The sequence below is a fragment of the Jaculus jaculus genome, chromosome 3 (genome assembly GCF_020740685.1).
Source record: "Jaculus jaculus isolate mJacJac1 chromosome 3, mJacJac1.mat.Y.cur, whole genome shotgun sequence".
Lineage (NCBI taxonomy): Eukaryota > Metazoa > Chordata > Mammalia > Rodentia > Dipodidae > Jaculus > Jaculus jaculus.
In genome coordinates this window covers 167,373,718-167,516,426 of record NC_059104.1, presented here as the reverse complement: position 1 = coordinate 167,516,426, position 142,709 = coordinate 167,373,718, and the positions used below count along the sequence as shown (strand labels likewise).

The following is a 142,709-nucleotide window of genomic DNA, read 5'->3' as shown; positions in this document are numbered from 1 at the left end:
AGGTATGGATGTGGTAGCTGGTGCTGAAGTGAGGGAAGCTGACTAGTACCCAAGTAATAATGCCAGACATAGTGGTTCCCAACTGCAATGCCACTTCTGTGGAGGAAGAGACAGGAGCAGCCCTGGAGTGCACTGGCTACCTAGTCTTAGCTTAATGGCTGAGCTCTATGCTAGTGAGAAACCCTTTCTGTGTTTTTTAATTTTATTTATTTTTATTCATTTATTAGAGACAAACAGAATGGGCACCCCACAGCCTCTAGCCACTGCAAATGAACTCCAGATGCATGCATCACCTGTGCATCTGGGGAATTGAACCTGGGTCCTTTGGCTTTGCAGGATAATGCCTTAACTGCTGAGCCATCCCTCCAGCCCAAGAAACCCTTTCTTTAAAAGAAGGTGAACAAGTCGAGTATGGTGGCTCACGCCTTTAATCCCAGAACTTGGCTGGCAGAAGTAGGAGGATCATCATGAGTTAAAGCCACCACCCTGAGACTCCATAGTGAATTCCAGGTCAGCCTGGATTAGAGTGAAACTCTACCTAAAAAAAAAAAAAAAAAAAAAAAAAGTGGACAGGGGCTGGAGAGATGGTTTAGCTTGCCTGCAAAGCCTAACACTTCCCCAGCACCCATGTAAAGCCAGATGCACAAAAGTGGCACATGCATCTGGAGTTAATTTGTAGTAGCTAGAGGCCCTGGCATACCCATTCTCCCCCTCCCCCATCTCTCCTCTCCTCTCCTCTCCTCTCCTCTCCTCTCCTCTCCTCTCCTCTCCTCTCCTCTCTTCTTCTCTCTTCTCTTCTCCTCTCCTCTCCTCTCCTCTCCTCTCCTCTCCTCTCCTCTCCTCTCCTCTCCTCTTCTCTCTCTTTCTCTCTCTGCTTGAAAATAAATAAAATACCCCCCAAACATTACAGGCCATAGCCAAGGCCCTTGGTTTCCCACCAGGAATACTTGGGCTGCAAGACCACTGAGAAATCCTGCTGGAACTGAGCTGAAAACCTCCTCCATGTAGAACAGCTGACAGAAAGCTGGAAGAAGCCACACTGCATGCAGTTCAATGGGAGAGAGAGAAATCACCAGTGAAGACACCCAGCAGTGGACACTGCAAGCCTTATATTTGGCCAATGAGCCAACAGCTGCAATAGTGGCATGTCTGTTATGGGGAAAACCAACTGCCCTCTAATTTGACTGGAGGCCCACTCCATGGGAGAGAATACATCCCTGATGCTGAAAATCTACAACAGGGGTGGTCATGAGCCCTAGGGGTGTAACGTCTGCTGCTGTCTGGCTAAATGTATATACTGTGCTCACCAAAATGCCCAATAAGCACTTCTCTTAATGTTCATACCCATATATTAATGCTACTCTCACTTTTTGTTAGAGAATTTTCTCTTTTCAGATGGCAGTGACCTTGGGATGACTCAGAAGGCACCACAGTGCTGAGAAGTGACAGAGGAGTGCTCAGCACTGCACTATCTCTATCACTCCTTCCAAAGCTCAGGGTGCATTGCAGAAGAGGTGGCAGAAAGAATGTAAGAGCCAAAGGAAGGGTAGGTCTCCTTACAATATGCTCCTCCAGACACAAAATGGCCTGGATATCCAGGACCTCACAGCACCTGACACTACCTACACAAGACCATCATAATAGGAGGAAAAGATGATGATATCAAAATAAAAGAGAGACTGATTGAGAGGGGGAGGGGATGGGATGGAGAATGGAGTTTCAAAGGGGAAAGTGGGGGGAGGGAGGGAATTACCATGGGATGTTGCTTACAATCAAGAAGTTGTTAATTATATAAAAAAAGGGTGATCAAAATAATAAAGAAAGAAAGAAAAGCAGTGAAAAATAAAATACATAAAAATTTAAAAAGAAAATAAATAAAATAACTTTATTTTTTTTTTTTTAAAGCCGGGCATGGTGGCACATGCTTTTAATCCCAGCACTTGGGAGACGGAAGTAGGAGGATTGCCTGAGACTACATAGTGCATTCCAGGTCAGCCTGGGCTAGAGTGGACAACACTCCTGAGGATGACAAGGACACCCAAGGTTGTCCTCTGGCCTCCACATGCACACTTAACTATGTTTGTGTGCCCCCCCACATGTACCCACACACATGCAAAATGCAAACCCATATATATGTGTACAGGCACACAAACTGGGCTGCATGTTGAGGGCCACAGTGGGGGCCCTGGGAGGCTTTTTGGTTTGTCTGTTTTCTCCCGAGGTAGGGTCTCACTCTAGCTCGGGCTGACCTGGAATTCACTACATAGTCTCAGGGTGGCCTCGAACTCACAGCGATCCTCCCACCTCTGCCTCCCGAGTGCGGGAATTAAAGGTGTGCGCCACCACGCCCCACTGCTGGGAGGCTTTTAAGTAGTCATGTTAGAATGATCCCCTGGCAACCACATAGATGAAGAAAGACCCAGGGTTGGGAGGCTCCTAGGAAGACAGGCAGACATGGTCAAGGAAGAGGTGGCTGGGTCAAGCAAGGGTGACAGTGTCACCCGTCCACTGCAGATGTACATGGAGCAACCCAGCTCTGGGTGGGGGCTGGAGCCGATGTCAGGTGCTGGGAGCTGATGACAATGAAGGCAGATGGTTACTGGCTTATCTGTAGGGCTTACCTCCAACGTGGTAACCATTGTCCAACAACCAGTGGCACAGAGAGCCTGCCAGTTCAGCTGTGGTTCCTGAAAGATGCCCAGCAAGTCAAATGGCAGGATCTGGGCAGGACTGGGGTAGGATGGGGAGTGAGAGGCATCTCTCATGAGAGACCCTGACCTAGGCACGTTGGCCCAGTGAACACAGATTCCTCATTCATCAGACCCTGGCACCTTTCCCTGCTCTATACAGCCCTGAGCCACCAATATGCCTACTGAAGGCTCCTGCCACTGCCCCAAGCCAGCTTCTGTGGCCCATCCTCCCTTGGCCTTCAGTGAGAAAGATAGAGCAGGATTACACTCAGGTACCAGGGGCTGGGCACACCCGTCATCAGTCAGTCTGGCCGCTGAGCCCAGGAGTATCCACAGGCACCTTCTTCAAGTACCCAGAGCTCCTTCTAGAAGCTCATGAAAAGTGTGATAGCCAAGGGCAGGAGATGGAAGAGATGATGACACTGAATCTTCTTCTTCTTTCTTAGTTTTGGTTTTTCAACGTAAAGGTTCACTGCAGCTTAGGCTGACCTGGAATTCACTGTGGAATCTCAGGGTGGCCTTGAATTCACGGTGATCCTCCTACCTCTGTCTCCCAAGTGCTGGGATTGAAGGCATGCGCCACCACACCCAGCTGACACTGAGTCTTCTTGAATGGTCTCTAGGGCTGCCCTTACATGCAGGATTCCTGGAGCAAACCATGTTTGGGTGCAAAGGTAGCACTGGCCTCATGGATGGGTGATTAAACTCAAGCTAAGTGGAGCTTTGCTTTCTAGAAGGTCGGCCCTTTTGCTGCTCCTAGAGCATGCCTCAGTTGCCCTAGCTTTGCAGCCTTTGCACTTGGAACTGTCTGGTGGGGGTGCTGACCTCCCTCCACAAGGCCTGCACTGAGTTGACTTTTGTCTGTAGGAAGAATGACTCCCAGGCGGGTGTGGTGACGCATGCCTTTAATCCTAGCACTTGGGAGGCAGAGGTAGGGGGACTGCCATGAGTTCGAGGCCACCCTGAGACTACTTAGTGAGTTCCAGGTCAACCTGAGCTAGAGTGAGAAAACAAAACAAAACAAACAAAAAAAAAGAATGACTCCCCAAAGATGTCCTTGGAACCTGGAAATGCTGCATCCTCCTGCAAAGTAAAGAGGTTTTGCAGGCACAAGTAAGTTATGGATCTTCAGATGGGGGACCGGGAGCCAACCTAATCAGAAGGATCCTTGTAAGAAGGAGTCAGGGCTCGCAGTCAGAGAAAGGGACCGGCCGAGGAAAACAGCAATTGGAGACGGGGAGGCTGGTCATGGCTGTGCTGAGTCAAGGAACCACAGGGGCCTGGAAGCTTCAAAGGGCAGTGTGTGGTTGATCCTCATGGATTTAGAATCACCTAGGAAACACTCATCCGGATTTGTCTGTGAGGGTGTCTTCATAAAGGGCTGGGGGGGCAGGGGATTGGAAGGCGCACCCTGAATGTGGGCAGCGCCATCCCAAGGGCTGGGGTCTTTCCTGGACTGAATAAAACAGGAGAAAGTGAGCAGAATGCCCGTATTCATCTTTTTGTGTGTCATGGCTTTGTGCACATGCAATGCGACAGCCACCTCCCATTCCCACCGTGATGACTTTTTTGTTGTTTTTTTTTTGAGGTAGGGTTTCACTGTAGCCCAGGCTAATGACTTCAGGGTGGCCTTGAACTCATGGCAATCCTCCTACCTCTGCCTCCCAAGTGCTGGGATTAAAGTGCGCCACCCGGCTCTCCGCTGAGATGACTTCTGTGCCATGGCCGACCGTTCCCTCTCAAACCATGAGCCGAGATAAACCTTTCCTTCCTCAAGTGGCTTTTGCCAGGTATTTTTGTTATAGCAACAAGAAAAGTAACCAATAGAGACAGATTCACCCCCCTGGAGTTCCAGAAATAAGTACTGATCAACCTATCTTTTGCGCTGCAGAACCACAGGCGAGTAACTTTGTGTTGCTTTCTGCGGCTCAATCTGTGCTAAGCAGCCAGGGGAAAGGGAGAGAGATCTTGCTATTCAGATCTCCAGCTGCCGGTGTGATGTGATCTTAGGATTCTCTTCTACTTATCTCTGTTTCTTTCTTTCTTTTCTATTTATTTATTTTTAGGTAGGGTCTCTCTGTAGCCCAGGTTGATCTGGAATTCGCTATGTATGTAGTCTCAGGCTGGCCTTGAACTCATGGCAATCCTCCTACATCTGTCTCCTGCGTGCACCTCTGTTCCTTCATAACCTCATCATTCATTATATGAAATGATCAGGCTTGTTTCTTGGTTCTTTGCTCGTCTTCCTGGGCCAGCAGGAAGGCCCTGGAGGCAAAGGTCTGTTTGGTTTGCTATTGTATTCCAGCTCCTAGAACAGCTCCTGGAACGTGGTGTGGTGCGTCCTCAAGATATACTTGCTGCATGGAAGAAGGAAGGAATAAAGGCTGAAGGCAGTTGTGGGGTGGGGGGTGGAGACACTCTCCCTGTGTTCACTGAGAGCAGAAATGGGAGGTGCTTTGGTTGGCTTTGGATGCCCCTCTTTCTAGACTCTGTGGGAGGTGGGGTGTCTCTGAGCCGCTAGAAAGGAGGAGCAAAGAACTGGAGGGACGGAAGCCAGCCTGCACGAGCTGGCACCGCACCCAACAGAGTTTGTACGTGTGCTGTCCAGTTTCTAGAACACCTCAAACCAGTGTCTTTTTCTTGCCCCCCCCCCCACCTCCGGTTGTCCCTCAGAGCAATCAGGAGACAGGGTTTTCAAAGGAACCATTGCTCTCCCTTCCCAGATGACCTTGAGGTTTTGGACAGTGGCTTGAGAGGTGGAGGCCATCCAGGTAATTTCCTGGCAAAAGTGGGACCTGAAGTACTTGAAGGCTCTACCCGTTCCCTAAAGCCTTCCCAATGTCTCATCCAAGTTTCCAAACTCTGATAGAGCCCTTTAGAACCCCATCTGTATCTCGGGGCACCCTCAATCCTAGCCACTGTATGTCTAGCTCTTCCTTCTTCACTGTCCCAACACCTCAATGTTCTTTCCTGGGGCCTGGACATGGTTAGCAATCCTTGCAACCAGTGATGCCTGTTTGAGCTTCCTGATACCCTCTCTGGTGTGGCTCAGGAGCCCAAGCCAAGACCTGGCTTTGAATCCAGACCTGTCATCTTCAGGCTGCTAGAGTCTCCATTGCCTCAGCTGCAAGTCCAGTTTAAAGGGCCTCCCTCACAGCATTGAAGTGAATAGGAAATGCCAGAACTGCTGGCACATGATGAAGGGCATCAGAAAATTATCCTTCCCAAGCCATTCTGCATGCAGTTCAATGGGAGAAAAAGAAATCAGTAGTGAAGATACTCAACAGTGGACACTGCAAGCCTTATATTTGGCCAGCCAGGCCAAATGAGCCAATGGGTGCAATAGTGGCATGTCTGTCATGGTGGAAACCAGCTGCCCTCTAATTGTACTGGAGGCCTGCTCTATGGGAGACAATACATCCCTGATACTGAAAACTTAAAACAGGGGTAGTTATGAGCCCTACCTAGGGGTGTAACGTCTGCTGCTGTCTGGCTAAATGTATATACTATGCTTATCAAACTGCCCAGTAAGCTGGGCGTGGTGGTGCACACCTTTAATCCCAGCACTTGAGAGGCAGAGGTAGGAGGATTGCCAAGAGTTCAAGGCCACCCTGTGACTACAGAGTGAATTCCAGGTCAGCCTGAGCTAGAGTGAGACCCTACCTCAAAAAAAAAAAAAAAGAAAAGAAAAGAAAAGAAAAAGAAAAAAAGAAAAAAAACCTGCCCAGTAAGCACTTCTCTTAATGCTCAAACCCTTATGTTAATGCTACTCTCACTTTTGGTAGAGAATCTTCTCTTTTCAGATGGCAGTGACCTTGGGATGACTTAGAAGGCATCATGGTGCTGGAAAGAAGTGACCAGAGTGCTCAGTACTGCAATATCTCTATCACACCTTCCAAGGCTCAGGGTCTATTGCAGAAGACCTTGAAAAAGAAAAGAAAGAATGTAAGAGCCAGCCAATCATGGTGGCGCATGCCTTTAATCCCAGCACTTGGGAGGCAGAGGTAGGAGGATCGCCATGAGTTTAAGACCACCCTGAGACGATAGAGTTAATTCCAGGTCAGCCTGGACCAGAGTGAGACCGTACCTCGAAAAACCAAAAAAAAAAAAGAAAGAAAGAAAGAATGTAAGAGCCAAAGGAAGGGTAGGATTCCTTATAACGTGCTCCTCCAGAAAACAAAATGGCCTGGATATCCACGACCTCACAGTGCCTGACACTACCTACACAAGACCATCATAAGAGGAGGAAAGGATCATGACATCAAAATAAAAGAGAGACTGATTGAGATGGGGAGGGGAAATAATGGTGAATGGAATTTCAAAGGGGAAAGTGGGGGGAGGGAGGGTATTACCATGGGATACTTTTTTAGAATCATGGAAGTTGTTAATAAAATTTTGAAAAAGAAAAGAAAATTATCCTTCCCTTTCTTTCTATGCTTGCTTCGGTGTTCAGTGTGGCCCACTGTGACCTCTTGGGCATAGGGGGAAGGATCCCCCTTTTCTCTCCAGCCCTGGTCTCAGTACTCACTCACCACTCTGCCTCAGCTAAAGAGATGAGGGGTCAGGGGCTTGCCAAAAGCAAAACACACACACACACACACACACACACATACACACACACACACACAAGCGCAAGCAGACTAGGCTCTATTGTTCAGTCTCCCCCATTCTCCTGCCTCCGGAGCCAGTAAGGAGCAACTGGAGGGAAACTCCTTCTCTGCCTCCTCCCTTGGGGATGCTCCACGGCTCAGAGCTCGGGTGCTTGCATGAAAGGCGTGTTTCCCTTCTGAGTCAGAGCAGGCTGAGAACAGACGGCCTTTGGGCCTGGCTGGGCTGCAGTCCCAGGCGCTCCAGCTTGCCGGGAGAGTCAGCTCCCCCTCCCTCCTGGAACCGCTGGGCAGCGGCCAGCACAGCTGCAACCCCTCCACAGGGCTTGCAACGATAGGCCCACGTTGCATCAGCTGGACCTGTCTCTGCTCAGCTCCAGCCCCGACAGCCAATGGGGCCAGGCCGAGTGTACAGACCCCAGTGCCGGCCCACCCCACCCACCAAGGATCACCCCGAGGAAACCTGGTCCTCCCTCGCTGTTCTGCATCCAGGATGGGTCCTCCCTCAGCCCACCAGGGGCCCCTGGCTCCCCCTGCATTGGTTTCCCCTGCTGGGGGCTGCCAAAGCCTCCCTTGCTGTAAGGCTTTTTCCTCCTCCGTCCCCGGCTCTTCTGCTCCGATCCATTATCTTCTGTCCGTAGCATCCATTCCTGTCCTGTATCTTGACTCCCGACAGGCTTCCAATCCCTAGTACCCGATTCAGGGCTACAGCCTCCTAGGCGTCTCCAGTCTGCTGACAAGCAAGCTCGCCAGCTCCCAGAGTCTCCAGCTCAGGAATGGGACCACATGCTTGCCCAAGCCACACATCCGTGAATCCTCCTTCCCTCCTTCTCTGCCCAATCCACTGCCATGCCCTCCTGAGCCTGAGAGGCTTGTTGGAGTCCAAGTCCCAGCCTTTCGCTCTGGGTCGTTGGGACCATCCCATGTGTGGTCTCTTTCTCTCATTTTTTTTTTTCTCCAAGGTAGGGGTCTCACTCTGGCCCAGGCTGACCTGGAATTCACTATGTAATCTCAGGGTGGCCTCAAACTCATGGCGATCCTCCTACCTCTGCCTCCCCAGTGCTGGGATTAAAGGTGTGCGCCACCACGCCTGGCTTTCTTTCTCTCTCACTCTTAACACAGCAGCCTGGGCTGGTGGGAAATGCCAGGACGCCCCAGTCTTTCCCCTTCCCCGGGGACTACAGTGAGGTAACCCCAGAGATGTCCACACACCAGCTGCTTTCCCAGGCCTCCCGGGGCTGAGGTGTGGTCTTCCATTGGATGTTTCTTTTCTATTCACTCTGTTGATGTTTTTAGTTGATTATAAAAGCAATACATGCTGTTGAAAAAACCTGAAGCAGAGAAAGAAATAGAAGTGATCTTTAGAGATAAACGTTATGGAATCGTTTAAAACTATTTCTTTATAGCCTCTATGAATATTATATAATTGTACATTCATTAATTGCTTATAATAAACATTCATTAAAAAGGCAAACAAAGGCTGGAGAGATGGCTTAGCGGTTAAGCGCTTGCCTGTGAAGCCTAAGGACCCCGGTTCGAGGCTCGGTTCCCCAGGTCCCACGTTAGCCAGATGCACAAGGGGGCACACACGTCTGGAGTTTGTTTGCAGAGGCTGGAAGCCCTGGCACTCCCATTCTCTCTCTCTCCCTCTATCTGTCTTTCTGTCTGTGTCTGTCGCTCTCAAATAAATAAATAAATAAATAAATAAATAAATAAATAAATAAAAATAAATAAATAAAAAGGCAAACAAACCCACGATTCTAAATAGCAGAAATGGCTTAAAAATTACATGGAGGGCTGGAGAGATGGCTTAGGGGTTGAACGCTTGCCTGTGAAGCCTAAAGACCTTGGTTCGAGGCTCGATTCCCCAGGACTCACGTTAGCCAGATGCACAAGGGGGAGCGCATGAGTATGGAGTTCGTTTGCAGTGGCTGGAGGCTCTGGCACTCCCATTCTCTCTCTCTCTGCCTCTTTCTCTCTCTGTCACTCTCAAATAAATAAATAAAAAGTAACAATTTTTTTTAATTACATGGTAATTGTATAATAAAAGTTGACTTTGGGGGCTGGAGGGATGGTTTAGCAGTTAAGGCATTTGCTTGCAATGCCAAAGGATTCCCCAGTACCCACATTAGCCAGATGGCAAGGGGGCTGTGATGGTTAAGCTTGTGTCAACTTGATCTGTTTAGTGATCCATAGACATTTCTCATAAGTGGATCTCTGAGGTTGCTTCCAGGAAGGAATCCTTCCCCCAGGGTGAGCCCTTTTCCCAGAGTGGGCAGCCCCTCTTGGAGAGGAGATTTTATCAAAAGAAGCTCTGGGAAGAAAGGTATTCTCCTTTCCTCTCACCTGGCTGCTGCTTGCTCTTTGTTGGTTTGCTGCTTTCCAGTGTGGATTGAAGAGCAGCGTCTCTCTAGGAAGCCTCCAGGCCTCAGTGCCAGATTGGGACATGGCTTGAGCAGCTACCAGGTTCCTTGTCTCTCAGGCCTATAATCTGCTGTTGTTGGGCTGTCGTAAACTAATCCAATAAGTTCCCTTTTAATACAATCCATTCTATTGGTTCTGTTCCTCTAGGGAGCCCTGACTAATACAGGGGTCTAATATAGCATCTAATACTAATACAGCGTCGGGAGTCCATTTGCAGTGGCTGGAGGCCCCAGCGTGCCCATTCTCTCTCTCTCTCTTTCTCTGTCAAATAAATAAATAAAAATCAAAATAATTTTTTTTTTTAAAGTTGACTTTGAAGTCTGGGGAGGTGGCTTAGCAGTTAAAGGTGCTTGCTTGCAAAGCTTGCTGGTGCAGATTTGATTTCTCCATGCCCACGTAAAGCCAGATGCACAAAGTGACACATGTATCTCGGGTTCATTTGACAAGAGGCCCTGTTGTGCCTATTTTCTTTCTCGCTCTTGCTCTCCTTGCAAATAAACAAATAAAAAAATATTATTTTTAAAGAGTTGACTTTTGGGCTGAGGAGATGGCTGAGTGGGTGAAGTGCTTGCAAGTAAGCATGAGGACCAGAGTTCAAAATCCCACTGTCTTTGTAAAATGCCAGGCACAGCCCAGTGCTGAGGAGGTGGAGACAGGTGGATCCTGGGTTTACTGGGCAGCTGGTCTAGCCAAACTGGTGAGCTCCAAGCTCACAGAGAAACCCTATCTCATCAAAATGAAAGAGGGCTGGAGAGATGGCTCAGCAGTTAAGGCACTTGCTTGCAAAGCCCACCAGGCTGGTTTCGATTTCCCAGCACCCATGTAAAGCCAGATGCACAAAGTGGCTCACGCATCTAAGATTCATTTGCAGCTGGCTAGAGGTCCTGGTACACCCATTCTTTCTAAACTCCCTCTCTCTGTGCTTGCAAATAAATAAAAAGATTAAAAGAAATAAAGAGGGCTGGAGAGATGGCTTAGCGGTTAAGTGCTTGTCTGTGAAGCCTAAGGACCCTGGTTCGAGGCTCGGTTCCCCAGGTCCCACGTTAGCCAGATGCACAAGGGGGCGCACGCGTCTGGAGTTCGTTTGCAGAGGCTGGAAGCCCTGGCGCGCCCATTCTCTCTCTCTTCCTCTAGCTGACTTTCTCTCTGTGTCTGTCACTCTCAAATAAATAAATTAATTAAAAAATTTTTTAAAAAAGAAATAAAGAGGAGAAGTGATAGAAGAAGATACCTCATGTCGACCTCTGGCCTCTACACACATGTGCACACGTGTGTGGTCACATCCATACACACATGAGCACACACGTGTGGTCACATCCATACACTTATGCATGCAACACACAGACACACACACACACAAAAGAGTTAATATCTGGTGAAATGCGAACACCCTTCCAGACACCCAAAGCCCTGCATGTAGGCTTTTCATGAAGATGCTGCATCATGAACTGTTTCTTTTTCATCCAACAGTCCATCAGAGTTATCTTTCTCTGCCTGGGGATCACAACTGCTTCCCTGTGCCTGTTGTCTGCCAATATCCCATCCTTCTGGTCAGTGAGTTCTCTACAAAAAAAAAAAAAAAAAAGAAAGAAAGAAAGAAAAGAAAAGAAAAAAGAAAGAAAGGAAAGAAAAGAAAAAAGAAAGAAAGAAAAAGGCTTTGCTGGACATTCCAGTATCCCAGGAAGACTGCTTACATCTTTTTAAAAAATATATATTTTATTTATTTGTTTGAGAGAGAGAGAGAGAATGGGCACACCAGGGCCTCTAGCCACTGCAAATGAACTCCAGATACATGTGCCCCCTTGTGCATCTGGCTTATGTGGGTCCTGGAAAATCGAACCAGTATTCTTTGGCTTTGCAGGCAAATGCCTTAACTGCTAAGCCATCTCTCCAGCCCGACTGCTTACATCTTAAACAATCATTTCCATAAGATACATTCCTAAAAATGAAGTCTTTTCACAAAGTCCTCAAATTACTTCTAAATTCTCATTTGTGTGGACAGGTGAAGCAGTCACTCTGCCCGCTCCACTGTAGGATGGGATCCCTGTCAAAACACGCAGAACCTCCCCGCCGACGCTTCGTGGTGCCTCCGCCCCCATCTGTGGATACGGAATCCTGTCACAAGGAACAACTCAGGAACAGTGTCTAAGATTATTTTTTAATTAAAAAAATAGTTTATTTTTATTTACTTATTTATTTGACAGAGAGAAAGAGGGAGAGAGAGAATGAGGGCACCAGGGCCTCCAGCCACTGCAAACGAACTCCATACGCATGCGCTCCCCCTTGTGCATCTGGCTAACGTGGGTCCTGGGGAATCAAGCCTCGAACCAGGGTCCTTAGGCTTCACAGGCAAGTGCTTAACCGCTAAGCCATCTCTCCAGCATCCCCTCCACCCCGTAACATTTTTTTAAAGCTTGTGACTTCAGTGTTTCCTACATCCCTAGCAAGACTGATTCCTTCCTTTTTCTTGTTTTCTTTTCCCATTTCCCTTCCCTTCCTTCAACTGAACCAAGAGCCTACTGCATACTAGGTAATTGTTCTCCCACTGAGCTTAGGTACCCTTCTGCAAATGCTTGTAGGGAGTATGGCCGGTTCTTTTCCTGCCAGGAGTGTGTATGAAACCTCCTTTCTGGGCTGGAGAGATGGCTTAGCGGTTAAGCGCTTGCCTGTGAAGCCTAAGGACCCCGGTTCGAGGCTCGGTTCCCCAGGTCCCACGTTAGCCAGATGCACAAGGGGGCGCACTCGTCTGGAGTTCGTTTGCAGAGGCTGGAAGCCCTGGCGCGCCCATTCTCTCTCTCTCCCTCTATCTGTCTTTCTCTCTGTGTCTGTCGCTCTCAAATAAATAAATAAATAAATAAATAAAAAAGAAACCTTCTTTCTCTTTGATTAGGATTTTCTGATCCACCCACACCCTGCTTTGATCCCCACAGCGCAGATAAGGTTAGTGACTCTTCCAGGTCTCTTGATGACGGGCAGGCAGGATAGATTCTCATTTGGATTTCCTGACTCCAGGCCTGGGTTCTACTCTCGTGGCCAGCCTGGTCATCCTGCCATCCTCTCCTTGGCCTCTCAGTCAGATCTCCACTCCAGCTGTATCCCTTTGCTAGTTGTGTGTGTGCGTGCGCGTGCGTGTGTGTGTGTTCGCATGCACAAGGAAGGGGAGAGTGGGACGTTTGGGATGGCACTCAGAGGACAGAGCAGGAAAGGTCAGCAGCAGTCCCTCTGGGCCTTGGAGGTGACCCACTGGTGAAGGGTGAGTGGGGCGTGGACTGGAGATCCTGGAGTCGCAGGAGTGAACGTGGTACCTTCTTGGGCAGGCCTTTGTAACCAAGGGAGATTAGCCCCTGCGCATCCAGGTGAGAAGCAGAGCTTGGGAGGGGTTCCAGGCCTGCTGATCCCCAAGTTAGGACTTTTGCATTGCGTAAAACTTGGGTGCTGCCCAGGGCCAAGTCGTGTCTGACCACCGCCCCACCCTAGGCTGGAGCCATTTCTCTGCATTGTCAGGAGAAAGGGAGAGGGGAAGCCGAGAAGAGGCATGGGTACGGCAGGCACACACGTGTGTGCCACATGGAGTGTATTTGGGTTGCCAGTTACACAAACCTGTGTGTACAGAGACGGCTCGAAGGAGCTGTCCCTGAACGCTGGCTGGATGTACCACTCGGACGCACATGCGTTCATAGGACATGTCAGTGAGCTTGGGTCCCTGGGTGCTGATGTGGGTGAAAGCGCTGGGATTCCTGCATGACCAAAGGTGGGCGGGGGTAGAGAGAGGAGCATGCGCAGCCCGCCCACCCGGGCTGTCCGGCCCCCTCCTCTCCCGGGCTCCAACAACGTGGCAGCCTGCAGTCCTGGCCCCTTGGGACTCCTCCGGGAGAATCAGAGATTGCAGAATCCGTTTTCCTGACTCATGCTTGGGCTGAGAGCACACTTGGCTCCTGGACAGCTGTCACAGAGTGGCCGCCTGTGGGTTCTACCTCCCCAGGGACTTTCCTTGGGGGTGGGGGGAACGACCTAGACTGACTGCCAGGGCCTTCCTGGCCTCATTTTATCCCATGTCCAGAGGAAGAGGGGATTAAACTTCCTTCTCATTAATGTAGGGACAGGGTGAGGGCGCCCGATGTGAGATAGATGCATGGTAAAATGTCACTACTCTCCCCATAGATGTGGCCCAAACAGACCTGGCTCCTACCCAGCTCTTGTGTGCCCTTGAGCGCACTGTTTGACTCTCCCGGGGCTCCTGTCCCTTCGTGTTTAAAATGGGAACATTCTTACTGGAAGGTTCCAACAGGATTGAAAGAAGTGGATAATGTGGGCACCTAATGACAGACCAGCTTGTGTCCCACGCTTCCACGGAATGCGGAACGAGCGAACGTGGCCACAGAAGCCAGAGGAAACCGTCCCTGCAGTGGCAGGCACGACGGGGCTCCAAGATCTCAAGGGTCAGGCCGAGGGTGGGATTCAGGACTCAGGGCCCGAGCTCCAGCCCAGCTGTACCGCAGGTTTGCTGGGCGACCTTGGGTAAATTCCTGCCCCTCTCTGGGCCTCAGTGTTCCTCTCAGGAGAGTCGAGACAGATGGGACTTGGAGATGTTCTCGTTGTTTCCTGCTGCCCCCACCTCCTGGACCTCGAGGGTTTCCAGCTGGGCTCCCGTGCCATGCGGGGACAGAGCTTTGGCACTGGAGAAATGAGCCGAGAAACACTTCAAGAGTTTCTGGGCATGTTGAGCCTCCATCTACCCCCACCTTAGCAGCTTTTTTTTTTTCTTCTTCCAGACAGCATAGTTTGGAATGTGGGGGAAGGGCCCAGCAGGGCCAGGGCTGGGCTTAGTTAGAGCTAAGAATAATGTGGCAAAAGCTCTTGACTTTTTTTTTTTTTTCTGAGGCTGGAAATTTAAAGGAGCCGTGGCCTTTCTTTCCCAACGACATTGAGCCAGCCACTTTCTGTCTCTTTCTTGCTGGCCATGGCTTGCTCGCAATGCCTTGTTGACGCCTTGCTTTGGGCTTCGAGATGGGGACAGATGTAGCGGGAGAAGGGTGAAACTTCATGCTTCCAAAGCCTCCAGCGACATTCCCTTAACGCAAGCTGATGACTCAGATATTGCACAGAGGAAGCTTCTGGAATGCTCCGAGCTGCAGAAGGGGGTCTGGGAAGGCTGCTGGAGGGTCTCCAGTCCCAGCCCCCAGTTTCTCTGCAACGGGACGACATTAGGTCTTTCTACCCTTCACCTCCTAGAATTCTAGGTTTTTCTAACAGGACAAGCCTCAGTTTATCCCTCTGCCGAATGGGACGGTCATAGCTCTCTCCACTGGGGAGGCCTGGGTGCTGAAAGATGAAGGAGCAGAGGAAGGGACGTCTGTATGGGATTTTGATATCTGACGTGCTGGAAACCCAGACAACCCTCTACAGCACATCACCAGCCTTGGTGAGCCTCCATTGCTGCTCCCAGTCCACCTACCATGTTACAAGGGACCCCTGAGGGCCAAGATGATGTTGCAGATGGAGCATGGGTTGTGGCCTGGGATCCAGGCACTATCCTTACATAGCAAGGATTTATCCTTAAAGGCAATACACAGTTCGAAGAAGCAAAGAGAAGCAGAGAGCTCAGTCACCTCAAAGAGATGGCTGTCACCCCAAATCTAGGTTTTGTTAATGATCAGACCCGTCTAACAGAGTAATGGTGAGCTGCCTCCAGAGACACAGAGGTATGGGTTCTTGGAGGGTCCTCTGTGTTTGCCTTTTAATACTTTTGTTATTATATTATTTATATTATATTTATATTATATTATTATTATATTATTTATTTATTTATTTTGTTTGACAGAGAAAGAGGGAAAGAGAATGGGTGCTCCAGGGCCTCTAGCCATTGCAAATGAACTCCAGAGGCATGTGTTCCCTTGTGCATCTGGCTAACTTGGGTCCTGGGGAATCGAACCCGGGTCTTTTTGGCTTTGCAGGCAAATGCCTTATCCGCTAAGCCATGCCTCCAGACCATGTTTGCCTTTTAGATAGATTGCAGAGAACACTGAGCCGGCAAGCTAGGAAACCCATGACCCCTGAGAGGTCTTGCAGCCCCGAGTCTTTAGCTCAGGTTAACCTTGACCTAACCATCCTCTGGCCTCAGCACCCCCCTCCCACCCCCCACAAGTGCTGAGACTGTGCCATGCCATGCCACGGTCGGTTCCGCCCCGTGAAATCTTGATACTTTCCTTCCAGGGTCCTCCGACTCTGAGATTCCAACAGGCTAAGATTCCTTTGCTGGATTCAAAAGACTCCACGGGGAATGTGTGTAAGATTAGATTAGATTAGATTCTGTGATGACTGGTTAAATTTCACACAATCTCTATTTGACCCTGATTCAGAGGCTGATGTTTTGGGGATCTAAGATTTCCTAAAGTCTTTGTTATCAGAAGGCTGGGCGGTCTAACCCATGGAGACCACCAGGCTGAGTGTGAGCAAACCCTCCCCAGGGCACCCTGAAACTGAGTGAGGCCAGGGGCCCAGAGGACTCGTCTTTGGGAAGCTGGATTCATTTGCTCCTCAGGCTCCAGACAGGAACCTGGAAGAAGAGGGTACTGAGCACAATCTGTTGACTGAACAAACAAATGTGAGTGGCTAGTGTGTCTCTTCTGGGCTGGGATGTGACTCAGTGGTACAGTGTTTGCTTAGCATGCTTGAGGCCCTGGGTTCAATTCCCAGTACCCTTTTTTTTTTCCCCCGTTTCCTGAGGTAGGGTCTCACTCTAGCCCAGGCTGACTTGAAATTCACTATGTAGTCTCAGGGTGGACTCGAACACATGGCCATCCTCCTACCTCTGCCTCCCAAGTGCTGGGATCAAAGGTGTGTACCACCAAGTCTGGCTTTTTATTTTATTATTTGTTTGAATGGGAGGACAGGTAGATCAAGAGATAATGGGGGGCTGGAGAGATGGCTTAGCGGTTAAGCGCTTGCCTGTGAAGCCTAAGGACCCCGGTTCGAGGCTCGGTTCCCCAGGTCCCACGTTAGCCAGATGCACAAGGGGGCGCACGCGTCTGGAGTTCGTTTGCAGAGGCTGGAAGCCCTGGCGCGCCCATTCTCTCTCTCTCCCTCTATCTGTATTTCTCTCTGTGTCTGTCGCTCTCAAATAAAAAAAAAAAAAAGAGATAATGGGCACACCAGGGCCTTCAGCCACTGCAAACGAACTCCAGAGGCATGCACCACCTTGTGCATTTCGCTTACATGGTCCTGAAGAATAGAACCTGGGTTCTTTGACTTTGTAGGCAAGTGTCCCTCCCTCTCCTTAATACCCAGGCCATCTGTTACCTACGGTGCCGCTATCAGAGAAGATGCAGGAAGTGTAACGTGTTTCACTGCGCTCTCTGCTGACGCGCACACACTCCTCAGGATGGGCATCTTTGAGGCCAGGGACTTTGCCCAGTGCACAGCTGTCTCCTGGGCACTTAGAATGGTAATGAACACTCCAGATTAACTCAGAGCTCCAGGGGCTGTTAGTGTGGGTGGGGTGGGAGAATTGACAATGAGACCTGGAGCCTGTGGGAGGGGACAGAGATAGGGATGACCAATTTGAGATAGAGAGAGGGACAGACATGACTTAACGTCACATCACGTTTTAAAGTTAAGGCCACAGGCCCAGAAGAGGAAGGGGACTTAAGAGTCAGTGACACAGTGCAGTGCTTAGCAGGCAGCCACGATGTCCTTCTCGGGCAGTGATCCTTGCCTTGTGAAACCACCTGATGTGCCTCCAGGATGAGGGTGAGGTACTGGTTCCAGTCCAGTGTGTCTCTACCTCAGGGTGGTCACTGATGCCAGGTCAACTGTGGCATCAGAGGTGTTTTTTTTTTTTTTTTTTAATTTGTTGTTTAGTTTTTCCAAGTAGGATCTTACTTTAGCTCAGGCTGTCCTGGAATTCACTATGTAGTCGCAGGCTGATCCCTAACTCACAGCGATCCTCCTACCTCTGCCTCCAAGTGCTGAGTGCTGGAATTAAAGACATGAGCCACCACGCTCAGCTTTGTGGTTGAGGTTTTTTTACTCCTAGTTTCTGACTTCCCGAGGTACGGGGTGTGTGGGGGGGTTCTCGACTGAGGAGGGGGATCTTAGGCAAGTTTGAAAACACTGAGGGTAGGGAAGGCAGATGGATTTGCTGGGAAGAAGGAAAAGGGGTGCCCGGAAAAAAAAGAGAGTGGAGAGCTTTGGAAGGAGGGCGCTAGTCCCCCAGGGAGGTAGACCTTGGGGTGCCTCCTGCAGCTCAGTTGTCTGAACCTCACTCCCTCACCTCCCTGTCTGCCAGGGTCCAGAGTCTTCACAGATTCCAAGGATGCCCTGACTACACTCAGAAGGTCTGGCTGGTCCCTGCAGCGTGGGTGGAGGGGAACCCCCAAAGCCAGAGGGAAGGGGGACAGTAGGACCCAGAGGCCAGGAGCGTGCACTCAGGGAGAGGGGCGGGAGCCAGGGAGGTTTGGGGGAGGTCTTTGGCTTTTTTTTTCCCTCCTGTTGAAGCCCCGGCGCCCTCCGGAAGCTTTTCCAACTTTCCAGAAGTTTCTCAGGACCGGCAGGAGGGGGTGGGGAGAGCCATATATAGATCCCAGGCGCCGGGCCGCGGGCGGAGCGCAGTCGATCCGAGAGCGAGAGGTGCTACGGTCCCGGCCAGACCCAGGTGAGGGGCGGGGACGGCCGGGCTTTGGGGGTGCCCCATGGGTGCTTGGGAAAGCGAGGGTGAGCCCTCAGCCTGGGGCTCCAGCCCTGCACTCTGGGGGACTGGGGAAAATGTGGGGGGGTCCCAGGAGCTCAGGGAAGAGCTTCAAAGGCGGGGGTAGGGACAGACAATGGGGCTGGGGACCAGGGGCGCCTCTTTGCAGAATGGAGGGAGGAGGGCCATTCTTGCCCATGGGACAGAGCAGCTCGGCGTTGTAAGCCGAAGCCCAGGGGCCAGTCATGGACCAGCATCCCAGATTCCCCACGGGCTCCAGGGGGGGATCTCGGAGCTTAGCACAGGGGGTGGGCCCAGTCTTGGCATCTCCTGGCTCCTGGGGACAACCCCCCACCCCAGTACCCATGCTTTGGGAGCAGACACTGACCAGGCAGCCTGTGTAGAGGGTGCCAGCTGAAGGCAGGACTCGGGCAGCCCGTCTCTCTACTCAAAAGCAGAGTCTGCAGGGTTTGCAAGGCCAGTGTTGGGAATTCTGCCCACCACCCTGCTCTTTCTGGGCTTTCTCCGCAGCCCAGGAGCCCTGCCCCCGCCACCCTGGTTTAGGGACATTCCTGAGCCTCTTTGTAGAGGAGGAACCTACGTACTTCCAGCCTGGTGGAAAGGAAGGCCTGGCTCACCTCTTTCCCAGTTTCCTGCAGGCTCCTCTGGGCTGCAGGGCCCGGATGGAGGCCTGGGATAAACTGGGGGCTTTAACTGCCTGGAAGTCGGGCCAGGGCCACACCCTTCTATTCCCAGATGGTTTCTCAACCCATCCCCCCCTCCCAGTCTGATCCTTTGTCTCCGGTTCCCCCGCCCCCGGGTTCCCTGCAGAGTTTTTTAATTTAATTTTGTTTTTAAAAGCTTTTTGACTAAGTAACCGGACCCGACAGTGGCCTGCAGGAGGGCTTTGAACTGGACAAATCCCTTAGTAGGAAGCCTCACTTCTGCTTGATCTGGGGTAGCCCCAGCCCAGGCCCTAATTTCTCCCGTTGTGGCTGAGGCGCTCCATCCTTCCCCTTGGGGGCTGAGCCTGGTAAGCTCCTGCTCCCCACCTCCCTGGTAGGGGGGGGGGGTCCCATTCTCTTCACTCTTCTGTTTTCTTTCAGAATGAAAAAGGCAGGCAGTGATCTCCCTGTGAGGCAGTTTCAAGGTACACTTTTAGACTCAAGCGTCTGAGATGCCCTGGTGGCTCTCGGAATCTACTCCCCTTCTCTCCCAGAGCCAGTGGTGGGCACTGCCCTGGGCTATGTGATGTCTCGGTTTGCTTGGTGGGACTGTAGGTCTAAACTGTGTTGTGTGGCCCGAGGGCTGGCATTTCTCTGTGGCAAGATGGGCTGGGCTGTGGGAGGCTGGCTTGCTTGCCGGGACTTGCCTTCCTCCGTTCCTGCTGCTGGCTGTAACTGGGCGGCCCCTGCCTCTCACCTCCCAAGAGTCTGAAGTACACATTTGAAACTTAAGGCCTGGGAGGTTCCTGGAGGCACCAGGCAAATCCACGGAACTCCATGGTTCCAACTCCAGCCTCCTGCTTCCCTGCCTGGTAGCCCCCCCTCCCCCTTTCTGGTCTATGGAGATCACTAAGCTAAGCTTCTGGCTGCCACGTCACCAGGAGCGGTGTGGCTGCCTAAGAAATCCTAAACTAGTCATTTGGAGCTTTCTTGGGAAGCCCCTCCCAGCTCTTTCTGGATCTGGTTGGCTAGGGATGGGGGCTGTCAAAATGGTGGCTGCCACGTGTCAGGATTTGGCTCCTCCATTTCTTTTTAAGGGAGAGGATGCTGGTAACCTGGGTTGGATGAGAAGCCCCTCTGAGTACAGTGGCCACGTGTCTGTTGCTCTGGCATAATCAGTAATGCTCCATTTACTCTCCTAAATACTTTTTTTTTTTTTTTTTAATTTTGAGGTAGGGTCTCACAATAGCCCAGGATGACTTGGAACTCACTATGTAGTCCAAGGCTGGCCTCAAACTCACAACGATCCTACCTCTGCCTCCTGAGTGCTAGGATTAAAGGTGTGCCCTACCACGCCTGGCTCTCCTAAGTATTGAGTTTTTAACCTTGCATTCATGGTCCCTCTGCCTTTAAAGCCGTCAGTCTGTTGAGGGCAGGAAGCTTGAGCCTCAAGGCCCCACAATCCTCATTCATCATTGTGAGGTGCAGATCTTTCTTGTACCACCCCAGGCATCCTTGGGGGACTCAGTGGTTCCTCTTCCTCTGTACTGTATCTCCAAGGTCCCTGGAAAGGCAGCAGCCTGGGAGATGGGGGACCTGACAGACTCCTGAGAGCCTTCCAGCAGGGTCCCCAGTTTTCTCTTCCTGAAGGAGGACCACATGAAAGGGAATATGTCAGAACCAGGGGATTTCCAGCTCCACCATCGTTCTTTTCTGACTTTTCTTTTGGCCTGTCCTCTCCCTGCCTGAACTGCTGCATGAAGGGTTTGGGGGATGACCTCAAGAGGGTGTGTATAAATAAATATCCCATTAATAGAGACCTTCAAGATTGGTGGTCCCAGTGAGGAAACTGGGGCTTGTCCTGGGGGGCCCTGCACTGCTGGGGTTTGGGGAGAGGGCTGTCCCATGGGAGGATTGAATGGAATCAGATGTGGCCTCAGCTTCCTGCAAGGATGAGGGGTCATTGCTCCATTGAGCTATGACTCACCCCCTTCCTCAGGATCCTGCCTTTGGTCTCTCAGGAAGCCCCCTCCGCTCTGAGTTTCCAAAGAGTTGGTCCCGAGAGCTTTCATCTTGGCATTTCCCATCTCCATGGTCCTTTGGCCAGGTGGACAGATGGACGGGTCATAGTCCCTGCTAAGAAAGAGCCCTTGGCCATGGACATCTAGACCCATGTAGCTTGGGAAAGAGAGACTGAGGCTGGATGGATGCACTGCACACTACAAACATACTCGCTCACTCAGGGTCACCCAAGGGGCAGCAGAGTGGAGCATCTGGGGCTCCCCTATTTAATGAGTGAACCAAACAGTGACTCATTAACATCCCAGAGCAGAATGAAAGGCACAGGGCCGGGCAGGCCCACAGCTCTGTCTAGCATGTCGGCCTTTATCTGGGCTTCCTGCAGACCCTGTCTAGCTGCAGCCTTCTCCCAGTGGGCAAGGGCTGGGAGGCTTGTATGAGATCAGAGCTGGGCTCTCTATATAAGCCAGTGATGGCCCAGGTCTGGTCAGGTGGCCCTGTTTCTCCCTCACTCAGGAATAGCTATTCCGTTTGTGTTGAACAGGCTACATGGGCAGCCATTCATTATTTGCTAGGTTTCCTGTTTCTGGTGGCCATAGCCTGCTTGGGGGTAGAAATGGATTTATAATACACGTCTAAGTAAGCGTTGAATGTCCCATGCTGGAAAGTCAGTAGGGCGGCCTGGTGATGTGCTTAAGGAGTGGACTTTAGGAAGGGAGGTCAAAGGAGGTCTCAGAGCCCTGAGCCAGGTCTGTGCGGTAGAGCCCTGAGTTCCTTTGTACCCATGCCCAGGGGCTTGGAGGAAGGCTGGGGAGGAAGAAGGCGTAGCCGCCAGAATGAATGGCCCCTCTCTCTCTGCTGCCCTCACAGGTCCCCCGTACACACAGCCCACCTCGAAGCCATGCGGTCCCTTCTCCTGGGCGCCCTGTGCCTCGCGGCTGTGGCCCTGGCTGCCGAGGTGAAGAAACCCGCGGCGGCTGGTGCTGCTGCGGCGGCGGCGCCTGGCACGGGAGAGAAGCTGAGCGCCAAGGCAGCCACCCTGGCCGAGCGCAGCGCGGGCCTGGCCTTCAGCCTGTACCAGGTCATGGCCAAGGACCAAGCCGTGGAGAACATCCTCCTGTCCCCCTTGGTGGTGGCCTCCTCGCTGGGGCTCGTGTCCCTGGGTGGCAAAGCCACCACGGCCTCGCAGGCGAAGGCGGTGCTGAGCGCCGAGCAGCTGCGGGACGACGAGGTGCACGCCGGCCTGGGCGAGCTGCTGCGCTCGCTCAGCAACTCCACGGCGCGCAACGTGACCTGGAAGCTGGGCAGCCGCCTGTACGGGCCCAGCTCGGTGAGCTTCGCCGACGACTTCGTGCGCAGCAGCAAGCAGCACTACAACTGCGATCACTCCAAGATCAACTTCCGCGACAAGCGCAGCGCCCTGCAGTCCATCAACGAGTGGGCCTCGCACACCACCGACGGCAAGCTGCCCGAGGTCACCAAGGACGTGGAGCGCACCGATGGCGCCCTGCTGGTCAACGCCATGTTCTTCAAACGTGCGTCTGGGTGTGGGGCAAGGGCAGGATTGTTCTGAACAAACCCTCTTTACACTCTAGAAACTTTTTTTTTTTTAATAATTCTTTTTTAAATTTTTTGCTTATTTTTATTTTATTGACTTGAGAGCAACAGACAGACACAGAGAGAAAGAGGGAATGGGCACATCAGGGCCTCCAGCCACTGCAAACGAACTCCAGACGCATGTGCCCCTTGTGCATCGGGCTAATGTGGGTCCTGGGGAATCGAGCCTCGAACCGGGGTCCTTAGGCTTCACAGGCAAGCATTTAACTGCTAAGCTGTCTCTCCAGCCCTAGAAACTTTTTTTTTTTTTTTTTTTTTTTTTTTTTTTAGGTAGGGTGTCGCTCTACAGCCCCAGGCTGACCTGGAATTCACGATGTAATCTCAGGGTGGCCTTGAATTCACAGTGATCCTCCTGCCTCTGCCTCCCCAGTGCTGGGATTAAAGGCGTGTGACACCATGCCTAACCTTTTATTTATTTATTTATTTATTTTATGTTTTCTTTACTTCATTTTATTTTTTAATCTGAGATAGAGAGGAGAGAGAAAGAGAATAGACACTCCAGGGCCTCCAGCCACTGCAGACGAACTCCAGATGTATAAGCCTCCTTGTGCATCTGGCTTATGTGCATCTGGCCACCATGCCCGGCTCTTACACTCCAGAAACTAAATCCAGCCAGGTAGCCAATGTGTCTACAGGAATGGCACAGGCGTCTAAGCCTGCAGAGGGACTCCAGATATGTTCCTATCTACTGTCCGGAAGCCCAGCCCATGTCTGTAACATTTAGGGTGGGTCTTTCTATCTGTTAATGAATCTAGAAGCCCCCACACACACCTGCATTTCCCAAAGGCTTTTCTCCTACGTGGTTCTAGATCCTATCAAGTCAAGCTGGCAGTCATTATGAACGACCACAGGACATGTGATCTGGATCCTTCAAGGGTACGAGGTTGGGGGAGGTTGTAGGTTGTGATTATGTCTGGGGGATGTGGATTATTGACCCTGTGTTCTATCTCCGCCACAGCACACTGGGATGAGAAATTCCACCACAAGATGGTGGACAACCGTGGCTTCATGGTGACCCGTTCCTATACCGTGGGTGTCGCAATGATGCATCGGACAGGTAGGTCCCTTGTGTGTGGCAGGGTTGAGCTCAAGGTGTGTGTGAGTGGGGGTGGTCTCAGGATATCCAGGGTCTGGCCTGCCCCCACCCCCGCCGCGGGGACATCCAGCATGCCCGGTGTCCTCTGCCTAGGCCTCTATAACTACTATGACGACGAGAAGGAGAAACTTCAGGTGTTGGAGATGCCCTTGGCCCACAAGCTCTCCAGCCTCATCATCCTCATGCCCCACCACGTGGAGCCCCTGGAGCGCCTGGAGAAGCTGCTCACCAAAGAGCAGCTGAAGGTCTGGATGGGGAAGATGCAGAAGAAGGCTGTTGCCATCTCCCTGCCCAAGGGAGTGGTGGAGGTGACCCACGACCTGCAGGTGAGGGACAGAGCGGGAGAAGGGGCTCGGGCAGGCCTCACCCAGCGGCGTAGCAGGTCCATCCTGCATGGGTGTCAGGTCATGCCAGGCTCTGCTGGGAGGGTGTCGGGGAGAAGTGTTCCTGCGTTGAGATTTTTTTTTTTTTTTTTTTTTTTTTTGGTTTTCTGAGCTAGGGTCTCACTCTAGCCCAGGCTGACCTGGAATTCACTCTGTAGCTTCTGGGTAGCCTTGAACTCACTGTGATCCTCCTACCTCTGCCTCCCAAGTGCTGGGATTAAAGGCATGCACCACCATGCCTGACCTTTTATTCTTTTTTTTTTATGTTTTCTTTATTATTATTATTTTTTTAAAAAAATTTTTGTTGTTGTTGTTCATTTTTATTTATTTATTTGAGAGCGACAGACATAGGGAGAAAGACAGATAGAGGGAGAGAGAGAGAATGGGCGCGCCAGGGCTTCCAGCCACTGCAAACGAACTCCAGACGTGTGCGCCCCCTTGTGCATCTGGCTAACGTGGGACCTGGGGAACCGAGCCTCGAACCGGGGTCCTTAGGCTTCACAGGTAAGCGCTTAACCGCTAAGCCATCTCTCCAGCCCTATTATTATTTTTTTATCTGAGAGAGAGAGAGAGAGAGAGAGAGAGGAGAGAGAAAGAGAATGGACATGCCAGTGCCACCAGCCACTGCAGACGAACTCCAGATGCTTATGCCTCCTTGTGCATCTGGCTTATGTGGGTCCTGGGGAATTCAACCTGAGTCCTTTGGCTTTGCAGGAAAATGCCTTAGCCATTAAGCCATCCCTCCAGCCCAATTTTTTTTTTCAAAAATATTTATTTATTTATCTGGGGGAGAGAGACCATGCCCAACCTTTAAAATTCATTTAATCCTTGAAACAACTTCGCTAGACAATAAACTGACAGATGAGGAAATTGAGGCTCAGAAAGGTTAAGTAACCTGTCTAACATCACTTGGCAGGGCCAGAAACTTGGCCCATGCTGAGGATGAGTTCCCTCTTGTTTTTTAAATTTTTCTTCTTTTATTTATTTATTTATTTGAGAGCGACAGAGAGAGAGAGAGAAAGAGAGAGAGAATGGGCATGCCAGGGCCTCCAGCCACTGCAAACAAACTCCAGATGCGTGTGCCCCCTTGTGCATCTGGCTAACATGGGTCCTGGGGAATTGAGCCTCGAACCAGGGTCTTTAGGCTTCACAGGCAAGCACTTAACCACTAAGCCATCTCTCCAGCCCGAGTTCCCCCTTGTGACCACTTTACTTTTATTTTTATTTATATTATTATTATTTTGGTTTTTTGAGGTAGGGTCTCACTCTTGCCCAGGCTGACCTGGAATTCACTATGTAGTTTCAGGGTGGCCTGGAACTCACAGCAACCCTCCTACCTCTGCCTCGTGAGTGCTGGGATTAAAGGCGTGAGCCACCACGCCCAGCACATGCCTTTTATTTTTATTATTTTGGGGGGGGGCGACCACTCAAGGTGGGGAGGAAAAGAGATTGGAGCAGGATCTGCAGCTCTGCACCCCTGACATATAAGGGGTGGAGACACAATTAGATCTCCAGGTGACAATATTGCATGGCTGGCTGTCTGTCAGGAGGGAGACAGTTTCACCTACTCAAAAGAGAAAAACTTGGCTGGGAATAGTGGTGCACATCTGTAATGACTGAGAAGCTGAGGCAGGAGGATTGTGAGTTGAATGCAAGCCTGGGCTATATAGTGAAATCCTTTCTTGAGAAAAAGAGGGCAATAATAGAAAAAAAAAAAAAAAAGGAAAAAGAAGCTTGCGATTCATTCTTGCCTTAGATGCCAGAAGGAATTCCTCATAGGCTGCTTGCCCCCCACTCCCCAAGTCATCCAGCTATGTGCGGAGTGTGCTGGAGACGAGTGGGTTTAGGCTATAAGCCAGATATGGCTGGCAGAGCTTGGGCTGGTCTGTACCGTGGAAACCAGGAGTTTCCAGAGGAGCCCTCGGTGTCCATCTCCTGCCTGGACCCGGCCCTGGGTCTTCCCCACCCACTTTTTCAATAGTCACTGGCCACCTCTTTTCTCTTCGTATTTCTTCCGTGTCTTCCTGAAACCCTCTATGGAGAGAGTAACCTACCAGTCCACACAGGTAGATGGAGTTGGGAAATTGCTGGTGGGTTACTTATGTCCAGTCGTCAGGACTGGGATAGGGCCTACCTAGACAGCTGTCCCAGAATTCCCTGTGCCCAGTGTTTGCTCAGCCCCACCACGGAGGTGGATGCCATCCCGCTGGGGCTTGGTCCCCGGGATCTGCAGGTCACTCAGCCAAGCAGCCTGACATCTCTTCTGCGCTGAGAGTTGGGGCCCTGCCAAGAGCTCTGAGCTAGGTGGAACAGAGAGAGGGAAGTCCCAGGTCCTGAGGCCTGAGGGGGGGACACTGCTCATCTTGTGGCTAGGGAAGGCTTCCTGGAAGAGGGACAGAGGCCACCTATTAGGAGAGCAATTGTTCAAGAAAGTTACATGGGGCAGGGTGGTGCAAGTCAGGAGAGAGATTGGAGCACAGCTAGCGGGCTGCATGTTAAGGAACTGTGTTTGACATCCAAGAGCTGTGCAGGACCACAGAGGGTGTATGCCCTTGTGTTCACTAGGGACCTTAGGAAACATCTGTTAGAAAAGCAGGGTTAGGGCCTGGGAGATAGCCCAGTGGGTAAAGTTCTCATTGCGCAAACATGAGGGTCCCGAGTCCGGATCTGCAGCACCCACCTAAAATGCAGGGTGTGGCGGTCCATACCTCTGACCCCACCACTGGGTGGGTGGGTAGAGGGGGATGGAAACAGGAGGATCCTTGGGAATACCTAGCTAACATGTCTAGCTGAATCAGATATAGTTTGGGATTCAGTAAGAGACTCTGTCTCATAGGAAGAATGAGGTGATGGATTAAGGAAACATACCTGATATCAACCTCAGTTGTACACACTTACTATGAGCACACACATGCACACACAGAACACGAGTTAAATCAGGCACTTAAATAGGCTGGCACATGCCTATAAGTTTAAGGTCGTCCTTGGCTATGTAATGAATTTGAGAAGACTCTGTCTCAAAAAAAAAAAGAACGAAAGAAAGGAAGGAAGAAAGAAAAAGACTCTTGAACCCTTGAGTGTCCATTATCAGCCCTCTCCCAGCTGGCAGTGATTGGCCTGTGTCCACTCACTCCTGGGCATCCTGTTAGATGAAGCAGGTCCCAGATAGCATGTCACCTGGAACAGGCTTTCAGCCCAAATGTGGTAGACAGCTGTCCTATGGCCAGTCTTTCTGGGGTTTGAATGTGTTAAGAATAACCCGGGGGTGGGCTGGAGAGACGGCTCAGCAAAGCCTAAGGACCCAGGTTCAATTCCCCAGGAGCCATGTAAGCTAAATGCACAAGGTGGTGCATGTGTCTGGAGTTCGTTTGCAGAGGCTAGAGGCCCTGGTGCACCCATTCTCTCTATCTCAAATAAAGTTTTCTTTAAAATGAATCAGGTGGGGGATTTGTTGCTAAAGACACCCCCCCCCCCCCCGCCTCCGCACAGTCCAGAGAGGAGGAGGTCTGGGCTGAAGTCAGGAAAGGAATTTTCTGATAAGCTCCTCTGTGCTGCGGGCCAGTGAACGCTGGGAGAACCATAAGTGTCGCTTAGGGTTCCATTTGGTCTGGTGTGTGTCCTGGTTCCTTATCTGTGAAGCAGGTCAAGGCCCTGGTGGGTTTACAGTAGAAATGAACGACTCAGTGGTTTGAAGCAACCTGGCATGGCAAAGGTGGCCAAGGAGCCCTCAGGGTGGTGTGAGTGGAGGTTGAGGGCGTAGCGGCCTGTATGCATGGCCTGACCTGGCACCTGGTTCCACAGAAACACCTGGCTGGCCTGGGCCTGACGGAGGCCATCGACAAGAACAAGGCAGACTTGTCACGCATGTCCGGCAAGAAGGATCTGTACCTGGCCAGCGTGTTCCATGCCACCGCCTTTGAGTGGGACACGGACGGAAACCCCTTTGACCAGGACATCTACGGGCGCGAGGAGCTGCGCAGCCCCAAGCTCTTCTACGCTGACCACCCCTTCATCTTCCTGGTGCGAGACACCCAGAGCGGCTCCTTGCTGTTTATTGGGCGCCTGGTCCGGCCCAAGGGCGACAAGATGCGGGATGAATTGTAGGGTTCCAGGGTGGGCACGGGATGGCAGGAAAGTAGCCGAAAGCTTCTGAGACATATGGGTGCTATTGGGAAGGGGGGGTACCAGCCTTGGATATTCCACGGGGTGGGGGGTGGTGGCAAACCTGACTGGGGTTCCAATGTGCCTGAGTGGACCGTCCCATCCAGACTCAACTCCACTAGGGCATGGGCCCCAGATACCCCTGATGATGCCCAGCCTAGGGATGCCACAAGCAGTGGGTCATGGGCCACTGTCATCCTGCCCTGCCCTCGGAGTCCTAGATCCAATCTGCCTCAGCCATTCAGTGTTCATATTTATGCCGGAGTCCTTTCTTTCTGTGAGACAATCAGACTGAGTTGGGTTAGCCCAGCATCCTTCTGTCACATGCCCCCCCTCCCTCCAGCCCTTCCTGGCTCTCTCGCTCTCTCCCAACTTCCCTCAACCGCAAAACTCGGTGCTGCACCCTCAGACCAGGTACCTCCAGAATGGCCCTACCCAGAGAGGGGGATTGGGAGATAGTGCATAGAAGGGGTTCCCAGGCACATCCTGCTCCCAAAATGCTTTATTTGGGCATCATGAAGATGAATTTCTATTTTTTTTTATTATTTTCAAAAATGGGGAGGAAAGGGGAGCATGAGCCATTTTTGCTGTCAAAATAGGACTTATTTGTACAAAAAAATTTTTTCAATAAAACTTTTCCAATGAAACTTTGTTGGAGCATGGAAACATGAAAATCGGAGGTTCCTAGTCATTCTTCCCAAGGGACCACGTTTATGATTTGAACAGCCTGTATCAGGCCCTGGAATGCAGATGGATAAACTGTAGACAGTGGCCTGTGGTTACTGTGTGCTCAGTGGGAATAGTGTTCAGACGGCAGCCTGCAGAGAGCAGGGTTTTAGGGTCTGATTGATTGACAGGGCTGTAGAGTCCAGACACCTTGGTCCTGCCTTGCAGGGGTGGGGCCAAGGGGAAGACCCCCTCAACCCTCTGGCCTTGGGTGGAAAGTTCCGGAGCCAGAGCAGATAACATGGGTGGCTAGATCACCTAGCTTGTGTGGACTGAGAAAGGAGCAGGTAGGGGGTCCCTGCTTGTGACGGGAGAGAAGGACCCGTGGTCCCTGTTACACTGTCCTCGTGGTGCCTGAGGAAGGAGGGTGTGCAGGACAGGACCCCAGAAGCCGGGGAGGCAGAGGAAACTGAATCTGAGCCCCATCTTCGCTGCTCCCTGGCTCATCTCGGACAGCTTGCTAACATTTTCCCTCTGCCAGCAAGTCTTCCTGGGGGTTCTTGGGCCTCAGAAAACCCCCTAAAACTAGCCAGGGAAGTCCACCAGGTATGGAAGGAGCTGTAGGAGGCTCACCCTTTTTTTCTTTTTCTTTTTGCTAACAAAATGAGATTTCAGAAAACTTGAGAGTCCCAAACCTGTCCTTTGAACTCAAATCAATTCGATCTGGACCCTCAAAAGGGGCTTTCTCTAGAGGAGACATTGGGTCATACTGGGCGGAGGCTGGTGCTATAGTCACAACCCTTTGCTTTCTTATCCCGGGCATACAGAGAAAGCTACCAGTTTAGGCTTAGACATCAGGACCAGTCAAATCCCCGATTTATGGCCTTACAGCCTATCCAGTGCCTTCTCCTAGTTTGTAGCTATCGACCATGGATAAAGACCCTTACCTCTAGTTAAAGAGCTCTCCTTAAAAGTTCATAAAAGGGGGCTGGAGAGAACCTTAACTGCTAAGTCAAAGGACACAGGTTCGATTCCCCAGGACTCATGTAAGCCAGATGCAAGGTGGTGCATGCATCTGGAGTTTGTTTGCAGTGGCTGGAGGCTCTGGTGCTGGTGCATCCATTCTATCTGCCTCTTTGTCTTTCTCAAATAAATGAATAAAAACATATTTTAAAGTTCATAAAAGTAGCTGGGCCTTTAATCCGCCTTTAATCCCAGCACTGGGGAGGCAGAGGTAGGAGGATGGCTGTGAGTTTGATACCACGCTGAGACTCCAGCGTGAACTCCAGGCCCGCCTGGCCTAGAGCAAGACCCTACCTTGAAAAAAACAAAAACAGTTTCTACTTTTATAAAAGTAAGAAGTTTGCTTTGTTAGGCTGGTTTCAGCTTCTGCAGGTGGTCAGTGTTAAAGGATTTTTTTTTGTCATATTTATTTATTTATTTGAGAGTGACAGACAGCAAGAGAAAGAGGCAGATAGAGAGAGGGAGAGAGAATGGGCACGCCAGGGCCTCCAGCCACTGCAAACGAACTCCAGACACATGCGCCCCCTTGTGCATCTGGTGAATGTGGGTCCTGGGGAGTCGAGCCTTGAACCAGGGTCCTTAGGCTTCACAGGCAGGCACTTAACCGCTAAGCCATCCCTCCAGCCTAAAGGATATTTTGCCTGAAACCCTTACCGGCCCCTCTAACTGAGCCAGGTCAAGAGATGTTCACTTCCATTTAACAGAGACTTGGGGGCAGCTACAAGCACGCATGCTCAGGACTTCCAGCCAGCGAGGCCTACCTCACTAGCTGCTCAGCCTGGCAAGGGGTGCCTGCAGATCTTTGCAGGACTGCTTGTTGTCACCTAAGGTTGTCACCTGCTCAGCGAGGCCTTCCCTGACCACCCAACAACCAGCCTCACCCCTGCCCCAGGTTATTCTTTCTCATTCTTCTTACTTCTTAGCCCCAGGACACTGTCCACATGTACCGTATCCCTTCCCTGTGTACTTGGCAGTGAAGGTGGAAGCTCTGTCAGGACGAGAACCAGTGTCTGCCCGTTGCTGTGGTCCTGCATTCAGATTCAGCATCACACATGTACCAGGGCCTGAACATACTCACTGAGTATGTGAAAGGGCTTTTCTTGTGTGGAACCTGAGCTTTGGCGAGTCTAGAGGGAAAGGCCATGGCACCTGAGGGAGGGAGGAAGCTTGTTACATTAAAGGGTAGTTACCAGAGCTAGAGAGATGGCTTAGTGATTAAGGCACTTGTGTGCAAAGCCTAACAGCCTAGGTTCAATTCCCCAGTACCTACATAAGCCAGATGCATAAAGTGACGCATGTGTCTGGGGTTCGTTTGCAATGGCTGGAGGCCGTGGCACACCAATTCTCTCTATATCTGTCTCTTTCTCAAATAATTTTAAAAAAATTTTTGTTTATTTTTATTTATTTATATGAGAGTGACAGAGAGAGAAAGGCAGAGAGGGAGAGAGAGAATGGGCACACCAGGGTCTCCAGCCACTGCAAACAAACTCCAGACGCGTGCGCCCCCTTGTGCATCTGGCTAACGTCGGTCCTGGGGAATCGAGCCTTGAACCAGGGTCCTTAAGCTTCACAGGCAAGCGCTTAACCACTAAGCCATTTCTCCAGCCCATAGTTTTGTCTTTTCTTTTTTTTAATTTTTAAATTTTTATTAACATTTTCCATGATTATAAAAAAAATATCCCATGGTAATTCCCTCCCTCCCCACCCCCACACTTTCCCCTTTGAAATTCCATTCATAATTTTTTCTTAAAGGATGAGTACCAGTCCTTGGTCAGTGTGATGAACTTAGTCATACCCATTAGTACTATTTTTGTGTTTGGCTCCTACTAGGTACCAAGTTCCTGACAACTCTCTCTGTGCCCATCCCCCTCACAGCATGTTAGGTGGGATTAGCCTGTTCCACTGAGGTCACTGGCGCTGGAAGATGCCAGAGGCTGAGCGGATCTTGATACCATCTGTCAGGTAGCTGCTGCTGCCTTCATGTCACAGAGGAAGGGCCACAGGACTGGCCAGATTCTAATCATAAACATGCGCAAACCTGGAAAAAAAGATGGACTGTTCAACAAACGGTGCTGGCAAAACTGGACCCACATCTCTCACCATGCACAAAGATCAATTCAGAATGGATCAAAGACCTTTACATAAAGCCAGAAGGGCTGAAAATACCAGAGGAAAGTAAAGGCAGTGCATTAGGTGTAGGTAAGAACCTGCTGAACGGGACAACTCCAACAGCACAGGAAACAGTCCCAAGAACCAACAAATGGGACTACATGAAATTAAAATTTCTTCATTGCAGGGCTGGAGAGATGGCTTAGCAGTTAAGCACTTGCCTGTGAAGCCTAAGGACCCCGGTTCGAGGCTCAATTCCCCTGGACCCACATTAGCCAGATGCACAAGGGGGCACACGCGTCTGGAGTTCGTTTGCAGTGGCTGGACACCCTGGCATGCCCATTCTCTCTCTCTCTGTGTCTGTCGCTCTCAAATAAATAAATAAAAATAAACAAAAAAAAATCTTCATAGCAGAGCAAACAGGAATGGGAGAAAATCTTGGCCAGCTATTCATCTGACAGGGAGTTGATATCCAGAGTATACAAAAAAAAAACAAAAAATAAAAAACAAAAAAACTGACAAGGACTGGAGAGATGGCTTAGCAGTTAAGGTGCATGCCTGCGAAGCCTAAGGAGTCAGGTTCGATTCTCTGGGTCCCAAGTAAGCCAGATGCACAGGCGGCACATGTGTCTGGAGTTCGTATGCAGTGGTTGGAGGCCCTGGCCTGTCCATTCTCTCAGCAGGAAGATTGCTGTAAGTTCAAGTTCAGCCTGAGACTACATAGTGAATTCTAGGTCTCCTGGGCTATAGCTAGACCCTTCCTCAATAAAATAAATAGGGGCTGGAGAAATAAATGGCTTAGCAGTTAAGGTGTTTGCCTGCAAAGTCTAAGGACCCAGGTTCAATTCCCCAGTACCCACATAAGCCAGATGCACATAATGGCACAAGCATCTGAAGTTTGTTTGCAGTGGTTGGAGGCCCTGGCACACCCATCTCCTCTTTCTGCCTGTCTCATCCTCTCTCTCTCTCAAATAAGTAAATAAAATAAATATTTAAAAAATATTGTTGGGGGCTGGAGAGATGGCTTAGCGGTTAAGCGCTTGCCTGTGAAGCCTAAGGACCCCGGTTCAAGGCTTGGTTCCCCAGGTCCCACATTAGCTAGATGCACAAGGGGGCGCACGCTTCTGGAGTTCGTTTGCAGAGGCTGGAAGCCCTGGCGCGCCCATTCTCTCTCTCTCCCTCTATCTGTCTTTCTCCCTGTGTCTGTTGCTCTCAAATAAATAAAAAAAATGAACAAAAAATATTAAAAAAAAATATTGTTGGGCTGGAGAGATGGCGTAGCAGTTAAGGTGCTTGCCTGCTACACCCAAGGACCCAGGTTCGATTCCCCAGGACCCACGTAAGCCAGATGCATAAGGTGGTGCATGCATCTGGAGTTGGTTTGCAGTGTCTGGAAGCCCTGGTGTGCCCATTCTCTCTCTCATTCTTCCTCTTTCAAATAAATAAATAAAAGTTAAATTAAATTTAAAAATACTGTTGGAAAAAAATACAAAAAAGAAGAAACACATGGCCAAAACATATTTCAAAAAATGTTCAACATACATAGCCATCAGGGAAACGCAAACTAAAACCACTTTGAGATTCCTTCTCATCCCAATCACAGTGAGTATCATTGAGAAAACTAATGACAAAAAATAGTGGGGAAAGGGGAATCTTTGTTCACTCTAAACTGGTGCAGTCACTACGGAAATCAGTGTGGAGATTTCTCAAAAAGTTAAAAATTCCCGGGCATGGTGGCACACGCCTTTAATCCCAGCACTTGGGAGGAAGAGGTAAAAGGATCATTGTCAGTTTCAGGCCACCCTGAGACTGCACTGTGAATTCCAGGTCAGCCTGGGCTAGAGTGAGACACTATCTTGAAAACACTAAAAAACAAAACAAAAACTGAAAAAAAAAAAGCTAAAAATTGAACTACCATATGACTCAGCCACACCACTCCTGGACATGTACCCTAAGGATGCCATCCTACCACAGAGACGCTGGCACACCCACGCTCGCTGATGTTCTGTTCAGAACAGCCAGGAAATGCAACCAGCCTAAACGGCCATCAGCTGAGGCCTGGATGATGAAAATGTGGTGCACACCCACAATGGCGTTTTCTTCAGCTGGAAAGAAAAATGAAGTTATGAAATTTCAGGAGAATGGATGGAATTGGAAGACATTATACCAAGCTAGGTAAGCCAAGCCCAGAAAGACACACACACACACACACACACACACACACACACACACACACAAATTCATGTTATCTCTCCTATGTTGGTCCTAACTGCTAACGTATGTACCTAAAAAAGGGAATGTGAGGGCTAGAGAGATGGCTTAGTGGTTAAGTACTTGCCTGTGAAGCCTAAGGACCCCGGTTCAAGGCTCTCTTCCCCAAGACCCACGTTAGCCAGATGCACGAGGGGGCGCACATGTCTGGAGTTCGTTTGCAGTGGCTGGATGCCCTGGCGCGCCCATTCTCTATCTGTCTATCTGCCTCTTTCTCTCTCTGTCTGTCACTCTCAAGTAAATAAATAAATAAATTTTTAAAAAATTAAAAAAAAAACACACAAAAAGAAGCCAGGCATGGTAGCGCACGCCTTTAATCCCCAGCACTCGGGAGGCAGAGGTAGGAGGATCGCTGTGAGTTCGAGGCCACCCTGAGACTACATAGTGAGTTCCAGGTCAGCCTTGGCGAGAGCGAGACCCTATTTCAGAAAAACAAAACAAATGAAAGATGCAAAAAGAAGCTGGCATGGTAAGAGAGAGTCTTGAAAGAGGGGAGCCAGAGCTGATAGAGGAGAGGGACAGCTGGAGCAGAGCTGCAGCGGTTGGGACGGGCAGAGCAAGTTGGGCACACAGGGCCGGGCTGGAGGCCTGACCGGGGAGGTCTCACGGGGAGGCACAGAGCGGGTCGGTGAATGTTCATACTTATGGAGAGCGCTGGTCTCTGCTACTCAGCTCCTCCAGTCTCCCAGCCTTCCTTCTCACCTCTCCTCTCCCTCTGCGGCCTCGGTGGGGATTTTGAGCCTCCTTCTGTACATCTGAGGACGTCGCTGCGTCAGACATCTCAGGAAGTAGCAGACCTTGCAGACGCATGGAGGAGACATCAGTGCGCCCCAGCATGGGTAATGAATCCCGCGTCAAGGCAGGCACCTGGCACTCAAGTGAAGCTCCTGTGTGTTCTGTGAGCAGCACTGTGCCAAGGAAGAAGTCCCTGCGAAGTGCACGGCAGCTTGCTGGGCTCTCTGGCCCCCTGCTGGTGGTATGAGGGCAGCACAGCCCTTATCGGGCTTCTGTGCATTTCGGAGGAAACGCGGAGCACATTGGGGTGTGCTGCTCCGAGTAACCCGCGGGCTGCAGGCTTTGAGCGGGGCTTGGAGCAAATGATGGCTTCCAGGTGGTCCAGGCTGAAGGGTAACCAGCTCTGCTATAGGACTCCCAAAGGTGACTGTATGCGGCAGGTGGGGTGATGTGTGAACCTATGCAAGTCCCGAGAGAATTGTGGAGCACTGAGGACTAAGGAACAAAGCTGGACATTGTTGGCAAGCAATTTCTACCCCCTCTTCTTCTTTTTTTTTTTTTTTGGAGGTAGGGTCTGGCCGAAGCCTAGGCTCACCTGGAATTCACTGTGAGTTCGAGGCCACCCTGAGACTGCAGAGTGAATTCCAGGTCAGCCTGGGATAGAGAGAGACCCTACCTCAAAACACACACACAGACGCCCGTGCCCGCACACACACACACACACACACACACACACACACACACACACAAAGGGACTGACATCCGAGGGTGTCCTGTGATTTCCACATGCACACCACACCATGGTGCCCGTACTTTCACACACATTCACACAAAGACTTTTTAAAAATTACTGCTATAGATGCACAAGGGGGCGCACGCGTCTGGAGTTCGTTTGCAGAGGCTGAAAGCCCTGGTGCGGCCATTCTTTCTCTCTCCCTCTATCTGTCTTTCTCTCTGTGTCTGTCGCTCTCAAATAAATAAATAAAAATTTAAAAAAAAATTACTGCTATAATGACATGAGTTAATGAGTGATCGTTACATTGAAAAACACAGGTGCTGGTGAGAATAAGGAGACACTGGAACCCTCATGGCTAATGGGAATGTAAGATGCCTGAACCCTCCCCCATCCCTACCCTAGAGCCAAGACCCAGCCCATGGAGGATGTTAAATCAGATGGCCTGAACTGCAGGAGGATTAAAGACTAGGTACTTGGGGATAGGGGTGGGGTGGGGGATGACAGTGACCTAGCTGGGGTGATTGAGAATTGTAGGCCAGGCAGAATTACAGGGCCTCTGAGGGATAGGCTTGGGTGTGGATGGCCCCAGGGAAAAATGGGCAGGCTCTAGGTGCTCTCTGGCCAAGCCTAGGATAGACGAAGGGGGTCTGCTAGGAAACCCAGGCTTGGGCTGGGGCAGCTATAATGATAAGCCCTGGGTATCTGTCTTCTCAGAGTGGCCGGATGTCAATTGTGACCAGACACACAGACAGGGCGAGGCTTTGGGAAAATGACTAGCCTCGTATTTCCTGCCAACCCTGGCCAAGAGGGGAGGAGTGCCAGCTATACTTAATGTGATTGGTCAAAAGAAAGCCTGTCTGCCTTCCTCTCCTTTCCTTCCATGATTTCCTCCTTCCTTCCTTCCTTTCTTTCTCCTTTGCTAAAGCCCAGGGCCTTAAGCATGTGTTCTACCACTGAACTATATTTCCTGCTCTCCTTTTATTTTTTCAACTTTTTAAAGTTTTTTTTTTTTAAGAAAAAAAGTTATTTATTTATTTGAGAGAGAGAAAGAAAGAGGCAGAGATATAAAGAGAGAATGGGCACTCCAGGGCCTCCAGCCACTGCAAATGAACTCCAGACGCATGCGCCACCTTGTGCATCTGGCTCATGTGGGTCCTGGGAAATTGAACCTGGGTTCTTAGGCTTTGCAGGCAAGTGCCTTAACTGCTAAGCCATCTCTCCAGCCCAACCCTGCTTTATTTATTTTTTTTTCGAGGTAGGGTCTTACTCTAGCCCAAGCTGACCTGGAATTCACTATGCAGTCTCAGGGTGGCCTCGAACTCATAGCAATCCTCCTAACTCTGCCTCCTGAGTGCTGGGATTAAAGGTGTGCGCCACCACGCCCGGCTGCCAGCCCTACTTTTAATTTTGTGTCATGGTCATCCAAATTTACCAAGACTGGCCTTGAACTCACACTGTAGCCAGGCTAGCATCTTGCACCTGCCTCCTAAGTAGCTGCCAGTGAAGGCCTGTACCACCAGGCCAGGTGTATGGTCACATTTCTTTATTTATTTAATTTATTTATTACACACACACACACACACACACACACATACACAGAGGCAGATAGAGAATGGGCACACCAGGGCCTCCAGCTGCTGCAAATGAACTCCAGACACGTGCGCCACATTGTGCATCTAGTTTATGTGGGTCCCGGGGAATTGAACCTAGGTCCTTTGGCTTTGCAGGCAAGTGCCCTAACTGCTAAGCCATCTCTCCAGCCCTGATCGCATTTCTTACTCCTCTAGGGCCATTCTATGAATAGATTACAAATGGACATGCATGTGAAGTAAAAGGGCCAGGCTTCAGAGGTCTAGTGGGCTTACTTGCTATTTCTTTATCAGGAGATGTGAGCAGGTCTCAGTGGTGGATTGGAAGTGGAGGGTGGGAGATTGGTGCTAAAAAAAAAAAAAAAAAGGAATTCCAGCCGGGGTGGTGGTTTAGGCCTTTAATTCCAGCACTCGAGAGGCAGAGGTAGGAGGATCGCTGTGAGTTCAAGGCCAGCCTGAGACTACATCGTGAATTCCAGGTCAGCCTGAGCTAGAGTGAGACCCTACCTGTGGCAGGGGGAAGAGTTCCAGGTTTCTTGCTGAGAACAAGGACAGCCCACCCCTTTCTGTCTTTCTGTCCAGGGGTGTCCAACCTTTTATGACATTGCAGTATGAAATGTCATTTTACAAATGTATTGGGCAGCATTTATAGCTATACTGGGAAACCATGTAGCCTACAGGTGGCCAACTGGACATGTCTGTCTGCTGGGGAATCCATACGTTCTGTGTCAAAACTCCCCAAAATATTGTTCCAGTAGTATCCTCCCCTTCTGTACCTCCTCTTTGTACACATGGACTGTCCCCTTGTCCTCCCAGTGATCACAGGATGCTCAGGCGGTGCTTGGCACCAGTTCACGCCAGGGAGGATATTGTGGGAGACTACCACGTCGTTTCCCGGGATTGGCCACCGGGGGGCTCCAGCGAGGCCGCCGCAAAGCTGCAAGTAGCGCCGTCCTTCACCTGACTTCGCCTTCGCTCCCTGGCGCCCTGGGCGATCCCTTCGCGGTCTCCTTCCCGCATCCCGAGGATGCGCAAACAGTGGAGCCGGGAGCCCAGGCCCGGCAGGGAGGGAGGGAGGGAACTGGGCGAGCCCGCGGATGCGCGCTTGGGTGTCGGTGGCTCAGCGAGCCCATAGCAGCCGCGTAACTGTGGGGTTCCGGGTGGGGAGACGAGCTCTGACTGCACCGTGTGGACCGAGCACCCCGCCCTCCGCCGCGCCTGGGCATCTTCGAGGTGGGATTGGCTCATCCCATTCGGATCACCCATCGGATCAGATTTGCCCCAGGGTTGGGAGCCTCTCCCACCCCACCCCAATTTCCTTACCCTCTGGCGTCCTGGGCGCATGCCTGGGGCCAGGGAGTGTCGCTGGAACTCGGTGCCAAGCGCTTGCTTGGCTCTTCAGGGAAGGGCTGGGAACCATGGGTGCCACAGAGGAGCTGTGACTTGCTGAGGGCACAGGCTGGACCACGAAGGAAGTGTGCATCTCAGGGCCAAGAAGTGAGGTCCATTTGCTGCCGCTCCTTGCCCAACCCAGGATGGGAGGCCCTGAGCCCTCCCCTAAAGGGGCCTTTGGGCAATGGAGCTTGGGGTGTGTGTGTGTGTGTGGGTGGGTGTGTGTGTGGGTGTGTGTGTGTACTGCAACTCAGACACTCTGAGCCTTGCCCTCTTGTGCTATAACCCCCACCACCCCCTTTTTTTGTTTTAGTTTTCGAGGTAGGGTCTTGCTGTAGCCCAGGCTAAGCTAGAATTCACTATGTAGTCTCGGATTGGCCTCGAACTCACACCAAACCTCCTATCTGTGGGATTAAAGGTGTGCACCATCATGCCCAGCTTTTTTTTTTTTTTTTTTTTTTTTTTTAATACATGAGGATATTATCTTGAAGTGACTGCTCCCTGGCTTCCAGAAGAAATTACCAAAACTAACTGCCAGCCCTCAGGGGTCATCTGTGCTGTCTCCTGGCTCGTGACACTGTCTCCTTGACCAGTCACCGGCTCCACCTTGTAGGCCCCGGTCAGTCCTTTTTCACCTTCTTTTGAGCACTTCTCTTTGAAGTCCCCAGAGCTTTGCACTGGGCCACTTCTTCCACCCTGACACTCCCTCTGAGGGAGGGCCACTTCCCGGTGTGGCCCTCCGGTGACAGTCCCCTCCACACGCACGCGCGCGCGCGCACAGAGCAGCTAACTCTCATGCTATGGAAGCCAGCTTGTCCGGTAGCCAATGGCTTTGTGGCAGCCTGTCCCTGGCTCCTTCAGTGGCCCACGTTTGCCATCTGCCTCCCCTGCGGGTCACGGGTGGGTGGTGTGGGTCAGAGGAAGAAGTGAAAGGGGAGACACACGCACACTCAGCGTGGCCTTTTCTTCCTACCCCTGGTCAGCAGTTCTCAGGTTGCAGCGTGGCCTGGGCGCACGGCAGGCGCTCCGTTGCTGTGCGGGTGGACTGACTGCAGAGCCGTCCTTGGGCTAGCGGGCAGGAGGGGAGGCTTGCTCAGGAAATGGGGCTGTCGGAGCCATCACACCCCGTCATGCTCTCTGCACGAGCTGAGGCATTCCTTCGAGGAATGATGAAAGTGACTCTACTAGGGTTAGGAGTGACTGGGGCGAGCCAGTCTTGGTGGGGGCAACTGAGGAGCCCTCACCAGCTCAGTTCCCTCAGGATTCTGGGCTTTACTTACTTATTTATTTATTTACTTATTTTTACTTATTTATTTGGGAGTGACAGACAGACAGAAAGAGGCAGACAGATAGAGAATGGGCGCACCAGGGCCTCCAGCCACTGCAAAGGAACTCTAGATGCCTGTGCCTCCTTGTGCCTCTGGCTTACTTGGGTTCTGGGGAATGGAGCCTTGAACGGGGGTCCTTAGGCTTCACAGGCAACCTCTAAGCCATCTCTGCAGCCCAGCTTTTTTATTTTTTAACTTAAAAAATATTTACTAAAGAGAAGACAGAGAGAAAGAGGCTGACGGAGAGTGAGTACTCTGATGTCATGCTGACAACACCCAAGAACTTTTTTTTTTTTTTTTTGAGGTAGGGACTTGCTTTAGCTCAAGCTGACCTGGAACTCACTATGTAGTCTCAGGCTAAACTGGGTATTCTGACTGCTATACACACAGGCGACTGCAGAGCCTGACCCACCCACTTTCGATTGTATATGGCATGCATGTGTACATGTGTACACACACACACACACACACACACACACACACACACACACACACAGAGCCAGAGAGCTGCTGCTGAGACCAAGTGACCAGTTTTATTTGATTCCAGCAAGACGATAACAACACGGTTTCATGCAGATTAAATATGTGTCTCCGCTGCCCCCACGTGGGAGCCCCTTCAGTGGCACATCAAGGGGATCCCTCGATATATTCTGCATGGGGCACCGTTGGAATCGTGACTGAGGGTAAAGGTGAGGCTGTGGGTGGCTGAGGACCTTGGTCCTTTGCTGGTGGTGTCACCAGAGGATCTTGACCCTTTAGGGGTCCTGGAATTATAGGAACTTGACTTTTCACAGGCTCAAGGACCACAGGACCTTGACTCTTTGGGGGCTCTGGGACCACGGGACCCTGATCCTTGGCTAGTACTGGGATAGTGGGAGTGGGGTCTTGGTTCTTCACAAGCTCAGGGAGTCCTGGGCCTTGGCTCTTTACAGACGTCATGACCACAGAATCATGTCCCTTCAGGTGCTCAGGGACCATTACGTCTGGATCCTTGATTGGCACTGGGTCTGCCAAGCCTTGCTTCTTTCCAGGCTCAGTGATCAAGGGACCTTCTTTCGTCAAAGGAACGGTGACGGTGGCACTTTGATCCTTCAGGTGCCCAGCAGCCACAGGACCTTGATCCTTTACAGATGCTGGGGCCACAGAGACTTGATCCTTAGCTCTTGGTGGAACCATGGGGATTTGATCCTTTGCAGACTCTGGGACCAAAGAACCTTGGTCCTTGGCTGGTGCTGAGATCACAGAATCATTCTTTAAAGGCTCAGGGGTCACGTGATCTTGACCCTTGACTGGTAGTGGGACCACGGGACCTACGACCTTCACAGGCCCTGGGACCAAAGGACCCTGATCCTTTAGGGAGCCTGGAAGCACAGGGCCTTGATCCTTTGGGAGCTCTTGGACCACAGGACCTTGGCCTTTGAGAAGCCCAGGATCTTGATCCTTGTGTGGCTTTGTGGCTACAGGACCTTGAGTCTTATGAGCATCACCGGCAGGCTGGTCCGGGCGCCTGCAAAGGAGAGAGAGGTGGTCACTGCGGGCCGAGTTCTGGCCAAGGAGAGAGCAGAGCACAGATTGCCTGATGAGACTTGGCCGCCAGGGCCCTGGGCAGGGCAACTCTTGTCGAGAGCCAAGAGGGAATGGGGCGGAATCAGTCATTCAATGTGTTTGCCAATTGATTATAACCTGCACGTGGCACAGGGGGCGGTCCCCAGGAGATGGCAGTTCTACTGTGGGACTGGTGTTGTCTGGTGGGCATGCTGCCCAGCCCATTCTCCACCCGGTCCCACCTTCTTCCTTCAGGTTTGCCAGGCCTGTCCTAGGAGCCCTGTCTTATCTCAGATGACCACACAGGCCCAACTGTTCTGTCTTTTTTTCTAGAGCCTTCCAAAGTTCTTTTCCCTCCCTGTCCCTACTGTTAAGGGCTGGCAGGAACAAGGCGTCCACAGCATATCAAGGAAGGGCCACTGGGAATGTCTTCCATGCCCCTTCCCTTTGCAAGAGGAAGAACTTTTTTTTTTTTTTTAAATCATTGATATTGTTTAGAACAGTCTGCACATGGTGGTAATAAAAAGCAGATCATCCAGCTGGGTGTGGTGGCGCACGCCTTTAATCCTAGCATTCAGGAGGCAGAGGTAGGAGGACCCGCTGTGAGTTCGAGGCCATCCTGAGACTACATAGTGAATTCCAGGTCGGCCTGAGCTACAATGAGACCCTACCTCGAGAAACCAGAAAAAAAGAAAAAAAAAGTAGATCATCTATTGACAATATGGACTTTAAATTCTCAAGGCAAGCACTTAACTAACTGAGCTACCTCCCCAAACCTGTGTACCCCATTATTGCATGCATAGCTCCCACTTTCCCCGACCTCTGGTAGATGACTGTCTCTTCCTCCATCCCCACTTCCTCTGTCCCTGTCAAGCCCTCCAGAGGCTCCTGTGCTTACTTCCCAGCCAAGCACCCAAGCCCCTCACCAGAGTCCTCCATGGGCTGTTCCAAGTGGCTAACCGTAGCCACTTGCAGCCATCCCTTGGCTCGCCCTCACTGCAAACAGCATGCGCAGGTGCCATCACCCAAGGGCCAACATTGCCACACGCAGACTCGCAGCTCTGGAGCTACGGCAACACAGCCTTCCTCACAGGCCAGACTGGAAGCGCCACCAGCCTGCTCAACTAGCATCACAGACCCTGGCACATTTCACCTTCCAAATCGCTTATTTCCATGGCTCATTTCAGCCACACACAGGTGCGGAAGGACACAGCCAAGGGTTTTATTCCGCCTGGTCGTTAGGGGAGGAAGCCGAGCTCTGAGACGCTAAGAGAGGGATCTGCAGGGACCAGACGCTGGCCTCAGAGCTGGGCCACAGCAGGAGGTCGGTACAAGGCAGTTCTTCGCAACACTTCTTCACACTTCATGGCAACAGAGCCTGTAAGCTAAGGGCTGGAGAGGTGGCTCAGCGGTGAAGGCACGTACCCGCGGAGCCTAACAACCAGGGTTTGATTCCCCAGTATCCACGTAAAGCCAGATGCACATGGTGGTGCATGCGTCTGGAGTTCATTTGCAGCAGATGGAGGCCCTGGCATGCCCATTCTCTCTCTCTCGCTCCCCTCTTACAAATAAATAAATAAAAGGTCTGTAAGCTTAGAACCACTGCTCAGGCTTTTAGAAGAGCTCTGCCACTGAGACCTCTCTCGACTCCATCCCCCGCACCCCCCCCCCCTTATTGTGTCTCTCCCTTTCTTTCTTTCTTTTTTTTGAGTCAGGGTCTCATGCAGCTCAGGCTAAACTCAAACAAACTAGGCAGCAGAAGATGGTCTTTAACTCCTCTGCCTGCCTCTCCCTCCTGTGGTATTCCTCCAGTCATCCTAGGGTTATGTGCGCACCACCAGGCCCCGTCTTAGTGCTGAGCGAGGAACCCAGATGATACTTACTTGGAAATTTGACGATTAGAAGGGGGAAAACAAAGTGCCTTGCACCGTGGTGGGTGCGATTATTATTTACTTTACCCAGAAGTAAATGTACACAGATTCAGACTACTGTTATTCTGCTGTAGCATCCCGATCTAGAAGCTTTTAAATTAATTAGTTACTTAATCGACTTACTATTATTACTAGCTACCACTACTGGTTTACGTGGTTCTGGAGATCAAACCTGGGCTCAGGCATGTTAGATAAGCACTCTACCAACTGAACTACACTCCTGGGCCCCTTTGAAGTATATTTATGGTGTGAGTTATCTGGGCTGATGTCTCTTGGCAGAGACGAGAGGGGCACAAGCCACTTGTCTGTCCTGTCCCCACTGTAGTCCTGAGCACCCAAGTGGAAGGAGGGAGCCACGGAGGTCCCCCCCCCCCGCCCCACACCGCACTCAGCACCATGAGAGCGCAGCTGCTCTGGCCAGCTGCCTCTAGTAGCATTTTTGTTGTTGTTGTTTTTGTTTCTTGAGGTAGGGTCTCACTCTAGCCCAGGCTAACCTGGAATGCACTATGAAGTCTCAGGGAGGCCTCGAACTCACAGTGTTCTTCCTACTTCAACTGCCCAAGTGCTGGGATTAAAGACGTGCACCACCATGCTTGGAGCTCTAGTATCATCTTACCGGGTCAGGAGAGAACCAGACAAAAAGATGTGGTGAGGGCCATGCAGAATCCAAACATGGCCCTATAATGCCTCTGGTCTTGGTAAAAGCTGAATTCAGATCAGAATTAAACAGGAAATCAACTAAATTCATCCTCTGAGGCCCCGGGGATGGCATGGATGGTGCCCTCCTGCTAGGATGATTAAACTCAGAACTGGGGGAAGGTGATCAGTCAGTTATCTGTGCTTGATCTCTGAGCCTTGGGTTACAGCACCTACCCCACTGACAGGACATTGGCGCCCCCTGCTGGTAGGAAGTTCTTAAACAAGGGCAGCCCGCCTGGCTGGCTGCAGTATTGGCTCCAAGCCACCAGGCATGTTTACTGAATTCTCAGCCAGCTGTGAACTGACCCCACATTTTTCACAAATGACCCTTTTTTGTTGGCTGGTAAACTTTTTCCTCAGTAGATAAAAGTCTTTAATCATGAGAAGCTTTATAATTAAGATTAGAAATGAGTTAAGCCCCCACCCCCATTTTTTTAAATCAGCTTTAGGGAAATCCTGTATAAATTTAGTTCAAAACTATGTGTAATGTTTAAGATAGTTTAGAGTATTAGGTCGTTTAAATGATTAGTTTTGTGGCTTCAGTATAAGATGTATAATGGAATAATTAAGTTATTCTTATAAATTATTTCACTTCTTCTTATGTACTTTTTGAAAATATAAGAGCCAGGTATGGTGGCACATGCCTTTAATCCCAGCACTTGAGAGGCAGAGGTAGGAGGATCGCCGTGAGTTCGAGGCCACCCTGAGTGAGTTCCAGGTCAGCCTGGACTAGAGTGAGACCCTCCCTCAAAAACAAAACAAAACAAAAGAATATAAAAATAACATCAAGCCGAGCGTTGTGGCGCACATCTTTAATCCCAGCACTTGGGAGGCAGAGGTAGGAGGATCGCCATGAGTTCGAGGCCACCCTGAGACTACATAGTGAATCCGAGGTCAGCCTGGACTCGAGTGAGACCATACCTTGAAAAACCAAAATAATAATAATTAAAGTCCTTCCGGGGGTTGGGGAATGCAGCTCAGTTGGTAGAGTCCTAGGTTCCATCTTGTGAAGTACTAACTTCACTTGCACAGTGCTGGAGCATGGAGGTGGGAAGCTCAGAATTTCAAGGTCATCCTCAGCTATGCATCAAACTCACGGCTAGCCTGGGCTACATGAGAGACGCTATCTCAAAACAACGATGACGACAAACCCTTCTGGGCTACATCACTAAGATGAACTCCTGGGCATGTACCATCTATATTTTATCAGAAGTAAAATCTAGGGGCAAAGGCACTTTACAAGCAACAATTCACCTTGTCAGACAAGTGAGTGACAAATAATGTGGGAGCTCTCAGATAAGCACTCAAATGGACGGGAGAACGCTAGCTTTTCTTCATGCTGGAAAAAACGAATGAAGCTCTGACTTTGTATACTCTCAAAATTCCGGTGAGTGTCATACATATAAGCCACTCTACGTTAAACACTGGCAAATGGCCACGGGCCCTGGTGTCCGACTGGGTGAAGTAAAGAGAAATACACCCCAGTGTGTCTGCTGGGCTCTATTGGAGGAAAGCTTGCTGGCTTTGCCCTGGCCTGGCTGTCCCTCGGGTAGCTCTAGGTCAGCTGTTTGTCTGTTAAATTAGATTTGTAATGTAAAGGCAAGTGCCTTAACCACCAAGTCATCTCTCCAGCCCGAAACTTGTCATTAAAAAAATATATATGAGGCAGCTTTACAAATTTTAGAAACAATGGTGGTACCCATTAGTTAGTATATTTTTATGCTTAATTTAAATAACATCATTTAATTTGAATTATTTAGAGGAGATGAATTAAGATATTAAAAAAGTTTCCTTAAAATGTTACGTTTTGCTGGGCATGGTGATACATACCTTTAATCCCAACTCTTGGGAGGTAGAGGTAGGAGGATTGCCATGAGTCCAAGGCCACCTTGAGACCTACATAGTGAATTCTAGGTCAGCCTGGGCTAGACTGAGATCCAACCTCCAAAAAAAATATATAAATAAATAAAAGTAACATTTTACTGCATTTTTTATTTGGTTATTTTTATGAGTTAGGCATTGATTTTGAAAACCAAAACAGCCTTGATAGGATTTCCCATGAACAGAACTGTCCTTATGGGGACTGTGAAACCCTCACTGTCACTGGGCAGTCGCCGCCTGGCTGGGCAGTCTCTGCCAGTCTCCCCCACTGCCTCTGGTCCCCGGGGACAGCTGGTGCTTCCCTCCACAGCATTGAGGGAGACAAGGGGCCCCTCCCATGGAAGCTGGGGATGAGATAAGCTAGCGGAAGTGGGCTGATTTCATCCACTGGACACAGCCAGCCTGTGCCACTGAGTCTGGTGCCCTGGGCCAGTTGTGGGACTTTCTTGAGGCAGCTGTGACACAGCCCTTCTACCTCCCCCGAGGGCCCCACGTGCACACCTCCAGAAGCGAGAAAGATCATCTTCGCATCTTTGCTGCTTACTGTCTGACAGGTCTTGGGCACTTACTGAATCACATGGGCCTCAGTTTCCTCACCTGTAAAATGGGGATACCAGTATGAGTGTCACAGACTGTTGGTTCCCTCCCAATCAGGGAGCTGAGCTGTGCTTGGAGGGTGCTTGGCTGTGTGGTACAACCGCACTTATTCCTGCAGGAGTCATAGCAACGGTTTATCTCTTCTGACTCCATGCAGCCCTGGAGGAAGGTGGGCCTTTCTGTGATTGCTTTCCTGTCTTTTTAAAATTTATTGTTTATTTTTATTTATTCCTTTGAGAGTGACAGAGAGAGAGAGAGAGAGAGAGAGAGAGAGGCAGAGAGAGAAAGGGTGCATCAGGGCCTCCAGCCACTGTAAACAAACTCCAGATGCATATGCCACCCTGTGCATCTGGCTTACGTGGGTCCTGGGGAATGGAGCCTCGAACCGGGGTCCTTAGGCTTCGCAGGCAAGCGCTTAACCACTAAGCCATCTCTCCAGTCCCTCTTTCCTGTCTTACCCGCCTGCTGGTTACAGACCCGGGATGCTGCCTGTGTCTGCCGTTTCTGTTTCCTGGGTCAAGCACCCTGTCCGCCCTTGAAGGCTCGGCTGGATCCTGTCTCCTCACCACGTCTTCCTGCCTGCGTCTCTCAAAATCAGTTTTGTTCACATCTCACATGCGCACTACTTTACACGCTCCTTGTTAGTAGAAATCTTCCTTTCAGCCCTGAGTTCCCTGAGGGCAGAGGACCATGTGCCTTGCCTGCAGCTCCAAGGCCTGGCATAGTATCAGGAATAAAGAGGGCCAAATGAAAGATTTACAGATTATTATTATTATTTTAGAGAGAGATGGAGAGAGAATTGGCATGCCAGGGCCTCAGCCACTGAAACTGAATTCCAGATGCTGGCACCACCTAGTGGACATGTGCGACCTTGCGCTTGCCTCACCTTTGTGTGTTGGGCTTCTGTGGGATCTGGAGAATTGAACTTGGGTCCTTAGGTTTTGTAGGTAAGCACTTTAACTGCTAAGCCATCTTTGCAGTCCAAGGTGTATAGATTATTGTTGAGGAGACCTGGTTCATTCTGTCTTCTGTAGCCCCAGAGACTCAACATTAGACTTAGTACCCTCTTCCCTGGGAAAACCCTCACTTGATCCATCAGGTCTCATCCACTTCAGCTCCTAGCATTTCCTTCCTCAATATTCCACTTCTCTCCCAGCATTGAGAATAAAGAGCGGCACCACCTCACCTCACCCAGCAACCTCCTGGCTCCCCATTCCTGCTCACATGACTCAGCCTTCGTCCTGGCCCTTCAGCCTGTCCTGCTCCTTCCTCTTTTCCAGTTTTTGCACCTGCTCGGTCTCCATCTAGAACATTCCCCCATTCTCCTCTCACCTGGATGATGCCTGTTCACCGTGCAGCCGTCTCTCAGCTCGCTGTAATGCTGCCCTGATCCCAGAGGTGGCCACGCCCTCTGCTATCTCTCAGGTCCAGGGCTCTTTATGGGCTCTCCCCAGTTACATGCTTTATTTAGTTTTGCTTCTTCTTCTTTTTTTTTTTTATTCCAGTTTTCCAAGGGAGAGGCTTGCTCTAGCCCAGCCTGACCTGGAATTCACTATGTAGTCTCAGGGTGGCCTCAAACTCATGGCACTCCTCCTACCTCTGCCTCCTGAGTGCTGGGATTAAAGGTATGCACCACCACATCTGACCCTTCATGCATTGCTTTGGGCTAGTGTTTCCTTGCTGCATGGAAGGATTCATGGAGAGGACCAGGTCTATTTTGCACATCATTGTATCCTCTGTACCTGGAAGATTATCTAACCCAGAAACAGGCTCTAAATACAAGACTAGATATTTATCCAACAAATAAACACACTAGACTCTTCTGTACTTGTTTCTCCTATCTGCAAAACTTAAGGGCTTCACTGTTTGCCTCTTCCTGTCTGTATGGAGATGGTTAGGGCTTCCATCTTAGACTCATTCTTCCAGAGTCTGGAAGAAACAGCTGGGCATGGTGGTACATGCCTGTAATGCCAGAACTAGGGATGCTGACTCACAAGTGTTGCTGAGTTTGAGGTCAGCCTGAGCTGCTCAGTGAGTCCAAGTCCAGGCGGGTTTTCATAGCAAAACTCTGACTCAAAAAAAAAAAACAAAAAAACACCATCCACAGCTGGAGAGATGGCTTACCAGTTACAGCACTTGCCTGAGAAGCCTAAGGACCCAAGTTCAATTCCCCAGGACCCACATAAGCTAGATACACAAGGTGGCACATGCATCTAGAGTTTGTTTGCAGTGGTTAGAGGCCCTGATGCACCTATTCTCTCTCTGTGTGGCCCTCGCTCTCTTGAATAAATAATTTTTAAAAATCCAAAACAAATAAATAACACACTTACACAAACCCAGAGTACAGAAACCAGGTTACTGGGCCCTTCCCTGGACTTGCTGGAAAGAAGGCTGCACTGGTCGCCATGGCTCCTGCTCTGCACTCAGCCTGAATCCTTTTCTTCCTAAACTGTCCCCTGTCGTACCAGAGGGAGAGCAGTGTCCCTAGGCTTCATCAGGTACTGTCCAGGAGAAGCCCGGGAGGGAGGAAGAGGCTTTTATTAACTGAGCAACAGAGGTGCCAGGCCCTGGGCGAGCAGTGCCAATACACGCTGCTGCTGCTCAGCGTGGAGGAAGCGACTCCCAGAGGCAGAAGTGCCTTGACCGGCTTGAGGGCACAAGGCCTGGGCTTGGATCCGGACCCAGCTCTTTCCTAGGCCTGGGGCAGCGGCTCCGGCACCGGTTCCACTTTCCTGATCTGGAAAAGTGGGGCGGGGGGGGTGTTGGCTGATGAGAATGTTTATGGCATGACTCTGGAATGTGGGTTATGTTTAGTAATGGTGACCCCCAAAGAGAGGCTCAGTGATCTGGTCAGTAGACAAGCGGGCCTACCATAGCCATGTGATGGATAATCAGTTTGGGACAAAAACACAGCTCTGCCGGGCATGGTGGTGCATGCCTTTAATTGGGAGGCGGAGGTGGGAGGATCGCCATGAGTTCGAGGCCACCCTGAGACTATATAGTGAATCTCAGGTCAGCCTAGGCCAGAGCGAGATCCTACCTCAAAAAACAAAACAAAACAAAACAAAACACAAAAACATGGTTCTCCCAGCACCTCTGTGGGTGAGTAGGGGCTGAACACCGTCAGGAAGAGTGGGTCCCAGGCCAACAGGACCACAGGGTGCTCCTGGCCAGAGGTGAGGAGTAAGCAAGATGACATCACAGATTGTCCCCATTTCCCTTCCTCTACAGGACCCACACACATGCCCATGATTCCTGGATACAAATAGCTTCAAACCCAGAGATAGGAACTGGGCCACCCAAGGGGGATTGCCAAGGAAACCATCGTTGCAAGGCTGGTTATTCTTAAGAAGAAATCTTGGGAGATGGGAAGTGTTTTCCCCTCCAGCAAGACTCTATTTCGGCACCCGGCCTGTTTTTGGCGGCCATCTGCCTCTCCTGCTGATGTCTCCATCTCTGTGTCAGAGTACCTAGCAGGGCATCTGGCTGGTATGACTACCCAGAAGACACGGTGGGAGTAACAATGGCTGGGGTGTGAACTTTTTCTCTTTGTTCTCTGAATTGTGTTTTCTTTTTTCTCTTTTATTCACTCATTGGACAGACTCGTGAGTGTCTGCTCTGTTAGGACGTGTGCTATGAGATACAAAGTGAGGGAGACTTGACCCTGCTTGGATCAGTCCCAGACAGACTCATTAACATGCCTGGAATATGTCACCACCATCAAACCGGTGCCACCACCAGCCCTGGCTCTAACCCTGATCACTCTGGGTTTCCTCCAACAGACCAAAAGTTCTCTTTAGGAGTAAAGATGTCACCTTACTGGGAAGTCTGCCCTCTTAGCTCCATGAAAGCTCAGCTCTACATAGCCAGACCCAAGGAGGCCAGGGCCAGTGGGTCTCTGCTGGTATCTCCCTGACCCTGGCTGCCCTGGGTGGAGGTGGGTAAGCTCTGGCGGTGTGCACAGCCCATTCTTTAGAGCTCCACGGGCAGACTAAAGCAGAAACCAGTTCCCGCCAGCTCTGTTCACCCCATCTCTGCGTAGTTCTGGATTTGGCATCGTGGGACCACCCTCTCAGGGACATCATGCTGCCTGCTGGCAGCGACTGATCCTCATTCCCAGCCTGTCTGAGTAACATATGCTTCCTGCCCCACAGCCAAGGGTGTGAATTTTCAGTTCTGTTTGCCTGCACTCTCCTGACTGCTGTCCGCACACACGTCGGGGTTGGCTCCCATCCCTAGGGAACTGGAGCCCAGAGATGAACACCAGACTGCAGGCCTGGCCTCCAAGTGACCCCGTGCCCGGCCCTGCAGCCGCCGCCCCGGGCAGCCTCCCTGCTCTCGCGCATCACAGACCTGGCTGCCTGGCCACCTCTTCGCTGATGCAGACTCAGTGACACCGCCTCTGACCCACTGTCCCTTCCATGTCCCCAGCCTCGCAGCTGCCCCTCACGTTAGCTGCCAACTGACTTGTTGCCAGCTGCCTCTACACTGGGTCCTCAGAGTAGGAGACCTTACTTATTGACGTCCTTCTTTCCTCCCTCCCTGATTTCTTTCCTTCCTCCAACATTTCCTACATGTCCACCATATGCCAGGCCATCGAATAGACTAGAGAAGCAGAGAGCTGTAGAAGAGACAGGCCTACAAGTTGACCAGCACCTACATTCCCACGTGATCCAATCCCAACAGCCATGTTTTCAAGACACACGCATTTTCCTGTCTTTAACTGTCACAGTACCTCTGGTCCTCTTAGGTTGTAACACCCCTTTGATGTCTCTAAGAGGACTATGCGCACAATATGGTCTTTGGTTCTCACGATGTGGGGCCCTGCAGACCGGGATTCTCTCACTTCCATTTTCCAGAAGCAGAAACCAGGCTCAGAAAGGGGATATACGGGCTGGAGAGATGGCTTAGCAGTTAAGGTGCTTGCCCGTGAAGCCTAAGGACTCATGTTTGACTCTCCAGGTTCCATGGAAGCCAGATGCACAATGTGATGCAAATGTGCATGGTCACACATGCGCACAAGGTGATGCATGTGTCTGGAGTTCAATTACAGTGGCTGGAGGCCCTGACACACCAATGCTCATTCTCTTTCTCTCTGTCTAATAAAAAAATAATAAATAATAAAAAGGGGGGATATAAGCTGCCTAAGGTTGTACATAAAATACAAGGCAACGCCAGCCCTTCACTTAGGCCTCTCTGCAAACACAAAGACACAAATGCATCTGTGAACCAGGCTCTGCTTGTGCTGGGACTGGACCAGACACGTGCCAGTGACATTGCAGGTCTCAACGCTGAGCTCCCAACCATCTCTTCTGAGGGGTGTGTCCCTCTGAACCAAGCCCCAGCAACTACCTGGCCAATGCCCCTTCTCCTCAGCCCTTCCTGAATGTACCACCGGGTCATGCTGTTTCCGGGTTTGCCTCCAGCTTTCAACACACCTTTGCAGAGAAGACAACCTCAGAAAAACGGTGACTTCCTGGCGCAAGGGCCAGCCCCAGGAACCCCAGCCCTACCTGGGTGGTGGTGGCAGCAGGGGGGGCGACAAGCCGGACAGAGTCCACCCACGGTGGCTCATCACACGGAGGACAGCTGGGGTCACAGTGAGGGAGACGTGACCTTCACAAGGCTTCATGTTGAGGGCATGAGGACCCTGGGTGCCTGAGCCTAGGCGTGCATGGCCTTTATGTGGAAGGTCATGTTAGTCCTTGAGGAGGGTCAGGAGGAGGACGCAGGTTGTGTGGCTTTGTTCCTTAGTCACTGAATTCTGGTGCCTTTGTCTGTTGTATCTACAGATTCGAACCTTACTGGGGGAATGAGATGAGAGCGTGTGTGTAAAGGGCAAATAAATGCCCATTATTCTTACAGGCTGGGCCAGGTCTGCAACTTACACAAGCCAGACCACAGTCTGCGGCGGATTCCTGATCCCCAGCTTTCTCTGCCAGTCTGGGTCTCTCCCATCACCCCTCAATGTGGATACTCTTTTGGGGTACAGAGCAAGGGTTATGCTAGGTGGGGTCCTGTAAATTGTTTACTTCGTATGTGTGTATGTACATGCAGGCAAAGGCCAGAGGTAGACATCAGGGGTCTTTCTCAACTGCTTTCTGCCTTATTTTTCATATTTATTTATTTAACACAGGGTTTCTTAATGAGGCTAGACTAGCTAGCCCAGCCAGCCTCCAGTATCCTCTTGTGTCTGCCTCCCCAGCACTGGGATTACAGGTGTGCACCACCATGACAGGCTTTATGTAGGTGCTGGGCAGTCCTCATGCTTATGGGGCAAGCATTTTACTTATTTTTTTGTTCTAGCTCAAGCTGACCTGGAATTTGCTATGTAGTCTCAGGGTGGCCTCGAACTCATGGTGATCCTCTCACCTCTGCCTCCTGAGTGCTGAGATTAAAGGCATGCATCACCATGCCCAGCTGATTACTTATTTTTCTAAAAATTATATATATATATATATATATATATATATATATATATATATAATATATATATACATTTTTTTTTTTGAGATCTGACATGCTAAGAGCAAAGTAAATTCCCAGTTGTGTAGGAGATACTACAAACAGCATCCTTGGTTGTGTTAACTCTGAGAAGGCAAAGTCAAGGGCAGGACTGACTCTCTGGAAGAGCTCCCAGGAATCTGATAAGCCTGCTAATGACCCTTTTAAAAATATAACTCATTGCACTGTGGGGCCAGACAAACATGGCTCAGCTCTTGTCTGACCCTGTGCTCCTCGGGAGCTTGAAAATCAATTTTCGTCCTCCCACCCCAGCCAAAGCAAAGGATGGGCTCCTTAGCAATTAATCAAAATTGTTTTGTGTGTCCAGGGGCACTCAAGTCAAATGAATGTGTAATTGCAAAACTGGAATCTGCAACCAGTGATTTATAGGGTGTCCTCAGAGAGGAGGGTACAGATGAAGGGCTGGGGGAGGGCAGAGGCAGCGGGAGCCACCTCTACCTCGTCTTGGGTGGCAGAGGGAGTGACTTTACCTGGTGTGGTCCCAGCTACAATGCTGTTTGGGGCTAAGGGAGGAAGCAGTGGACGGCTGAACTATGTATGGGTAAGGGTGTTCCTCTTCCTATGTTCACCCCTATCTGCCCCTCACAACAGTGTAGTGGGTGGGTGACAGTGAGAGTTCCTTGCTATCAGAGTTCCTCCCAGCGCCCACCTAACTTCCTGAACTTGGGTACTACATCAATTTGGAGAGTGACGTAGATTTGTGTTATCATCTCTTTAGGTTAAAGAAATTCAGAGACTCAGCGAAAGTCACACAACTTGGTTTTAGAAGGAGGGCTGCTGGCTCAAACGGAGCCCTCTATTCTCAGGCATGATGCTGGGGTAGGGGAGAGATAATGCCCTTCTGTCACCCTAGAGTTCAGAGCTTGGCCCAGAATGGAACCACCACTGAAGATTACCCAGCATGCAAGAGCTCGTGATTTTATGAAATCGGGACAGCTTAGTAAAGGTGGATAAAGGGCAGAGTACGATGGTCCAAAGAGAGGCTGGTCATTCTAGACACGGCTTCTCTCTGTTCCACTGGTCACACCCACCCTTTTCCTACGAGTTGGGGCAATTATTAAGTGAAATGACGCCTTGTGGAGGCACCGTGGTGAATGTGGGGGACGTGGTGAATGTGGGGGACATGGTCGGTCACTCATTCAACAAACACTTCAGAAGACATTCTCACTGGTAGGCAATGGGTCAGGAAATAGATGGCGGAAGGAGCTGGCCCTTGGCCTGAGGGAGATGATCCAGTGGGGGACACGCCAGGAGCTGGTGATGACACAGGACGCGTGGTAGGTTCCATGGTGAAGACACACACAGCGAGCAGCTTACCCAGCTTGAGAGGCGCGGGCAAGGCTTCCTGGAGCGGTTTCCCCCTGAGCCGAGTCTTGAAGGATGAGTTTGCCAGGTTAGAAGCAGGAGAAGGGCATTCTGGGCAGGAGGGGCAGCGCGGGGATGGCATGGAAGGAAGTGAGGAGCAGCGAGGTGACTGGGAACAAGGAGCTTCTGCAGGGCCGGAGAACCACCGATGGTTTCAAGCAGGGGATGACATGATCAGGTTTGCAAGTCTAAAGAGCCCCTCAGCAGTGTAAGCCCCCAGCGCTGGCAGCCATTCAGTTTTCTCTGCACCTGAAATCACCCTGGTCCCAGATAAGATGCCAAAGGCCATCTGTGGAGATCCTATATATAATACTTAGTGGACAAGTAATTGAGAGCCACTTACATGAGGACAGGGACAGAAATTTAAGCCCAGTTCTACTGTTTGAAATAAAACAAAGTCCCAAGCAGTGGTCTCTGATAATATGCTATAGGTACTGGACACCAATTTTACCTTAGTGTCTCCAGTACCAAACATATATATGTATATATATATATATATTGGTTTTTCAAGGTAGGGCTTTGCTCTAGCCCAGGATGACCTAGAATTCACTTTGTAGTCTCAAGCTGGTCTCAAACTCACAGTGATCCTCCTACCTTGGCCCCCATAGGTACTGGGATTAAAGGTGTGCACCACCATGTCTACCCACCAAGTTGCTATTTATTTATTGAAGTAGGATCTCACTCTGGCCCAGGCTGACTTGGAATTAACTATGTAGAGACCTTGAACTCACTGTGATCCTCATACCTCTGCCTCTTGGGTGCTGGGATTAAAGGCGTATGCCACCACGCCCAGCTTATTTTTTAAGAATAAAAAAAAAAATCTGCTGGATTGTAGTTATTCAACTGATTAATTTAGTTCCCAGAGGAGAATACTGGCTGAGATCAGTTCTGTAAAGATGTTTGAGCCAGGGAGTATGAAGACCTGGCCCCATTCTGATGTTCTCTCACTTTGCATCTGGATCCTAATATTTAAAGAAGGTGTCACTGGGCCAGGCTACTAGAGGGTGTGTGATGGCCTGGGCAGAGTGTGGTCCTGTGGAGTTGGGACGTAGCTTTCCTTTAGGGTCCGATTTGACTGAAACTTGCCACATCCCAGTTCTGCCTGGCCCCCTTGGGGGTGAGGAAATACAGAACTCTTCCAAGCCAGGCCAAGTGGTCAGGGCCTTCCCCATCTGTTACTGGGGCAAACACCTGCTCCATGGAAGGAGTGCTTTGTAAGCAATCCAAATGTAAGCTGCCAGGACACTGCCCAAACTATGACTCAAGGTATTTCAAGAGTTGGAATTCTTTCAAAGCTATTGTCTTCCAAGTGTTTGCCTCACTGAACCGCAGTTACATCTAGATCACAATTAACTGCCTCGCTATCAACAAGAAAGGGAATGCACACTTTCTCTGGGTGTGGTGGCACACACGTGAAGCCAGCCAGAGACTACATAGTAAATTTCAGGTCCACATGGACTATAGTGAGACCAGACCACAAAAAGGTGAATACATACTTTTGAACTACTAGAAAAGAAAGGGTGTGAAATGATCTGGCTGGCATACACATCCTTCCCATTCTGCTCTCATGGGGCTGGGTATCAGTATCCCTACTTCTAAAGGAAGACATCAGAGAAGCCGGGGAGAACCCAGCTTTCTATCCCTGAGCTCTGCAATGCCTGAGTTCACTTCCAGTGTTTGGCCAGAATCCCCGCTATAAAACACACAAGGACACTGTCCTTGTTCTCCCTGTGATCGAGGGTATTCTAGAATGGCCTCGGTGTCAGAGAGGCCCGCGCATCCTGGGTGCGGCAGTGGGGCAGGAGTCTCCAGTACCTGACTGGCCCTTAGAGGTGAGGCCCGGGAGAGGGCTGCGTCTCTGGCCTTGGAACCGTTTCGGTCTCCGTGGCTTTGGCTGCTCCAGCCACTGTCCCAGACACGCTGGTCACAGCAGATTAAGGGTAGAGCCCTGCTTTAACTAGGGACATCCTACAGGATGTATCAAAATGTGAGCTACTAATATATTTGGGCAGTAAAAGGCACTTGAAACCACCATGATACCCTACAGAAGCTTACAGCCTCTGGGAGGCTGGCTATTCCTTTTTAAGCTCTGGTGTAAAAAAAGAAACGAATAAAAGGAGGGAGGCGGTGAAATTACACTGGGAATACATTAATTTTTAAGAAGGAATTCAAACACTTCGAACTAATTAAGCAACAATGCCCTATTTTAAAACTACACCTCTGGTTTAGTTCTGTTTGCTGGCTTAGGGAGGTGAGACTGAGTGGCGGCTGTTGTCCTAGGGCTTTGGGAAGCGGCATTGGCCTGGTGTGTGTGTGTGTGTGTGTGTGTGTGTGTGTGTGTGAGGGGGGGGGCATTCCAAGTGCGTGAGACTGAGCCCTGCTCACCTGGGTGGCAACGGGGAAGCCGATCTTGCTGCCCTGCCTTCCTGCCTTCTCCACTGCTCCGTCCTTACCCTCTGCCTGGTTACGAGTGCACCTCAGCTTCCGTCTCATCAGGCCTCGCTCGGTGTCCCCATATGTGTGTTTTTCTATCATTTTTCCTTCTCTGCCTTATTTTCCACTCTGTTTTACTCCTGTCCTTCTCACCACTTCTCACTCAATCCCTTCATCTGTCTCCCTTAACTAAGGCAAAAGACAGATGGTTAATACATTTTTGTTGTTGCTGTTTTTCGAGGTAGAGTCTCACTCTGGCCCAGGCTGACCTGGAATTAGTCTCAGGGTGGCCTCGAACTCACTGCGATCCTCCTACCTCTGCCTCCCGATGCTGGGATTAAAGGCGTGCGCCACTGCTTTTTCTTTAGTCATTGAACGCTTTTTGGGTATCCTGCCTCTGGATGGAATGCTTTCTGTCCACATGGAACACAGACATAGAGTGGTGGTTCCTGATGGTGCCCCCCTGGGCCCAGCAGTCAGGGCCAGCGGCGGAAGACAAGCGCCACCCTGGGGCTCCTAGCTGCCGCAGGACGACCCGCGGCTGCGGCGTGGTGGGGTGAGAAGCGTGATGGTGAGCGCATGCGGGTGCGGTACAGCCAGCGCACGGGGCACGAGGACCCTGGTCTGCAGACACCCGCCACACGGCGCCGCGCCTTCCGCCACGGAGCTCGCACTCTCACTTGCTGCGCCGCACTTCCAGCCTTGGCTTGGGCACGTCCCTCTGCCTGGCATGCCTTGGATGGGTTCGGCTCTGTTTAACACCTTCCCATCTGCTAAGCCATTCCTGACCCACGGAATCAGCCAGAACTGGCTCCTCCTTCATGCCCGCTGTGATCAGACACGGGGGCTTAATCTCCTGACTCCCCCTGGTGCCCAACACAGGGCCTGTCACATAATAGTTCTCTGATCAACACACCATGGAGAAACCAAGAGCATTAGTCTTTGTCTCCCACCTTCATCAACAGAAAAGCAGAGTGGGGCCATCAAGGCCCCAGCCCCGAAGCTCTATCCCAGCCCCCCATTCCCATCCCCAGTTCTACTCCTCTGCCTCTAGGCCTGCCCCAGATGCCCTGTACGCCCACATCCCCGACCTCCCTCCATAGTGCCCTCCACCTCTGCAGAAGAGCACGATCCACCTGAGCTCCCAACTCCTTGCCTTGCTGGGATCATGTCTCGGCTTTTCTCGAGGTTGCTTTGTCACCCCCCTCCCGCCCCCTCTTGTCAGGCACATGCTCCACAAAGTGAGCCAGCCTACGGGTGTAACCTATAACATGACCATGGAGCAAAGGAGCAAATGAAGGCCTCCCGGCCACCCCAGCAAGAAGCAGCAGTGTTGCTTCTGGCCACAGGGAGGCCATGAGTCGCAGCCCAGTTTCTCACCCCTACGAGGCAGCAAGGAGCACGGGAGATCACTGGTCCGGTGATGTGGGATCAAAAAGTTACACTACCTTGTTGGTCAGGGCGTCTCCAGGTCCATCTTCGCTTTTCCCAACACTTAGTTCTGACTGCTTGCAATTAGTATCTGAGAGGCAATCTAAGAGAGTCAAGCTGCATTATGGAGAACCTGGGGAATCTGGAGGGCAGAGGGCATCTTGTGCAGAGGCACAGATGCCAAAGGTTGGTTCCTTCACCTACTCAGCTGGGCCTCACCAAGGAAATAAGATCAAGAAAGTGGTGTTCGTCTTTAGCATTTATTTGTAATCGGAAAAAAAAATGTTTGTCTGTTTGTTTTCTGAGCAAGCACAGACCACAAGCACGTCACAATCAATTGGCTATACATGAAGATTTTTTTGTCATTCTCTTACTAACAGCAGGAATGAAATAGCACCAAGAGAGGTGTGCGCTACATGTTACATAGACAATCTGTGGTATGCAACAAAACCCAGGCCACAAAATTGTAATTAGACACTTCCTGTCTGCTTCAGCTGGGCACAGCTCTGTGAGCTGTCTGGAAGTCCAGACAGGAACAGCAATCTATGCGCAGCTTGGGGACATTTTTTGCAGGCATGTCAAGCAGATAATGGGTAAGTCTCTGGCCCAGCCCTCTGGCCAGGAGAGGACACAGGGAAATGTGCAGAACGAGAAGGACAGCACGAGAAGCTTAGTCACTTGCAGGAAGGCAACGTCAAACACTGCTTGAGGAACCAAGGTCAGTTTCGCTCCCGAGGTTTGGGATCTAGAACGAGACTGGCTGAGTTGCATTTGTAAACAGTAGGAATCAAAGGAAGTTTCTTGTCAGTAAAGTGGCACATTCAAGAGTCAAAGTGAACCGTGAACCGCAAAATGCTCTCTGGTGGGTGTATGAAAAACAAGGGGATGCTGACGACCTGAAAAGGATCCAGGTCATGGAAAGCCTTAGGTATACCTAAGTGCAGGGTTAGAAAAACAGCTCTGGGGGTACGGGGCCCTGGTCGTAAATGAGCGCACGCTACAGTTTGGACAATACCGACTCTACTCAGTCATAGCCCATGAAGGATGGTGAGGTCCACTGTTTGGATGTGTTGCTGTGGAGACAGCCCACCTGTCTGCCCACCAAGTCCAGCACGGTGGCCTGATGCCAAGCATTCCAGAAATGCTGAATGCATGCTTTCTCCTGCGCACTGTTTGCTCGACCTACAAAACATCTGGTTACTCTCTAGAGAAGCCCAAGTTGTGCCTGACACATCTAATGCCGAAATGGGAGAGAAGGACCGTGCGCTGGCGGCTGCGGCCAGAGCATGTTGACGGAGGTCCTGGGAAAACATCCGCACCAGCTATCAAGCGGCCAGAAACAGTACTGGGGGCGCTCGGGGCACTGCCACATGGATATGTGGGCTCCGAGAGCCATGGCCCCGGGGCTCCCTGACATCTAAAGCGCTCAAGGTCAGCGGCCTGGGATGGGAAGGGGTGGCCGTGGCGCGCACTTCCATTTCTAGCCTTCCTGTCCTGTTAAAAACGAAAGCCCGCACGGTACACGCAAGATCGCAAGATTCCACCAGTCTCGAGGTGACAGACAAAAATCGTGTCAACGGACACTTTGCCCACTGGCCAGTGAGAATAAGTGGGCGCTTTGGAGCCCTGCCTTTCCCAAACCGCAAGGACCTGCACGACACGGTCCCTCTGCACTGCTTCCAGGACAGGAGCAAGCGAGCCTGGCCACAGCTTCGCGCCCGGCGACGTCCTGCCACCTAAGCCCGCTCACTCAGCAATGCTGGGGCAGCCGGGGACTTCCACAACAGGAGAAATAAGACATGCTGGGCAACCTGGACTTCACCAGATGACTTCTGGGTAGACATTTTGGGATCCCTCACAAACAAAGGACGGGGGGATCATTTCATACTAACACCCTGACTAAATCCTACAACAAAACTCCAGTACAGCAAAGAGTGCACTTGCTTCCCCCAGGGACTCTGACCACGCGCGCGCGCGCACACACACACACACACACACCACCGCAACATGGACAGCTGCTCTTATGCAAGGGGGTCAGAGAAGCTTGCTAAGCCCCCTGCAGAGCGAGCGCAGACACCGCAGCCATGACACCTCCAGGTCCTTGGCTCACCCGGGCGCCCCAGCAGCAGAAAGTCACACACTAGCCTTGCCCTTGCCCTTTCTTTCTTGGCTCTACACTCTACATGACTAAGGCAAACACGGGAAAGCAGTCTCTCATTGCTGGGACCCCCCTGTGACATCTACGGCTCCTAAAACATCCACTCTTTGTCACCCCTGGCCCGGGCTCAGCCAGTGGCTTATCTATTACTTAGTGTACAATTTTAAACCCCCAAACAGGCAAGAAAACACAGGCACACACTTCTCTAACAGAAGATACTAGGAGAAGATCACTTAAAGTTAACAGATACAACTCCACTTTGTTGACATTAAGGCCAAGATTGTTTTTTTTTTTTTTTCTTCTTCTTCTTATATTTAATATTTCCACAAACTCTGGTCAACTGCTGAAGCCCAGGCCGAGCTTCCATAGCGCAAGTCACCCAGTGAACTTTGGAAAAGAAGATTAACCTCAAGTTCACAACCGTGGGAGAAGCGGGAGGAAGCAGGGACTTCCAAGCTCCACCAAGATGAACGCTTGGCAGCAACTGAGACCCACCCCCACCCAGATCTGCAGGGAGGGCACAGCCAGTGCACGATTCTTCCTGGTGTCTCAGGGGTCCCCTGGCTGGATGCCGGGCCACCCACAGGAGGAGGCCCTCGACCTGATCTGTGAAGCAGGATTCCTCTACCAGAAGAAACCCACCACAGAGCTCCTGGGACACACAGGACCAAGGCAGATGGGAAGTCTCTAATTAATTTTGTGGCCTTTTATGTTTGTTGGGAATGAGGGGGGCAGGAGGGGAGAGAGAGAGAAAGAGAGAGAGAAGAGAAAAGAAGAGAAGAGAAGAGAGAGAAAGACAGAGAGAAATAAAAGGAAAGTGCAATGACATTTACTCTTTAGCCTCAGCCAGTTTATTGTTCATCTCTTTACTTTGCTCCTTGTCATCGGGTTTGGTGGCACTCGGGCCCTCTGTGGTCTTTTTCTTGGCAGCCTGGCCCGACACCACCTGCTTGTCTTTGGCCTTCCTCGGGGGTTTATGGCTCGCTGAGGTCTTTTTTGGTTTGGAACTCTGAACACTAGGTTTCTCTACCTGTATGAGGAGACAGACACACGGAACACAAATACAGAAACAAACAAACAAACAACAAAAAAACAAAGGAAGGGAGTGGGAGAGAATTTAGAGAGAGATATCACAGTATTAAAGAAAGGTAACGGCAGTGATGGAGTTTGAGTGACAGCAAGGACAGAAGTATCTCAGTGACATCTGGACACTTGGCTCCTCTTGTCTGAACTTTGGGCAGCCTGTGGCAATGGTCTTACCTGTCCCATGGGCATCCTCCCTGGAAGCACCCCAGTTAGGGCTAGATCATTGTTGCAGGCTCTACTGTCCCTCACTCTGGGGAGCGTGCACTTTACTGGACTCAGGTACAGGCCTGTGATTGAGGGAGCGCAAGGAAGGGTGCAGGGGGGTCCAGGATTTAGGAGTCAGCCTCTCTCCTCCACTGCAGAGGGAGGCACTCATCACCCTGGTCCTGGCTAAGGAGGCAAGGCGAGGGGCAGGTGTCTGTGGGGATGAACCATGGTTGGTATCAGATGCTGGGTGCTGCAGTGGCTCATTGATTCTGGTTGCTGGCCTTTCCTGTTCTGGTGAGTACACATGGAGAAGTGTCTCTTTGGGAGGCACTGGGTTCAAACCCATCTGGCTCGATACATAATTAGTGAGGCTGCCTGGCATGGGTGATCCTCACTTTGCTAGTTCTACCTCCAACGCGCTTCTTCCATCCATGAACTTATCCTGAGATACAAATAAGGCAGGACAGTATAAGCATAAAAAATGCCCAAATTCCTAGAGAGATGGCTTAGTGGTTAAGGTGTTTGCCTGAGAAGCCTAAGGACAGAGGTTCGATTCCCTAGTACACACATAATCCAGGTGCACAAGGTGGTGCATGCATCTGGAGTCCATTTGCAGTGGCTGGAGGCCCTGGTGTGCCCATTCTCTATCTGCTTCTTCCTCTCTCTTTTTCTCTCCCTCCCTCTGTCTCTCAAAGAAATTAATTAGTTAATTAAATATCTTAAAAAGTACCTGAATCCTATTTCATATGCTGTTACAAATAACTGGAGACCCATCTTGTCACTGATGACAGAGGTGTTGTGACAGTGTGGACACTCTAGTGGCTGTTTACTAGGAAAGAATGAATAAAGGTGAACACATTTTGGGGATTAGGGAGGGAAGGAAGGTGTCCAGGGGTTGAACCAGGATAGGAGAGGTGACAGGGCCAGGCTGGAAGAAAGCCAGACAGGGAGCTGTAGCCCTGGGCCCAGCCCTTCAGGAGCAGGGGTATAGCTCGTTCAAGACAAGAAGATGGGTGAGCTTTTCTCTCTCTTCTATCCTGATTCCTCAAACACAGAAGCTAGTCACTGGAGACTGCCAAATGTTAAGCTGCTTTCACTTGATGCAATGTCGCTTTCTAACAACATTTAAATTTACCACAGGTTCCTCTTGCAGATGCCCCTGGGCCTCAGTGCGCTAAAGAGGAAGGGAGTGATTCTCCAGGAGCCCCCGGAGGCTGCCAGACTCCCACACTCTGCATTCAGCCCAGACAAGAGGGCTCCCCCTAAGATCTACCTCACCTTTGGGGGTTCCTTATAAGGTTCGCTATAGAGGCTGCGTATTCTTCTGCGTTCCAAGGCCTTGTTGTCAGCGGCAGTGGGCTTATTGGCCTCCCCTTTGAACTGGGCACTGTAGCTGGTCTCATGAGCCATCTTATCTTCTGGGGGCTTGTACTGGGGCTTGGCTTTGATTGGTTTCACAGGCTTGATGTCTGTCCATGCTTTGAATTCATTCCTGCAAGTCAAAGGAAGCATCGGTCATGAGAAACATTCTCCGCAGGACAACGCCTCTCACCCCGCTGCACACACGCAAGCTCCAGATCCCCGCGTGTGGCATCGAGTGAAATATGGCTGCGGTCAGCTCATCACAAAAAGCAACAGCTTTCTTCCTCCTGATGTTGACCCGGCATATGGCAAACACAGCTAAGTCTTAGAGAAAGAGCTCCAGCTCCTTCCCAAGCCTGCGCGGTGGGCACCAGGGTAGGCAGTGCTGCTCTCCCAGCTTTGTGTGCCAGTCTCAACCAATGAGGCCGAGGAACCCGGCTTCATCAGTCACTCGGCCGTTCAGCCAATGAAGGCAACATTGCATGTACATGGATCTAAAGCTTTTGGGGCTTGGTAGAGACAGGCACTGAGCACACCTCAGCCTGTCGAGAAGTGCCAAGTGTCCCCTGTTTTGCAGAGTGCAGCTCCAATTCCTTCCCTTTCTGCTTTTCATGGCGAAGAACCTTCGCTCAGAATCCACTGCTCCCCTTGAGCAGCAGAGGGTTTCCTTCTCATGGAACCACGCCCTTAACCCGTTCACTGCAGATGGGGATCCTTGTGATGTGTCTCACACACGCATTATACCCTGAGCATCATTTGGACATCACAGCTACAACTCGTACTGGGACGTGTATGTGCAGGTCAGTGATCATGTGCCTGCGTGTGAAATGCTGTTAGTTCTTCCCCTGTACATAGCAATACCCACCCTCTCTAGTCAGCTGGGGTGTGTGCGTGTGTGCGCGTGTGCGTGCGTGCGCCCGCATGTATGTATGTGTGTCTTTATGCATCCTTGGCAATAAGCCATGTTCCCAACCCTCTTAATTTTGAGGCACAGTCTCACTAAATTGTCCAGGGTGGCCTTGAACTCACTTTCTAGCCTAGGCAAGCCTTGAACTTGTCATTCTCCTGCCTCAACCTCCTGAGCAGCTGAAATGATAGACCTGTGCCACCAGGACCCACTAACCAGCTGTTTCTGGTGTTATTACAGGGCTGGAAAGGAGGCCCCAATGTTCAAAACAGAATACAACTGCAGCTGCTGCCAGGGGCCCGGAAGGTTCCTTCCCTTTGAGGACACAGTTCCGTGCAGCAGCTCCGAGGCTCGTGAGGCCTTGCTTGGTCTGTTTCCTGTGCTTGGGAAGAAGGGGGCTGTGTGGGAAGCCGAGGGGACAGTATGGGCATTGCTTGGGTTGTGTGGAGACCCAAGGCCTTGCTTTAGCACTGTGGCTATTGAGCAGCCCCCCACCCTTGAGCCTTGGTTTTCTCATGTGTAAGATGAAAGTATGAGGTCGGGCAAGGTCCTTGAAATGCCCACCGAGCATCCGTGCTCTCAGCTGATAAAGCAGTCTAACATGGAGCCACTTGCTGGTCTTTGGTCTCCTATCCTGTGAATTTCTCCAAGGAGCTGACTCCCTATATGGAAAGCCTGCGGTCTCAAGGACACCTTCTCCTGCCTTTCTGCTCTAGCCCAGGCTCCTGCCTGGATGCCCCGCCGATACCTTCAGCTCCGCAGCCCCTCAATCTAGTCATCTAGTCTTCCCTGCCACCTTGCCTTCTCTTGGACCCCTATTCATATTCATATTCATTCATTCATTCATTCATTCACAAAATGTGTCCAGTGTGCCTGAGAAGACACTGAGCCCTGTGGAGCCCAAGTGAGAAAGAACGGGTCTAGAGCTCGAGGCACGGGAGGCAGAGAAATCTGAGGGTGCTCCAGGGCAGGAGGGTGAAACTAGAAGAGAGGGAGGTGGTGGGAGAACAGCGGAGGCGCTCCCATCCCAGCCTGGCAGCCTGGGGAGGTTTCTGGAGTGGTGGCAGAGGGGCTGACAGGGAGTTGGCCACAGAGGGGGAAGCGGGGAGAGGTTCCAGGCAGACTGCTCAGCCTGTCCAGAGACACCTTGGCTCCTGTGTCCTGGGGAGAGGAGCAGGGGGCTGGAATGATCAGCAGGAGGTCTTGCCGGCCAGTGGTTTCAGGCCAAGGAGGAGCGTGGCTGGGTGCACTTTGGGAGGGAATGTGCCTGGGCAGCGTGTGGGTGTGGTGGGCAGTGGAGAGCGTGGCGGCCCAGCAGCAGACCGTGCAGCAAGCCTGGGAACGAAGCAGGGCCTGAGTCAGGAGTGTGGCGCAGGGGCCAAGAAGAGGGGCTGGGCCAAAAGCACCCGCACGGGCATGGACCATGCTGTGGGAGGCACAGGACCAGGAGGAGTTGAGGAGATGCCAGGAGGCTGGCTTGTGTGTGGCAGTGCCTCCCAGAGAGGTGGAGAAAGTAGGAAGAGGTTGCCATGTAGAGGGGGATTGGGATCCTCCTCCTTCTGTCAAGTGGCACCCCAACCCTTGGGCATCAAGGCTGCTTTGGGACCTCTCCTCACCTCCTCCCTTTTCCTACGGCTTTAGCTTTACCCAACTCATCACGAGCCAACTCTACACGCAGGCCCAGGACAGTGTAGGGCTTCAGCTGCCACTGCCTACTGAAGGCTCCAGACACTCCTGCCTATCAGGCTGAAGCCCTTCCTGCCTGTTAGATAGAGGAGCCCCTAACACACGGGCCTGGATCTCCTGGTGCCAAACCTGAAAGAGCCTGACTCCCAAGTAGCAAGAAAGCTAGACCCTCTGCTCCCAACCCTGCGGGATTCCAGAACCTGCTCTCAGGTATGTGAGCACGTTCCCCTATCCCACCAAAGCAGCACCCTGCATCCTTGCAATAGCTCCTATACGTTGGCAAGTCTCCTTCGTGAGCATAAGGCCCGAGGTGTGTCCCTATGGGAGCAGTGTGGCAATCTCTGATTCTTGTACACCCTTGGTACCTCAGACGAAGCCTTGTGAGTGCATCTTATAATAGGTCCACTGTAGATTTAAACCTAAGTTCTATGTACTTATTTATTTTAAATAGCTCATTTATTTATTTGAGAGACAGAGAGAGAGAAAAAGAGAAAGAGAGAGGGAGAAAGGCAGACAGAGAAAGAGTATGGGCATGCCAAGGGCTCCAGCCACTGCAAACCAATACCAGACACATGTACCACTTTGTGCCTCTGGCTTTACTAGGTAGGCTATTGGGGAAATCAAGCCCTGGCCATCAGGCTTTGCAAACCAGAATCTTTAACTGCTGAACAATCTCCCCAGACCCTGTATATATGTATGTATGTGTGTATGTGTGTGTGTGTTTGGGTGTGCCAGGGTCTCCTGCTACTGCAAGTAAACAACTATTCAGCTTTATGTAGGTGACTGGAGAATTGAACCCAGACCAGCAGACTTTGCAAGCAAGCACCTTTAGCTGCTGAGCCATCTTCCCAGCTCCCTAAGCTCCATTCCTTTTAAGTGTTTTTGAACTCTCTTCAAAAATTCCAGTTGCACAGAGGGGTGCTCAGCACTGAAATATCTCAATCACACCTTCCAAGGCTCAGGGTCCATTGCGGAAGAGGTGGCGGAAAGAATGTAAGAGCCAAAGGAAGGGTAGGACCCCTTACAATGTGCTCCTCCAGACATCAAATGGCCTGGATATGCATGACCTCACCGTGCCTGACACTACCTACCCAAGACCATCATAATAGGAGGAAAAGATCATGACATCAAAATAAAAGAGAGACTGATTGAAAGGGGGAGGGGATATGATGGAGAATGGAGTTTCAAAGGGGAACGTGGGGGGAGGGAGGCTATTACCATGGGATATCACACTACAGGCTGCAAAGGACACAGATCATGCTGAAACTTAAAAGGAAGTCAGGGGCTGGAGAGATGGCTTAGCGGTTAAGCACTTGCCTGTGAAGCCTAAGGACCTTGGTTCAAGGCTCGGTTCTCCAGGTCCCACGTTAGCCAGATGCACAAGGGGGCGCACGCGTCTGGAGTTCGTTTGCAGAGGCTGGAAGCCCTGGCGTGCCCATTCTCTCTCTCTCCCTCTATCTGTCTTTCTCTCTGTGTCTGTCACTCTCAAATAAATAAATAAATAAAATTAAAAAAAAAAAAAAAGGAAGTCAGCTTCCTGCTGGCTATCCTTCTTAGTGCCAGCAAGTGCTGTGTGAGCTGTGTGGATACTGGCCACCAAAAGCATGAGGAAGCAGGGGTTTCTGCAAGCTATGAAATCAACCAGCTGGACAGGAAGTACACACCTGTGCAACAGTGGTACACAGCCTATGTAGGTAATCAACAGTGTTCTGATTGGATATGAGGTATATTCAGATGGAAAGAACTCAATGAGAACCAAATCAGAGCCCTGTGGATAAGGAGGTCATAGATTCTAGAGAGAAGCTCCACTGGTCTTTGGTTAAGATGAGTGGCTATACCCATCAAGAAGTCTCTTAAATAAATACACTTACCCCCTTTAATACAAGCTGCTATCACTCTTGGTTTTTTTAATAGATGGCAGAAAAAAAAACAGGGAGAACAAAAGACACAAGAAAAGATAGTCCATTGCCTAGTGATAGACTATCACATCTACTAGGACCCAGGACACATTTCAGAGGAAGCAGCTATTTAAACATGAGCGCTGCTCCCACTGCCAGCCTGACAACCAGCTCCAGGGAGATGGTGACAGACACTGAGGACACTCAAAACTCATCAAAGCAGAAATCCAGAGGATAAAAAAAAGCTTAACACTAAAGTAGACTTATAACACATCCACCAAAGCTTAGGAACATTGCAGAAGAGGGAGCAGAAAGATTATAAGAGCCACAGGGTGGGAAGGAGTATCCTGAGGCATTGACCCTCCCCACAGAGACTGATTAATACTTTCATGATCCCCAGGTGAATTCCAATAACTCTACCGAGGATGTCCTTCAGTGTAGTGGGGGCAGGGGAGAGGAGATATTGAGTATAACCCAATGAAAAGACGACTGACTTGTGATATGTCCACACAGCAAAGTTCATAATTAATAAAAAAAAATCCCAGGGCTGGAGAGATGCCTTAGTGGTTAAGCGCTTGCCTGTGAAGCCTAAGGACCCCGGTTCGAGGCTTGGTTCCCCAGGTCCCACGTTAGCCAGATGCACAAGGGGGAGCATGCGTCTGGAGTTCGTTTGCAGAGGCTGGAAGCCCTGGCGCGCCCATTCTCTCTCTCTCTCCCTCTATCTGTCTTTCTCTCTGTGTCTGTCGCTCTCAAATTAAAAAAAAAAAAAAAATTAAAAAATAAAAATAAAAATAAAAAAATTCCAGTCATTGGGCATGATGGTGCACACCTTTTTAATCCCAGTACTCGGGAGGCCCTGGCATGCCCATAAATATTAGATTAACGGAGCTGGGGAGATAGGTTAGTCTTAAAAGTGCTTGCCTTAGCTGGGCAAGGTTGTGCATGCCTTTAATAGAAGCATTTGGGGAGGCAGAGTGTGGTGGTTTGATTCAGGTGTTCCTCATAAACTTGAGTGTTCTGAATGCTAGGTTCCCAGCTGATGGAGATTTGGGAATTAATGCCTCCTGGAGGCGGTGTATGTTGGCGGGCAGGGTTATGGATGTTATAGCTGGCTCTCCTTGCCAGTGTCTGGCACACTCTCCTATTGCTGTTGTCCACCTGATATTGGCCAGGAGGTGATGTCCACCCTCTGCTCATGTCGTTGTTTTCCCTGCCATCATGGAGCTTCCTCCTTGAGCCGGTAGGCCAAAATAAACCTCCTTTTCCCACAAAAAAATCCAGTCATATGCAGAAACTACATCATCACAAAAATAACACTAGTTATTATTCATTAGTTTTATAAGCTGAAGGTTTTGGTTTTTTGGTTCTTGGTTTGGATCATCTAAAATTTTTAGAATACCTTGGAAAGGAAGGTAGTATCCCACCCTTTTATAAAGGATGTAGGGCTGGGGATATAGTTCGGTTAGAAGAGTGCTTAGCATTTCTAAAGCCCTGGGTTTGATTCCCAGCATTGCATAAACCAGCCATGGTAGGGCATGACCTGCATGGAATCCCAGCACTTGGGAGGTGGAGAAGATAAAGGTCAGTTTTGGCTATGGGATGAGTTCAAGGCCAGCTTGGGTCTACTACATGAGACCCTGTCTCAACAAAACAAAACAAAACAAAACAGGACCTGAGGAGAGGAACGGCCAGGGCCACAGCTGAAACCACAGAGGAATCAGGGAAATGAGCAAGAGTGCTGCTTTCTCGGTGAACCTGAGATCAGCACCAGGGTGAAGGAGACAGACACTGAGGACCCTCAACTCCTACCAAACCAGTGATCCAGAGATCCAGAGGCTCCTCAGAGCCCATCTCTGATGTAGACTTAAACTGCACCCAACATGGCTCAGGGAAATTCGTGGAAGAGGGGGTGGAAAGATAGAGCCACAGACTGGGACATTACGTACAGAGACATTGCCTCTTCCCCATAACTGACGGCTGCCCCATATTGCGCGACCCACAGTCCCCATGGGGATGACCCGCATCCCCCACAAGGAGGGCCCTTTTGGAGGGGGGGCAGGGATGGGGGAAAGGATGGTACCAGCATGTGCTGTTTACATACTGAGTATGTCCATAACTAATAAAAACATAAAAAAACACAAAACTACCAAAGAGTTCAAAGGAGGTAATCGAGGCTGAGATTAGGTAAACGCCTTGTCCAAGGCCATAAAGTGGCAGGGCGTGTGAGCACAGGTCAGCCCGTTCTACAGCCCACGTCTTTCCCATGCACTGCGGTGACACCCTGGAGCTGAGTGAGCCTGGGAGTGGCCTGGCTACGGAGGGGTTGGATGACTCAGGCTCCTGCAGCCCCGAGGGACTTAACCAAGAGCAGCAGGGGCTCCGTTCCTGGGTCAGTCATGCCCACGGCCTCTCACTAGAAATTCGTGGTCCCTTCCTTGATCAGTCGTTCTCTCACTTGGCATTGGCTTTGCCATGGGTGTGGCATGTGCCTCTCGGGGATGAGTAACCACAGCTGGGTGGCCTATCATTTGGAGAGCCGCAGGACCTGTCTACGTGCGGCTCTAAGAAGAGACAGGATGTGGCAAATGGGACAGAGTTCCAAGGGAAAATGGGAAAAGAAGACCAAGTTCTGCTAGGAGAGCGCGCGAAAGGACAGGGCTGGGGAAGAGGGAGGACACAGGGGCTCCTTCCTATCTGAGTCTGCCCGCAGGTTCCCGCAGCACGTGGGGGCGCCGGGGTGACAGGAGGGAGGGCGCTTGCGCGGTGACCAGGCTCTACAGGGAGGGGCAGGGTCTGCAGTGAGCATCCCGCTGAGTTGCCTGAGGCCGGACTGGAGAGCCAAGCCGCTGACACGCTGCGTCTCTCTGGATGGTTCCGGGAGGTCCAGCTCGGGGCGCTCCTCTGCCAAGAATCCCTCGGGTGCCTAGGCCCATGCTCTTGCACCAGTGGCCAGTTTTAGGGTCATTCTGCTGCTCACACCATTCTTGAGTCTTTGTTTTAATTCCTTTTGTCTTCCTTAAAGAAGACACTTAATAGGAAAAAATAGTCTGGACTTGCGTGTCTGCATGCAGGCCCCATGAGGGTGGAGCTGGGCGGCAATCCCGGCCCTGCTGACTAGCCAGGGCCCCCCCTCCCCCCCCCCCCGCATCCCAGGCTTTCTTCTAATCTCCCCATGGCTCAAGCCCTTGCCCTCAGTGGGCGTTAATCGAAGGAGCTAGTGTCTTCTTTCACCTCTGGTCAGCTCACGCCCCCTCCTCCTGTGCCCATTCTTCTACACCCTGGGGCAGGCACTTGTTCCTAGGTGGCATGAGAACATTTCACTCCCAAGCCCTTGGCCACTCCACCACCTAGCACCTAGAGGTGGGTGCGTGGCCAGGTTTGTCTTGGGATCCTTCAGGCTCATGGCCACTTCGGCTCCTGGCAACACTACAAGAAGGACTCTCTTGGGCTGGAGAAATGGCTTAGCGGTTAAACGCTTGCCTGTGAAGCCTAAGGACCCCGGTTCGAGGCTCGGTTCCCCAGGTCCCACGTTAGCCAGATGCACAAGGGGGCGCACGCGTCTGGAGTTTGTTTGCAGAGGCTGGAGGCCCTGGCGCGCCCATTCTCTCTCTCTCCCTCTATCTGTCCTTCTCTCTGTGTCTGTCACTCTCAAATAAATAAATGAAAATTTAAAACAAAAAAAAAAAAAAAGAAGGACTCTCTTCAGCTTGAGTGTCCACTAGAGTGGGCTCTGGGCACGGGGGACGGGGGCACACCTGCAGGCTTCTAGCCCTGGCATCACCAAGATATTCCTCATGTTACAGCTACGTTGTATCCTAATGTGTGAAAGTTTCAGGGACATGATGGTCTCCAATGGCATCAAAGGCCCTCTGTCTCCTCCAAAGCAGATCTGTTGGTGAGATTTGCCATTCATGGCTTGATGCATGACCTGTCTCCTACCTGGTTCCTGAAGGGACAGGGGAAGTTCCTTCAGCCAGGGGGTGGATAGATGCAGAGAAGTGGACTCAATATATGTAAATGACTCGTCAAGGGTTCATCTGTGCTGGGAATACCTACTGAGCCTAGTAGGGCCAACCCAACCCTGACTAATGAGTAGCAGAACTAAGGCCAGCTTGAGCCACCTCAGACTCGGCCAGCTGTTCTGTTGTCGTTGTGTGAGTGATGGATGCAGGTAGATGTGTGTGTGCATACGTGTGCAGAGGCCAGAGGAGAAGATCTGGTGTTCTGTTGTCACCCATCTGCGTATTTCTTTCCTTGAAATGGGGTTCTGCTCTCAACCCTGAGCTGCTGCTCACCAGTGAGCCCCCGGCAGCTCTCTCGTCTCCTCCCCCATCTCGACTTGAGTTACAGATGTGCATGGCTACAGCCAGCTTTTTTTTTTTTTTAATTTTTATTTATTTTTTTGAGAGGGAGAGAGTAAGAGGGAGAGAAAGAAAGGGAGAGAGAGAATGGGTGCACCTGGGCTTCCCGCTGCTGCAAATGAACTTCAGATGCATGCACCACTTCATCCAGCTGGCTTACGTGGGTCCTGGGGAACCGAACCTGGGTCCTTTGGCCTTGCAGGCAAGTGCCTTAACCACTATGCCATCTCTCCAGCCCCTACATCCAGCTTTTTAATCTGGGTTCTGGGGAGTTGAATTTGGTGGTCTCTGACCCAAGAGGCCCCTGGGTTTGAGCAGCAATTTCTTGGGACCACGGAGCCAGTCCCTAGCCCGGAGACAAGCTGTCTAGGGACTGCCTTTCCCGGTGCTCTGAAGGCTTTGGGATCTGGTCTGGTTTTCAGAGGTCAATAGACATCCACCTTCAACTCCTCCTGGGCCCAGCGCCTCCCTTCCCTGGGCCAGCAATCAGATCCCAGCATCTGAATCCTACTCCCGCTTCTCACTTCTCATTGGTTGGCTGGCCTGGCACATGCCAGCGCCAATCTTCCTCCTTTACTAAACTGCATGCGGTCCCTGCTTCCTTCAGGAGGAAGTCGAGGCTCTGCCCCTCTCGGTCCCACATGCCACATGCTCTGATTCCTCAGGATGACATGGGACTTGGTGCCAAGTTATCATGCCAGGCCCTCCCCCTTTCTTGCGTCTATCAGTTTTTTGGGGGGCATTTTGTGTGCCAGGCGCTATGCAGCACTCTTTAGGTGTACTGTATCACGTGGAATCCTCACCACAGCCCTCGTGGAGACACAGCCATCTGTTTCCCTGGTGAGTGAGGAGAGTTCACCATGCTGCCTGGCCCCAAACACGTGCCACCCTTTCCTGTGGCTGAGTTTTGCTTGTGCTGCTAATGCTGCTGTTACCCCTAGACCTGGCACACTCTTCTCCACCCCTTTAGTCACTGCCCCAGCCATAACCTTCCTCCAGCACTCTGCCCTCTGGGTGCCCTCCCATCCCTGTGCCGGAATCAGATGTTGTTGTCTGGCCTGCCACTCTCTGAGTCAGTCGTCAGAAACTAGTTCCCTCAGGCCACCAGGGCCAACAGCCTCCTTTCCTCCCCCACCTGCTGCCCTAATGGAAGGGTGGCTCTACACTCACAGCAGTCAAGCCTGCTCCTGGGTAACTGTTTCAGCCAAGCTCAGGGCTGGAGAGGTGGCTTAGTGGTTAAAGGACTTGCCTGTAAAGCTAAGGACGCAGGTCCCACGTAAGGTGGCATATGCATGTGGAGTTTGTTTCCAGTGGGTGGAGGCCCTGGAGTGCCCTCTTTCTCTGTCTCTAATAAACAATAAAATAAAATAAATTGAAAAAGTAAATGCTAGGCTTTTAAGAAACACCTCTCTATTCACTTTTTGAAAAAACGTTTATTATTTATTTGACAGAGAAAGATGGGGAGAGAGAGAGAGAAAGAGAATGGGTGTGCCAGGGCCTCCAGCCACTGCAAATGAACTCCAGATGCATGCAACCCCTTGTGCATCTGGCTAATGTGGGTCCTGAGGAATTGAACCTCGGTACTTTGGCTTTGTGGGCAAATGCCTTAACAGCTAAGCCATTCCTCCAGCCCTCCATTCAGTTCTTTTCCATCTCCTCCTCTGCAGTGTGGTCCCCACCTGCTAGGACAAGAATGCAGCTTTCACCTCCCCCAACAGCCTCTGGGCTGCTCCTGGGAGAACATGAGGTTGCTGCATTAGCACCCCAGGGCGTCCATGTCACCCCCACTCCAGCTTACACAGAGCTCAATGATACTCATCTTGAAGGTGGCTGGAGTTGGTGGCATAATATGGCCAAAGTGAAGATAACTTCTAAGGATGGGCCAGTAAAAGTATTACAGGGGCTGGACAGATGGCTCAGCGGTTAAAGCACTTGCCTACAGAGTCTAACGACCTGGGTTCAATTCCTCAGTACCAGTGTAAAGCCAGCTGCACAAGATGACATATGAGTTTGGAGTTCATTTGCAGTGGCTGGAGGCCCTGGTATGCCCATTCTCTCTCTCTGTTTGCAAATAAGTAAGTAAAAAAATATTTTTTAAAAGTATTACAGGTTCTCTCTTACTCTCTGGAGACAACGAGCTGCCACATTAGGAGGACACTCAAGCAGCCCCTGTGAGAGGCCCATGTACAAAGGGAAACATACAGCCTCCTGACAAAAGCCATAGTAGGGAGCGAGCTAGAAGTGGACCACAGGCCCAGGCCAGCCTGCACATGACCTCATGAGACTCCCCTGAGCGGGAACTACCCAGCCTCGCCCCTTGTGACCTCTAGCATTTTTTTTTTTTTTTTTTTTTGGTTTTTCAAGGTAGAGTCTTGCTCTAGCCCAAGCTGGCCTGGAAGTCACTATGTAGTCTCAGGCTGGCCTTCAACACATAGCAATTCTCCTACCTCTGCCTTCGAAGTGGTAGGATTAGTGTACACCATACCTGACCCTCTAACTCTTTATCATTATTATTATTATTATTATTATTATTATTATTATTATCTTTCTGAGAGACAGAAAGAGGCAGAGAGAATGGGCACACCAGGACCTTCAGCTTGCTGCAAATGAAGTCAAGGCGCATGCGCCCCCTTGTGCATACGTGCGACATTGTGTGCTGGCATCACTATGAGTCTGGCTATGTGGGACCTGGAGATTTGAACATGAGTTCTTAGGCTTCACAGGCAAGCTCCTTAACTGCTAAGCAATATCTCCAGTCTCCTCTAGCTTTTAAGCTGCAAAATTCTGGAATAATTTGTTTCAGAGCAATTGGACCCCAATCCAAAAGGAGTTTGACCTCTCTTGTTTTACCTTAGCAAAGATGATGGGAGCCTTGTACAGAGGTCAAGTTCCCAAGAGAGCTGCAGTATCAAGTTCACACAGAGAAATCATGCTCCGAGCCAGGCGCGGTGGCGCACACCTTGAATCCCAGCACTTGGGAGGCAGAGATAGGAGGAGAGCAGAGAGTTCGAGGCCAGCCTGAGACTACAGAGTGAATTCCAGGTCAGCTTGAGCTGCAGCAAGACCCTACCTGGAAAAATTGAGGGGGAAAAAAAAAAAAGGAAAGAAAAGAAAAGAGAAAAGAAATGCTCTGGCCCTAAGAAAGTGGGAATGAATGGCCTGCAGCTATTTATTAGAAGACAGCAAGCTTCCTGCCTAGCCACACTGATGAAAGCGCAGTCTTGGGTCAGGCCATAAGCAGGAACAGGAAACCCAGGAAAACTCGTATCTGGGCGTGAAGTGGAATGCAGACAGAGACTATAAGGTGAGACGCTCCAGGCCTGTGCCAGGACACAGAGGTGAGGCTCTGGGGCTCTCTCAGTTCTAGCCCCCCCCCCATTTGTGAAGGACTGACTTTAGGTCTAGTCACTGGTCCAGTGTGAAAGTTAAGTGAGCGAGTATGGCTATTCCTGTCAGAATAACAAAGCCTGTGGCGGATAACTGCATAATAAATATATTTGGCCTTCATTAAAGTTGATTATTCAAGAAAAATTACTGGAGCTCCCTTGTACTCTGGGCATGAGTGCAGCTTCTGCCTCGGCTGACCTGTTGTCAGAGGAACAGACATAAACAATCAGAAAGTCAAATATCTGTTCAGCTATTATTTGTTCTATTTCTTTTTTTAAAATTTTAAAATTTTATTTATGAAAGAGAGAGAGAATGGGCATACCAGAGTATTCAGCCACTGCTAACGAACTCCTGAAGCATGCACAACCGTGGGTCTTGGGGAATCGAACCTGGGTCCTTTGGTTTTACAGGCAAGCGCCTTATCTGCTAAGCCATCCCTCCAGCCCTATTTGTTCTGTTTCTGACATCTGCAGTCAGTGTTCTCGACAGCAGCTTCCAGAACCAGTCTTACTGCTAGGAAGTGAACAAAGCAGCATTCAGTGAAGGCCTGATGAACTGAGTCTCCAATACTGAATCCACTATAAATAGACGTGTGCTTTTTCAAAACCTTGTCCCACTTAAGCACAGTTGCCAGTAGTGATGCGCAGGAAGATAGTGAAAGAGCAATTATAGAGGGAGAGACCAAAGCCAGCCGAGAGCCCCATCAGTGACGAACCAGGTCCCAGAAGGGGCGGGGGAGGGGGGGCAGCTGGATTGAGGGGAGAGGGTTTGGCCTTGAAATGGAAGAGAGTTGTGAAAGAAAAGAACGGGGACTATTCTTTCATTTCTGACTGAAAAAGGATGACCTTTACAAGAAATAGTGGATACGTAGAATTATATAAACAATAAGTTTCATTGCTGAGCAGAATAGCTGTATGTGTTAATTCATATGGATGGCTTCTTGACAAAAGCAGAGACTTAGAACAATGGATTGCTGCCAACTGCCACCATATAAAATTTTCATTTCTCTTCCCATAGGCCCCAGATTTATTTATTATGTATCTCAGTCCTTGGGAAATCAAATCTTTCCCTATTCTCTGCCCAATAAAATTTTAAACACTCTTGATTGTTATGAAGGACGAAGGTAGTACTTTTAAGTCTTAATGGCCTAAAATCTTCCCACAGACTTTCATAAGTAATTTATGTTGTCATGGAAACATATCAAGTCTCAGTTCAAAAATCTCGTGTGCATTTGCTAAGTGTGCATTTGCTATATGAGCATGTCCTCCGTGCAAGCAAGCCCACTCGGTCATGAGCTCTAATGCAGCCAGCAGGCGGTGAATGCAGTCAGCTGCCAGCCAGGGTCAGAAAAGGTGGTTAAAGAAAGTGAAAGCAGCAGTTTACAAACAGCAGGACAACACTGAGTCTCGAGGGTTGAAAGCCACTGACAGACCCTTGTCTCCCTCTCCTTCCAGACGATGGTTGCTTCCTCCTGAAAGAGATGGCCGGGTCAGGGAGGAGCGCTGGGATGTGTGTACGTGTATGCGCGCATGCACCTCTCGATGCTCGTTTGTGAGAGGGGGAAAGAGAGTTAAGTGAAGGATGCGAGAAAAAGGGTTTCTCTCATCCGTTACTGTCCACTAAACCCTTAACACCACGTGTAGAATACCACAGCGGTGTTCTAAAATGGGAAAGGAACCCTCTCTCACCCATGCTCGAGCTCTAGCCCTCTTCTCTAGCTCTCAAAAACATACTTGATGGGGGCTGGAGAGATGGCTTAGTGGTTAAGCGTTTGCCTGTGAAGCTTAAGGACCCCGGTTCGAGGCTTGATTCCCCAGGACCCACGTTAGCCAGAAGCACAAGGGGGCGCACGCATCTGGAGTTCGTTTACAGTGGCTGGAAGCCCTGGCATGCCCATTCTCTCTCTCTCTTTCTGTCTGTTGCTCTCAAATAAATAAATGAAAATAAAACAAAGGTGTCAAGGCTTGGTTGGCTCATTCTATACATAACTGCCGTCTGAGTCATGTCCCAGACTATATGCAGCACACAGGTCCCTGCACATCTGGAAAACTGTCTCACACAAAGAAAGTCATATGCACAACAGGTATAGAATCATGAGGGTGGATAGCTAAATACTGAACCTATTGAAAGTGGGAGTCAGCCAGGCGTGGTGGTGCACGCCTTTAATCCCAGCACTCGGGAGGCAGAGGTAGGAGGATCGCTGTGAGTTCGAGGCCACCCTGAGACTACATAGTGAATTCCAAGTCAGCTTGAGCCAGAGTGAGACCCTACCTCGAAAAACAAAACCAAAAATGAAAAAGAAAAAGTGGGAGTCAGTGTAATTCTTCAGGGATCTTAAAAGAAAGTCCCCAGAACAGTGGAGTTTTGCAAGGTTACTACATATCAGATCAGTGTACAAAAATCAATTACATTCCCATATAATGAACTAGTAATAGGCACTAGTACAATAAGACTTTAAAAATCCATTTTCTATAACATCAAGAATAATAAAATACTTAGGAATAAATGTAAAGGATGAAATGCAATACCTGTAGGCTGGAATCTATATAACATTGCTGAGAGCAATTGAAGAGACATTATAAGGAAAAGACATACCACATCCAAAACTTGGAAAATTCTGTATTATTCTGACAATTAGCCAGAAACTGATCTATGAATTCAAAACAACTTATCAATATTTCAGCAGAGTTCTTTGTAGGAAATGGCAAGCTGAACTTAAAATACACATGGAAATGGAAATGAAATTGGTCAAACCATTTTGAAAAAGAAATGAAATCTAAAAACTGACACTTCCTGGTCTCAAAATGCATAACACTATGGCAACTGACTGTTTTTGGCATAGGTCTGGCAACTGACTATATTATTGGCATAGGGGAGACACCCAGAGGGGGGGACAGGAAAGTGTTCGGAACAGATCTTTCATACTGGTGCGTGGACTCGGCTTCATGCTGGCTCGTGCAGCCGATGACTAACTTCCTGAGAACGTGTGGGCTGACTGGCAGCTCGAAGTCAGCCTCATAACACTATTCACACCAGGAAAATGGGGAACATTACTCACAAATCCACTTTTGTCCTAGACAGTAGTTGTCAAACATTCACCATCACACCACCGGCTTACACATGGTGCTAATTTGTGTTTTACAGATGAGCCAAATTAATTCAAGGGCAAAAAGGTAAACTTTTCAACAAATGGTGATGGGAAACCTAGATATTCATATGAAAAGAAATGTAATCTCTGCCATTGCCTCACATATGCGAGAATCGATTAGAAATGGACTGACTATTGATGCAAATGAAAATCCTAAAATGAATAAATCGCTCAGAAGAAAATCTTTGTGTCAGGGTATACAAAACTTTCTTAGGACATAAAAACCAAAAATAAGTAAAGAAAAAAAAGATAAGCTTAAGTTTATCAGAACTTAGCATTTAAGGGTTGGCTCAGCAGTTAAGGTGTTTGCCTGCAAAGCCTAACAACTCCATTTTGTGTATTTATTTGAGAGAATGGCAAATATGTATGTATGTATGTATGTGTATATATATATATATATATGTATATATATATATATATACATATATATATATATATATATATAGAGAGAGAGAGAGAGAGAGAGAGAATGGGTGTGCCAAGGCCTTCAGCTGCTGCAAACAAATTCCAAATACATGCACCACCTTGTGCCTCTGGCTTACATGGGTACTGGAGAATTGAACCTGGGTCTTTTGGCTTTGCAGGCAAATGCCTTAACTGCTAAGCCATCTCTCCAGCCCCAGCCCTTTCTTTTTACAAAAAAAATATTTATTTATTTGAGAGAAAGAAAGAAGTATTTGGGTTGTTAGGGCCTGGAGAGATGGCTTAGCAGTTAAGGCATTTGCCTACAAAGCCAGAGGACCTCGGTTTGATTCCCCAGGACCTACACAAGCCAGGTGCACAAGGTGGCGCATGCGTCTGGAGTTCATTTGCAGTGGCTAGAGGGCCGGTGTGCCCATTCTCTCTCTCCCTCTCTAATCCTAACCCAGTGCACCCATTCTCTCTCTCTCTCTCTCTAACCCTAACCCGGTGTGCCCATTCTTTCTGTGTGTGTGTGTGTGTGTGTGTGTGTGTGTGTGTGTGTCTGCCTCTTTCCCTCTCAAATAAATAAATAAAATTTTAAAAAAATTTAAAAGAAAGGACTGAAAAAGGCCTAAGGCTTACACGTATTACCAACTCTTGGTTATCATCATGAGTGAGGACTCTAAGTCACACCTTTGTTCAGCGCGATATGACTGACTTCTAAGTCTGACAGTCTGGGCCATTACTAAATCTCCGAAGTTATTAGTATTGGGTGTAAACAAACTAAATCGATGATCTCCACAATGTTTCTTCTTGTTAATGACTCACTGAAGATTACTGCCATTAATTTCCGCCTCTGGCGGCCCAGACCATCTCATCTGAGGTGACAGGAACCTTGGGGTGCTTCAGAGAACGCGCAGGCTGGCGCTAATGGGGCAGACACTCCTGTGAGTGAATTATCCACTTCCTTTACCAGGTGCAATTAATCTTTCTTTTATTCACAATGCAATTTTACTTCCGCCAACTTTGTCAGCACCCTGCTCTCTCTGAGAGAAGCAACAGACCCACTCTGAAGTGGCAAAGTCTGAGGAAAGGCGAGGCTGGTTTTTAGGCCATTGGAGTCTGCAGCAGTTTCTAGAATCTCCTTATGAAACAGTTCAGTCGCCTGCCTTGGCTAGCACCTCGGGGTGACAGTGATTCCACATGGCTGACACCTTCAGAGGACAACTGTCCCAAGGCAGCAGAAGCCACAGCCACATGACCTGCTTGCTTCCTGCGTAGTGAGGAGGGCGGCCTCGTTTCACAGCCCTGCTCTCTCGGGCGCCTCCTCTCGAAGAAGGGAAGGTCTTCCTCAGTCTCAGGCAGTCATGGATCCTGGGATCCAGGTCCGTCCACCTCCACTGCTCAAGCTCCAACAGCTGCCCTGGGGAAGCCTGACAGCCTTTCAGTGGGGGCTATGTGGGTGTGGGTGTGTGTCCTGTCTCTTGCTTTGAAATTGTTTTCTTCCTTTTTCTGCTCAAGATCCAACATAAGGGCTGGGGAGACAGCCCAGGGGTAAAGATGCTGGCTCTGCCAGCCTGCCTACCAGGGCTGGGATCTTTAGCAAAGCCGGAGGCCCAGTAATGCAAGCATCTCTAACCCCATGTGCCTACAACAAATGGGAGGCAGAGTCAAATCTCAGAAGCTCTGGGCCACTGTTCTGCTCTTTCCAGTGGCAAACAACACACAAACAAAAAACAGCAAGAGGCTGTCTCAAAACAAGGTGGAAAGTGAGGACCGCCACCCCCAAGGTTGTCCTCTACACACCACATGTACACAATTAAAAAAAAAAGACTAGGGCTGGAGAGATGGCTTAGCAGTTAAGTTAGCCTGTGAAGTCTAAGGACCCATGTTAGATTCTCCAGGACTCATGCAAGTCAGATTCACAGGGTGGTGCATGCCTCTGGGGTTCGTTTGCAGTGGCTGGAGGCCCTGGTTAAGAAAAAAAAAAATAGCCGGGGTGTGGTGGCGCACGCCTTTAATCCCAGCACTATGGAGGCAGAGGTAGGAGGATCGCTGTGAGTTCAAGGCCACCCTGAGACTACATAGTGAATTCCAGGACAGCCTGGACTAGAGTGAGGCCCTACCTCAAAAAGAAAGAAAGTAGCCGGGCGTGGTGGCGCACGCCTTTAATCCCAGCACTCGGGAGGCAGAGGTAGGAGGATCGCCGTGAGTTCAAGGCCACCCTGAGACTACAGAGTTAATTCCAGGTCAGCCTGGACCAGAGTGAGACCCTACCTCGAAAAACCAAAAAAAAAAAAAAAAAAAAAAAAAAAACAGAAAGAAAGAAAAACTTTGGGCTGGAGAGATGGTTCAGTAGTTAAGGTGTTTGCCTATGAAGCCTAAGAACCCAGATTCCATTTCCCAGGACCCATGTAAGCCAGATGCACATGGTGGCACAAGGTAAAGTTTGTTTGCAGTGGCTAGAAGTCCTGGTGCATCCATGTTCTCTATCTGTCTTTCTCCCCACCTCCAATAAAACATTTTATATATATATATATATATATATATATATATATATATATATATATATATATATATATATACACACACACACACATACATACACACACACATATATACATATATATATGTATATATATGTACATATATATATATATATATATATATATATATTTTTTTTTTAATAAAGATTCAACTCGGGCTGGAGAGACGGGTTAGCAGTTAAGTGCTTGCCTCCGAAGCCTAAGCACTCATGTTTGGATCTCCAGGTCCCATGAAAGTCACACATAGTAACACAAGTGCACAACGTTGCACATGCACCCAAAGGGGTGCAGGCGTCTGCAGTTTTTTTTGCAGCAGCTGAAGGCCCTGGCTTGCCCATTCCCTCTCTCTCTCTGCCTCTTTCTATCTCTCTCACTCAAATAATAAAAAAAAAAAGATTCAACTCAAATATCGCAAAGAAATCAGTCGAGAGAGAGAGGCTAAAGACACATGCCTGCACGAAGGAAGGGCCCACAGAAGGCTTGCGGTCCTCACAAAGGCAGGTCTCACCCGCACCCCAAGGCCCTACGTCCCCTGGTAAGCCCCGGTAGGCAGCTGACACCTGCTGGATACACTCTGCATGCAGCAGGTGGTCAGCTGCTGCTTTCAACACTTTCACTCCTCAGACCCCACACTGAGTCCCTTGCAGATGCAAACGCCTTCAAGGCCTTGCTTCCGGGCAAGCAGAGGGCCTAAAGGCAAAGAGAAAGGTGCCCAACGGGGCCACCACCGACAGCAGGGGCTCTGGAAGCCCCAGCGCCTCAGAGTTGAAGAATCTTGAGGGCAGTTTTAGAAGAGGGTAGGGGAGGCACCCGTTTCCTCCTCCAAGCTTCTCCAGCTCTCCTCCACTCCCCCAAGCTCATACACAAAGCCTCAGCATAGGGCCACAGACTGACCTCTTCCAGGCAGATTTTTTAATTTTTTTATGTTTGTTTTTATTTATGTATTTGAGAGCGACACACACAGAGAGAAAAGCAGATAGAGAGAGGGAGAATGGGAGCGCCAGGGCCTCCAGCCACTGCAAATGAACTTCAGATGCGTGCGCCCCCTGTGCATCTGGCTAATGTGGGTCCTGGGGAATCGAACCAGGGTCCTTAGACTTCACGGGAAAGCGCTTAACTGCTAAGCCATCTCTCCAGCCCTCTTCCAGGCAGTTTAGAACAACGAAACAGCTGGACAAACCCATCCTAGGGGGGACACTGAGCATCTGAAAGACCAATTCCACAGGTGCTCCTGCCTTTTCTGCCATCCTTGCAGGTCATCAGACCGCCGTCCTGTGACTGAGCAGGGAGAGGCGGGGGCGTCGGCCAGGCCCACAGTGCGACGGAAGGTTCACAGAAGCATGTTTTTGTCTGTAACCCCCATCACAGTGCATTAAGATGGAGACTTATTAGTTGAGAAATCAAACCTCAGCGAGGCAATTGATTTGCTCAAGGGTAATAGCTAATAAACTGGGAGACCAGAAATCAAATTCAAAAGGTCGTACATGTGCACAAGGTGGTGCATGCATTTGGACTTCGATTGCAGTGGCAGAAGGCCCTGGTGCCCAATTCTCTTTTCTGTCACATACATAAAAATTTGGTAGGGGCTGGGTGTGGTGGTGCACACTTTTAATCCCAGCACTTGGGAGGCTGGGGTAGGAGGATCACCATGAGTTCAGGGCCAGCCTGAGAATACATAGTGAATTTCTGGTCAGCCTGGACTAGAGTGAGACCCTACCCTGAAAATAGAAAATTTTGTAGGGCACAGTGGCACATACCTATAATCCCAACACTTGTGAGGTTGAGGCAGGAGGATTACAAATTTAAAGTAAGCTTGGGCTACATAGTGAGATCTGGACACAAAATATTAAAAGCATGGAGCAGGGAAGCTGGGTGTGGTTGCTCACACTTTGAATCTGGCATTTAGTGGGCTGAGGTAGGGGATCACTGTTTTAGGCTAACCTGGGCTACAGAGTAAGTGGTCAGCCTGAGCTGGCGTGAGATCCTGCATCCAGAAAAATAAAAAAGCAACCCATCAACCAAACAAAAAGTATAAGACACGTAGAGCTCAATGGTAGAGTTCTTGCCAGCAAGCACAAGGCCCTGTTTGCAGTTCTCAATGCTGCAAACGAATAAACAAACATGGTACCCAATTACAAGTGCCAACTACGCTAGGAGAAGAAGGCACACTTTGGGGCCACAGTGCAAGATGTGCTCAGCCTGAGTAAACAATCTCCATAAAGTCCACATCCGAAGGATCGAGGTCAGACTCCCCGGTCAGACATGGGTTCTAGGCCAGCACAGCCATCTTACTAGGGTCATTGTCCCTGTGCTCATGCCCAGCAGTTGAGCCACAGCCTTACAAATCTCTGATCTTTGATGACTCTCCCTTTTTCTTTTTTTCAAGGTAGGGTCTCACTTTAGCTCGGGCTGACATGTTGTTCACTATGGAATCTCAGGGTGGCCTCGAACTCACGGCGATCCTCCTACCTCTGCCTCCCGAGTGCTGGGATTAAAGGCGTGTGCCACCATGCCCGGCAATACTCTCTTTTTCTTGAATGCTTGTCCTGTCCCCCTTCTCTTTGACTGACCCCACACAAGTGTCACTTCTGAGGTTGGGATTCTCACCCCAGCTGCTGCTTACACCCCACACTGTTATGGCTGTCTCTGGACAAACCTGTGTCCCACCCTAGTGCGGGGACCCTTCAGAACAGGAGCTATCTCGAGTCCTCACACCTCACCCAGGGCCAGCGCAGAGAGCCCGGTGACTGAGTAGCAGTGTGACAGAGCTGGACGAAGACCCTCGTCGCTGGTCCACGGCTGGGGGTGAGATGAAGGGCCAAGCACCAGAGCTCCACCTGGCTGCAGAGGCAAGTCAGGGCAGAGGAATGCCGCAACAGTGAGGCTTTTGGGTTGGGTGACACAGGCCACTTGGAGACAGTGAGAGACTGGGGACAAGCAGAGACTAGAGGCTGCAGATGCACATCTGCTTTATTTTAAGGATGACCTGAATTGTCAACCTGGTGTGGACTATCTCTTGCACTCATGGATAAGAGGTCAGCCCTCTCCTGTCTGTTACGGGGGAAACTAGCCACTCACTAATTGGACAGGAGGCCCACTCCATGGCAGGGAATTCATGCCTGACACTAAAACCTATGGCAGGGAGGTCATGAGCCCTAGGCGTGTGCCGCCTGCTGGTGTCTGGGTAAATGCATATATTATGCCCACCGAACCGCCTGGTAGCACTTCTCTTAACGTTCATGTTCATATATTAATGCTCCTATCACTTTTGGTTAGAGAAGCTTCTCTTTTCAGAGGGTGGCGACCTCTGGGATGACTCAAAGAGGCACCATGATGCTGACAAGAAGTGACAGAGGAGTGCTCAGCACTGAAAGATCTCTATCACACCTTTCAAGACTGCATTGCAGAAGAGGGGGCGGAAAGCATGTAAGAGCCAAGGGAAGGGGAGTACTTCTTACAACGTGCTCCTCCAGGCACAAAATGCCCTGGAGACCTATGACCTCGCAATGCCTGGTACTACCTACACAGGACCATCATAATAGGAGGCAAAGATGATGACATCAAAATCAAAGAGACGAGCTGAGAGGGGGAGGGGATATGACGGAGAGTGGAGTTGTGAAGGGGAAAGCGGGGCAGGCGGGGACTTCACACAGGGGAGGATGCTTTAATGGCCAGGAGACTTGTCTTTACTGGTATTTTCCAAGTTACAGGGATCTCCCAGGTTACAAGACTTATTGAAAATTCCTTCTAGGAGTGGGGGAAGAAACTGAACTATAAGATGAAGCTAAAGGGGTAGTGGAAGTTAAAACAGTCACCTCACCATGTTCTTTCCCCCCATGCTTATGCTATTTGATTGTATTCTACAACCACTGGATATAAACTAGCTATTACTTTGTGAAGCAGAAATTCATGAAAGCTCGGAGAGGTAGAGGTTAAGGACCGCCAAGCAGAAGACGGCATTTAAGGGCGTGTGTTACAGGAACACTTTTACATAGGCTTCAATTTAGTGTTCTTGAATACTCACTGGTCTATGAAATGTGGTTTAGGAAACCTCTGAAGACTTGAGTGCAAGAAGGATCAGCTTTCCTGAGGTCTGAAGGGGTTTGTACTTGAAGCCAAGCCAGTCAGCAGGGGGTCATGGGGAGCACGCTGCAGACAGACTGGTTTCAAGCCAGGAGCTGCCTGGGAAGCCTTGGGTGCGGTTGAGCCAGCCTCTAGCCAGAGCTGCTGAACCGCCTTCTTCATGGCCTTGACTCTGGAGGAATGGGAGCCAGGGGCTGGCTGGTCGCCACAGTGTTCTTTTTCAATGTAAAAGCTACATTTGCAGGACTGGGGAGATGGCTCAGCAGTTAAAGGCACTTGCTTGCAAAGCCTACTGGGCCCAGGGTTCAATCCCCAAGCCACCCATGTAAACCTGATGCAAAAAGTGGCATGAATATCTGACATTTGTTTGCAGTGGCGAGAGGCCCTTGAGTGCCCATACACACCTATGTGCATGCTAACACATGTGAAAATGATAAATAAAAATCTTTAAAAATTTTTTAACAGTGGAGATTTACTATATGCTTGAAGTTTTTTTTTTTAAATATTTTTTGTTCATTTTTTATTTATTTATTTTTTGAGAGCGACAGACACAGTGAGAAAGAAAGATAGAGGGAGAGAGAGAGAGAATGGGCACGCCAGGGCTTCCAGCCACTGCAAACGAACTCCAGACACGTGTTCCCCCTTGTGCATCTGGCTAATGTGGGACCTGGGGAACCGAGCCTCGAACCGGGGTCCATAGGCTTCACAGACGAGCGCTTAACCACTAAGCCATCTCTCCAGCCCTGCTTGAAGTTTTTTTTAAAAATTGTTTTATTTTACTGATTTATTTGAGAGACAGAAAGAGAGAGGTACAGAGAGAGAGAGAGAGAGAGAGAGAGAGGGAGGGAGGGAGAGAATGGGCATGCCAGGGCCTCTAGCCACTGCAAATGAACTCCAGACACATGTGCCACCTTGTGCAGCTGGCTTACGTGGGTCCTGGGGAATCAGACCTGGGTCCTTAGGCATCACAGGCAAGTCCCTTAACTGCTAAACTGCTAAAATTTCTCTCCAGCCCTAGAACTTTTAAACATGGATTGATACACTTAATGTGATTTTTATTTAGTTAGTTTTTATTTACTTATTTGGGGGGGGGTGGGGGTTTCAAGGTAGGGTCTCACTCTAGCTCAGGCTGACCTGGAATTCACTATGCATTCTCAGGGTGGCCTTGAACTCACAGCCATCCTCCTACCTCTGCCTCCCGAGTGCTGGAATTAAATGTGTGCACCGCCATGCCTGATGTAATTTAATCTCAAGTTCACCTTCAAGATAGAAGTTATTGTTCCTATTTTATGGATTAAAACATGGAGGCTTAGCAGTCATGTGACACTGGCAAGTCCCTAGCAGTGCCGGTACCCAGACCCCCAAGAACTCCAAGTCTGGCTCTGACTCTAACACTTCAACCCAAGTTCATGACAACATTTCCTGCAATGAGAGCTTTTTGGCATGTTGCATGAGAAGCATAACTATTCTGAAGTAATTCTCCTGTCTTGCGTTCAGAAAAGGATTTCCCTATGAAGAGCAAAAGGCTGTGCTCTCAGGACTAATCCAAAATGCACTCCTTTACGTGGAGACCAAAGGAGTTGGAAAGAACATGCTTATCCTGTAGCAGCCGTCACGTGACTGCTTAAGGGATCAATGTAAACCGCAGCGGTCACAACCAAACAGCTAGTTGAAGGTCTGAGTCCAGATCCGTAGGCTGAGCCGCAGGCGTGCTGGCGGGGGCGTCATGTGGAGACAGCGGTCTTGGGATAATGGAAGGCAGGGCCACCTGAGGGGGCGGGCAGGGGAGAAGAGAACGTATGCAGGCAGTGGTGATGCGGTCTTGTTGACACAGGAGCAAGTCTCAGACTTCTATGAGCCACACATGTACTGAATCCAGCAGTGAGCTATCTTGAGCAAGGAAAGCGCAGGCCCTGTTTAGGGAAGAGTGCTTCTCAAGAACACACACCTCTGGCTTTGGGTCTGTTCTATGAGCGTGTGCACATCTGCTGCTCTCCCTACTGCATCACTCCCACTGTCCTTGTCACGGTCTTTTTAAAAAAAGTTTTTATTTATTTATTTATTTATTTGAGAGCGACAGAGAAAGATACAGAGAGAATGGGCACGCCAGGGCCTCCAGCTACTGCAAACGAACTCCAGATGCATACACCACAATGTGCATTGGCTTTAGGTAGGCACTGGGGAATCGAGCCCAGATTGTTAGGCGTTACAGGCAATGAGTCACCTCTCCAGTACCCTATCTGTATCCTTCCTAAACTTACTATTCATTTAAAAAAATTCATCTAAAGAACAAAGTGCTTAACTTACAAATGTTTTGAAAAAGTTAGAACTTTTCAGTGTTCTATTTATGACATGGATTTATTATCTTTTTTTTTTTTTTTCCCCTGAGGTAAAGTCTTGCTCTAGCTCAGGCTGACCTGGAATTCACTATGCAGTCTCAGGGTGGCCTCGAACTCATGGCGATCCTCCTACCTCTGCCTCCCGAGTGCTGGGATTAAAGGCGTGTGCCACTACGCCCAGTGGATTTATTATCTTTTGAAAAATCCTATTTGTTTTATTAAGAAAGAGAGAGAGAGAGAGAACACATGCGCTCAGCGCCTCAGTGATACTGGAGACCCAGCCAGTCCCGCTAGCTTGCCCTGGGATCATAGGTCCACTACAAGCCCAGCATTTATTTGGGTTCTTGGGCTTCAAACTCCAGTCCTCCCACTGTGTGACAAGCACTTTAGTGACTGAGCTATCTGCCTGGTTCCAATTTACTATCTTTTGTTTTTAAATTAAAATTTTTTTTTTTTTTTTTTGGTTTTTCGAGGTAGGGTCTCACTCTGGCCCAAACTGACCTGGAATTCACTATGGAGTCTCAGGGTGGCCTTGAACTCACGGTGATCCTCCTACCTCTGCCTCCTGAGTGCTGGGATTAAAGGCGTGCGCCACCACGCCCGGCCCAATTTATTATCTTTAGAAAAAATTATTTATTTGCAAGAGAGACAGAGAGAGATAAAGAAAGAGTATGGGTGTACCAGGGCCTCTCGTCACTGTAAATGAGCTTGAGGTGCATGTGACGTTTTGTGCATCTGGCTGCACGTGGGTCCTGGGGAATTGAACTCCAGTTTAATTTAAACCGGCAGACTCTGTAAGCACCTTCAACCACTGAACCATCTCCCAGCCCTCGACTTGTTCTCTTTTGAAAACAAGATATCAAAGTTTTGAGCACCCAGTGTATTGGAGCATTTGATGAAGATGAGTTTACTGGGGTGATGCCTTCGTGTGTATGTTTTAACGGGTCCCTGGGAGATTTTAGTGCCGTTGGTCAGAGGAACACATTTTGAGAAGCCCTGCTTCCAAGTCCTCCTAACTGTGTGATAAATAAAGACTGGGGTAGCACCAAGCTCAAGGCAACACGCTGTGGGTGCCAGGGTGACTAATTCAGGGAAAAGGGCCCTAATTTCCCAGTAAAGTGTACAGTGGGTGTAAGTTTGGTTTGGGGAAGAATTATGGCACGTTTAGGTCTTTGGGGCCCTCACCTACCCTCTCTCACTCTTCCTCTGCAGTAACCAAGTGTGATACATGAGGAGCTTGGACTTGGACCTCAAGTATGCCTTTCACCAACTACGTAGTATCATGAGCTGCTTTTTAAGACCCTTAGCTCCTTGTCTGTAAAATAGAATGTCATCTACTAGCAGCATCAATGGACGAATTAATGAACTGCTGTAGAGGTTGGTTTGGGCTTGGTTTTGTTTGTTTTCAGTGGTGCTGAGGACTAAACTCAGGGTCTCTACATGTTAAGCACATGCTACCCCTGTGCCACATCATAGCCCCTAGAGGTATGTATTTTTTAAACTGCCTTCTGCTCAGCCCCCTCCAGTGCCCCTGCTCCAAATGGAATCTTTTAACACAGGGCCAGCAGGAGACAGTATAAATGCATTATCACAACGACATTGATGGATGGTCCTTCAATGGCTGCCTTAGCTAACGAAACCCACATAGGAACAGGGAAGAAAAAGCAGCCAGACTCAAAGGCTGGGTAATTCTATCATCATGGCTTCCTTCTGACACAACCTCAGCAGGAAACCCATGAAATTCAATTGGAGCAGAATACGCTTATCTACTTGGGGCTTTGATATGTGCAGGGGAGACAGGATGGCCTGTCAAGGTCAGGTCTAAACGGAGATCAAGGGAAAGTGATTATGTCTTCTGTCCTGGAGATAGGCACCAGGCATCCAATTGTGTTACTTAGCCAGGATGGTTTAATTTCATCCAGCGAAAGCATTTGGGTTATCTTTTGCAGCCAGGGATGCCAACTGTGTGAATGAGTGAATTTCTAGCAATGGTGAAATTAGCTGTGTGAGCACTGTATAGACGTTTTGTCCTTTAAACTCAGTACTTTAATCAACGGAGTTCAAAATTATAATAGATCCCTTTTTAACTTCTATATCCATTTTTTTTTACTATGGCTTTGGGATTCAAATGTTAGCTCTGTGACTTTGGGGGCAAGCTGCATTCCCTCACTGAGCCTCCTTCTTCTTCTTTTTTAAAGATTTTATTTATTTATTTATTTATTTATTTATTTATTTATTTATTTATTTGAGGCAGAGAGAGGAACAGAGAGTGAGAGAGAATGAGAATGGGCACACCAGGGCCTCTTGTCACTGCAAACAAACTCCAGATGCATGTGCCACCAAGTATATCTGGCTTATGTGGGACCTAGAGAATCAAACCTGGGCCCCGAGGCTTTGCAGGCAAGTGCCTTAATGGCTAAGCCATCTCTCCAGCCCAAGCCTTCTTATTTAATCATCACTTTAATCCTTACTCCCAGGCATGGTGGAGGAGACTCTCAGCAGATATTTGCTAAATGAATGACTAATATACAGGAAGTATGTAAACTGTGCTAAAAACACAGGTTGATTCTACCTTATAAAAGTGAAACAGAGACCCGGTGTGGTGGCACACGTCTTCAATCCCTGCACTGGGAAGGCAGAACTAGGAGGATTGCTGTGAGTTCGAGGCCACCCTGAGACTTACATAGTGAATTCCAGATCATCCTGAGCTACAGTGAAACCCTACCTAGAAAAGCAAAAAAAAAAAAAAAAAAAAAAAAAAAAAAAGATGACATAACTTTTCATGTCCACACCAGAGTTAAAGTGAATTCCACAAGACAGGGCTGTGGACTCACTGGAGGGTGGAGACACGGAATGCGTGGCCATTCACGAAGCCAGAGTGTGTGTGAGCAGCCAGGCCTGCTGCACGGAAGAGCCCTGGCTCCCCATTCCTCTGCCCAGAGCTGTGCCAGGCAAGGCTGAGCAGGACAAAGGCTCAGCCTCCAGGGGATTCTCATCTGGTTTCAGCAGCAAGCACTTAAGAGTTGCTGGCTCTCCAGAACCATGATCAGATACAAGTTTCCTTGGCAGCCTAGTATCTTTTCCAAGTTTTTTTTTTTTTTTTTTTTTGTATGTGCAGGTGCATATGTGTATTGGGGACAGAGGTCAATGTTGGATGTCTTCCTTAATCATGCTCTGCCTTAGCTTTTGAGACAGGGTCTCTCAGTGGACTCCCAAGCTCACCGATTTGGCTGGACCAGTGAGCCAGCCAGCCCGGGGAATCCTCCCATTTCTGCCTCCTCGGTAATGGGGTTGCAGGCACAGGCCAACGGGCCCAGCTCTTATGTGGGTGCTGGGGGTCGCAACTCAGGCCCTCATGCTTGTGCAGCAAGGACTTTACCCACTGAGCCATCTCTCCAGGCCTTCAGCGTTTTGCTTTTTTCTTCTTTGAAACAGTGTCTCAATATTCTAGCCCAGGTTGGCTTTGAACTCATGATCCATCTTATTCAACCTCCTGAGAGCTGAAATTGTGGGCAGGCATTTTCAACTTTTAGCAAGTGTCTTCTCACATCTCTGCCCATCTCTACCATAATGGAAAAACAATGGGGGCTGTGTGGTCACTCAGGGCTCTTGACTAGATCTTTCCCCTTTGCTTACTTGGGAATGAGATCTCCAGATAAGGAGGGCTCCTTTTTACTTATTTATTAGACACACAGAGAGAGGTAGAGAAAGAGAGAGAGAGAATGGGTGCACCAGGGCCTCCAGCCACTGCAAACTCCAGACTCATGTACCACCTTGTGCCTTTGGCTTTACATAGGCACTGGGGAATCAAACCTGGCTCCTTAGGCTTCGCAAACAAGTGCCTTAACTGCTAAGCCATCTCTCCAGTCCAAGAAAGGCTCTTTAGAGACGTGTGTACTGATTAAGAAAGATATCAACACGTTTCAAAATAATGTACAGGAAACCCTTTTCTCTTCATGAGTGTTCAAGGGTGATTAAAACTGTATTTGTCATTTGTAATCTAGCAGCTATAGAAGGTCTCTTTATTATTCTTTCATAGAGCCTTTTCACACCAAATTACTAATGAGGTAATTACCAGCATCATAATTGCTATATAATTACTAGGGAAGCCAGAAGGAAAACATGGAGCAAAACAGGCAGTGGAAATTGGGTGTAGAGATCTGAGACTCATTTGGGGTAAGATCAGTGAAAAAACGTTTATCAGCTCATAAAATGAGGTTTCTCAACAGAGTCCTGTCCGGGTCAGCAGGTAGGAGGCAAGGAGCAACATTCCACCCTCTGAAGTCTCCTGGCATCTGTGAGCAGAGCAGCTGCTAGAAATCCTCAGCTACACTGCTTCCCGGTGATACCTTGGGCAAGGAAGACACTAGCGCCTCGCTGTGCTGCAGTGAGATGGGGAACACGCCTCTCCTAGCTGTGCTGGGAGGACCTTAACACCAAGGCACAGGTGGCACCTGAGTGGCAAAAGTTAAGTCTCCCAGCCCCTCAAGCCACTCCAGCTCACACAGTCTCAGTCTGCAGAAAGCCTCATCCCCCAACACCACAGGACCTGGCCATTGCTCAATTATTTTTACCCATGTATTCTGCCCTGAAACTGCCAAAATCACTTTCAGTTAGTGTGTCAGTACATACTTTTTTTTAAAAAAAAAAAAAGGGCTCGAGAGATGGCTTAGCGGTTAAAACATTTGCCTGCAAAGCCAAAGGATCCTGGTTCGATTCTCCAGGACCCACGTAAGCCAGATGCACAAGAGGGCGCAGGCATCTGGAGTTCGTTTGCAGTGGCTGGAGGCCCTGGCGCTCCCATTCTCTCCCTCTCTCTCAAATAAATAAATAAAATATATTTAAAAACAAACAAAACACGAGGTAAAAATAGCAACCCGTTGGGCTAAATAAGGAATTTGCAATCACACAGCTGCAGCCACTACCAAGTTGTGCCTGGAGCCTTCTTCCAGTCTGAGCTCTTGGTTGTTTGGATTCATTCCTGTCTGCATGGTGGCAGAGCATCTGTAACATTAGCCTCCCCAAGCAGCTGGCCCTAGACAGCCACGCCGCAGGAGGCGGTCTTTGGGGAGGCTTGTTTATTGTTGCTGGTGTGCCTGATGCCTAGCCCAGCAGATGATGCTACAGAGGGCGGCAACCCACACACCATTCTTGTTGAAGGAGCCCAATAAGGGTGCCGTAATGAGTGCATATGATCTGCGTGAATGTGGTGACTCGTACCCTTTAGAGCTAGAAGGCAGCTGCTTAGCTTTCTCTGGGCTGGCCTCTTGCTTCAGTGGTTCTAAGAATCATCCAGGGTGGGAGTGAGGGGTTTGTTAAAACGCAGGAAAATACACAGAGTAAGTATTGTTCAGGGTTCCTGTAACTTGCCCTAAGTGGGCAGATGGCCAGTGGGAGGTGGGCTCCTTCCCTCGCCCACTCTGCTAAAAAGGCATTTTTTCCCTATTAAGCCTGGGCAAGAACAATTAGTCTAGAAACGATCATTTCCTCTTAACGCTGGAATATGCTTCTCTTTTCCTTATTTACCACTTTCTACGTTAAACGCCTGCCTTGCCTCTAAACTAGGTGTCTTCTCATGTTCTGGCATCTGGGGCCTTGCTGACCCCATGGAAATGGACACCCACCCCAGGGCTAACCAATTTGCAGAGACAGTAACTTGCTTGTGAGTATGCCTTTTTTTTTTTTTTTTTTCCAGGTAGGGTCTCACTCTAGCCCAGGCTGACCTGGAATTCACTGTGGAGTCTCAGGGTGGCCTCAAACTCACAGCAATCCTCCTACCTCTGTTGGCATGAGTATGCCTTTTGCATGCAAAACAACCCATCCACACCCACTCCAGAGCTACCTGCTTTCTGGTTCTGACAGGGCTGTCATGCTTGGGCCCCTCTCCCCCTGCCTTGTTTCCCTGGGCCACGGGTATCAGCTATCCATGGGCAGCCCCCGAGATCAGGGCCCACCCGCATTATTCAACCTAGCAATTCTACTGCTTACCCTGCCTCACCCGTTTCTTCTCAGGAAAAACCAAGCACCTGTTCTTGCCCACACTTTGCCCCTCTGCTTCTACCTCCCGAGAAACCCTGGTGATCCCCTGTGTGACATGGCGGTCCTTGGGGGAACTGGCATCAAATGGTAGCTCCCTGCTGATCTGCTGGCTTGGCCACACATGATACAATACAATCTATATTTCCAAAAGCCTCTCACACTAAGCTAGGAGCAATGAAGACAAAACTTTTTTGGTTTTGTTTTTGTTTTTTGAGGCAGTGTTTCACTCTAGTCCAGGCTGACCTGGAATTCACTATTGAGTCTCAGGGTGGCCTTGAACTCATGGTGATCCTCCTACCTCTGCCTCCCAAGTGCTGGGATTAAAGGCGTGTGCCACCACAGCTAACCAAAACTTTTTTTTTCCTGGTTTTTGTTTTTGTTTGTTTTTCTCCTCTAGGGTGCTTTGGCGTGGTTCCTACCCTGCCATCTTAACGGGAAGTGCCCTGGCCAAAACTTAAAAAAAAACATTAACTCAGTGTCTTGCTTACGGTGGGAATTCAAAAATACTTACTGAGTTGGCTTAAAAACGTAGCAAATTTAAACAAAGCTTTTTAGCTTTGTTCTTATTCATCTTTAGAGTTAGAGCTCTGTCCAATTTTCAAACTTCTCCCAAAAGTATATTGTTTTTCTCAAGTGAATGGCTGACCATATAATGTGTGCAGTTACCACAGGGCAGGAAAAACCTTTCCTGATACTAAGCTGACAAAGACACAAATCTGGCTTTGCCATGCAAATGACAGAACCCATTCATTAGTAAACCTTTAAAAGGATCGAATTATTTGAAGAATAAAAGCACACCCAATAAAGTAAACCCGGCTATCTGTTGGGGTGTCTCGGATGAACTGACTTTGGCGTATGCCTGTGTGGGTGGGTGGGGGGAGATGTGAAATTCTTGAAGAAGCAAAACCACATGATGGAGTGAGGTTGCTTGGTGATAAAGAGAGCCCTGGATGAGAAGTGCAAGAAAGACAGGCGCCATTCCCTACTCAGAGACTCACCTCTCTGTGCTTCTACACTACCGGAAACCCAGCTTGTCAGCCTCGGATGCCATGTCTATAAAATGAGAAGGTAAGACAGATTACTTATCAAAATCCTTCTGGTCACCAAACTGTCCGAGGATCTAAATTACGGCTATGAAGTGAAGCTATTTCAGAAAGATGGAAGGACGGCTGTTATCGGTGATAAAAAGTTTAATGTAAGTGAAACGTCCAGTAATAGGGGAATGGCTACGTAAAATGTTTTGTAGCCACATGGAAGAGTAGTTTGCAATCATTTAGCTGATCATCAAATATGGTATGTATGTGTGTGTGTATATATATATATATATATATGTAAAAATGTCTTAAGAAACCCATTGTTTGATCCAAATATAACTTGTAATTTTTTTAAAAAGGTTAAAGGGTGTAAATAAATTTGTAATCTCCTGGGGGAAATGCAAGCAGTCTAAGGAGGCTCTGTCTGAGCACTGGCTTGAATTACCTTTGCTCAGCCCCTCACCCTGGAGCTGGGACATTCATGGTTCTCAAATGGCTGTCACCATCCCCATGAAGGGTCCTGCTTAAGATCCTACAGAACCGGATGAGTCAACGGGAAGAAGCAAGGTCTAAATCGTGGCTCCCTGTGAGACACACTATGACTGCACTGGTCTCTCGGGCTCCCCACGGCCAACAGCCATTTCCCCCATGCTGAGCGCTGGGAAGACTTTGCATTCCCGCTGGTATGCTCTTCCCCAACCTCAACTCTGTCTCACATGCTGAGGAGCAACAGGGCATCTAGTTGGTGTACAGGATTAGTGCAGCATTTTGAATGTCAATGTTCTCTAAACTGAAATTCCCAGAAAAAAAAAATGCCACACCTATGTTAAAGGCCCTCTATGGCTCATGATGATTAGAACTTTGAGATTGCAGAGTTGGAATGTTACACAGCAAAAGCCAACTTGACTGGAGGTGGAATGGCCTAAGTGAGGTCAGGGGAATAGACTGAGTAAAAGAAGGGTTGGGGGAGAGTTAATCAAAATCCAAGAGGACATAAATGTCATATGGAAGCCTACTTTTTTGGACAATGGCACACCCAGAAGCCATAGACAGTAACTAGAAAAGTTTCAGTGCCAGGCATGGGATACCTTCCAGTGAGTTGTTGGCCAGGGAGGTCAATGATGCCCCCAAAACATTACAGGCCATTGCCGAGGCTCTTGGTTTCCCACCAGAAGTAGATGGTAAGACCCTATTTCTGAAGACTCCACATGCTTGGGCTGCAAGGCCACTGAGAAATCTTGCTGGAGCTGAGCTAGAAACCTCTTCCATGTAGACCAGCTGACAGGAAGCTGGAAAAAGCTATGCTACATGCAGCTGTATGGGAGAGGTCATCAGTGCAGATAAACAACAGTGGACACTGAAAGCCTTAAGGTGGGTCAGCCAGGCCAAACGAGCCAACGGGTGCAGCAGTGGCATGTCTGTTATGGGGGAAACCAACTACTTTTTAACTGTACTAGAGGCCTGCTCCATGGGAGGGAATATATGCCTGATGCTGAAAACCTATGATGGGGAGGCCTTCAGCCATAGGGGTGTAACACCTGCCGGTGGTGTCTAGATAAATACACATATTATGCCCACCAAACTGCCCAGTAAGCACTTCTCTTAATATTCTTGTTCATATATTAATGCAACTCTCACTTTTGGTTAGAGAAGCTTCTCTTTTTAGAGGGCGGTGACCTCTGGGATGACTCAAAAGACAATACAGTGCTGAGAAGTGACAGAGGGGCGCTAATACTGAGACATCTCTATCACACCCTCCAAGGCTCAGGGTCCATTGTGGAAGAGGTGGTGGAAAGAACGTAAGAGCCAAAGGAAGGGTAGGGGACTCCTTACAATGCGTTCTTCCAGACACAAAATGTCCTGGATACCCACAGCCTTGCAGTGCCTGGCACTACCTAAGACCCTCATAATAAGAGGGAAAAGATGATGTCAAAATAAAAGAGACTGATGGAGAGGGGGAGGGGATATGATGGAGAGTGGAGTTGCAAAGGGGAAAGTGAGGAGGGAGTGAGTTATCATGGTTTATTGTTTATAATTATGGAAGTTGTCAATAAAACAAATTTTTATGAAGAGCCAAATTATCTTAGCATCTCTTTCATACCCTTAATCCCTGTACATGCCCACCTGTGGGTCTGACCTAACACCCTTTGGACTATCAGGTAAAATATTTGGAGTATATATATCCTTAGCAGATCACTAGCTTTCACCAAACCAAAAGCTAAGAATGCCATCAAATTATATATGAAACTTAAGGTTTCTTCCATTTTTCTGTACCCCTCCTACTTGTGGACCCCACCAGAATATTCAGTTAAAACATTGGCTTGTGGCTTTCTTTTTTCTGTGACTAGTGAAAGGACATGTAACTAATTCTACACACACACACACTATTTGGGGCAACCTGAATCAATGATCCTTGCCCATAGTCACTCACATTTGCCTCAATATAACTCTCTCTTACTCCCTTTGAGATGAGAGCTGGACTTTACATCAACCACTCTGGTGCCCAACATGGGGCCCCAGAATAGCCCACCTTCAGTGGTGGAGTCACCCAGATTGGTGCCAGGTACCAGGTGGCCCTTTGCACACAACTGTCCTTGCTGCTTCCTTGGGCAGTGCTGTAAGTCCAGGATCTCCCCTTTGTCTTGGTCCATGGTAAAGGAGAGTTTCTGAGCTGGTTGCTGGATATTCTTGTTTTCATAGCATCTGTTTGTTTTCGGGGCAACTGATCTGAGCATTTGATTGTTAGCATTTTTTCCCCCCTGTCATTCCTCTAGTATCTGAGTTTTTATTGTGTCTTCTCTTGCTTATTCCAACCTTACCCATTTTAGTTTAAGAAGTGTCTAATCACAAAGACACTGAACGTAAGAGATACCTGTTCCCTTTAGTCCAACATGATGAAGGTATCTGGGGAACTCCCCAAGATGGGTGACAGACTCATAGGGAAGCCCAAGACAACATGCCCTTGATCCTGGGTTGGAAGGAACCTTATTGGCTCAGCTAGGAAGGCACACAAAAGGGGCAATGAGATAGTGTCTTGAGCCCCTTTATGGTTCCATAGCACACAGGATAAACCCGAGACACAATGAGAGAGATGAATCTGATCCAAAACACAGATCCCTCTAGGTAGCACAGGTTACAATTTTTAGGAAAGAAAAAAGACAATAATGAAAAACTGAAATTCAGGTCAAGAGTATTTGGGGAAAAAAAAAACACACACCATTTGGTACTCCAGCTGGTTTTATGTTTGATAATTATGGTAATTCAACTTACAAGTATTTTTTAAAATATTTTTATTTATTTATTTATTTGCAACCAGAAAGAGAGGAGGAGAGAGACAGAGAGAATGGGCACGCAAGGGCCTCCAGCCACTGCAAACGAATTCCAGATGTGTGTGTCACTTTGTGTATCTGGCTTTATGTGGGTATTGGGGTACTGAACCCAGGTCATTAGGCTTTGCAGGCAAGCGCCTTAACTGTTGAGCCATCTCTTCAGCCCCATAAGTATTATTTTTAAACTCTGAATGCCTGATATTCCCATTTTTTTCTTTACATGTTAGACTAGAAGTCCTAGACAATAAAACTAAAGATGATAAGTGGATAGCCTTCTTTAATTAAAATTTTAAAACATCAAAGGGGAAAGTGGGGGGGGGGATTACCATGGGATATTTTTTTATAATCATGGAAAATTCTAATAAAAATTAAAAATTTTTAAAACATTTTGGATCAGATTGGTTTATGAAAGATAAAACAGATTATATATATATATAAAATATTTATGTTAATTAAAATTAAAGGATATTAGGTCAACATTGGATATATTGCTGGAACACTAAAACCTAACTTTCTCCTTAATCAAGTTTTTCATTTACAAAAACACTGGCTTAGAAAATAAAGATTATTTTATTCCTTGACCTGATGATTAGATTTTATCCAAATGCCTTGAACACAAAGAAATAAATGCTTCTTAATATTGTTTGTATGTTTTCTATTGAGTTAAAGTCTTCCCTTGTCAGAGTCCACACCTAACCAACAGGGAAAGTTCTATTGGGAAGAATTATTGCTACTAGTAGCACTCCTGCCAAATTACATAGTGTGGGATTCACTTTAGTGGACAACTATTTAAATCTATTTGTACTGCTTCTCAGCCTTTTGGCTAAGATCAAGGGTAAGCCTATTTGTAAAATTTAGCCTGCTGTACAGAATTTCTATTGTGCCTACAATCTTCAATCCCCTGGAGTTATGGTCAAATAAGAAAATCAACTGTCAAAACTGGCTAAAGCTTTTAGATTATTAGCTTACAACACTCCTGGTAGTTCTCCTAATTCTAAGAACTATTTCTTTAAAAAAAATATACCTCCTTATAATTACTGGGAATCCTATAAAAATGGGTCAAAGGACCGTATGAGCCATATCTGTTAAGCAGAGAACTTATGAACAATTAAAAATGATAAGTTCAAATTCAAAAGTTGTTAGTCTTTTCACAGCAAGCTCCTGGGAGATAAACTAGAATGGAAGCTAAAACTTGTGATTTCACCAACTAGGAAAGAAAGCACATCAAAAACTGCCTTTTGCCTGGAAATGACCCTTCTAGGCACTTCTAACCACCTCCTGCACTGCAACCCCTTGGGAGATAAATTCTTGCATTCATGTTTCTCACCTCAGATTTGTGCCACCTTCTGAGGACTCACCCACGGGGCCTTCAGAAAGTCTGGGTGCCACTCATCTTCAACTACAGAGACAACTTAGTGCCCCGAAGACATGAACTCAAACCCCTGACATTTCTGCTCTCAACCTTTAAAAACCTACTTCTTTAAAGATATATTTATATCTTTACAAAATTATCTGAATATTTGGAATTTTCCTTTGTACATTTTCAAAAGTGACAAAAATAATGTTGATCTTGGTTTTAGTAAAACTACAAATGAGATTAATAATGTTCTACCCTTTTATTAATGTTTTTGTTATATTTCATTACCCAGACCTACTTTACTTAAACCAAGCCTTCATGTTTAAAAAGATTCAAACTTTTCACTAGCCTCACAAAAATTTTCTCTCATTATACAGTATAATTAGGGTCTTTAAAAAAAAAATCAAGCTTTTACATTGAGAGAGACCTGTTTTTAATCTTCCAAAAGGAACTCCCATCTTGAGGGGGGCTATTTCTATTTTAAACTCAAACTCCAGGAGCCAGAAATAATGGAACGTCTTGCTACTGGAGAAAAGAAAAGAAAATTAACTGGGTTCATCCAACTGAACTGACATACTGCTACTGATATTAAAAAATGTTGCAAGAAGCTAGGTGTAGGGACACATGCCTTTAAAATCCAGCACTTAGGAGACAGAAGTAGGAGGATCGCCATGAGCTGGAGGCCACCCTGAGACTACATAGTGAGTTCCAGGTCAGCCTGGGCTAGAGCAAAACCCTAACTCAAAAAAAAAAAAAAACAAAAAAATGTTGAGAGACAACAAATTCCTGGATGTGACTAGATAGTCCACAGTACAGACCTAACCATACCAATCAAAACTCCAATTTATGACAGTAACTCAAATGGACTCAGATTCAGATGATGCGTATATTTACCAACAGAGCTGGAAAGCATCTGCCTATCTTGAAGGAACATCTACTCTACTGATACTTGGCAGGGATACACAAAGATTTTGGATTTACTTTTTTATCCAAATTACATAAAAATCACCAGTTTGCAAAAGCAATAGTGAATGGTATTTTAATCAGAACTGGTCAAATGCAAGAGCCAAAAGAAACTTTACTAGAGGTTTATGTAGTGGTCTAAAAGTTCAGAGAAGGCTACATTTGCTTAAAATAATAACAACCACCTTAAAAGGGGATTCATGTTCAAACCTAGGACATGTTGTAATGCTATTCCAAAATGAGGGAACTTGTAACCAAACTTGTAACCTATCTCTTAAGGATTCACATTTCTTGATTGGATGAGTCCTCAATATATCAAGTCAACTGGAATACTAAACAATATTCATACTTTGCCAATGAGAAGTAAATGGGCAATATTACAAAGGATTCATATTCTGACTGGAAAATATGGAATGAATTTTTTTTCTACAAAATCTCTAAAATTCTGATTTCTCACAAATTTAGCCTCTCATTTCTCCTATGTTACTGATAACATTTGGTGCACGGGGAATGGACAATTTTGTTGGGAAACAATTTTTAATGGTACTAAATTATTATTTCACTTTTCTCTGGAGGGTGACTATCCATTACGTCCCAAACTGAAATATGAAGTAATACAAGAAACAGAGCTGCGGCCCGCGGGTCAGTGTGCGCTCCCCATGGCCCTGGGGAGTTTTAAGGCTAGCTTTCCTGCTTAGGTCTCCAGCAGCTGGCTGGAGGGGGTGGGTCACTGGGGGTGGATCTGCATTTCAGCCCAAAGGTGTGAAGGAGCAGCTGGGCTGTGGGGCTGGGCTGGCTGGAGGGTGCCGGCTGCAGCTGTCTCCCTCTGCTTGCACGCATAGGAGGCAGCGTCTTCCGCCATCGCTGTCGCTCCCCTGGGTCTGTGAGCCTGAAATAAACCTGCTCCTCCCCTAAACTGTGTCTGGTTGGATGTCCATCCCAGCAACGTGGAGTTGACTACAACAAGAACAAATAAAATTACTAGTCACAAATAACAGCAACAATAACTTGGATATCAAAGACCAATTTTTTCTTAAAAATTAAAACTAGCCACTCCACACAAGGTTATGAATATAAAATCAAACTGACCAAAAAAAAAACAAAATTAAGACTATAATAAATTATTTCAAATACTCCAAACATCAAATACAATATTTCATACAATATAAATGACTGCAGCTATAGGAGAAACAGTCAGTCTGAGTGAGGGACATGGTGACACTCGCGCAGGAGCTGCCGCTTTCCCACCTGCTGTCTTCACTTCTACAGGCCACGGTGTGCTCGTGATTACTCTAACTTTAGGTACAGTGTTCATATGTGATGTCACACGTAAGTCTCATGTCAGGTACAAGGGAGACAGAGAGAGAATAAAACAGACAGACTTGGGTCATAATGGCTAGTGATATTGACATAATCCAGGGATTAAAAAAAAATATTTATTTATTTGTCAGTAGAGAGAGAGAGAGAGGGAATGGGAAAGCCAGGGCCTCTAGCCACTGGACATAAACTCCAGATGTATGTGCCACTTTGTGCATCTGGCTTTATGTGGGTACTGGGGAACTGAACCAGGGTTCTCAGGCTTTGCAGGCAAGTACCTTAACCACCGAGCCATTGCTCCAGCCTGAGAGTTCTTTCTGAATGGCTTTAAGACCAATTTCTCCTAAACACTGGTCTCTTGTCTACTCAGCCTCACCTGATCACATCCTGAAGATAAACTTTACCAGCCCCATGGGACAGAGACCACATTTACCCCATATGCACAAAACGTGAAGCATGACCAACAAAGGGACCTACAAAACTGAAGTTCCCAGAAAAATGCTACAGACAATTAGAACTTCATGACTGTTCTCCAGAACCAAGTAATTTTAAGATTTCTTTCATCCCCTTAGTATCCATTCATTATCCACTGCTGTCTGATCTAACAGCATTTGACTATCAAGTAAAGCCTTTGGGACATGTTCTTAGCAGACCACTGGCTTCCACTAAGCCAAAAGCTAAGAATACCACCACACAGTATCTGAGGCCCCTAGTTCAGTCTCCCCACTTTGCTGTACCCCTCCTCCTACATGCAGTTCTCTCACTAATGGACTCTCATGTCACCACTTTCATGAAGGAACACGTCGTTGGGGGAGCGTGAGTGTGTGTTCCTGTTCCGTCGCCGCTCATGTTTGGTTCAGTCAAGCTAACTCTTAGTCCCTTGGAGGTGAGAGCTGCGTTTGGCATCAACAGCTCTTTTCAGAAACATAAAAACAATCTCCTGTTCCTTTCTCTGTGTTCCTATTTTTCTCTTTATTCAGTGGCTTTTCTCAGAGCTGCTTGAATTTACAAGAAAATACCTACCCCACCACTGGTCAATGACTAAACTGGGCACTGCTAGTTAAAACAGCATACCACCTGGGAAGTGTCTATTTTGGCCTCAACCGTGAACTGAGGCTGATGTAGGATGTACATGCAGAAGCCATCTCGCTCAGGTTCAACTCTTCCCACACCAAAATGTCTGACTCAAGAGAACTTTCTTTTTTTTTTTTTTTTTTTTTTTGTTTTTTTCTGGTTTTTTGAGGTAGTCTCACTCTAGGTCAGGTTGACCTGGAACTCACTATGTAGCCTCAGGGTGGCCTCGAACTCTCGGTAATCCTCCTACCTCTGCCTCTCATGTGCTGGGATTAAAGGTGTGCACCACCACACTGGGCTTAAGAAAACTTTTTAGAAAGAAGAATGTAGGATTGGAAATGTACCAAATGCACCAAAATGTTTCAAAAAAAAGAAAACCACCACCAAAATTAAAAGTCACTACTGGCATTTCCCAATGTGACTAGCTTGGACACAGTTGGGTAACCCCCGGGACATCGGGAGGTTTCTTCACCTGGGTGCCCCAGTGCGAGCGTGGCTGTGCTCAGACCCAGCCTGCCCTCACAGCTGACCACTTTCCACCTCACTGAACACAGGAGTCTGTCTCTTTTGGTTCCACTTTCCCCTCGGTCTGACTGCCACAGAGTCCTCCCGGCAAGTTCCACACTGGTTCCCATGGATACCCTCCACTCCCAGACAGCAGATGGCTGCCAGCATCAGGCCGGGAACAGGCTGAAGGGACATGAGAATTGTCTAAGACTCTGATCCTTCTGTTCACCCCTCCCAAAGACAGACAGACAGACACACACACACACACACACACACACACACACACACACACGTGTGCACGGAACTCAACGTTTCCAATTTTACAAATATTGTAGGTGCTGACTTTTGTGCAACATCCACTATCTGCCAGGCCATGAACTTGCCTATAATTGTCCAGGATAGTATAAGGAGTTCAGTTTTCAGACCCCATTCAAATATGGCTATTTGGGTCAAATCTGTTTTGATTTAGTGGACATGGAGGAACATAAAAATAACTGTAGAACATGGAAATGATAGGTTCCTAAAGAATGAAATATGGAAGATCAGATACTTGAAATCACTTTACCAAGGCCAGACAAAATTTGGGCTGAGGTTTTCTTTTTGTCATTTCTTTTCTCTTTTCTTTCTTTCTTTCTTTTTATTTCCTTTTTGGTTTCTCTCACTCCAGCCCAGGTTGATCTGGAATCGACTATGTAGTCTCAGGATGGCCATGCAGTCATGGCGATCTTCCTACCTCTGCCTCCCGAGTGCTGGGATTAAACACATGTGCCACCGCGACCAGCCTTTTGTCTTTTAAAAATATTTTTCTTCTCGGTATCTCTCTGCTTGCAAACAAATAATTCTATAATTTTTGTTTAAAGCGAGGCTGGAGAGATGACTGATGTGAAGGCACTTGCCTGTAATGGCTAACACCCCGGGGCAATTCCCCAGCAACCACATGAAGCCAGATGCACAAACGGTACAAGCATCTGGAGTCCACTTGCAGTGGCTGGAGGCCTGGTCACACCCATTCTCTCTGTCTTCCTCTCCCCTCTCACTCTCTCTGCTTGCAAATAAATAAATATTTTTATTTATTTGTGAGGAAAGAGAGACCGAGAGAGGGAGGGAGGAGTATGGGCCTGCCATGGCCTCTTGCTGCTGCAAATAAACTCCAGATGTCTATGCTGATTTGTGCACTTTTTGTGCATCTGTCTTTATGTAGTACTGAGGAACTGAACCAGACCAGCAGGCTTTGAAAGCAAGCCACTGAGCCATCTCCCCATGGGCTGAGGTTTTTTTGATCCCAAGACATGTGGCAGACCCACTACATTGTGGCTAGTATATCAGCAGCTAAGATTGCAATATTCCCCTCTTATTTCTGGCAGTGAAACTGGAAAGTACTAACCCTATATCTACTTTGCTCTTTCCCCTAAACATGCATACATATGACAAAGTTGATTTATAAATTAGGTATGGTAAGACAGTAACATCAATAATTAAAAAAACAACCTTAGCATAATGTGATAACACTGCCACCATCACTACTCTTTAGAGTAGCTTTACGTTACAGTCACTGATAAGGAAATAAGTTACTTGAACTCAACCATGGTGGCACTTTGCAGTCAATTTGACAACGACCACGTCTACAAGTAACTAGCAGGCAAGCGCGCACACAGCTCGGGCAGCTGGACAAAGGGACTCACATCCAAGTGAGACAGAAGAGCGATGCTGTAAGAGTCCATTATTTTACTCACAATGACATGCAATGCGCATTATTTATGTCTGGAATTTTCCATTTAATATTTTTGGACCAACACTGAATACAAGTAACTGAAACCATTGTAACCAAAACTATGGAGAAACAAGGATTATGTTGTAATTTCCTTAGTGTTTCCCACTTTTCCTTAAGAACGTTTCCCTTCTCCATCGATAGGCCCAGCACTAAAGGTCTTTGTTATTTAAAAATAATTATGCTACCCAGGCGCGGTAGCTCAGGCCTGTAATCTCAGCATGTAGGAGACTAAAGCAGATGGACCAACATGAGTACAGGTCAGCCTGGGTGACAGTGAGGTCAGGAGACCCTGGCCTACAGTGAGACCCTCTCTCAAAATAAATAATAAATAAATAACAGTGGCATAAGTGGAAAAAAATTCACACTTCCACTGATTGGTCCTTTTTGACTCTATGTCAGTGACCCAAACCACCAATGATAATCACCACCAGCATCATATTTCCCCTCACTACTGGAGCAAGAACTGACACAGTAAACGGGGAAGCTCCAAACCCTGGACCTCACAGCCACATCCCAAAGCCTAAGGAAGGAGCTTGTTCACAGGAAGAACAATAGCCCTGGACTGAATGACTACAGTGATAAGGCCCACAATTCCTCTCTGACCACAGAGATTATGACATTGCAAGTTATTACCACCTTTTCACAAATGCATCTGGAATGATGACAATTCTGATGAACTAAAAAAGTCCTCCAGAGAATGGGAGTGTTAGATTATTGCTTTTTGCGTTTTTGTTTTCAGAGACAGGGTCTCACTCTAGCCCACAACTGACCTGGAACTCAACTCTGCAGTCCCAGGCTGGTCTCAAACTCACAGTGATCCTTCTACCTCTGCTTTTCCAGTGCTGGGATTAAAGGCGTGCACCACCATGCTAGCTTTGAGACAAAAACAAAAAACAAAAAACCCCTGCTATGTAACCCTGACTGGCCTGGAAATCTGCTTTACATACCAGGTTGGCCTCAAACTTGGAGTGATTCTCTTGACTGACTCCTAAATGATGGGATTACAGACTTTTTTAGAATTTAGAGCAGGGACTCACTCTATAAACCCAGGCAGGTCTTGAACTTGCAGCAAGACATGCTTGGCTTAAGAAAACTCTTTCTTTTAATGGCACCAGGGATTGAACCCAAGACCTAATGCATGCTAGACAAGCACTTTACCACTGTGCTACATCCCTAGTTAGATTCTTAGCAGATGAGATCAAAGAATCCCTCTCCAATTCCCACTTTGCTTATGACCAAACCTAGAAGGAGTCTACTGAGGCGGCCTGATCCCTTCTGGTGGAGCCCTTCTGTGCTAAACGCCACTGCTGAATTCTAGACAGACTGGTTACTTCCTGTGTCTATCTTAAGACCACTCATTCTTTGTTTATTTGTTTTAAAGGCTGTGTTCCAACCCCACCCACACATGTAAAATGGTCACAGTAGCCAGAGACTAGTACTGCACCATGACAATGCCTGCACCTTGCATCTCTCCTTGCTTGAGCGATGTCTTGATTACCCACTATCTATGAAGACTAGAGACGTTTAAGTGAGCATCAGTTTCCCACTACTCTTCAGCTGTAAGAAGGAAAGACAGTGGCTACGTCGCTTTGGAAGAGTAAGTGATGATGTGTTTCCTAAAGCCAGTCAGGCTCTCGGTTCAGGAGGTGCTGAGCTAATGAAAACAAGAGCGGGGGCTTGCTCGCATTAACACCCTCAATAGCCCAGATCAGAAACTGGTAAAATATGGTCCATGAGTCAAATTCAGGTTTTGTTTAGCCATGTGATAAGAATGTCAGTCTTGTTTATTTGTTTTGTAGTGATGAGGATGAAACTTGGGGCCTTATACATGCGAGACTCCACCACTGATCTATATACCCGAGCCTTAAGAATGGATTTGCACATGAATATTTACAATCAATTTGATGAAAGAGAATATTAATTTTGAACCACAAGTCAACCAATGTTATTTCCCTAAAAATCCATTCTTCTCATTAATAGACCTGCACTACAGAAGCTTGTATTCAATCATTACTATTTTATTTTAAATTTGGCAATAACATTTTTGGGGGGATTTATCTCCTCTGTTGTTATAAAAGTACCTATATGTGGGCTGAAGAAATGGCTTGGTGGCTAAGTGCTTGCCTGTGAAGCCTAAGGACCCAGGTTCAAGGCTTGATTCCCCAGAACCCACATTAGCCAGATGCACAAGGGGGCACATGCATCTGGAGTTCGTGTGCAGTGGCTGAAGGCCCTGGCGTGCCCATTCTCTCTCTCTATCTGCCTCCTTCTCTCTCTGTTGCTCTCAAATAAATAAAAATAAGCGAAAGTTTTTTAAAAGTACCTATATGATATTACTAGTTTTGTATCTTGGCCTACAAAGGCTAAAGTATTTATAATTTCTCCCACTTACAGAAGTTAGCCAATTCCTGGGCTAGACTGAAGCTACTTTCCCAGACTCACCTCTGCCATGTCTTGTCGTGCCTTATGCTTGGAACACTTGTGGTATCTGAACATCTGTGGTTCCCCACATGCCCGTGTAGCTCTCAGTGGCCCAGAATCCCTTCTGGCTGGAATGTGTCACCACCTCCCTGGTTGTTTTGCCTAACAAGACAGGCCCTCCCCATCTAGTTCAATTGCTACCTTCTTTTGAAGTCTTCCTTGATCCTTTAAATCAGTATTGATAATACTCTTCTGTTCAAAAAGTATGCAACTGGCTGGGGAGATGGCTCAGTGGTTAAAGGCACTTGCTTGCAAAGCCTCACAGCCCAGGTTCAATTCCCCAGTACCCATGTGGTACATGGGTTTTGAGTTTGTTTGCAGCAGCAGGAGGTCCTGGCACATTCATATTCTCTTTCTTTCAAATAAATTAAGAAATACTTTTCAAAGGCAGTTGGGGTGGGGAGTACACAGCATCCTATAGAATGTAACCCACTTTGCTATAGGAGATCAGGTTGTGGCTATGCCCCCTCCTAGACTACAAGGTTCCTGGACAGGAAATCCCATGTGTACAGAGGGAGAATGAAAATAATCTGCTTAACAGATGCACAGTAGCCTGGTGCTGCTGGGGAACTGAGGAATAAATGATGACAAGCTAAGCTGACTGCTACTGAAAGGGTGGCCTAACCCTAAACGAATTGTTGGGCGGTTACTTCTGCTGACAGCTTGTCTTGGCCTGCCTCAGGAAGGTGCAGCCTGTGCACAGCAAGGCTGCGTTAAGTGACAAGGATGGAAAACTGTGTGAACCACATGTGACAGCAGTGGGAGTAACTTAGAAATGACACTGGGAATCCTTCCTTAGCGACCCTGACAAGGTTGCTGTGCCATGTCCTTAGGCTGTGGGACACTCCTCAACCTCCACGGGCACTTCTCTCCTGCTCGGATTACACTCGTGACTCCGCATTTCCCCTCTGGGCTCTCTGAACCAAACCTGAGCATCTGAGCTGCACTTGCAACCCAGTAGCTCACAGAATCTGCAGGCAGAAGTTCATCACCAGAAAGCTCTAGAACAGTAATAGGCCTGTTCACTCACAGGAGATATTCTCCAGACACTGGTGAGCTGTCTTCTGGGCAGGCCCAAAGACAGGGTCCCAAGGACAGTGCAGGCCTGTCTACAAGGAACTCGGGCTACATAGACTTTCTTGTACAGCCCTGCAGAATCATGTGACATATACCAAATCTTGGGAAGGATGTCTAGGCTTTGGGGGAGAAACAGGCATATCAGAGACATGTGGACAGATGCTCAGCTGGAACGTCATTACAGTCCGAGGAGGTACACTCCATCCAGGGTTTGTACGCAGTCAGCCCAGACTCTGACTGGTATACCTAGGAAATTAAAGACCAAGACTTTGGTAGCAATTAGATAATAGCATATTACTAAGCACAGAAAGAGCTCTGAATTTGTTTTCAGAACAAATGCAAGCTTGTTAACGATCATTCATTTCTAATTGCTGTCATTAAGACTCTAATTTTATATTCCTTGTTTTATGCATTCAATGTTTTCATGAATACAAAGTGGCAAGAGCCTTCTCTCCCCCACTTAATTTGTATTTGCACAGACTGATTATAAAATAGTGACTCAGAGATGGTTGGTAGACTACAAAATGCCCATAGAAAAGCTTGTCTGAGCATTTCATGGTCCTTTTCCCAGAAATTTAAGGATTTACGTCAACATCACAGCAAATAAACACATGGCACTCACACCTTCACCCTACCAGGATAATGTTGATGAGGACAGGAGCCAGTTACTATGGACTACACATGACATTAAATACTAACACATCCACTAGTCGTTCATTTGCTCAATTTAAAATCTAGCCACGTGTGGTGCTACATGCCTGCAATGCTAATGCTCGCGAAGATGGAGAATTTGTGCAGTCTTGCTAAACAGCCAGCTACTAAGTACCCTGTGCTAACAAACTAAGTGCTGGGAGTACAGTGGCAAGTAAGGGAGGTAAGTGAGAGTCGTGGACTTAGTACAATGTTAAGTCTCTCAATAGCTTACAAGGTAAGTATTACTGGTCCAACTCTACCAGTGAGCAGAGAGTTTAAAATTTGCCCAATGCCATAAAGTTAGTGTGTCAGGCAGAAATGGGGATCCCAAAGCACTGGATAAATGTGGTCATGTGAGAGAAGCTGAAATTACAAGTAAGTTCTGTACCTTAAATGGCCGGCCTGCCTCCTTATCTTACTGTCAAAACCTCTAGACGGAAGAGTGGCTCCCAACCTGGCCCTTCCAGTGTACCGCCCTTCTACCCCCAACACTGCACAGGCACAGCCCCTCCAGGAAATGATGGTGACCCTCTTTCCTCTGCACCCCTCAACATTTCCTATACACTTCTATTAATCACCTTACTACCATTCCTGTAACTTACTTAATCTTTATTTACGAGAGAAAGAGGCAGAGAGAATGGGTGCACCAGGGCCTCTAGCCACTGCAAATGAACTTCAGAAGCACACTACCTTATGCATCTGGCTTACGGTAGCACTGGGGAATCAAACCTGGGTCCTTACGCTTTGCAGGCAAGTGCCTTAACCACTAAGTCATCATTCCGGCCCCTCCTATGACTTTCTTAACATGTGTTTCTCTCCCTACACTGGGCTCTCCTGTAGCTAGTTAGGTACCTTGTACCTCCAGGGCTTAGCACAGTGCCTCATATGAGAAGTAACAGATGTTTCCTCAATGAATAAATGACTCTCCTAAGTGACCTACTCTGTTCCATTCTCTCACAACATCCACCAGCACTTACTGCACCCAACCAGTATCGCCCTCCATCTTTGTTGTGAGGATTCTACTGTGTAAATTTCCTCAGTTAACCGATGGGTAAAAAAAAATCAAGATTTACCCAAAGTCACACGGATTTTAAATTAAAGAGGCACAATTCAAGCCCAGATTTAATGGTTACTGAAGGGCTGATGAACTTTCTTTAACTCAGAAAGTTCGGAGGAATTAAAACAATTCAAGGCATTCCTCCTTGCAAAAAAAAAAAAAAAAAAAAAAAAAAACACCTCTGGGAAAGCTCCTCTGACTCATGGGGAAGACGCAACAAACCAAAAGGTGCTGTGACTCAGTTACTTGTCTACCACCACCAGACCGCACCTGGTTCCTGTCCGTTCCCTCACACCCCGTGTAAGCTGAGCGAGGGTACTTCAGCCTCCATCCCTCGGGAAGGTGGGAGCCCCGCTGTGCTTTAGTAACCCAGTCCCAGTCTGTCCTTCTCCAGCCTGGTTCGATTTTCTTTCACTTTCCCTACAGTTGTCAAGCCCTTCAAGGACACCAGGGCACCTCCTGTTATACAAACATCCACCCCTTTCACCAATCTTCCACCAGAGTTAACCAGCCTGCTGTGCCCCTGGAGAGCTCTTCACAAGGACCTGCCTGCAGTGTGAGCTGGCTCCCTCGGGAAATAGCAATCTCCTGGGCACAGGAGCATATGCTGTTTACTAGAAACCCTCAGGGCTCACAGTCCCAGTCTCTTGCTCTTAAAAAACAGCATTGAACTTGGAATAAAAATATATTTTTTGGATATATGTATATATATATTTTTATTTTTATTAACATTTTCCATGATTATAAAAAAATATCCCATGGTAATACCCTCCCTCCCCCCCCCAAACACACTTTCCCTGGAATAAAAATATTAATCCCATTGCATTATCATTATGGAATTAGGACCAAGTAAATCCTGCCTAATTCCATGCTTTTACAGTATAAGCCTCTTTGACAATGGACCAAAAGCCCCAAAGATAGGAAGGATTTAGAAAGAAGATGGGAGGAAGGAAAGAAGGAAAATTGTCGGAAAATCCTATACTAGCTAAGTACGAGGCTGGAGAGAACTTTGGCCGGAACACCCACTGAGGTCCCGGTGATTTTAATGTGTAACTAGGGCTAAGAACCCCCAGGGGAAGCCCAAGGTGTGTGCAGGGAGCAGAGGACAGAAAGCCCAGCTGCACAAGACAGGCCAGATCCTGGAGGGCTTTGACTACACCAAATGCCTGGAGCCATGTTGGAGGGAAGGGGACAAGAAGTGGTGAGCATTCCTTCGCCACACAGAAACAAGGCTGATGTAGGAGAGTATTAGGGGCTTAGGAGAGTGGGGACCGGAAAGAAAACACAAAGGCTGAGGTAGGCAGCAGACCTTTCAGGGACAGCACGTTGAAGAACGGGACGAGGAGGCGGAGGCCATGCAGGAGCGGCACAAGCCGGGCTCAGCTACGGCCTGGAACCTGGAACGGCGGGCCACGTGTGATCGCAATCCTCATCCCTCCCCGCCTCCGCTCTGCATCCTTCAGCATAACAGAGCTGCTTCCCTTAAAAGGTTACTAAGAACCCTAAATAAAAACACAGAGTCCAACATTGGGCACAGAGAGCACTCAATGAGGCTAAAATCCAGAGGTGCCTCCTTTCTCTCTAATGTCCTGCTTTTTTGCATTTTGTCATTGCCCACCTTTCTCCTAATTGCTTTGGTTTGATTGTGAGCATTCCTTAAAGGCTTGGAGGCTTGAAAAAAACTGCACTCTAGGAAATGCCATAACACGGGCCAGCTTTCCGAAGGCACCCTAGAAAGCGAACAGTGACCACAAAGGACCAGCATGGCAGAAGAGATGGGCTTTGTGGCTTGAGGCCTGGACACAATTTCTCACCAAAAGAAAATAAATGAGGTTTGGTCCAGCAAAAGCCTTTTCATTCATGCGAAAATAATTACACATTGACAGTGGACTATAACAGAATAAAATAGGGAGAGGGAGAGACTGAGGAGAACCATTATTTACCACATTACTTAATGTGGAAGATCAATGTACAAGAAACCAGGAAAGAGAGACAATGATGCCCTCTCTCTCTTCTTGGATGGGCAAGTGTAGAAACCAACAGCCCGGGGGCTGGGGAGATGACTTGGCAGGTCCGAGCATTTGCTGTGCAGGCATGATGGCCTGAGTTCAATGCCCAGCCACCACACAGAAAGGCAGGCACTGCCACACATGCCTGTGAGCCCAGTGCTAAGGGAGGCAGAGACAGGAGGACTGCTGGGGCTCCCTGGTAAGCCCCAGGATTAGTGAGAGGCCCCATCTCAAGGCAACAGCAGTAGGACAATATAGGATAATGCCTGAGGTATTGCTCTGGCCTCTGGCCACATGCTCCCAAGGCACACATGTGCACACACCCTTCCCCAACATGTAAAATCAAACAGCAACAACAACAAAAAAGAATCCAACAGCCCAGCATTTATAGATTTCTCTTCCCTCCATCCCTGGGTGGCAGTGTTTGCTGGGACCTGATCTCAACATCTTTTTCTTCTAATCTCTCTCCCAACCAGGCTAGCATCTACGGGTTCAAATCTCCTTAGATGGCTGACATAATCCAGAGTCTTTTCCTGTTCTGCTCTTTCTCTGGAGCAAACTACATCGTCATTTACTTTGTATTTTGATCTTATTTTTTGCACACTATACCCAGCATGCAGTCCCCACGTCTTAACTGTTGGCCCATGCAGACCAATGTCACTAACTCAGATCCAGATACAGGGCATTTCCAACATCTCCTCATGGGCCTTCTCAGACAACTACACAGCTCATTCATACAGATCTCAACTTTACTACCACTGTTAAGTATTTCTGTGTTTCTGAACTTCATATAAATGAGATCATTATTAACCACACTTGTATTCATTCATCATCATGTCTGCGATCTATCTATATTATTGACTTTCATAGTAATTTGGTCTTTTTCATTGTTACATGATAGTGGTGGTTCTCAATTGGCAATGAATTTGTGCCCCTACAGAAGCCTTTGGTAATGTTTGGAGACGTTTTTATTGACAGCTGAGGGCAGGGAGGGTAGAAATACCACTGACATGTGCAAGTAAGAGGCCTGGGATGCTACCAGACCCCGTGCAATGCACAAGGCATTCCCTCATGACAGGAGTCATCCAGTGTAAGACGTCTAAATGCTGAGGTAGAGGAGCTACATGCACGGCTCCTACAGCAACCATAACAAAGTGCTGTGAATGTGAATGGCACAGATGCTCCTGGGCACAGGCCTGGAATCCCAGGTGCATGGGAGGCTGAGGCAGGAGAATTGCAAGTTCAAGGCTTGTCTAGTTCAAGGTCATTCTGGACAACCTGGTGAGACCCAATCTTAAAATAAAAGGTATAAAGAGGGCTGGCGATAGCTCATTTGCTTAGCATATATGAGGTTCTTATCCTAAACATTCTCTCTCCCTCTCTCTTTTGTTCAGAAGTCTAAAATGAATCATTAAAAACTTTGGGCTGGGTGTGGTGGCACACGCCTTTAATCTCAGGAGGCAGAGGTAGGAGGATCACCGTGAGTTTGAGGCCACCCTGAGACTACATACTGAATTCCAGATCAGCCTGGACTAGAGTGAGACTATACCTCAAAAAAACCAAAGAGGGGGGGAAGAACCTGGGGGCATCCATCTCTTATAAGGGGCTAATTCCTTGGAAGGCACTAGCCCTCCTCCAGCTTTAAAAAAAAATTATTTACTTATTTAAGAGACAGAGAGAAAGGCAGAGAGAGAGAGAGAGAGAATGAATGGGCATGCCAGGGCCTCCAGCCACTACAAACTCCAGATGCATGCGCCACCTTATGCATTTGGCTGACATGGGTCCTGGGAAATCGAACCAGGGTCCTGTGGCTTTGTAGCAGATACCTTAACCACTAAACCATTTCTCCAGCCCCGCCCCTTCCATCTGTAAAACCAGCAACAGCCAGCCAAGACTTTCTTACACTGTGTCACTCTAACATTGACACCTGTCTTCCTGTATCATTTAGGTGAATTCTTGTGATTACACTAGGCCTCCTACTTAGGCAATCCAGGCTATTCTTCCTATCTCAAGACCTTTCATGCAATGATCTTTTCAAAATCCCTTTGCCATATAAGATACTACATTCACAGGTTCTTGAAAGTAGGATGTGGACTCTGATGTGTTGCTCTGCCTACCATATCCTGATATTATATCTCTGCATAATTTGCATATCCAAGTTTTGGTGGAAACTTGTACTGTTTTCATTTTCTAGCCATCATTAATAACAAAGTTCTGGGATAATAAATAAATAAAATAAAATAATACAGTCAGGCATGGTGGCACATGCCTTTAGTCCCAGCCCTTGGCAGGCAGAGATAGGAGGATTTCTGTGAGTTCAAGGCTAGTCTGAGACTACATAGTGAATTCAAGGTCAGCTTATGCTGGAGCAAGACCCTACCTTGAAAAACCAAAATCATAAAGTGGAAATGGTGCAATAAACAAGCTTACAAAGTGTCCTGCACTCCCTTCTGTCAGGCATGGTCTCAAGGATGGAGCTGCTGGGTCACAGGATAAGCTAGAGTTTTATAAAGAGATTGTACCAATTCAATCATTATCAGCAGTGTTTCAGTTTGCTTTGTACTGAGTCTCTATGCAAGCCTCCCAAGACACCTCCAACTCAGCTTGTCCAACTGTGTTGTCAAGCTCAGTGAATGATCCCATTGTTCCCCCAACATTCAGAGGATGCAATGGGGGAGATGCCCTAGAATCCACTCCCCCACCTTCTTTCCCTAATTATTCATTGTTTTATCCTCCCCTTGTGCAAGCTCTTGCCATCCTTCACCTGGATGACAGCTTCCTTCCTGGAGCCCGGGCTCCCATCCTCATCCTCCTTACCCCAATCCATCCTTACCCTGCTGACAACGTGGCAGTCATCTAAGGAAGGTATTAGTTTCTTTCTTTTAAACGTTTTTATAGACAATAAGGAAAAGTAGTATTTTCAGAGTCCCCTTGCCAGCACTTAGACTGACTTGTAAATTTTCATGTGTAAATACACGTCTGTTCATGCACAGATAAAGGAAGACATTTGATTCATCAGCTTCCCAGAATCTGACTCCAAAACTGTTAGGTACTATTTCCTTGCAGAAGCCAAAGGGTCATTAAGAATTTAGACAGAGTGTGGTGGCGCACATCTTTAATCCCAGTACTTGGGAGGCAGAGGTAGGAGGATCACCATGAATTCAAGGCCACCCTGAGACTACACAGTGAATTCCAGGTCAGCCTGGAAAAAAAAAAAAAAAAAGAATTTAGACAGATTCTGGCTGGGCATGGTGGCACATGCCTTTAATTCCAGCACTCTGGGAGGCCGAGGTAGGAAGATTGCTATGAGTTCGAGGCCAGCCTGAGACTGCATAGTGAATTCCAGGCCAGCCAGGGCTAAAGTTAGATTCTACTTCAAAAAGAAAAAAAGGGGCTTAAGGGATGGCTTAGCAGTTAAGGCACTTGCTTGCAAAGTGTAAGGACCCAGGTTCAATCCCCCAGGGCCCATGTAAGCCAGATGCACAAGGTGGCACATGTGTCTGGAGTTCATTTGCAGTGACTAGAGGCCCTGGCACACCCATATTCTTTCTCTCAAATAAATAAATAATAAAATATTTTAAAAAATAGAATTTAGACATATTCAAGTCAATATGATTTTTTTCAAAAGCAAAACAAATATAAAGGAGGCATATATGTGTATGTGTCATTTTAAGAGTACTAAGTTAAAAGCGAAGTAGTCACACATTCTTTAGATTTTCTTTGATCAAGTATAAGATAACAGAATCCCAAGATGTTATCTTCAGGCTAGCATTCTTTTAACTAATAAATTAAGGACATAAAAACAAAACAAGAACATAATTTCCTGCACAAGCAGCTAAACAAATTACTAAAGATCATCTTTTTTGTGTCTGGTTTTTCGAGGTAGGGTCTCATTCTAGCCCAGGCTGACCTAAAATTCACTATGGAGTCTCAGGGTGGCCTCGAACTCACAGCGATCCTTCTACTTCTGTCTCCCTCTGCTGGGATTAAAGGCATGGAGGGCAATTCTCTAATGTTATGGACAAAAGCATGCACACCAAGATGCATGGATTGTATCACAGCACAACAGTCTTGCATTGTGCTTTAAGGATAAAATCTTATCATTATGAATCACAGAAAACAAGAAGACCACTAAACTCAGAAAATAATAGCCTTCAGATGACTTGTTCTAAAAATAGAATTTGGCAGTGTAAAGCTGACATTTCCTTTTCTTAAAGGAAGTTTTGGTAAACAAAAACCTATGAATTTGGAAGCGAAGGGTTGTTTATATGTCTGCATGTAGTCAATTGCTCAAATGTTCGCCCAGTTTGGGCTTACAGGCTAATAAGCGACAATAACTACAAAATGCTGGATATCCGGGATAAAAAGAAAAGTAGAACAAGCAGGAATATCTGCCTTTCACATAATTAGAGTAATATTCAAGACAAAACTTGAGGTGGAAATATTTGTATACGTTTGCAAATAAAAATTTAAAAATCATGCTGGCAGTGGTGGCCCACGCCTTTAATCCCAGCACTCAGGAGGCAGAGGTAGGAGGATCGCTGTGAGTTCGAGGCCACCCTGAGAATACACAGTGAATTCCAGGTCAGCCTGGACTAGAGTGAGACCCTACCTAGAAAAAAAAAAAAAAAAAAAAACCATTAAAAATCTGAAGTACATTATTCTGTTCTCATTAAATTACTTCACAAACTGCTGACTAGCAAATGCTAAACTTGCCTGAATTTAAGGCAGCACAACAGAAACCCAAATCATTGCCTATTACTAATGTCTTTTCTTTTTTTACATTTTATTTATTTATTTGAGAGAGAGAAAGAGATAGATAGAAAAAGAATGGGTACACCAGGACCTCTAACCACTGACAACAAACTCCAGATGCATGCGCCACCTTGTGCATCAGGCTTATGAGGGTCCTGGGGAATTGAACCTGGTCCTTTGGCTTTGGAGGCAAGCATCTTAATGCTAAGCCATCTCTCCAGTCTTTTCTATTCTTTTCTGAGACAGGTTCTGATGTAACCCGGGCTAGCCTCAAGCTTGCTATGTAGCCAATAACCCTGGACAGAACTGATCCTCCTGCTTCTACCTCCCAAGCGCTGAGACGACAGGCCTGTGCCACCACACCACAGGGCTGCGGGTGCGGGCTGGGCACGCGAGGGCCAGGGCTCTAACAAGCTATAGCTTCAACTTTAAAATCATCAAATTCATATACATCCCATAACAGAAACAAAAGCAAGTGAGAAAGTAAATGGGTTAGGGCTAATCTTGGACAGTCAATTGTGCTACGAAGTAAATGACTAAATGATTGGATTTCAGTGCAGAATGAGGACGCTTCTGCTTAAGCGCCTGAGTTCAAGAAAATAACCCAATTCGGGCAACAACTGTGGCAAAGTGTAAGAAACTCTATCACCTTTAACTGTATAACCAGACCTATGTTTACCATAAATCACGCGTCATTTCCCGCAATACTTCCATACACTGAAAAAGAAAAGCCTCAAAAGGCTATTCAACCCTTCAAACATTTTCATTCCAAATCCCTCAATATTTGTAGCACTAAAATTCAAAGCACACTTTTCTTATAATCTCAAATATATTCAACTATTTAAACCCTTTTTCAGCTAATGTATTTACTTTCAAGCCCCCCTTTCATTATGCTTGAAACCTAATGGTACACCAGAGGCCTGTAGGGTCCTAAGCTCCACCCAGGAAGTAACGGTCAGCTGCAGCAGCGCTGAGACAAAGAACAGCAGAAAAGGGGGGAGGGGTGCTCACCTTTAATCCTAGCATTTAGGAGGCAGAGGTAGGAGGATCTCTGTGAGTTTGAGGCCAGCCTGAGACTACATAGTCAATTCCAGGTCAGCCTGGGCTAGAGGGAGACCCTACCTTGAAAGACAAAGAAAGGAAGAGAGAGAGAGAGACAGAAATGTACGTGAGGGCTCTAGCTTTTTGATAAGCACATGTCAACTACTGTGATGATGATTTTTATGTATATGTATGTGTGGTGGGCATGTGTGTGTATGCGTGTTCCATACGTGTGTATGCACTTGCACGTGTGGGTACACATATGTGTGTGAGTATGGAGGCCAGGGGATGGGTGTCCTACTTAAATGTTGTCCACCTTAAACTTTGAGACAGGGTCACTCACTGGACCTAGAGTTCACCCACTGGGCTAGTGGAGGTAGCCAGTGAACCCTAGGTCCTCCCTGTTCCCGCCTCCCCAGCGCTGAGATTCCAGGCATGCACCACCATGCCTGGGCTTTTACCTGAGTCTGGCTCTCATGATTATCTAGCAAGCGCTTTACCCACTCGGTCCCTGTGATGAAAACTCCTAACAGTGAAATTAGCTTCTGTAGGGAACATCCAGACAACTATTGTTTTTGCATGTTCAAGCCCATCCTGAAGTTACCTTCATTCAGCAAGAATTGGAGGCTCACCTGTCTGGCAGTTCATGAAGCCAGGGCTACATTAGAGGCAGTACACCTAACAAAATGCACAGTCTCCATATCTCTCCCTCAGTTTTCTGCCCTCCCCTGTCATTCCCCATCTTCCTCATAGACAGAAAGTTTTATAGGAGAGTATCACCAGAGATTTAAGGAACAGCCTTCCTTATGCAAATTCTTCTAACCAACTTAAAAGAAGGGGAAATCTACTCATCTAACTTTACAACCTTGATCTCAAGGCCAATATAAACAAGGAAACAATGTAGACAAATTTCCCTCAAAAATATGAAGCCCAACATTTAAAATAGAAAATAGTATGCCAATTCAAAACATAAACACACACACACACACACACACACACACACACACGTTTATCCTAGGGTTGTAAATATGGCTCATACCAGCAAGAAATCTATGAACACCCATACAATCACTTCAGTTGACATAGAAAAATTATTCAACAGAATTCAACAGCCATCCACACTTTTAGAAATGTCTAGCAAAGTAGAAAAAGAGAAGTTCCCTAACCTGCTCTCCTAGAAACAGAGCAAACCTCATACCAATAAACTTTAGAAACATTCCCCAAACACAGATGTCTGTTGTCACATACTATGCCAAACTACACTGGATGCTGTAAGCAATGCAGCAACATAACAAAAACAAGACATGTAAATACTGCAAAGCAAGACAACAAATTACTATGTGCTGAAAGTATACATTATCTCCACAGACAGTTTGCCTGTAGTCAAAACTAACTAGACAGCATGCAAGGTTTCTGAATATAAGATTCACTTATAAAAATAAATACATCTGAGTAAAAATAAATTAGAAAGTTCAATCAAATAAGCCCTTCACAAAAAGGATAATAACTAAAAGATAGCTCAGAACAAAAGAAGAGAATGGGGCTGGAGAGATGGCTTAGCAGTTAAGGCGTTTGCCTGCAAAGCCAAAGGATCCTGGTTTGATTCTCCAGGACCCATATAGGCCAGATGCAAAAGAGGGCGCACACATCTGGAGTTCATTTGCAGTGACTGAAGGCCCATTCTCTCTCTCTCAAATGAATAAAATATATTTTTTAAAGAAGAGATTGTGGCCAGGTGTGGTGGTGCATGCCTTTAATCCCAGCACTCGGGAGGCAGAGGTTGGAGGATCACTGTGAGTTCAAGGCCATCCTGAGACTACACAGTGAGTTCCAGGTCAGCCTGGGCTAGAGTGACACTCTACCTCACAAAACCAAAAAAAAAGAAAAAGAAAAAGTGAATGTGGCATTCACTGGAACTAATGAAATAGAACAAAGAGCCCAGACAGGATAGCCGAGCATATGTGACCTTTATATGCTGGGGGAGACATTATAAATTGGTGGGGGTGGGGGGCTGGAGAGATGGCTTAGTGGTTAAAGTGCTTTCCTGCAAAGCCAAAGGATCCCAGTTTGATTCTCCAGGGCCCACATAAGCCAGATGTACAAGGGGGTACATGCATCTATAGTTCGTCTGCAGTGGCTGGAGGCCCTGATGGGTCCATTCTCTCTCTCTGTCTCAAATAAATAGATCAATAAGTATTTTAAAAATTAGTTGGGAAAGGGTAAACCTTAAAGAGGGGTATGGGATACATGACTTTTCATATGAAGCGGGGATTTGACCTATCTCATTCTACGCATTAAGATAAAATCTAGTTAGGCTATTATAGACTTAACTCTTAAAAATTATATATAATTGGGGCTGGAGAGATGGCTCAGCAGTTCAAGGTGTTTGTCTGCAAAGCCTGAAAGCCTTTTGAAAGCCTGCCAGGCTGGGTTCGATTCCCCACCCACATAAAGCCAGATGCACAAAGTAGTGCATGTATCCGGAGTTCATCTGCAGTGACTAGAGGCCTGGCACACTCACACTCTCTCTCTGCTGCCTGCCTCTTTCTGTTTCTCTCAAATATGTAAAAATATTTAAAAACATCATATGTGATTATTTTATATGTGATTTTTTTTGAGGGGGAAAGTTCAAGGTAGGGTCTTGCTCTAGCCCAGGCTGACCTAGAATTCACTCTGTATTCTCAGGGTGGCCTCAAACTCATGGCAATCCTCCTACTTCTGCCTCCCGAGTGCTGGGATTAAAGGAGTGCACCACCATGCCCAGCTTTATATGTGATTTTTTTTTTTTTTAGTTTTTTGAGATAGGGTCTCACTCTTGCTCAGGCTGACCTGGAATTCACTATGTAGTCTCAGGGTGGCCTCGAACTCATGGCAATCTTCTACCTCTGCCTCCCAAGTGCTGGGATTCAAGGCATGTGCCACCACGCCCGGCCTACATGTGATTTTTTAAAAATAATATTTTATTATTTATTTGACAGAGAAAGAGGAAGGAACATAAACAACTTGAAAGGAAAACCTTAAATCTAACTTTAGCTAGTTGTTTATGTTCTTCACATATATTTTATTATTTTCTTCCATATAAATCACATAAAATGTTGGAGGGATGGCTTAGTGGCTAAGGCATTTGCCTGAAAAGCTAAAGGACCCAGGTTCAATTCCCCAGGACCCACGTTAGTCAGATGCACAAGGGGGCACATGTGTCGGTCATAACCTAGGTTGCCCATTATAATCACCTGAGAGCAGCACACGATGGCACACGCATCTGGAGTTTGTTTGCAGTGGCTGGAGGCCACGGTGTGCAATCCTCCCCACTGCACTCTCTCTCTCAAATAAATAAATAATTCCTTTAAAAAAGAATCCTATAGAGACGATGGTCATAGACTCCAGAGAGAAGCTCCCACTAGTCTTTGATCAAAAAGAGTAGAAAAGCTGGGCGTGGTGGCACACGCCTTCAATCTCAACTCTTGGAAGGCAGAGGCAGGAGGATTGCCATGAGTTCGAGGCCACCCTGAGACAACATAGTGAATTCTAGGTCAGCCTGGGCTAGAGTGAGACCCTACCTCGAAAACAAAACAAACAAACAAAAAAAGAGTAGCCACACCCACCAAGATGTCTCTTAATTATTTTTACCCCTTTAATCCAGGCTGTTCTCACTCTTAGTTGGAGAATCTGTTTTCTCTCTTACAGAAGGCAGCGAAAATTTGACAGAGCCAAAATCCATCAGCATGGCAAGAAAACATGGCTGACGCCCCATCGCCTCCTGCACATCAGCCAGGGTCCAGGTGACGCCACAGAGGAAAGGGTGAGCGGTCTCGTGTGAGCCTGACAGCCTGGGCCAGGGAGGCGGCGAAAGGCACTAAGGACCCCAAAATGCACCAAGGCAGAAATCCAGAAATCGCTGAGAACTTAGCACTACAGAAGACTTGCGACACATCCCGCGAGCTTCAGGGAACGTTGTGGAAGAAGGGCGGAAGGGCTCTCAGAGCCGCAGGGTGGGAAGGACTAGCAGAGGCATTCATTACCCGCCCTCCACAGTGACTGACTGCTGCATTCGTGACCCATAATATGAGGGGAATGGAAAGAACACATGATGTGTCCACACAACAAAGTTTCCAATTAATAAAAAGAAAATGAGAAAAGGGAAGCTTTAAAACATTCAGATGGAAGCCGGGTGTGGTGGCACATGCCTTTAATTCCAACACTCGGGAGGCAGAGGTAGGACAGTACATAGTGAATTCCAGGTCAGCTCTGGGCTAGAGCAAGATGAGATCCTACCTCAAAAAAAAAAAAAAAAAAAAAAATCAGATAGGGCTGGAGAGATGGCTTAGTGGTTAAGGCACTTACCTGTGAAGCCTAAAGACTCAGGTTCAATTCCTTACAACCCATGTAAGCCAGATGCACAAAGTAGCACATGTGTCTTGAATTCATTTCCAGTGGCTAGAGGCCCTGGCACACCCATTCCCATTCTCTCTCTCTTTGTCTCTGCCTTTTTCAAATAAATAAATAAAAAGAAAGTACTTTAAAAAAAACAACACTCAGATGTCCAGGCTACATGCCAGACCTACTGCATCAGAGTTTCTGGGTAGAGCACCTATGCATCAGCATTTCTTAAAATTCTGCTGTGCCCCAGGGTTGAGGCCCCTACCCTGGACTGTGGGGCTCTCTGCCTTTCCCTAGGTGAATATTTTCTTCCAGTAAAATCTGGTAGGATTCAGACTTTATCCCAATTTTTTTATTTATATTTTCTTTTTTTTTGGTTTTTTGAGGTAGGGTCTCACTCTGGTCCAGGCTGACCTGGAATTAACTCTGTAGTCTCAAGGTGGCCTTGAACTCACGGCGATCCTCCTACCTCTGCCTCCCGAGTGCTGGGATTAAGGGCGTGCGCCACCACGCCCGGCTTATCCCAGTTTTTTTAGAAACAAAAAAAAAAAGACAAGGGGGCTAAGGTAATAGCTCAGTGAGTAAAGTGTTTGTCTTGCAAAGCTGAGGACTTGCATTTGACCTCCAGTACCCACATAAATGCTGGGCACAGTGTCACATGCATGTAACCCTGGCACTACAGAGGCAGAGCCAGGCAGGCCCCTGGGGCTCCCTGGCCCGTGAGACTAGCCTAGTAAGTGAGCTCCAGTGCAATGAGTGACTGATTCAGTATAAAAGAGGTGCGTGTTGTTCCTGAGAAAAGACCTCTGGCTCCACACGAATGTGCACATGCATACACAAGTGCACACGTGAACATGTACATGCAGAAGAAAAGAAGTCGTGACTTCCTTATGCAGGATTAGAACTCACTCATTTGGTACCCCACTGGCATAGCAGGGCTTGGTGGTCATTTTGTATGATAAATTCAACTAAGAAACTTAATGAAACAAAACTAATTGAAACAACTCAACACATAATTGAATAAAATTTTCACCATGCCCTAAAAAACTGCACAGCACCAGGTACAATATTGGGCTGTGGGACATACGAAAATGGACAAAACACCACCCTTCTCTTCAAGTGTTCATGATCTGAGAAGATACGGGAGGGCGTATTTGAGAAGTAAGCAAACGGGAAAAAGAGTTCACACAGTAATCTGAGACTTGAAAAAAATTAATCCTGAGTGGCAGAACCTAAGAAGGTGGGGTTGGAGATTCAGTATCTGAGGCTGGCGAGGTATTTGGGGAATTAGGTAATCAGGGAGGAGGGCAGTTGGAGCATGGGGCACTTCTGCATAGCACACGCCAAGTCAGAGAAGCCTCCCTTAACCTTCATGCAAGACCGGAAGGCAGACATCACAGGCACTTTTTTCTTTCTGACTTCTTTGTTATTGCTCTCATTTTTCAAGTATTTTGCCTCTGGTTTATTAATTCAACCTCCCAGTGCCTCAGCTGGTTTAATCTAGAAGTTTCCTATTAGCATTTCTACAGGGAGCACCTGCCACCCCATCTATCCCTATTAACTGATGGCCAGGGCAATGGGGTTGACGGGGAAGGGAATTTGAATCCCCTGCTTGTGACTCATCTATTTTCTAATTGAGAATGCTAGGTCCAAAAGTCATAAATGGCTTCCTAGTAAAACCCTCCTTAACATTAAAAATGGCAATAAAGACATGCTTCTCACTTTATTATATCATCTACATAAGATGAGAACATTAAAAATTAATCATCTTCACGATTATGAATCACTCCAAAGACACCACGGATATTACCTGAATACAAAGATCTCAGACTACTATGGATGGGGTATGAATCAGATAGACTGCTAAACAGGGAAGATTTCTCAAAACCATAATGTCCCAAGATATGTAATGTTATCTACTGACTATATTAGCATATATATGATTCTGCATGGTGAACATATACTCTATGTTATAAACCAATATATTAAGATGATGGATTATGTGTCTTTTCTCTATTAAAGCAAACTGCTCACACTGCTGTCATGTGATGGATGTCACTTATAAAGCTCATGAGGAACCAGTCACCATGATGTAAGCACGCCATGATTTATGTGGGGTGGCAGAAGAAAAGGTTCTGTAAATCAAATTACCATTGAAATGGAGACTTACTTGGTTTCTATGGTGATGTAAGGCCCTTCTACAGTAGACATGGGGCATACTTAAGTTCAAGAGACATCCAGACAGAAAGGAAAAGAATGTCAGACAATAGGAAATGAAAATCAACATTCTAGATAGAGTCTATACTTTCTACTTTCCCCCTCTAGTGTATTTAATTTATGGAATATATTATTTCTTCCTTTCTACTTTTACCCAAAGTGCATTTCTCTATTATTGGTTAATTTTCATTCTGGAACAAAAAGTAATATTAAATTTCATATTAAATTTTGTCATGCATTCAAATTGTTCATTAAAGACATTTATGTCTCTTAGCAACACTCGCTTCATTCTGCTCAGACAGCAGAAGGGCACTGATAGCCCAAAGTCATCTGTAAAACTGAATTTTATAGACCCAATTAAAAAAATTAAGATGCTTGAAGATTTTTTTTTTCTTGATATTTGTCAGAGGTCTGATGGCTGCTAAAAGTGGTCACTCTGACCAGCCACCAGAGAATCATTTCCCCTATCCAGCCTAACCATTTCCAATATGCGTGTAATCTGAACTGTGGAGCACTGCATGCTTATTGCATAGTGAAGCCTTTGTTTCAGAGGGGAAAACTATAGGGAACAAAGGTCCAAATCAGAATTTGGAGTGAGGCGACATCTGTCCTCACCCCCTGACTATGGCACATCATCCATAAACAAAGCAGGTCCTGCAGCTTGTAAACTGAGGAGGGCCACCCAAGGGGGTTTGAGAACCTGGGCCTTCTGGATTGGCACCAACTGTAGGAAGGTAGGAAGCATGCTCTGCCTAGTGGTGAAAGGCTCCACCTACCACAGGACGGCAGGAAGGGAGTAAGAAGAAGCCGCCAGGGCTCTGGTGTTGGGCCAGCCTTCGGCTTCTCAGAGAGGGCAGGAGGGCTGTGCAAACAAGGAAACCAGGGCAGAACAGACAGCTCTATCTTTGGGTCTACTTATTTATTTTATTATTATTATTTTATTTATTACTATTATTATTATTTTGGTTTTTCAAGGTAGGGTCTTGATCTAGCTCAGGCTGACCTGGAATTCGCTCTGCAGTCTCTGGGTGGCCTTGAACTCAGTGATCCTCCTACCTCTGCCTTCAGAGTACTGGGATTAAACACATGCGCCACCACACCCATCTTTAAATAATATATAGTTTTTGGTTTTTCGAGGTAGGGTCTCAAGGTAGCCCAGATTGACCTAGAATTCACCATGTAGTCTCAGGCTGGTCTTGAACTCATAACAATCCTCCTACCTGTGCTTCCCAAGGGGCTGAGATTAATGGCGTTTGCCACGACACCCAGCTAAATATTTTATTCATTTATTTGCAAGCAGAGAGAAACAGAAGAGACAGAGAGAGAAAGAGAATGGGCGTGCCAGGGCCTCCGGCGCGGCAAACAAACTTTAGATGTATGTGGCATTTTGTGCATCTGGCTTTACATGGGTACTGGGCAATCAAACCGAGTGATTAGTCTTTGCAAGTAAATGCCTTAACCACTGAGCAATCTCTCTAACCCCTATCTTTGTGTTTTTATGCCACTTGCTTATTTGCTTTTATTTTTTTCTTTGGTCCTCCTTTGCTTGCACTAAAAAAAAAATCAAAATCCCACCTTCCCCTTGGAGGTCCAAGGGAAGAATCTGGGTCCTCACTCCACCCAAAGCTTTAAAAAGAAGCAATGCGTGGCTTCTAGCAGAGGGGTGGACTTAGGATACCAAGCAGCCAAGAAAGAGAGAGAGAGAAAGAATGAATCAGCAAGACATGAAAGACTGGGCTAGGGACCTGATTTTGTCTTTTGTTTTGTTTTGTTTTGGAAGTAAGCAATTCTCCCACCTCTGAGTGCTGGGATTAAAGGCGAGCGCCACCATGCCTGGCTATGATTTTATCTTAACAAGACAGAATTTCTGGAGCCAGGCGTGGTGGCACACGCCTTTAAACCCAGCACTCAGGGGGCAGAGGTAGGAGGATCCACTGTGAGTTCGAGGCCACCCTGAGACTACATAGTGAATTCCAGGTCAGGCTGAGCTAGAGTGAGACCCTACCTTGGAAAGAGAGAGAGAGAGAGTGGGGGGGGGGGGGGGAGGGAGAGAGAATTTCTGCATATGCTAGTCTTTCTACAGCACATGAAGGACTATGCTTGTCACAGTCACTGGAGAAGAACATCAGTCTGATTCGAGGCCACATGTGGAGTCTTGGTAGAGGATATTAACTCTTTAGTCCTCCCTATCACACTCTCCTGCAGGAAGAAGGCAACTAACTGGCAGTGGCATTGATGAAGTACCCCATCTACCGCATCCGAACACCATTGGTTCAATTACACCTCATGCACATCTGCTCCCTCAGAGCCCCAAGCCCAGTGTTGCACATCTGTCAGCTAACTGGTGCTGGATGAAGCTCAAGGGTGGGCCTGAAAACTAACCCTTCAGAAATGTGCACTGACTCATCCAGAGGGGTGAGAAGGCTGGCTGGAAGGACCCCAGGCTCCATCCAGCATAGGGAGACTTCTGGATGCTGGCGAGGGGTCAAGTGGGAGATGTTTTCATGCTCAAAAGCATTCATTTACAAAAGATGTGACTGTGCAAAAGAGGGTGTTCTGTGTGCTGAGCATGTAAGGCACACGTCTAGAGAAAGGAAGTGCACGGAGAAAGAAAGGAAGCACCTCAACAGGATTCTGAGAAGGCTGGAGGCGTCCAGGACGCAGAAGTCAGAATCATGAAATGTATGTAGGAGGCCAGAATGGAAACAGAATGAATTATTGGACTGGGCATGTCCAATTCTCCTGAGTCATCTCATCAGGGTGCTTGTCACATAGTAGGTATTAAAAATACACTGAACGTTTAGCTTTAAATCAGTACATGTGTGAACAATCCTAAAAGATATCCATTATCATTTAAAAATTTATCTGCACACACATTTGTGTGTGTGAGTGTGGGTAAGCGTGTGTGTGTGTATGGGTGCACGAGTCTCTTGCCTCTGCAAATCAGCACCAAACACTTGTGCCACTTTCTGCATCTGCTTACATGGGTGGCTTGGGAACTGAATCCCAAGCAGGCAGGTTTTGGGAAACCTAAACGAATGGAGTGGTTCCAGAGAGCTGTTCAGGCAGAGAGGGAGGGAGTGGGAGAGAAGTGAAATGGACTAGGGATGAGGTCACTTGGAAAGCCAAGGTGGGGTGAGCTAGGAGGCAACATCGAGGCTAAGGTAGAGGTGAGCTGTGTGGGACAGGAGGGAAGCACAGGCCAACTAGACATGACGGGGCCTCTGTTGGGTGGGCAGGGCTCTGAGCTGGGCAGTGAGAAGGAAATGGGGACTGGGGTGGTAAAGAGGAAGCTGGATTATTAATACCAACGACTTTCCCAACAGACAGGCCAGAAAAGAATCCCCGTTGGGAGGGTGACTGAGATATGGCTAGAGAGGTGTGGAGCAGGGGAGGAGGAGAGAACAAGCTCTGGGCAGTCCTCGGCAGCGGGGAAGGGGAGCCAGCAGGAGCTGCGGCGCTCAGCTCACCTGTAGGAGCTGCTCATTGCACTCGTCACCTCCTCACGGATTTGTCGGTTGAGGGCATCTGCCACTGTGCGCCCCTTGCCAGCCTCCTGGGCATGGGTTACGGGCCCAGCCCTCCTGCGGGTGTCACGCACGTCTGCACCGGAGGGTTTTCCAGCTGCAGAGCCACCTTCCTTGGACTGGGCGGGAGGCAGCAATGATTCATCCTCCTCTTCCTCCTCTTCCGCAAACTGCACAACCCAGGACGGCCCGGCCTTCCTGCGGGTGTCACCCGCGTCTGCACCGGAGGGCTTTCCCGCCGCAGGGCCACCTTCCTGGAACTGGAACTGGGCCGGTGGCAGCGGTGATTCGTCATGCCCTTCGGTACGGTGTACCATCCAGGAGGGCCCGGCCTTCCTGCGGGTGTCACCCGCGTCTGAACCGGAGGGCTTTCCCGCCGCAGGGCCACCTTCCTGGAACTGGGACTGGGCCGGTGGCAGCGGTGATTCGTCATGCCCTTCGGTACGGTGTACCATCCAGGATGGCCCGGCCTTCCTGCGGGTGTCACCCGCGTCTGAACCGGAGGGCTTTCCCGCCGCAGGGCCACCTTCCTGGAACTGGGACTGGGTTGGTGGCAGCGGTGATTCGTCATGCCCTTCGGTACGGTGCACCATCCAGGAGGGCCCCGCCTTTCTCCGGGTGTCATGCACGTCTGCACCGGAGGGCTTTCCCGCCGCAGGGCCACCTTCCTGGAACTGGGACTGGGCCGGTGGCAGCGGGGATTCGTCATGCCCTTCGGTACGGTGCACCATCCAGGAGGGCCCCGCCTTTCTCCGGGTGTCATGCACGTCTGCACCGGAGGGCTTTCCCGCCGCAGGGCCACCTTCCTCGAACTGGGACTGGGCCGGTGGCAGCGGTGATTCGTCATGCCCTTCGGTACGGTGCACCATCCAGGAGGGCCCCGCCTTTCTCCGGGTGTCATGCACGTCTGCACCGGAGGGTTTTCCCGCTGCAGGGCCACCTTCCTGGAACTGGGACTGGGCTGGTGGCAGCGGTGATTCGTCATGCCCTTCGGTACGGTGCACCATCCAGGAGGGCCCCGCCTTTCTCCGGGTGTCATGCACATCTGCACCCGAAGGCTTTCCCGCCGCAGGGCCACCTTCCTGGAACTGGGACTGGGCCGGTGGCAGCGGGGATTCGTCATGCCCTTCGGTACGGTGCACCATCCAGGAGGGCCCGGCCTTCCGGCGGGTGTCGCGCTCGTCAGCACCGGAGGGCTTTCCCGCCGCAGGGCCACCTTCCTCGGCCTGGGCCTGGGGCGGTGGCAGCAGCGACTCGTCGTCCTCTTCCGTAGGCTGCACCATCCAGGAGGGGCCGGCCTTCTTGCGGGAGTCACGCTCGTCCGCTCCCGCGGGTTTCCCAGCTGCAGGTTCACCTTCCTCGGCCTGGGCCTGGGGCGGTGGCAGCAGCGATTCGTCGTCCTCTTCCGTAGGCTGCACCATCCAGGAGGGCCCGGCCTTCTTGCGGGCGCCGCGCTCGTCGGCTCCGGACGCCTTGGCCCCGGCTGGGCCGCCAGCTCCGGCTTGGGGCTGGGCGGAGGCGGCCTTGGGCAGCGGCTCGGGTCCCTCGGAGCGGCGCACCACGCCGGCGGGGCCGGCCTTCCTGCGCGCGTCGCGCTCCGGCTCCCGGGTCTCCGTGGTGCTCGGCATGGGCCAACGCTCCTGGCTCTGCGGCCGGCGCCTGGGCGCCCGGAGGACGGGCGCGGTAGCCTGAGGGGTCGCGGAGAGCTGCACGGGCTTGGGGATCCAGGGATGGTCCCCGCGACGCGGCAGCGGCCAGGCACGGAAGTCCTTCTGGTACTGGGTCTCTCGCTCGAAGGGCGCGTCGGACGGCTGGTACTCGCTCCGCGGGCGGCAGCTGGGCTCCGGCCTCTTCACTTTCCAGGCGCGGTAATCCTGTCGCATCACAGAGTCCGCGGGGCCGGAAGCGGAAGCGGAGGTCCCGCCCAGGCCCGGCCCGACCCGGCTAGGGGCGGTTGCAGCCTCGCGTTCGCCTCTGGGGCCCGGCGCAGATCCCGTTGCCCGGGCAACTGCATCCAACTCGCCACCTTGCGCCGGCTGCGCGTCTACGGCTAGGGCGCGCGCCGTGGGGGGCGCTAGCGCGGGCGGGGCGCCCGGGTGCTCGGTGGCCTCCGAGTACTTGGTGAAAACCAGCGGCACCGCGATGTCCGCCTTGTCCAGCTGGTTCCAGAAGCGGGCGATGCAGCAGGCCCGCGTGATGCACGGCCATGCCATGATGCTAGATGCAAAGGTGGTCCTTCTTTAGGCCGTGTCTGGACCAGTTAATGTATATCCCACCGCTTCCCCTCCACCCCCTCTCTAACACGCGATCAGCCTGCTACCTCCCCCCCCCCTTTTTTTTTTCCTCCAAGAACACCCGGCGTGGGGGGTGGGGGTGGGATTGGGGAGGGAAGGTATGGCTGAGATGAAGTCTGTAATGTCCCTCGATTACCGGCTGCAAACGTCTTCCGGGGCGCAGCTGCTGTGGCCGCGTACGGAGGAATCCTGGAATCCCAGGCCTAGGGCGTTCGCGCGCCCCTCTCCCTGAGGCTGCGGTGTCGCGCAGACCCCAGCCGAAGGAGGAGACGCGAGGCAAGGTGGCTGCAGGTTTAAGCCATGGCGCAGAGGAAAGGCTGGGCGGGATCAGCTGACAGACTGTCCTTCCTATCGTCGTCCGGTCGCTGCCGGGCCACCTTAGCAGTGCTTGCAAGCGGTCACCTCCAAGGGAGACTGCTGCCTCCGCCGAAGGCCCCGACGATGTTGCTGCAGCCACTGCCGCCGCCGACTCTGCTGCAGAGAGGCGGCCCCACCCTTTCTCCTCCGGCTCAGCAAGGAGGGGGGTGGGAGGAGATCCAGAAAGGATGCTGAGAGAAAGCGCGCTGCAGGAGGAAAAAAAAAAAAAATCACCTGCTGTCGTCAGCGCCGGCTGCTGGGAGCTTGGCCTTTCTTTCCCCGCCTCTCTCTGCTGTGGCGGCTCCTCCTTCCTCTGTTCCCAGGCAACAGCAGATCTGGGGCCTTGGTGTAGTGGGTTCAAGGCCTCAAGCTCCTGATTGATGACTTGCTGTCTTTGAGCTGGTAGCTTCGCCTACAAAATCCTGAGGCTCCTTTTCTATAAAGTAGTGCCAATCATTGAAGAGTAGAGCGTCTAAGTAAAACAAACAAACAAACAAAAAAAATGAAGGAAACCTTTAGTGAAATGTCTGTCCCAGAATAGATGCTTTTAAAGAAAGGGAGCTGCAAGCAGACATTAGACTACATTTGCATCCAATGCTGGGGGCTCCTGATCCTATCACTGGCTGTCTGTGTACAGGCCTTGCTTAGATGTATGGGAACAAGAGGCCCAGGGCTAATGGTGTTTAGGGAATCTTTGGGAATCAATGTCTTCAACTCTTCCAGAAGCCACCCAGTGTCTCTTCAGCCCAGAGGCCACACGGGGAGAGAGGCAGGGTAAAGGTTCTGGAAAAGTGGTAGAGATGCCCGCCTTAAATCCCAGCACTCAGGAGTATCACTATGAGTTCGAGGCCAGCCTGGAGCTATGAGTTCCAGGTCAACCTGGACTGCAGTGAGACCCTACCTCGAAAAAGAAGAAGAAGGAGAAGGAGAAGAAAATTCTGGAAAGGGACCTAGGTGGGAAATAAAAGGTTGAGTGAAGGACAGTTTTGTAGGAAAGGATAGGACTTTCCCTCCAGGGGCTTTCTCTAATGTTTGTGCCTTCCTTTATACCTTGGAGATAGAAAAAGATTTGGTGGCTGGAGAGATGGCTTACCTGTTAGAGCCTTTGCCTGAGAAGCCTAAGGACCCCGGTTTAATTCTCCAGGACTCATGTAAGCCAGATGCACCAGGGGGTGCATGCGTCTGGAGTTCCTTTGCAGTGGCTGGAGGCCCTGGCGTGCCCATTCTCTCTCTCCCTCCCTCCCTTGCTCCTTCCCTCTCTGTCTCTAATAAATAAATAAAAATAAAAAGTTTTTTTTTTTAAAAAAAGGGCTGGAGAGATGGCTTAGCGGTTAAGCACTTGCCTGTGAAGCCTAAGGACCCCGGTTCGAGGCTCGGTTCCCCAGGACCCACGCTAGCCAGATGCACAAGAGCGCACACCCGCCTGGAGTTCATTTGCAGTGGCTGGAGGCCCTGGTGTGCCCATTCTCTCTTTCTCTCTCTGTCTGTCACTCTCAAATAAATAAAAATAAACAAAAATTTTTTGTTTTAAGGTTACAAAAAGAAAAAGATTTTGGGGGCTGGAGGGATTCAAACTCAGGCTTCTGCGGTCTCTGTATGGCCATGGACAAAGGGCAGCTTTCTATTAATTTCCCCTCAGGGTGGTGTGGCTTCTGAAAACTACAATGACATAATGCAACTGAACGTGTTAGCTGCAGCATCTGGCAAGTAACAATGGCTCCATCAATGTCAACAGCCGCTATTAGTATTCAAAACGCCCCCACAAAAGTGGATAGAGCTTCCCACATAAGCCTCTGAAAAGACTTGGCCAGAAGACCTGCGGCTTCTCCAAGAACCTGGTGAGGTGTCTGTCCTTCATGTCTGTCGGCCTGAGTGTGGGCTGTACTCTGATCCCTCTCTAGCGACACCTCCTGGCCTTCGCAACAACTTTCTCCCCTCACACAGGCAGGTTTTAACAACAGTTGAGCCAAGGCACTGCTGGTGTTACTAAGGAAGGAAGTCATTTATGTGTTGAGATTGAAATCTGATTATAAGACAGCCTTTTTCTTAAAAAAAAAAAGAAAGAAAAATCCCTTAGAATCAAACAGGATGAGCATTCAGCACTAATTAGTTAATTATCTGTTGAACTTCCTTGTATTTGAGTCTTTGCCTCTTGATTTGATTTGAATTCCATAAGCGAAATGATGTCTGGCATTGTTTTCCAGAAACCAGGAGAGATTGTGTGTGTGTGTGTGTGTGTGTGTGTGTGTGTGTGTGTGTCCGACCCAGAGCCTTGATGCTGCAAATGAACACCAGATGTATGCACCACTTTTTGTGTCTGGCTTACATAGGCAATTTGGGACTTTAACCTGGGCCTGCAGGTTTTGCAAGCAAGCGCCTTTTCACCTCTGAGCCATCTTCCCAGCACCAGGAGAAACATTTCTATAAGCAACACGATTTGGCCTCACACTTTCTCCTGTCGACCTGCGGGACTCTCTGGATCGGCTCCTGTCTTTCTAAGGAGAATTCCCAAAGGTAAGAAGGAAGACTGAAAGTTGACAGGTGGGGTGCTTATTCTGAGCCATGGAGGTGTCATCCTTGTTTCCTCTGGGGTGGGTGCTCTCCTGATGCCCACTCTGTGCTTCAGGCAGTATGGGGCACCAACTGCAGAACTAGGGGGCAGATGATAAGTAAATAATGGGCAAACAGCAAGCTTAGCTTAAAAGGTGGGCAGGAGGGGTGTTTTGGTTTTTGTTTTTACTTTTTGGTTTTTCACAGTAGAGTCTCACTCTAGCCCAGGCTAACCTAGAATTTACTCTGTAGTCTCAGGGTGGCCTCGAACTCTAGGTGATCCTCCTACATCTGCCTTCTGAGTGCTAGAATTAAAGGCATGTGCCACCAGGCCACTTTAGGTTGAATTTTTCTTTCTTTCTTTCTTTCTTTCTTTCTTTCTTTCTTTCTTTCTTTCTTTCTTTCTTTCTATATCTTTTTCTCTCTATCTCTATCTGCCTCTTTCTCTCAAATAAATAAATAAAATTAAATTAAATAACTGGGCTGGAGAGATGTCTTAGAAGTTAAGCACTTGCCTGTGAAGCCTAAGAACCCCGGTTTGAGGCTCGATTCCCCAGTATCCCTGTTAGCCAGATTCACAAGGTAGTGCAGACATCTGGAGTTCATTTGCAGTGGCTGGAGGCCCTGGTGCACCCATTTCTCTCCCTCTCTCTCTCCCTCTCTCTCTCTCTCTCTCTCTACCTCTTTCTCTCTGTGTCTGTCACTCTCAAATAAATAAATAAATGAACAAAAATTAAAATAAAATAACTAATAGCTTAGGCAAATGATCCACATTGAACAAATTAGAAGAAACTTTAGGTTGAAACTATCTTAAAAAGCTACTTTCAGGCTGGAGAGATCTGGCTTAGTGGTTAAGAGCTTGCCTGTGACACCTAAGGACCCCTGTTCGAGGCTCGATTCCCTAGTACTCACGTAAGCCAGATGCACAGGTGGTGCATGTATCTGGAGTTAGTTTCCAGTGGCTGGAGGACCTGATACACCCTTTCTCTCCTTCTTTTTCTCCCTCTTTGTCTGTCACTCTCAAATAAATAAATAAAAATAAACAAAAATTTTTATAAGCCACATTCTCTCTTTTTTTGCTAGAATTGCTAAAATGAGAGGCCCATGAGATTATTACTGACCATATGGTTATTATCATTAGTAGTTGTTTTTTCAGTCCCTGGGGTGAGAGTGGGGGAGACTGCCTATGGCCGGAGCAAATGCAGAAAACGTCAGGAAAGGACATTCTGGTGATGGCTGTACCCAAAGATCTGTTCTTCCCTTTCGTAGCAGCAAAAGCACCCACATTTTAGCTGGGTGCTTAGTCCCCCACCAGGAACTGCACTTCCCAATATCCCTTGTAACAAAAAACAACCGCATCACTCCCAAGTCACTTCCTTAAAACGTGACTTTTGTTCGACTTTGTCTTCCTGATCAGAGTGTAGAGTGTGGACCTGGTGACAGTGATAATCATTTGGATGGTTATGAAAGTTTCTAAGACTACCGACGACCTGAGTTTGGGTCCTCAGTACCCATGGGACATGCCTGCAGTCCCAGCACCGGGGAGAGAGAGACGAGAGGATTTCTGGAGCCTGCTGGCTAGCTGGTCTAGTGAATCAGTGAGCTCTAGTTTCAATTCAAGAGCCTGTCTCCAAAAAATAAGGTAGAAAGCAACTAAGAAAGATGTCCAAAGTCAACCTCTGACCTCCACATGAACACACACACACACACACGCCTATGTATAGACACACACATACACCTCTACTTACATACATGCAAATATATCCCACACACATCTGGTTATAGACACACGTATACACACCCACCTACTTACAGACACGCACTAACACCATACATGCATGCACACACATGCACACACACTCACAACACATGAAGAGTACAGTATGATGGTGTAGTTAGTCTGCTTCAGGTTGCTGGGATGAACCTCCAGATCAGATGCAGTTTATAGGAGGAAGGGTTTATTGAAGCTTACAGGTCCAGGGGAAATATCACAACCATCATCATAAACAAGAACACTCCAGGAATAGCAGAACTTAGACTGCTTCTCTGCATACCTTAGACTGGAATTCTAGATTCACCCCCAAACACACATCAGGGCTGGACCTTAGGATCCACCCACAGTGACACTTCTTCCAGGCAGGCAGCTGGAAATCCAAGAAGCTTTAACAAAACTGAATCTACTGGGAGACATCCCTTCAAACTACCACAGATGGTAATGAGGGGGAAAAAATAAAGGGGAAATCATCACTATAAAACATCAGCAAACAATTCAGAGTGACACAAAAAGACAGTTGCTGGGACTGGACAGATGGCTCAGCAATTAAAGCACTTGCCTGTAAAGTATGAGGGTCCAGGTTTGATTCCCCAGTACCCACATAAAGCCAAATGCACAAAGTAGCACATGCGTCTGGAGTTCATTTGCAGTGGCTAAAGGCCCTAGTATGCCCATTTTTTTCTCTCTCTCTGATTGCAAATAAATAAGTGACATATATACATATATACATACACACACGTATATATACATATATACATACATATATATACATATATACATACATACATACATATATGTGTGTGTGTGTGTGTGTGTGTGTGTGTGTGTGTGTAATTGCCAACATTTGTCATGTTTATCCTAGGTGTAAGCACCGGCTCATAGCCAGAAACCTGTGGAGGGAGCACTCCATGCAGCAAGTTAAAGGGAAACAGTGTGAGTCCTCTCAAATAGACATATTTAGAAAAGCATGATCAAGTCAAACATCCAATAATCAAGTCTTTTTTTTTTAAAGCATTTATTTTAAATTATTTATTTATTTATTTATTTGAGAGCGACAGACACAGGGAGAAAGACAGATAGAGGGAGAGAGAGAGAATGGGCACGCCAGGGCTTCCAGCCTCTGCAAACGAACTCCAGACGCGTGCGCCCCCTTGTGCATCTGGCTAACGTGGGACCTGGGGAACCGAGCCTCGAACCGGGGTCCTTAGGCTTCACAGGCAAGCGCTTAACTGCTAAGCCATCTCTCCAGCCCCAATAATCAAGTCTTAAAGCATCCTTATAAATCAGAACTTTCCTGATAGGTCAAAGGCACTGGTCATGAACAGTGTGCTTCATCACGAGATGCGAGATGCCATCCCTCTATCCTATGTCTACAACGAGGGCCGAGTGGTCCCAGTCACAAGGCTGGGAAGAAAGGTTCAGTCTTGAGCTATGAGAGCCTCCGAGGAGGGTCCTCAGTGCTTTTCGCTATGGAGGGCCACCACAATGGGAATGTTTGCAGGAACAAGGGCAGCTTTGAATCCTAGAACCAGGGGCAAAGAATGATGAAATCTTAGAATCATAAAATATTCATTTGGAATCCTAGAATCTCAGAATCATGGAATGGCACAGTCTTAGAATCATAGAATAAATGGATATCACAAATCTTAGAAGCTGCAAACCACTTATCCACGTTTGTGCACATGCACACACACGCGCCCCCTTTCTCTCTCCTTCCCTCACTCTCTCTCTGCCTTGGTTGTTGCTGGAGGCTGTTACTCATTACATGCCTGTGTCCTCCCCAAACTCATATGATAAAACTCTAACCCTACGGGGAGGACATTGGAGAAGGTGTAGAAGTTATGAAGATAGACTTCCCGTGATAGGACAGATGTTCCTATTCTTATAAGAGAAGGAGGCCTGGGCCATGTGAGATACAGTGACAAGGCAGGACATGAGCCATCACCAGTCACGGGATCTGTCAGCCCTTGGATCATGGACTTTTGAGGCTCTGGAACTGTGAGATATAAACATTTGCTCTTTAAACCACCCTGTCTATGGTATTCTTGTATGGTAGTCTAAACAGATGAAGACACACAATAAAAACATCCTTCCTTTTATTGAGCCCAATTAAGAATTATTTTAATTTCCATCTTTCCTTGAGACCACATAATAGTATCTTAGAGGCATTTTAAAAATAATTTTTTTAAAATAACATATTTACTTATTTGAGAAAGAGAGAGAGAGAGAGAGAGAGAGAGAGAGAATGGGTGTGCCAGGGCCTCCAGCCACTGCAAACAAACTCCAGACACATTTGCCACCATGTGCATCTGGCCTACCTGGGTATAAAGGAATTGAACCTGGGTTCTTATGCTTTGCAGGCAAGCACCTTAACCACTGAGCAATCTCTGTATCCCTTAGAGGCATATTTTCAGCTATTTTTGTTTGTTATTTATTTATTTATGAGAAAGACAGCAAGAGCGAGAGAACAAATGAGAGAAGGAGAGAGAAAGGGTGCTCCAGGGCCTCTAGCCACTGCAAAGGAACTCCAAACGCATGTGCATCTGGCTCACATGGCTTCTGGGGAATCAAACTTGTATCTTGAGGCTTTGCAGGCAAGTTCCTTATCTATTAGTCATCTCTCCAGCCCAGAGGTAAACTTTAAAACAGCTATTACATCCCAAGATTTCTAACTAAATACCCCCAATGCTTCCATGTTATCATAATTTCCAAATCTTACACCAAACAGTATGGCTTGACTCTCTAGCTCTCTTGTTACTCATCAAGTTTTCATCTACTAGTTTTAACAACTCTTAGTGGCTCTTGCCTGACACAATTATTGCTATAGTGTTTGCCCAATAGTGACTCTCTAACTCCATCACTCCATCTACATTTACTAGTTAGGATCTTTGCTTTGCCAGTATGGATTCATGAATGCTTTTTAAGTATACTTATTTATTTATTTGAGAGTGACAGACAGAGAAAGAGGCGGATAGAGATAGATAGAGAATGGGCGCACCAGGGCCTCCAGCCATTGCAAACAAACTCCAGACGCGTGCGCCAGCCTGTGCATCTGGCTAACGTGGGAATCGCGCCTCGAACTGGGGTCCTTAGGCTTCACAGGCAAGCGCTTAACTGCTAAGCCATCTCTCCAGCCCATGAATGCTTTTTAAAAGTGAGTCTAATATATTACTCTCACTTTTTGACACTCATGTTGTTCATTTTCCCCAGTGGGAGTTCCTAGGAATGGCTCTGAGGCTTCCTTCAATAAACCTCAACCTACTCCCTGCCTTCCTTCCTCCAATGTTGCCACCATGTGGAAGGAAGCATGGATGCATGTTTCTGTACTTTTCTTAAATATACATGAACCTTTAATAAGTATGCATAATTGGTGTGTAAAACATTTTCTTTTTTCTGAATGGCACCATCCTTCAAGAAGCCCTTGCAATGTGCCTTTTCCACTCATCAATAAGCATTTAAGGGGTATCCACCCTGGTACATCCATATCTAGCTAGGCGGTATCAACTACTCTGTAGTTGTGTAGTTGTGTGATAAACACAAACACACTAGGCTTCACTGCCTAATGATGGGAGCACAGTATGAGAAATGTGTTGAGATATGATTTCGTTGTTCTGAAAACGTCATAGTGAACTTGCAGGAACCTGTATATGATATACCCTGCTGAGGATCAGTTAGATTTAAAAAATCTGTTTGTTTGGGCTGGAGAGATGGCTTAGCGGTTAAGTGCTTGCCTGTGAAGCCTAAGGATCCTGGTTCAAGGCTTGATTCCTCAGGACCTACGTTAGACAGATGCACAAGGGGGCACACGCGTCTGGAGTTCATTTGCAGTGGCTGGAGGCCCTGGTGCGCCCATTCTCTCCCTCCCCCTCCCTTTCTCTCTCTCTCTCTGCCTCTTTCTCTGTCTGTCACTCTCAAATAAAAAAATAAAAATGAACCAAAAAAAAATCTTTTAACTTATTTGTATATGTGCATATGTGTGTGTGTGTGTGTGTGTGTGTGTGTGTGTGTGTGTATGCCAGGACCTCTTGTCCCTGCAAACAAATACCAGACAAGGGGCTGGAGAGATCTCTCGGTAGCTAAAGACTTGCTTACAAAGTCTATCATCCCAGGTTCGATTCCCCAGTGCTTTACATAAGCCAGATGCACAAAGTGGTGCATGTACCTGGAGTCTGTTAGCAGCAGGGTCCTAGCTAACATAGGATGACCTTGAACTTTTGATCCTGCTGCCTCTATCCACTGAGTGCCCGGGTTTCAAGTGCACCACCACACCCAGCTGTGGTGCTGGGAATCAAGCCCAGGGCTTTGTGCATGCTATACCAGGACTCCACCAACTGAGCCACATCCCAGCCCCGTGAGAACAGTTCTCTAGAGCTGTTAATCCAGGAATTAAATTTCTGGGTCACAGGATGCACGACTTTTTGAATATATGAGGAGCAAGTCCCCTCCCCCACACGCAAGGTTGGTTGTTTTTTTTTTTACTTTTTTTTTAACCAAATATAGTCCCACTTGTGATGTGTAAGTTTCTACTTTTCAATATTCTCACCAATATCTGTTATTACCTGACTTTATACCTTTGTCAGTCAAATGGGTGTGAAATGTCATGGGAATTTAAATTTGAATTGTAGTGAGATTGAACATCTTTGCATACACTGATTGCTTAGTTTTGCCTGTTCATATCCTTGGCCTATTAAGTTGTTTAACTTTAAAAAAAAAATTTGTTGTTATTTTTATTTATTTATTTGAGAGCAACAGAGAGAGAAAGAGGCAGATAGAGAGAGGGAGAGAGTATGGGCGCGCCAGGGCCTCCAGCCACTGCAAACAGATTCCAGGCGCATGCGCCCCCTTGTGCATCTGGTTAACGTGGGTCCTGGGGAGTTGAGCCTCGAACCGAGGCCCTTAGGCTTCACAGGCAAGCGCTTAACTGCTAAGCCATCTCTCCAACCCTTTTTTTAAACTGTTATAACTTTATTTTTACACCCAAGAAGTTGGTTCTCATCCACGTTGACAGTCTAGATTTTTTAATGTAGTAGCAGGGACATAGGTCACCAACGTATAAAGCTGGTTTGGGGAATCTTCACCCTCATTCCATTTCCTGGACAACCGCACACGGATACCATGCAGGACATCCCTTATTCCCTTGGCCCAGCAGCTTTGTTGAGCCTGGCATCAATGTGCATATCTGGAGTCCCCTTCTCCTTCATGGCAAACTTCTGGATCTCTTTGAGGGCCCCAGGGGCCCGCTTCTTGAAGCCCACTCCATGGGTGCGCTTGTGAACGTTGATGGTGTCCTCTGGAGTCACCACCTCGTTGATGGCAGAACGGCCCTTCTCGCCACCCTTCCTAGCGGGAGCCATTCTGCCCGGCCCAGGTTGGAAAACCAAGGTGTTTAACCTTTTTTTTTTTGTTGTTGTTGTTATTTTTATTTATTTATTTGAGAATGACATAGAGAGAGAGAGAAAGAGTCAGATAGAGAGAGGGAGAGAATGGGCGCGCCAGGGCCACCAGCCACTGCAAACGAACTCCAGACATGTGTGCCCCTTGGCAATCTGGCTAACGTGGGTCCTGGGGAATCGAGCCTCGAACCGGGGTCCTTAGGCTTCACAGGCAAGTGCTTAACCGCTAAGCCATCTCTCCAGCCAAAGGTGTTTAACTTCTAAATATTATTTTAGAACAGTTCTTTAAATGTCCTGCATTTTAATCACTCCTAGCATGTACACATTGCCAATATTATCTCCCAGGTTGTTTTCAACCTCACTATGTAGCTGAAACTGGCTTTGAGTTCCTGATCCTTCTGCATCCACCACCTGAGTTATGGGATTACAAGCGGGGGTCATAACCATGCTCAGCTTGGTTGCTTTACTTTTTATTTTGTTTATTTTAATTTAGTTCTGAGAGCGACAGAGAGAAAGAGGGAGAGAGAGAGAGAGAGGGAAAGAGAATGGGTGTGCCAGGGCCTCCAGCCACTGCACACAAACTCCGTGTGCCCCCTCCTGTATCTGGCTAACGTGGGTCCTGGGGGGTCCTGGGCAATCGAGCTTCGAACCAGGGTCCTTAGGCTTCACAGGCAAGTGCTTAACCGCTAAGCCATCTATTCAGCCCTCGGTGGCTTTTTTGTTTGTTTGTTTGAGGTAGGGTTTCCCTATAGCCCAGGCTGAACCCGGAATTCACTATGTAGTCTCAGGGTAGCCTCGAACCCACGGTGATCTTCCTACCTCTGCCTCCCTAGTGCTGGGAATAAGGCGTGCACCACCACACCGGACTCTGTGGCTTAACTTCTAGCCCTGTTTAGAACATCTTCTGCGTGGAGAAGCTTTTAATGTTAATGAGGCCACACCTATTAATCTATTACTCTGTGGGTTTCACTTTTGCCTCTCTAAAAGATGTTCCCTATGCTGATATCTAACATGTTCTTCTATGGCTTTTTCTTTAAATGTCTGTCTATTGCTGGTTGAGGCAGTATAGTAGGTCTTCCTTCTTTCTTACTTAGTTATTTAGGTAGTTCAGGTCAATAGTGTGCTGACTGTTCCTTATAGCCCAAGGTGGTCAGGTCGCCTGGGGTTTGCCCACTAAGAAATATGTAAAAGACCAGTAGGGATCTCTGAAGCTTTTTGTTGTTGTTTTGTTTTGGTTTTCGAGGTAGGGTCTCGCTCTAGCCCAGGCTGACCTGGAATTCACTGTGTAGTGTCAGGCTGGCCTTGAACTCTCAACAGTCCTCCTACCTCTGTCTCTCAAGTGATGGGATTAAAGGCATGTGCCACCACACTGGACTATATTAACTTTCTGAATATAAGTATGCTCCCTTCTACCTTCTTTCCTCAATCTATTTCATCTCTGAAAACTGGACATGGGCTAGAAATCAATCTTTCTCTTTGGGTAGCTGGTTTCCAGTACTCCGTAAAACTGAGCATGGTGGTGTATACCTGTATTCCTCC

At 48.4% G+C, this 142,709-nt stretch overlaps 2 protein-coding genes and 1 pseudogene across 4 annotated transcripts; 1 reads left to right on the top strand and 2 right to left on the bottom strand.

The window, feature by feature from the left end:
* The first annotated feature begins 18,221 nt into the window (after positions 1-18,221).
* Positions 18,222-29,022, top strand: Serpinh1 (serpin family H member 1). Of its 2 annotated transcripts, none has more exons than XM_045145369.1 (5): positions 18,222-18,374; positions 21,962-22,626; positions 23,667-23,765; positions 23,898-24,130; positions 27,989-29,022. In XM_045145369.1, the coding sequence occupies exons 2-5, from the start codon at positions 21,993-21,995 to the stop codon at positions 28,289-28,291; spliced, it is 1,269 nt and encodes a 422-aa protein (XP_045001304.1). In that variant the 5' UTR covers positions 18,222-18,374; positions 21,962-21,992; the 3' UTR covers positions 28,292-29,022. The 2 variants fall into 2 exon arrangements, with proteins under 2 accessions (XP_045001304.1, XP_004656324.1); XM_004656267.3 differs by lacking the exon at positions 18,222-18,374 and adding an exon at positions 19,514-19,557.
* An 11,683-nt stretch (positions 29,023-40,705) lies between these two features.
* On the bottom strand, positions 40,706-131,662 carry Map6 (microtubule associated protein 6). Of its 2 annotated transcripts, XM_045144963.1 has the most exons (5): positions 130,365-131,662; positions 128,746-130,022; positions 63,334-63,547; positions 61,596-61,792; positions 40,706-41,704 (listed from the first exon to the last, which is right to left on the bottom strand). In XM_045144963.1, the coding sequence occupies exons 1-5, from the start codon at positions 131,013-131,015 to the stop codon at positions 40,825-40,827; spliced, it is 3,219 nt and encodes a 1,072-aa protein (XP_045000898.1). In that variant the 5' UTR covers positions 131,016-131,662; the 3' UTR covers positions 40,706-40,824. The 2 variants fall into 2 exon arrangements, with proteins under 2 accessions (XP_045000898.1, XP_045000897.1); XM_045144962.1 differs by lacking the exons at positions 61,596-61,792; positions 130,365-131,662 and having other exon boundaries at positions 41,542-41,704; positions 128,746-130,221.
* LOC123459486 lies at positions 131,475-141,137 on the bottom strand (annotated as a pseudogene).
* Positions 141,138-142,709: the final 1,572 nt, after the last annotated feature.

What these genes read in the sequence shown, in the direction of transcription:
- Serpinh1 (XM_045145369.1), top strand. Translation starts at nt 21,993, where the DNA reads ATGCGGTCCCTTCTCCTGGGCGCCCTGTGCCTCGCGGCTGTGGCCCTG. An exon ending in CGCAATGATGCATCGGACAG is followed by an intron (nt 23,766 to 23,897) that starts GTAGGTCCCTTG and finishes TCCTCTGCCTAG; the next exon opens with GCCTCTATAACTACTATGAC. An exon ending in AGGTGACCCACGACCTGCAG is followed by an intron (nt 24,131 to 27,988) that starts GTGAGGGACAGA and finishes CTGGTTCCACAG; the next exon opens with AAACACCTGGCTGGCCTGGG.
- Map6 (XM_045144963.1), bottom strand. Translation starts at nt 131,015, where the DNA reads ATGGCATGGCCGTGCATCACGCGGGCCTGCTGCATCGCCCGCTTCTGG. An exon ending in GCAATGAGCAGCTCCTACAG is followed by an intron (nt 63,548 to 128,745) that starts GTGAGCTGAGCG and finishes TTTGACTTGCAG; the next exon opens with GAATGAATTCAAAGCATGGA. An exon ending in CTTATAAGGAACCCCCAAAG is followed by an intron (nt 61,793 to 63,333) that starts GTGAGGTAGATC and finishes CTCCTCATACAG; the next exon opens with GTAGAGAAACCTAGTGTTCA.